This window comes from Tursiops truncatus, chromosome 1 (genome assembly GCF_011762595.2).
Source record: "Tursiops truncatus isolate mTurTru1 chromosome 1, mTurTru1.mat.Y, whole genome shotgun sequence".
Classification (NCBI taxonomy): Eukaryota; Metazoa; Chordata; class Mammalia; order Artiodactyla; family Delphinidae; genus Tursiops; species Tursiops truncatus.
The window spans coordinates 76,302,330-76,438,205 of NC_047034.1; the positions used below are offsets into that span (position 1 = coordinate 76,302,330).

The 135,876-nt window shown below is 42.8% G+C and overlaps 10 protein-coding genes and 2 non-coding genes across 13 annotated transcripts; 7 read left to right on the forward strand and 5 right to left on the reverse strand.

Annotated features, from left to right (window-relative positions):
• Nucleotides 1-9,010: 9,010 nt before the first annotated feature.
• On the reverse strand, nucleotides 9,011-9,951 carry H3C15 (H3 clustered histone 15). The gene has a single exon (XM_033860342.2). The coding sequence runs from the start codon at nucleotides 9,829-9,831 to the stop codon at nucleotides 9,421-9,423; it is 411 nt and encodes a 136-aa protein (XP_033716233.1). The 5' UTR covers nucleotides 9,832-9,951; the 3' UTR covers nucleotides 9,011-9,420.
• Nucleotides 9,952-10,050: 99 nt separating this feature from the next.
• On the reverse strand, nucleotides 10,051-11,649 carry LOC101321204 (histone H2A type 2-A). Its single transcript, XM_004315513.4, has one exon. The coding sequence runs from the start codon at nucleotides 11,409-11,411 to the stop codon at nucleotides 11,019-11,021; it is 393 nt and encodes a 130-aa protein (XP_004315561.3). The 5' UTR covers nucleotides 11,412-11,649; the 3' UTR covers nucleotides 10,051-11,018.
• A 16-nt stretch (nucleotides 11,650-11,665) lies between these two features.
• On the forward strand, nucleotides 11,666-12,603 carry LOC101320905 (histone H2B type 2-E-like). The gene is made up of 2 exons (XM_019919109.3): nucleotides 11,666-12,138; nucleotides 12,469-12,603. The coding sequence occupies exons 1-2, from the start codon at nucleotides 11,762-11,764 to the stop codon at nucleotides 12,479-12,481; spliced, it is 390 nt and encodes a 129-aa protein (XP_019774668.2). The 5' UTR covers nucleotides 11,666-11,761; the 3' UTR covers nucleotides 12,482-12,603.
• A 4,539-nt stretch (nucleotides 12,604-17,142) lies between these two features.
• On the reverse strand, nucleotides 17,143-19,789 carry LOC117312992 (histone H2B type 2-E-like). Its single transcript, XM_073808356.1, has one exon. It carries the CDS (start codon nucleotides 19,713-19,715, stop codon nucleotides 19,335-19,337), a length of 381 nt encoding a protein of 126 aa, XP_073664457.1. The 5' UTR covers nucleotides 19,716-19,789; the 3' UTR covers nucleotides 17,143-19,334.
• Nucleotides 19,790-19,828: 39 nt separating this feature from the next.
• Nucleotides 19,829-20,563, forward strand: LOC117312990 (histone H2A type 2-A). The gene has a single exon (XM_033860314.2). It carries the CDS (start codon nucleotides 20,066-20,068, stop codon nucleotides 20,456-20,458), a length of 393 nt encoding a protein of 130 aa, XP_033716205.1. The 5' UTR covers nucleotides 19,829-20,065; the 3' UTR covers nucleotides 20,459-20,563.
• A 960-nt stretch (nucleotides 20,564-21,523) lies between these two features.
• On the forward strand, nucleotides 21,524-22,464 carry LOC101322931 (histone H3). Its single transcript, XM_019920060.3, has one exon. The coding sequence runs from the start codon at nucleotides 21,644-21,646 to the stop codon at nucleotides 22,052-22,054; it is 411 nt and encodes a 136-aa protein (XP_019775619.3). The 5' UTR covers nucleotides 21,524-21,643; the 3' UTR covers nucleotides 22,055-22,464.
• A 1,515-nt stretch (nucleotides 22,465-23,979) lies between these two features.
• Nucleotides 23,980-36,196, reverse strand: LOC101321773 (histone H4). The gene is made up of 2 exons (XM_004315515.4): nucleotides 35,768-36,196; nucleotides 23,980-29,087 (listed from the first exon to the last, which is right to left on the reverse strand). The coding sequence occupies exon 1, from the start codon at nucleotides 36,171-36,173 to the stop codon at nucleotides 35,862-35,864; it is 312 nt and encodes a 103-aa protein (XP_004315563.1). The 5' UTR covers nucleotides 36,174-36,196; the 3' UTR covers nucleotides 23,980-29,087; nucleotides 35,768-35,861.
• Nucleotides 36,197-40,950: 4,754 nt separating this feature from the next.
• LOC141279340 (histone H3) lies at nucleotides 40,951-41,623 on the forward strand. Its single transcript, XM_073808397.1, has one exon. It carries the CDS (start codon nucleotides 41,044-41,046, stop codon nucleotides 41,452-41,454), a length of 411 nt encoding a protein of 136 aa, XP_073664498.1. The 5' UTR covers nucleotides 40,951-41,043; the 3' UTR covers nucleotides 41,455-41,623.
• A 909-nt stretch (nucleotides 41,624-42,532) lies between these two features.
• Nucleotides 42,533-61,926, forward strand: LOC101321495 (histone H2B type 2-F). The gene has a single exon (XM_073808400.1). It carries the CDS (start codon nucleotides 42,557-42,559, stop codon nucleotides 42,935-42,937), a length of 381 nt encoding a protein of 126 aa, XP_073664501.1. The 5' UTR covers nucleotides 42,533-42,556; the 3' UTR covers nucleotides 42,938-61,926.
• Nucleotides 61,927-79,516: 17,590 nt separating this feature from the next.
• On the forward strand, nucleotides 79,517-109,336 carry LOC101322056 (myomegalin). 2 transcript variants are annotated; one of them, XM_019920136.3, is made up of 8 exons: nucleotides 79,517-80,437; nucleotides 88,853-89,003; nucleotides 100,170-100,402; nucleotides 101,740-101,791; nucleotides 102,635-102,822; nucleotides 106,467-106,700; nucleotides 107,719-107,850; nucleotides 109,106-109,336. In XM_019920136.3, exons 1-8 carry the CDS (start codon nucleotides 80,392-80,394, stop codon nucleotides 109,195-109,197), a joined length of 1,128 nt encoding a protein of 375 aa, XP_019775695.2. In that variant the 5' UTR covers nucleotides 79,517-80,391; the 3' UTR covers nucleotides 109,198-109,336. The 2 variants fall into 2 exon arrangements, with proteins under 2 accessions (XP_019775695.2, XP_073664490.1); XM_073808389.1 differs by lacking the exon at nucleotides 79,517-80,437 and adding an exon at nucleotides 88,510-88,666.
• Nucleotides 109,337-117,486: 8,150 nt separating this feature from the next.
• TRNAV-AAC (transfer RNA valine (anticodon AAC)) lies at nucleotides 117,487-117,559 on the forward strand. Its single transcript has one exon. It is a non-coding gene; the product is annotated as a tRNA-Val (tRNA).
• Nucleotides 117,560-124,312: 6,753 nt separating this feature from the next.
• Nucleotides 124,313-124,386, reverse strand: TRNAN-GUU (transfer RNA asparagine (anticodon GUU)). The gene has a single exon. It is a non-coding gene; the product is annotated as a tRNA-Asn (tRNA).
• Between the last annotated feature and the right edge of the window lie 11,490 nt (nucleotides 124,387-135,876).

The following is a 135,876-nucleotide window of genomic DNA, read 5'->3' on the forward strand; positions in this document are numbered from 1 at the left end:
TTGAAGTTTTGTACCTGGGTTGAAAACCAAGGTTGCTTCTCAGAGTGATTTAGGTCCTCTGGGCAGGAGGGGGATATTTCATTCTTACTGATACGATTTCACACAGCCAAAGTTCTGATAATCTACGATTTTTAAGAGAACAAAGTTTCTCAGTGAATAAGAAAGCAGTGCTCCCTCAAAGAAGGGGATTCTGACTCTTTATAGCTACAGCATGTCCTTGGGACTTGTGTTTCCTGCTAATTTTTGACTAATTCTTTGACGTTCATCTCAGCCTGATGAATGGCAGAACAGATTTTTTACTTTCTCGGTCCTAGCAAATGTCTACTTTCTCAGAATGCATGTAAGTGGTATTGTGTTTTATATTTTATTCTATTTTTTACTTTCCCCCTTTCTAACGTATATGTTAAAAATTGGCCTTTCCCTCTCAACTCCCACAAAAACCTGCATCTCTCTTTTGCTCTCCATGTTGTGATGTGAACATGCACTCTGTTGACTGAAAGTGCTGCATTGAACTCCAGGATGTGCAAACACCACATTTTACCCCCCACTCTCCTGCTGACAGACATCCACATTTGCTCCAATTCCCCATCATCACAAACACGCTGTTATAAATAAACATCATTGTGCATTTCCCTCATGGACCTATGTAAGAATATCTTTTGGATAAGAACCCTCAATACTAGGGTCCATTTATTCTTTATTGAATGAAGTAGTACCAGGCTCCCCTCCAGAATGGTAGGCTCAGACTTCCAACACCAAGGCATCAGGACTCCCATGAGACCACTTCCAGGTTAATGCTTGGGTCATCCAACTTTCTAAGTTTGGCCAGATTATCTGGTGTAGAGTGATATCTCATCTTTGCTTTCATTTTCATTTCTTTGATTATTAATGAGCTCAAGCATCTGTACATGAGTTTGATAGCTTCTGTGTTTGCTTTTCTGTATATTGCTTACTTATAGACTTTTCCCAACATTGTTCAGGGAGTAAAACCTAGCCACTCCATAGTTTGGCATTTGAGGCCCCTAAAACTGGTCCCTGATGTCCCCAGTATGAAAAGCTCATTTCTCATTACTGCCCTTTGTCCAGGCTACCTGTGGTCCAACAACAATTCTTCTTTGTTTTCACTCTCCTTTCTGCCTGGGTTACACCACCTTCCTTAGCTCCCAATCTAAATGTATCTCAGATTCTAGATATTCCTGAGAACTCACCTCAAATATCACCTCCTACAGGAAGGGTTCCCTTGTTTGTTCAGCTGGAATTGACCTTTCCCTCTCAGCTCCCACAGAGCTCAACCTGCACTCTCTTTATCATCCACTACAATAGGCCTTCCACTTTTGCTATTCATGTGGGTATCACCTCCCCATAAAGACAGGCATCAGGTTATGTGTGCAAGAACAGAAAGATTCAGAAGGCATGTTCTGAGAAATATTGACTTTAAAGAATAAGTACGATGATTTTTACTTTATTCTTTGTAGTTTCCTCTAGCCAGTGTTTTTCTAACTATAGGTTGTAACTCATTAGTGGGTTATGAAATCGGTTTACTTGATAGAGAGCACGTTTTTCTCCCTTTTTTTAAGAAGAAGAGAAGAGAAAATATCAGAGTATATCACAAATAGTAAGTATCATTTTGTGAAACTTGTTGCAATTTATATTCTTTTGTGAATGTGACTAGGAGGCCATGTAAAATGTGTTTCTTACTGGGGGTTGAGGTCAGGAGAGGTCTGTTCTACTGTACTGAAAGGGTCATAGAACATGCCATCCCAGAATATGCCACTTTGGCATATTGGTCATTTTGAGCTGTAGGCACTCGAAAAACAGGAAATGCAGGGACAGACTTTCTTTGAACTCCCCTTATCTGCTTAAGGACAGATTCTCCAAAGGAACTCAATTGTCATAAATGCCCTCCCCGGAGAGTTTCACTGACCAGGGAACATTGACACTTCACAGGATGGGAGACCAGAAGTCGGGACCACACTCAGACAAACTTTGTCACAAACTATCATACCTCCCATCTATTCTTCTAGGGCCTATTCATTTCTCCTCAAAGTCATTTATTCTCCCCTAAGAGGCTTGGATCCCCTGTCCCCTTTCCCTATTAAGAAAGATATTTAAGTCTGAATTCTAAGCCACCTCAGTGTGTTACTCATTTTTATCTTGAGTATCTACCATGTATACATGAGGTATACATTGTTAGTAATCTTGTTTGCTTTTTTCTTGTTAATTTCTCTTTTTATTATGGGGGCCTCACCTAAAAATTCAAAAGGTCAGAGGGAAAATTAGTTTTCCTCCCCTACAGTACATGTATTGATGTTATTTGTATCTATTGTGTATATCACTTTTCCTTGAAACACTGACTCTAATACAAAAAAAAAAAAAAAAAGTAAAACACAAAACTTTTTTTCCCCCCTGGCTTTAATGGAAGCAAACTCATGAATAATATTTTCAAAACCTACTTATTTGCTTAGTTCTTTTTTTTTTTTTTTTGAATTCTCCCAATTCATCACACCACCACTTCCTCCCCTTTGGTGTCCATAAGTTTGTTCTCTACATCTGTGTCTCTATTTCTGCCCTGCAAACCGGTTCATCTGTACCATTTTTGTAGGTTCCACATATATGTGTTAATATACGATATTTGTTTTTCTCTTTCTGACTTACTTCACTCTGTATGACAGTCTCCAGGTCCATCCACCTCACTACAAATAACTCAATTTCGTTCCTTTTTATGGCTAATATTCCATTGTATATATGTGCCACATCTTCTTTATCCATTCATCTGTTGATGGACACTTAGGTTGCTTCCATGTCCTGGCTATTGTAAATAGAGCTGCAATGAACATTGGGTGCATGTGTCTTTTTTTTTTTTTTTTTGCGGTACGCGGGCCTCTCGCTGTTGTGGCCTCTCCTGTTGCGGAGCACAGGCTCCAGACGCGCAGGCTCAGCGGCCATGGCTCACGGGCCCAGCCGCTCCACGGCATGTGGGATCTTTCCCGGACCGGAGCACGAACCCGTGTCCCCTGCATCGGCAGGCGGACTCTCAACCACTGCGCCACCAGGGAAGCCCCATGTGTCTTTTTGAATTATGGTTTTCTCAGGGTATATGCCCAGTAGTGGGATTGCTGGGTCATATGGTAATTCTATTTTTAGTTTTTTAAGGAACCTCCATACTGTTCTCCATAGTGGCTGTATCAATTTACATCTCCACCAACAGTGCAAGAGGGTTCCCTTTTCTCCACACCCTCTCCAGCATTTGTTGTTTGTAGATTTTCTGATGATACCCATTCTAACTGGTGTGAGGTGATACCACATTGTGGTTTTGATTTGCATTTCTCTAATAATTAGCAGTGTTGAGCAGCTTTTCATGTGCTTCTTGGCCATCTGTATGTCTTCTTTGGAGAAATGTCTATTTAGGTCTTCTGCCCATTTTTGGATTGGGTTGTTTGTTCTTTTAATATTGAGCTGCATGAGCTGTTTATATATTTTGGAGATTAATCCTTTGTCCGTTGATTCATTTGCAAATATTTTCTCCCATTCTGAGGGTTGTCTTTTCGACTTGTTTGTAGTTTCCTTTGCTTTGCAAAAGCTCTTAAGTTTCATTAGGTCCCATTTGTTTATTTTTGTTTTTATTTTCATTACTCTAGGAGGTGGATCAAAAAAGATCTTGCTGTGATTTATGTCATAGAGTGTTCTTCCTATGTTTTCCTCTAAGAGTTTTATAGTGTCCAGTCTTACATTTAGGTCTCTAATCCATTTTGAGTTTATTTTTGTGCATGGTGTTAGAGAGTGTTCTAATTTCATTCTTTTACATGTAGCTGTCCAGTTTTCCCAGTACCACTTATTGAAGAGACTATCTTTTCTCCATTGTATATCCTTGCCTCCTTTGTCATAGATAAGTTGACCATAGGTGCGTGGGTTTATCTCTGGGCTTTCTATCCTGTTCCATTGATCTATATTTCTTTTTTTGTCTCAGTACTCTATTGTCTTGATTACTGTAGCTTTGTAGTATAATATGAAGTCAGGGAGTCTGATTCCTCCAGCTCTGTTTTTTTCCCTCAAGACTGCTTTGGCTATTCGGGGTCTATTGTGTCTCCATACAAATTTTAAGATTTTAAAACACAAAACTTAGGCTCAAATTCCATCCTGGCCACCTTTTAGCTGGGTGACCCACATACCCGGGTGTCTCATCTTCACCAGAAATTTTCTTAACTGTAAGACAGGGAAACAAACCTCTTCTTCCTTTCCTGAGTTCTTGTGGAATCAAATGAGAGGACATAAGTGAATAGCTTTTGTGATTCATAAGGCACTCAGGAACCCAAGTATTCTTAATGTCTGGGCCACAGTCTAGCAGAATCTCAAGATGCTAATCATCTAGAGATTAAATAATGTACCCATTGTTTCCTATGTATTAGTCCTTCTTTCCACAACATGATTGTAATGTTCCCAAAGGAAAGATTTAGGACTAATATCAATTAGTGTTTATCATAATGTTAATTAAATTGACTAATAATTATTAATTTATTGCCATGTTGAAACTCTGCTCTAAGTCTTTTGCATTACTTGTATTTATCTCATTTTATCCCTATGGTAATCCTATGAGGTGTCTACATTTATTGTCACTATTTTACAGATATTGAAACTGAGACATTGAACTCCTATTCTAGCTCCATATCTTTTCTCTTCCAGCTTTTCCCAGACAAATGAATCCGGGAACATTCTACTATTGCCCAGACAGTTCAGGCTGTCTCATGATTACCAGAGGCATCTAACCAAGGGCCAAAGACATTTCCCTGCACTGCCCCTGAAGCCTGGACTTCCCCACGTGGAGATACAGCCTCTCCTCTAGGCTCCACACTCATGGGCACAGACAGCATTAGTAAAAATGCAAAGCTATTGCTCTTAGTTTTAATACTCAGGTGCAAGTGACTGACAGATGGCCTTTTGGAGGTGGAGAGTTCATGGGCACCTAGGCAGAGGGAAACCAGGGGAAGTCTGGGCCTGCTTCCAGAGGGCCCTAGGGGCTCAGGGCTCAGCATCCGTAGTGGTTTGAATAGTGTCCTCCCCCCAGATTCATGTCTACCCGGAAGCTCAGAATGTGATTTTGTTTGGAAATATGGTCTTTGCAGATGTAACTAAGGGTCTTGAGATGAAATCATCCTGGATTGAGGGTGGGATAAGTGAAAGGAGAGGGAGAGTTGGACACAGAGATTCAGGGAAGAAGGTCCTGTGAAGACAAAGGCAGAAATTGGAGTGATGCTGCCAGAAGCCAAGGAACGCCAGGAGACAGTGGAAGCTGAAAGAGGCAAGGAAGAATTTTCCCCTAGAAGCTCTGGAGAGAGCATGGCCCTGCTGATACTTTGATTTCAGACTACTGATCTCCAGAACTGTGAGAGAATAAATTTCTGTTGTTTTAAGCTAGCAAGTTTGTGGTAATTTGCTATAGCAGCCCTAAGGAAAAGAACACAGCATGCTTGCAGCAGTTTGGGTGTGAGATGTCCTGAAGAGTAAGAAGAGTTTGCCACTGCTGCAGACCAGGATGCCTGCCTCAGTCCTCTTCTCTTCTCCTTGACCCCTGGGTAGATCTCATCCCATTCCTTGCCTTCTGTTACCCGTATCTATCTGCTAAGGGCTTCCCCCAAAGTAGCTCCAGCTGAGCGCCTTTGCTGTTTAAATTAATATTCCTAACTCTTAGTGAATGTATCCTAGATGGATAACAGGAATCTCAACTTCAATGTTGGAAGGGACTTTATGCAGCTTCTTGGTTCCAAAAGCAATTTCTTCTCCCTAAATTCTCCACCTTAGTGAAAACTACCATTATCTCCTAGCTTCTCAAGCCAAGGAGAGGTTCCTTCCTCTCTTGCATTCTCCAAATACCTAAATCTTATCAAATTTACTTTCTACAATTCCCTCAAGTCCATCACTGTATCTCTGTCCACTCCTAGCCACTGCCTTAACTGATGCCACCAACAGCTCTGATTAAAGGACACAAAGTCCAATAAACAATCCAGTTCCATGACCAACTTTTTCTGGAAACAGGCTGGACATGATGAAACTTTTAAAAAGAACATGAATTTCTTTTTGCTTGATTTTGTTTTTTGTAATCTGAAAGAGGAAAATTACTTAAGTACCTAAAATAATTAAATTTTGATATTGACATTAAAAAAATTGGGTACTACTTCACCCTAGGTTTTCAAACCAATGAAGACATTCCAGAAGTTTCCTATTAGGCCTAGGAAGTTTGACCTTCACAGAACAGCGGCAGGAATATCATCTTTGTCCTATTACCCAAAAGGTATCAAAGCTAAAATGCCTGTGGCAGTTTGGGAAGCCTTGAAGGCACTGGAGAACTCTTCACACCTCCCAGAACAGGCTTACAGTGAGAACCAGATTCTGTTGTCTTGGCCTTGTGGGGCAAATCCCCCAAACAGCTGCTGATTGGTGAGGCAGCAGTGTTTTGCCAAGGCCTGACTCTCCACTGGGTGACAGGGATTGGGTCAGACAGGCCCACTTCCTCAGAAAGTGAGTGTGTATACACCTGTTTCCACTGCCTGTTGTTTCTTGGCCCCATGTGAGGGCAGGGGGCTGTCAGCTGAGTAGAGAACACTTCCATCGTTGAGGCCCAGAGCCCGGCTGCGTAGCAGCCCTGGAAGAGGGATCAATGATGCAGACAAGGCCCTGCCCTTAAGGGGCTCACCTTTGACAGGAAACCAGGAAAGACCAACCAAGGAGGGCCTCCCCTGTTCCAGCAGCAAGAGACCAGTGCTCCTCCCTCTCTGCTTTCTTTCGTCATTATCCTTCCACACCCTGCAAGCGTTGAGTTTGGTGAGTGAGCAATCTACTGCTGTGGTAGGAGGACAGACGTGGGTAGAAAAATGAGGGGGTGAAGGCAGGATATAGACATTCCTGCTAAGCTAGGAACCCCTGACCTGCCTTAGCCATGACAGATGCCCAGGCTGACCCCAAATTTCAGAGCCACAGGGAGATCTTAGATATCTGCTTTTAAATCTGATGCAGTATCCCTTCAGGGAGTATGAACCTGGGGAGGAAGAGCCCTAACATGGAAATCTATGTGCTCAGGGGTCTGCTGAGCCACTAATGGCTCAGACATGCTGGAAAGTCAATCACCGTCTGAGAACTTCAGGCTGCCTCTTTGAAAACAAACTTCAGTGGATGAGATGCTGGGTGTAAATGTGCCATCCCTGCACAGCCCTGAGTCACTGCTGCTTCTGCTTATATCTCACAGAGTACAGATCCTGAGGATCCCATCTTGCAGTGTTGGTCTGAGCAGGGAATGAAACCCTGGGTCTGTATTAGTTTTCTAGGGCAGCCATAACAAAACACCACAGACTGGGAGGCTTAAACAACTAATTTTATTTTCTCACAGTTCAAGAGGTTAGAAGTCCAAGATCAAGATGTCGGCAGGTTGGATTTCTTCTGAGACCTGTCTCTTTGGCTTGCAGATGGCTGCCTTCTCATTGTGTCCTCACATGGATATCCTTCTGTGTTGTCTGTGTCCTGATTGCTTCTTCTTATAAGGACACGATTCATTTAGGGTCCATCTTAATGACCCCATTTTAAACTTAATTGCCTATTTAGAGGTCCTATGCCCAAATACAGTTACATTCTGAGGTACAAGGAATTAGGGCTTCAACATATGAATTGTTGGGGGGCACAATTCAGCCCATAACAGGGCCTATTCTGAAAATCTCTGTGAGCCTGGGGCTGCAAACTGGGGACCCACTGTCAGGAGAAGCTGCAGTCCACATTGCTCTTTTTTTCCCCACACTCCTTGCAAGGGCAAAAAAGTTTACAAAAGTATGTCTACTTCAGTTTCTATTCCCCTCAGTGAATTCTCTCCCATCTCTGGTAATGCTTTTATCTATCAACTGTGCTGAGACAACAAAAACACAAACTCTGGCCTCTTCCAGATGCAAACAAGCGATGATCAAGGTTAAAAAGAGATAACATCTGAGACCCACATAAGTAGCTCCTATCTGAGTCTTGTGTAGTGTGGGCTCTACAAGATACTGTCCCACTCCCTCAGTTGAACAGGTTCATTCCTAAAAGACAGTAAGAGACCTTGGACTTCTGCTCTCATCTGGTGCAGGAATTGCCCCTCTGAGACCACGTAAAATCTCTGCCCTTACAGATCCTGGGACCAGCAAATGGGTGCAAGGGAGAGGAGCAGGGTCTGTTCTGCCTTCTATTGGTTCACTGCCTCCCACAGCTTGAACTCTGAGCGCCTTGACCTGGATAACTTCTCATATAACTACACAGAACTCACGCCTATGCCTCTCGGGATGTCTTCCAGGAAGAATCAGTCTCCTGCTGTGGAGTCGAGAACAATACCGACAAGACCGAGTCCCCGGGGAGTGGCCTAGGTTATGGCGGCCCTTGAGCTCCCGGCCGTCTGTCCCTTTCCCCACAGCTACTCCTTTGGGCTCAGGCCGGTCAAACCCACCCGACTGCCTGAACTGAATGCCAAGCCGCAGACACCAGATCCTATTTCGTCCTCTGGTCTATTCCTGCACACAGCTACCGGTACTTGTCTGAGTGGGGTTGGCATTTGAAAGAAAAGGAGCAAGGCTGAGGAAAGTGAGAATGTCAAGGGCTTAAAATAACAGGAGAAATCTTTGAGGCCCGCGCAGGAGTTTTGAGAGAGGGTGGAGTAAGGGGATGAATGGCCTCCGCTAAATTCTTCGCTGAGGAGTGATGCCCGGGCATTACCGACAACCAACACCCAGGCAGGTTGCAACAATCCCTCACTTTCCCCGGCAGAAACGGGGCGGGACCGACCGAGATGGCGATTTCCCGCCGGAGGCGGAGAGCCACGCGGGGCGGGGCCCTTTCCGGCGGGGGTGAGGAGGTCAGACCTGCGCGCGGCTCTCAGCTGCCTGAAGGCCAGCCCCCGCGCGCTCAAGCCCGCGAATCCTGAGCGTCCCCTAGTGACTCCGCCTGGCCTAACAGCCCGCACCTCCCACCCCCCCACTCCCCCACCCCCCCACTCCCCCACCCGGGACAGATTACAGTTCTGGGCCAAGGTCGAGTACGAAGACGCCCTAGAAGAGCCCGACCCTACGGGAGGACCCGTGGCTGCCTCCAAGAAGCGAAACTGGGCGCCCTGGCCGCGCCCAAGAACGCAGCGGCAAGCTCGCCAGGCCAGAGAATCCGACTGACCAAACTCAAAGATCTTGACACCCCGGAAGGCGGCCAGCAAGCAGGGGACTAGGCCAGATACCTGGCCTTTCTTTAGCCTATCTGTTGGAGCCCAACGCTCTGCCCGCTCTAACAGCCTCTCCTCCCGGGGTATGCGAGGGTCCGCCGGGAGAGCACGGCCAAGTGGCACAGCTTCTTCCAAGTGCAGTTGTGGGTGGCTCTGAAAAGAGCCTTTGGATATGATGGAACCTCGAGCCGAGCGCACACTTCTTAAGCCCGCTCCCCACGGATGCGGCGGGCCAGCTGGATGTCTTTGGGCATGATAGTCACGCGCTTGGCGTGGATAGCGCACAGGTTCGTGTCTTCAAACAGTCCCACCAAGTAGGCCTCGCTCGCCTCCTGCAGCGCCATCACGGCCGAGCTCTGGAAGCGCAGGTCGGTCTTGAAGTCCTGCGCGATCTCGCGCACCAGCCGCTGGAAGGGCAGCTTGCGGATCAGCAGCTCGGTCGACTTCTGGTAGCGCCGGATCTCCCGCAGGGCCACGGTGCCCGGCCGGTAGCGGTGCGGCTTCTTGACGCCGCCGGTGGCCGGCGCGCTCTTGCGGGCCGCCTTGGTGGCCAGCTGCTTCCGCGGGGCCTTGCCACCGGTCGACTTGCGGGCAGTCTGCTTTGTACGGGCCATAGCGAACCGAGACACGAGCTCACCGGCGCAGCGACGCGCAAGGAGAGGAACCGGGATCCAGCCCGCCGCAGCGGTCTTTATAGGCACAGTCTTTTCCCGATTGGGCGGATCAGTAATTGAAAGTCCCGCGCTGGCTGTCCATTGGCTGTGACGTCATCGGCCCTAGCGCCACTGATTGGCTTGGGCAGAATCCCCCCTACCCCCGCCCACCCGCCTCCCTTTCTACTTTCCAGTTTGCCAACAGTTTTCCCTGGCTTGTTTTTCCTTTCTTTCAGGGTGAGAGTTAGTTTTGAGCGCAACTGTGTCAGAATGTTCCTCCTCAGCCCTTCGCTCCCTTGGAACGCGCTACCCGCGAAACCCTCTTTCTACGCTTTCTAGCTCCCGAATTGAACCTCAACCTTCTGTTTGGCCCCGCCGCCCCCGGAACGCCTTGTTGCCTTCTCAGAGCCCCCTAGCTTAGTTGGCATGACGGATCGTTGGGGGGGTTTTTTGTTTTGTTTTGTTTCCGCCTTTCGGTGCTTTTCGGATCGGAAAGTTATGTGCGGCCCCCTCCGGGCGCAAGATTCCGCCTCCGAAACCCTAAGTAGGGACCTGTATCTCCGCCGCGAAGGCGCCTTTTTTTCCCCCCTTTGACACAGTCGACTCACTTAAGCCAAACCCCAGGTCCGCCACACTCCCGAAAACTGTCCGCTCCCCTAACCGACTGGGGTGAACGGGGCGTGTACGTGTGTGTGAGAGAGGTAACGTCCCCTTGGTACTAGACCTCAAGTGTTCAGCAGAGGCCTGGGGAACAACTATACTATAGAGTTGCTCGCTAGGCATCCGACTCCGAGTTAAGGCACCGCGGGTCGCCTGACGGAGCACTTAGAACTGAGTCGACCCTGGCGCCCAAGAGGCTTGCTACCTTCACCCGAGTTAACTAACCTCCCGGATTTACAACCCGTCGCCACCCACCGACCGAAGCATAACACCGGTAGGGTACTCAAAGATTCCAGAGGATGGGCGAATGGCACTCCCTCCCCCTCTGTACCCCGGGGCCGCACGTCTACTACTGAGAAAGCTGAAATTGAGCAAACTAGGTGTTGGAACAACTCTTATTTGAAAACGTGGGTGGCTCTGAAAAGAGCCTTTGATTTCACAGGTGCCCCTGCAGGTAAGGGGCTTGGGAGGGCTTCCGGAGACCGGCCTCACTTGCCCTTCGCCTTGTGGTGGCTCTCCGTCTTCTTGGGGAGCAACACGGCCTGAATGTTCGGCAAAACGCCGCCCTGGGCGATGGTGACTTTGCCCAACAGCTTGTTCAGCTCCTCGTCATTACGAATGGCCAACTGCAGGTGACGAGGAATGATGCGCGTCTTCTTGTTGTCTCGGGCCGCGTTGCCCGCCAGCTCCAGGATTTCAGCGGTCAGGTACTCGAGGACTGCCGCCATGTACACCGGCGCGCCGGCTCCCACCCGCTCGGCGTAGTTGCCTTTGCGCAGCAGGCGGTGCACTCGCCCCACCGGGAACTGCAGACCTGCGCGGGACGAGCGCGACTTGGCCTTGGCGCGAGTCTTGCCTCCTTGTTTGCCACGACCAGACATGACAGCTACTGGCACTGCAAAATACCCCCGCTTGACGGCTAACAAATTCACTCTCACCAGCGCCGCTTCACCCTTTTATAGGCAGAACGGCGCTTGTCTACGGAGCAATTTGATTGGCTAAAACACATCTTTGTCCTGCTGACCAATAGGATAGCTCAACCAGAATCCGCTCATTTACATAACCTCGTCCCCCTCGCAAGAGAGCCGCTGAAAACTCGCGAATCGCAACGCGGCGTAATCCGAACCTTAATTTGCGTACAGCCTCTATAAGTACCGAGTCGCTTCCGGTAACCTCGGTGCCGCTGCTGTGTTTGCGTTCGTGGTGGTCTCTGCAGCTCGTGCTTGCCGTTATGCCTGAGCCGGCAAAATCCGCCCCGGCGTCCAAGAAGGGCTCGAAGAAAGCTGTCACCAAAGCCCAGAAGAAGGACGGCAGGAAGCGCAAGCGCAGCCGCAAGGAGAGCTATTCCATCTATGTGTACAAGGTACTGAAGCAAGTGCACCCGGACACCGGTATCTCGTCCAAGGCCATGGGCATCATGAACTCGTTCGTCAACGACATCTTCGAGCGCATCGCGGGCGAAGCGTCGCGCCTGGCGCATTACAACAAGCGCTCGACCATCACCTCCCGGGAGATCCAGACGGCCGTGCGCCTGCTGCTGCCCGGCGAGCTGGCCAAACACGCCGTGTCCGAGGGCACCAAGGCGGTCACCAAGTACACCAGCTCCAAGTGAGTTCCTGCTGGGATGCGGCGCGCGCACGAGTCGCCGGGCCGCTTGACTTTCCAAAGGCTCTTTTCAGAGCCACCCACCTTCTCAGTGGAAGAAGCTGTCATGTTGTTTTACACGGGTTTTTTGTAGTCCTACTTTGCTTTTTGGTTTCCTCACCTAGTGAACGTTAATAGCATTCACAGTCGTTAAGTATGAACACAGCCATTTCTTCCAGATAAGTAACGGAGTATTCTTACCTAGTTTGGGAGAAGCTGATGGGGTATAGATGTGCTGCGTTTTGTCAGAACTTTTGAAACTGGCTGTTTCAATGATGTTTTTTATGAACTTAGGTATGCAAGGTGAAGTTGGAATATCAAACGTGCGACCATCTGGTGTTCCCATCCCAAGTGGTAAAACAGTGGTTGTAATTAATTTTTTGTACTGTGTGCTCGGTGTTTATAAAAAAGGAATAACTCAACTTTCAATTGGTAGTAACAACTTCCTTGCATTTGTGTATCTTGCATTCACAAGCACCTGAGTACCCAGTTTATGTGTAGATTCCCCAATAGGGAAATTGGAGCTTGGTCTTGATACCTAGGAATTAACCATTCTTCTGGTAGGTTCTGTCTGCCTCATCTTAGATCAAATCACATAAAACTTGCCTAATACTCGGTGATAGTGTTCTCCCCAGAGAATTACCTCTTAGAAAAGCTTGCTCAATTTAAAAGACATGTCCATACAATGGAAATAAGATATGCATAATTTCCAAAGCAGGAAAATATTTGAAATGTTCGAGGAGCAAAAAGCCCCAATATAGCTGGGAATGCAGAGGAGACTGGCTTCAGAGGTTAGTGTCAGTGCTTTGGGAACCCTTGGATTGCTTTCTGTAGGGACATGAATAACAGGACCTCATTAACCTTAAAGTAGATCCCTCTGGTTGCTACGGTGAATCAAAGATCCTAGACTGTCCATAGTAGAAGCAAGGGAACCAATTAGGAGGGCTATTACAGTGTTGCAGGCTAGAGCAGTGACTCAATTAAAGTCTCTTTTCCAGACCAGCAGTATTAGAATTACCTGAGAATTTATTAAAGGTGGAATCTTCAGACCCTAATAATTTGTGTTAACGAGCCCTCTGGGTGATTCTGATGCATGCTAAAGTGTGAGAACCACTGGGTAGTCTAGACATGCCGGATTGGAGAACGGTAATAATAATAGAGATGGTGAGAAATGTTGCGATTAGGATTATATTTTGGAGGTAGTACTGTGGATCGGAGCAAAACCCCTAGGTTTTTAGCCTGAGCAACTGCGTAAACAGTGGTGCTGTTGATTAGGATTGAATACTGGGAGGAGGGATAGGTTGGGGCATTGAAGGGAGATCCAGAATTCTGATTTAAGATTGAGAACCTTCAATATATGGAGTTGACATTCAACATTCAACTCGATAAATGGAGTTGGCAGTGTGAGAGATGCATCTAGAGCTCAGCGAAGATAACATGAACCTGCTTTTTAAAAAAGTGCACAACCTAAAAATTGAGAAGTATGTTTTATTCGGTGGACTTAGCTGAGGACTTAAGCCTGGGATACAGCCTCTCAGATCCAAGGGACTGTTCCAAAGAGGTAAGGGAGGAGCCAGGATATATAGGAGTTTTTGATTAAAAAAATAACCAAACATGTAGTCGAACATCAAAAGATTACTGGTAATCACAAAAACAGACATCTCAAGTTAATGATTTTAGTGCTTTCCTAGGTATGGGAAGATACAAGAGTTTGGGCTTATTGAAACCATTTCTTTGATATGCACCTTAACTATGTAGGGCCATTATCTTGTTTTTCTCCATCCTGAATCTCCTCAGGGTGCACCGTCAGGGGCGGCTGCAGTGGCTGAGGGCTTTTTGGCCACAACATCTTTTGCTTACTGAAATGGCAGGAGACATTCTTTGTCCACACTGTAAACACAGCACTGGGGATGAAGGCTATCACCTTATTCTTCTAGACTTTATTTCACCTTATATGTTTCCTTAACGTATTCTTTGAGATTTGATTTCGTATGTGTTTATGTAGTGTAACTTAGTAGTTGATAGCCCTATAATGTATGTTATTGACTATGTAACATTTTTCTTATTCTGTTTTTCTAATTTTATGCTGATTTTCATTAAGGAGCTCACCTAATCCCTTATGTAGGTGGAGCTCAAACTTGACTGCCCATAGGTACCTGGAGAACTTTTAGAAATACTGATGTCTGGGTGCCATCCCCAGAAATTCTGATTTAAGTGATTTGGGACACAGTCATCACTTGGAATTTTAAAAAAAGTTCCCCAGGTGACTCTAATGAGCAGTCAAGTTTGAGAACCATTGCCACATGTGTTTCCCAGAAAACAGATCTTATCTACAGTTCTTAGCGTTGGCATGATTGGTTTAAATGTAGTCCTAACCACTTCCCACACTGATTAGCTCAGGAATCTAGACCAATCTAATCAGCACAAACATTTCAGAAATTGAACTACTGGGAATGTAGATTGCTCTTATCTTTTGGTAAAGAATCTTCTTTGCTTTCAAGAGGCTGCAGCAGAATGTAGTGTTATGTGGGTGTGAAGGCAAGAATGATTGTAGGCCACAGGAGGGCAACTGCTGAGAGGAAGAATTGGAAAGCTGAGCCACTCATGGAGTTCAGCCAGCCTCAGAGCCCTACTTGGATCTTGAAATATTTGAGAAATAATAATTTCCCAGAATAAAAGGAAAGACGATAGACCTTTTATCTTGGAAGATCTCAAAGAGGCCAAATAGGGCAGATAAGGAAAAATAGAGGTGCTCCAACTACACATTTGGACTAAATGTCCACATTTTAAAATCAATATTTGACCAGGGCCAAAGATTAATATTGCCATTAAAATGAAGGACAGTCTAGGATTTTTAAAAATCTGAAATTTTATTTAAAAATTAAATAATTCTATTATTAAAAATTTTAGTTTGCATTAGTTTCTTAGGGCTGCCATAACAAATTCCCACAAACTGAGTGGCTTAAAACAACGGAAATTTATTCTGTCATCATTTCTGGAGGCTAGAAGTCTAAAGTCAATGTGTTGGCAGGCCCCTGTCCCTCTGAAGGCTCTTGGCCAGGATCCTTCCTTGTCTTTCAGCTTCTGGTAGCCCCAGGTATTATTTGGTTTACGACAAACCCTGACATTTGTCTCAGTTTTCTTCCTGTGCATTTCTACATTTTATTATAAGGACACCTGTCATACTGGATTAGAGCCCACCCTAATGACCTTATTTTAACTTGATTACATCTACAAAGACCCTATTTTCAAATAAGGCCACATTCTAAGGCACTGGGGAGTTAGACTTCAACATATCTTTTGAGGGGACACAATTCAACTTATAACAGTAGTCAACAGCTGGGGTAGGCTGAATAGGGCTCCTAAATATGTCCACATCTAAACCCTAGAATCTGTGAACATTACCTTAAAGGTCAAAGGGGACTTTCCTGGTGTGATTTTCAGATAGGGAGATTATGCTGGATTATTTGGGTGGACCCAAATGTAATCACCAGTGTCCTCATGAGAGGCAAAAAAAAGCCAAGGGAGGAAAAAGGTGATGGAAGCAGAGAATTTGAAGATGGTAGGATGCTGGCTTTGAGAATGGAGGCAGGAACCATGAGCCAAGAAATGCTCCTCTAGAACCTGGAAAATGCATGGAAAAGGATTCTCCCCTAGAACCTTTGGAGAGAGCAGTTTTGAGACCTGCCTGGTGAAACTGATTTTTGTGCTTCTGATCTCCAGAACTTTAAGAGAATAAATTTGTTTTAAGCCACCAGTTTATAGTTATTTGTTACAACAGCCGTAGGAAATTAATGCCACACCTTTATAGCAGGGGTCCCCAACTCCCGGGCAGCGGACCAGTGGGGGTCCATGGCTTGTTGGGAACCGGGCCGCACAGCACGAGGTGAGCGGCGGGCGAGCGAGGGAAGCTTCAACTGCTGCTCCCCATTGCTCGCGTTACTGCCTGAAACCGCCCCCCACGCACGTCTGTGTAAAATTGTCTTCCACAAAACCGGTCCCTGGTGCCAAAAAGGTTGGGGACCGCTGCTTTAAAGGATATTTTTTTGACAATTGGAGAAATTTGAATATAGATTGCATATTGGTTAATATTACTGAATCAATATTAAATTTTTGGCGTGTAATAATGGTACTGTAGTTATATAGGAGAATGTCCTTATTTTTAAGAGAGACATGTAAATAAAGTATTTAGGGAAAAGAATGAAATTTTGCCATTTGCAGGAACATGGATGGACTTGGAGGGCATTATGCTAAGTGAAATAGATCAGAGAAAGATACTGTATAATATTTATATGTGGAATCTAAAAATAACAACAAACTAGTAAATATAACATAAAAGAAGCAGACTCACAGATACAGAGAACAAACTAGTGGTTACCAGTGGAGAGGAGCAATTTAGGGGTGGGGGAGTGGGAAGTACAAACTACTGGGTGTAAGATAGGCTCAAGGATGTATTGTACAACACGGCGAATATAGCCAACATTTTGTAATAACTGTAAATGGAAAGTAACCTTCAAAAATTATATAGGGCTTCCCTGGTGGCATAGTGGTTGAGAGTCCGCCTGCCGATGCAGGGGACACGGGTTCGTGCCCCGGTCCGGGAAGATCCCACATGCCGCGGAGCGGCTAGGCCTGTGAGCCATGGCCGCTGAGCCTGCGCGGCCGGAGCCTGTGCTCCGCAACGGGAGAGGCCACAACAGTGAGAGGCCCGCGTACCTCAAAAAAAAAAAAAAAAAAAAAAAAAAAAAATATATATATATATAAAAGTTAAAAAAAAGTTAAGTAAGGAAAAATGTCACTATGTTTACAACTGATTTTCAAATGGTTCAGAAAATGCAAATGCAGCAAATAGTAACAATTGGTAAAACTAGATGAAGATAATGCTGGTCATTGCAGTTTCTTTCAACTTTTCTAAAAGTTTAAATTTTACAAAACAAAAAATTGAGAAAATTTTAAAAACTTGTAATCAGATTTAAAAAACTAGTACAGAAAACTTTCATAGACGTTAATTATTCCATTTTATTTTTACAGTATAATGTTAACTGATAGAATTTCAACATATGAACATATAAGATTTTTTTACTACATTATATTTAAAAGTCTTATGTATGTTTGAGAGTGATCATCTATATATTAACTAGAACTCTTAATGATATCCTTTGTTCATATTTTGCTACACTTATTAGAGATAACAGTGATTTATGTGGTTGCAATAGCCAAGGGATGCCCAATTAACATTGATTTAGACATTTCATTATTCTGCCTTCTAAGGTTGGAGGTTGAAACTGAAGTTGGATAGGGGATTTTAGTGAAACACTGAGACCAAAGCTAGATATGGAAAAAACCATATCTAGACATGTTATAGCGATTCTAAAAGCGTCCAGAGAAAAAACGATAGATCACCTATAAACGAGTAAGAATCGGGGTTTTAGAATCTACCCCTTTGTCCTTTCTCTTCCTTGAACTCCAGTTCTCATATTTCATATTCCCAACTTGGGAATTTGGTATTTCCTATTTGATATTTCCACCTGGATAGCTACCAGTAGTCTCAAAATTTTGTCCAAGACATTACTCTAGGCTTTCCTCCTCCAAACCTACTTGCCTCTTGTATCAGTAAATTGCAGCTCTTTCCAAGTGCTCAGTCCAAGAACCTGCAGTTAATCCTTGATTCCTCTCTTTCTGTCATAACCTATTTACAATTCATCAGTTTCATTTAAAATATATCTTGACTACTTTTCATCATCTCCACGGCTACCACCCATCTCTCTCCTGAGCTATTACTGTAGCCCTTTTGATATTCTCCCTGCCTCTACTCTTGCTCATCTATAGTCTATTTTTCAACATAGCATCCTGGGTGAGCTTTAGCGTAAGTCGAATAATGTCAGTACTCTTATCAAACTCTCCAAAGGCACTCTAACCTACTTAGAATTAAAGACAAAATCTTTGCAATGGCCTAGAGGCCCTTCAATGGCATACATAATGACTCTCAACTACCTTTCTGATCACATCTCCCTGCAGATCTTTCCTTTGCTCACTGTGCTTTAACCACAGTGGTCTTGCTTATTCCTTGAACTCCTTAAACTTGTGCCTGCCTCAGGGCCTTTGCACTTGCTGTTTTTGTTCTTAGAATACTCTTCTCCAAGATATCCTATGGCTCACTTTCTTCTTCAGGCCTCTGTTCAAATATTAACCGAAAGGAATAGCAAAGTGAGACACGACGTGTGTCTAGACTAAAAATTGTCTAGATGAAATGTGGATGAAAAATGTCACCTGCCATATCAGTAATCAAAGGATGTTGTGGCCATCAAGCCATCAGCCGCTGCAGCTACCCCAACTGTGCACCCTGAGGGGATTCGGGATGGAGAAAAACAGGATACTGCACCTAGACAGTTAAGGTGCATATCGAATGAATGATTTCAATCAGCCCACTCTTTCACCTTCCCATAGAGAAGTGATAAATTCATTAACTTGAGATCGTTTTTTTAAATTTTCATTAATTAGAATTCTTTTGACGTTCAACTACCTGGTTTATTTTTGCAAAACTGGTATATATTCTGGTTCCTCCCATACCGCCTTGGAATAGTCCCTCAGAGCTATCTGAAAGGCTGTCTCGGGCTTAGTCCTCAGCAAGTCACCGAATAAAATTTGATTCTTAACGCAGATTGTTTTTTTTTAGTCGACGTATAGATTTTCTATACGTGCTGGGGCGTGGTCTCAAAGTATTGCGTTTTTTTTTTTAAACGGTGTTACATTTGGTTTTCAGAGCTCAAGAAAAATGAATTTACAATCTAATTGCTGCAGAGCAACCACTGTTTAACTTTTTACCCCATCCTCCTGAGTAGATTTACACTGATCATCACCCATCGCTAACCGTTTTACTGGAAAAGGCAAGTTACTTGCATGAGAATGAACAATTACTCTATTTAGTTCTTGATCGATAGACAAAATCTGGTCCTATCTTGGGTTTTTCCCTTCATCCTAAGGAAAATGGCAAATTTACACTACGAAAAGAGTAAGTGGCACAGAAAAGAACCATAACAGAAAATGAAAATAAATTGGATAACAGCTTCTTCCACTGAGAAGGTGGGTGGCTCTGAAAAGAGCCTTTGGAAAGTCAAGCGGCCCGGCGACTCGTGCGCGCGCCGCATCCCAGCAGGAACTCACTTGGAGCTGGTGTACTTGGTGACCGCCTTGGTGCCCTCGGACACGGCGTGCTTGGCCAGCTCGCCGGGCAGCAGCAGGCGCACGGCCGTCTGGATCTCCCGGGAGGTGATGGTCGAGCGCTTGTTGTAATGCGCCAGGCGCGACGCTTCGCCCGCGATGCGCTCGAAGATGTCGTTGACGAACGAGTTCATGATGCCCATGGCCTTGGACGAGATACCGGTGTCCGGGTGCACTTGCTTCAGTACCTTGTACACATAGATGGAATAGCTCTCCTTGCGGCTGCGCTTGCGCTTCCTGCCGTCCTTCTTCTGGGCTTTGGTGACAGCTTTCTTCGAGCCCTTCTTGGACGCCGGGGCGGATTTTGCCGGCTCAGGCATAACGGCAAGCACGAGCTGCAGAGACCACCACGAACGCAAACACAGCAGCGGCACCGAGGTTACCGGAAGCGACTCGGTACTTATAGAGGCTGTACGCAAATTAAGGTTCGGATTACGCCGCGTTGCGATTCGCGAGTTTTCAGCGGCTCTCTTGCGAGGGGGACGAGGTTATGTAAATGAGCGGATTCTGGTTGAGCTATCCTATTGGTCAGCAGGACAAAGATGTGTTTTAGCCAATCAAATTGCTCCGTAGACAAGCGCCGTTCTGCCTATAAAAGGGTGAAGCGGCGCTGGTGAGAGTGAATTTGTTAGCCGTCAAGCGGGGGTATTTTGCAGTGCCAGTAGCTGTCATGTCTGGTCGTGGCAAACAAGGAGGCAAGACTCGCGCCAAGGCCAAGTCGCGCTCGTCCCGCGCAGGTCTGCAGTTCCCGGTGGGGCGAGTGCACCGCCTGCTGCGCAAAGGCAACTACGCCGAGCGGGTGGGAGCCGGCGCGCCGGTGTACATGGCGGCAGTCCTCGAGTACCTGACCGCTGAAATCCTGGAGCTGGCGGGCAACGCGGCCCGAGACAACAAGAAGACGCGCATCATTCCTCGTCACCTGCAGTTGGCCATTCGTAATGACGAGGAGCTGAACAAGCTGTTGGGCAAAGTCACCATCGCCCAGGGCGGCGTTTTGCCGAACATTCAGGCCGTGTTGCTCCCCAAGAAGACGGAGAGCCACCACAAGGCGAAGGGCAAGTGAGGCCGGTCTCCGGAAGCCCTCCCAAGCCCCTTGCCTGCAGGGGCACCTGTGAAATCAAAGGCTCTTTTCAGAGCCACCCACGTTTTCAAATAAGAGTTGTTCCAACACCTAGTTTGCTCAATTTCAGCTTTCTCAGTAGTAGACGTGCGGCCCCGGGGTACAGAGGGGGAGGGAGTGCCATTCGCCCATCCTCTGGAATCTTTGAGTACCCTACCGGTGTTATGCTTCGGTCGGTGGGTGGCGACGGGTTGTAAATCCGGGAGGTTAGTTAACTCGGGTGAAGGTAGCAAGCCTCTTGGGCGCCAGGGTCGACTCAGTTCTAAGTGCTCCGTCAGGCGACCCGCGGTGCCTTAACTCGGAGTCGGATGCCTAGCGAGCAACTCTATAGTATAGTTGTTCCCCAGGCCTCTGCTGAACACTTGAGGTCTAGTACCAAGGGGACGTTACCTCTCTCACACACACGTACACGCCCCGTTCACCCCAGTCGGTTAGGGGAGCGGACAGTTTTCGGGAGTGTGGCGGACCTGGGGTTTGGCTTAAGTGAGTCGACTGTGTCAAAGGGGGGAAAAAAAGGCGCCTTCGCGGCGGAGATACAGGTCCCTACTTAGGGTTTCGGAGGCGGAATCTTGCGCCCGGAGGGGGCCGCACATAACTTTCCGATCCGAAAAGCACCGAAAGGCGGAAACAAAACAAAACAAAAAACCCCCCCAACGATCCGTCATGCCAACTAAGCTAGGGGGCTCTGAGAAGGCAACAAGGCGTTCCGGGGGCGGCGGGGCCAAACAGAAGGTTGAGGTTCAATTCGGGAGCTAGAAAGCGTAGAAAGAGGGTTTCGCGGGTAGCGCGTTCCAAGGGAGCGAAGGGCTGAGGAGGAACATTCTGACACAGTTGCGCTCAAAACTAACTCTCACCCTGAAAGAAAGGAAAAACAAGCCAGGGAAAACTTGGCAAACTGGAAAGTAGAAAGGGAGGCGGGTGGGCGGGGGTAGGGGGGATTCTGCCCAAGCCAATCAGTGGCGCTAGGGCCGATGACGTCACAGCCAATGGACAGCCAGCGCGGGACTTTCAATTACTGATCCGCCCAATCGGGAAAAGACTGTGCCTATAAAGACCGCTGCGGCGGGCTGGATCCCGGTTCCTCTCCTTGCGCGTCGCTGCGCCGGTGAGCTCGTGTCTCGGTTCGCTATGGCCCGTACAAAGCAGACTGCCCGCAAGTCGACCGGTGGCAAGGCCCCGCGGAAGCAGCTGGCCACCAAGGCGGCCCGCAAGAGCGCGCCGGCCACCGGCGGCGTCAAGAAGCCGCACCGCTACCGGCCGGGCACCGTGGCCCTGCGGGAGATCCGGCGCTACCAGAAGTCGACCGAGCTGCTGATCCGCAAGCTGCCCTTCCAGCGGCTGGTGCGCGAGATCGCGCAGGACTTCAAGACCGACCTGCGCTTCCAGAGCTCGGCCGTGATGGCGCTGCAGGAGGCGAGCGAGGCCTACTTGGTGGGACTGTTTGAAGACACGAACCTGTGCGCTATCCACGCCAAGCGCGTGACTATCATGCCCAAAGACATCCAGCTGGCCCGCCGCATCCGTGGGGAGCGGGCTTAAGAAGTGTGCGCTCGGCTCGAGGTTCCATCATATCCAAAGGCTCTTTTCAGAGCCACCCACAACTGCACTTGGAAGAAGCTGTGCCACTTGGCCGTGCTCTCCCGGCGGACCCTCGCATACCCCGGGAGGAGAGGCTGTTAGAGCGGGCAGAGCGTTGGGCTCCAACAGATAGGCTAAAGAAAGGCCAGGTATCTGGCCTAGTCCCCTGCTTGCTGGCCGCCTTCCGGGGTGTCAAGATCTTTGAGTTTGGTCAGTCGGATTCTCTGGCCTGGCGAGCTTGCCGCTGCGTTCTTGGGCGCGGCCAGGGCGCCCAGTTTCGCTTCTTGGAGGCAGCCACGGGTCCTCCCGTAGGGTCGGGCTCTTCTAGGGCGTCTTCGTACTCGACCTTGGCCCAGAACTGTAATCTGTCCCGGGTGGGGGAGTGGGGGAGTGGGGGGGTGGGAGGTGCGGGCTGTTAGGCCAGGCGGAGTCACTAGGGGACGCTCAGGATTCGCGGGCTTGAGCGCGCGGGGGCTGGCCTTCAGGCAGCTGAGAGCCGCGCGCAGGTCTGACCTCCTCACCCCCGCCGGAAAGGGCCCCGCCCCGCGTGGCTCTCCGCCTCCGGCGGGAAATCGCCATCTCGGTCGGTCCCGCCCCGTTTCTGCCGGGGAAAGTGTGGTATTTCTGGGGTTCAAGTGTCGGTAATTTGGGGCCTCACTCCCACCCTCTGCTTCTAATCAAAACCCGGGGGTTGGGTGGAAGGGTGTTTGTACAGGTCCTAAGCCCACTTTCGTGAGCTGGGCGTTAAACATATTGCTCCTTTTCTGCCGAGTTCACAGTGAGACTGACTCTACTTCTCGAAGTAATCTCTAAAAGCTTCACGCTGTGTTTGGATTCTCTTCCCAGACTTGGTAGTGTCTCTACATGTTTTATTCAGACATGTGGGAAGTCGGTCCCCAGGTTTTGGATTACTCAGCGAAAGAACAGAAGTGGGGCTCTGAGTTCAAGTTTGGGGAAGAGATCAAACAGGCAGAACATGGTCCTCCTTTGGGGAGAGGAAGTTACTCTCATTAGGAAATAGTGAGAATGGAGGCCTTAGAGATGATTCTTGTACCATTTGGGAGGTGGAAGTGCAAGGCCTCTAGTGGGCAGTGGCGTGGGGCAAGGTCTTGTAGAGCCCATCTCCACAGAGCTCAGATACAAAGGCTGTACAGGTCTTAGGTGACACCTCTTAACCTTCTCAGTCACTTATCTGAACTTGGAAAAGGCCAAGACTTATGTTTTCTGCTTTGTCTCAGCACAGTGCCAGGTTAAAAGCATTCATTATAGAGATCAGTGAGAATTCACAGAAGGGAGAGGGAAAAGGAAGGATATTTACTTTTTGTTTGTTTGTTTTTTAAACTTTAGTTATGTCTTTTGAGATGTGTCAGAAAAGGGGGGAGCAGTGTAGGGACTGCGGCCCCTCCTGCTACAGGTTGCAGTGTGTTTCTGCTCCAGGGTCACAGCAATTTCCAGAGCATGCCTCTGGGTCTCTGCCTAGACCCTTATTACCTGCTTAGGCCCCCAATGCAGGGTGGATCCAGGGCCTGGGTCTGTACTCTGAGTTAAGAAGTAGTGAATTCAAGGGGTGTGTGGGGCACCAACTTTGCACCCGTCATCTCATGCATCCTCATGGTAAGACTTTCAGGGACATACAGACATAGGGCTCTCTGAGGTACAGCTTGAGGTTCTCTGGTGAGTGAATTGTCTAGCATCTCAGGTTCAGGAGCAGCTGAGCAGACCCCGGAAAACTGCAATTTCGTGTCAAGTGTCAGTGCTCCACATCCTCTGCCTGCCTCTGAGATCACATTGCTTTATTTTACCAGTCTGGGCACCCTTAACATCCAGGAAGTCTTTCTGTATGAATCTCAAGGGAAGTTTAGTGGCATTTCTTTTTTTTTGCGGTACGCGGGCCTCTCACTGTTGCGGCCTCTCCCGTTGCAGAGCACAGGCTCCGGACGCGCAGGCTCAGTGGCCATGGCTCACGGGTCCAGCTGCTCCGTGGCATGTGGGATCTTCCCAGACCGGGGCACGAAGCCGTGTCCCCTGCATCGGCAGGCGGACTCTCAACCACTGCGCCATCAGCCCTGGCATTTTTTATATCCAGTCAGGAATAGCATAAAATTTTGTGTTCCTGTCACTGTAGAGGCCTACCCTCACAGCAATCTTTCAAATCTATTTGTTTGGGAGACCAGCATAAAAGAAGTTCATCAATGCAAGAGAACAATTTAAAATGTAAGTTTTATCATTTAATCATTTCTGTACTTAAATCATTCTCTACTCTCAGATTGAGAGTTAAAGGAAAATTAAGGGCAAGGTAAATAAATGCTTTTCCTTTAGTGATTAGGTTCTATGTGGTTAGATTTGTTTCAAGGAAAGTCTGCCCCAAACCTGGGATTTTTAGGAATAGAAAAACAGTATTTGTTCAGGTTTAATTCTGCCTTAGTGAGGGTAGTGGGGGACAGGTGCATGGGTGTGTGCAGAGAGAAACTACATGCCCTGTTGATTCTACCTTTGCTTCCTTGGAAGAGGACTTGGCCTTCGGGTTCACACCCTCTCCTGATCATCCTTCTCCTTCTCCAGGTCCTCATCTCAGCCTTCTCATGTTCTCTTTCTCTTTCAGGCCGCATCAGTATTTCTGGTTGTTTCACCCATGCTGACCTTGGCTGTTTTTTTTTTTTCTTCTCTCCTTGAAACTAAAGTGAGATCACGGCTTCCCTACTTTCCATATCTCTGCTCTCTGTCAAGTGCTCCCAAATTGGTATCTTCTGAGACCCCTGTCCTGAGCTCTACACCAATATTTCTAACTGCCTGATGGCCAGGTCCTTCTGGATGGATAATAGGCACTTCAAACTCAGCTTCTTTCCAAAACTGCATCATCTTGCTTCCCAAAGCTATTTTTTCCCTCCTATATTCCCCATCTTAACTGAAAGGCACCTTCACTCCCTCTCCCCCATCTGTTCAGGTCAGCAGTTCTTTTTTTTCTCATTCGTCCAAATTTCATGGGTCAGCAAGTATTATCAAATCCTCTACCTGACTTTCAAGTCTATTACCCTCTCTCCATCCATCTATGGTCCCTGTCTTAACTGACACCCTCACCAGCTCTGTTCTAGAGGATTAAATATTCAGACTTGACTCTGCTTTGCTACGAAGCATCCACTCTGTGTGAGAGCTGTCTTTTTTAAAATGCATTTTTTTTGAGGCTGTCACTTTCATTCTTAAAAATTTTCTGCCTCCCTCTCTATTCCCTTCAGAATAAAGTTCACCTTCCTTTGCATGGCAGTCAGAGCAGTACAGGTTAATAACTGGTAGGGACTCTGGAGTTAGACAAACCTGAGTTTGAATCCTGGTCTCGCCCATATAACAGGTATCTGACTTCAGCAAGTAAATCTCTGTAGGCCTCATTTTCCCATTTGTAAAATGGGGACAACAGTATCTTGCTAATAATGTTGTTGGAAATATTAAAAGTGACAGTTCCTATAAAGTAGCTAGCACAGTGTCTGGTCCAGAATAAGTATTCAATTACTTTTAGTTACTCTATTAATAGTTATTAAATTTAAAAATCCCAATAAAAATTATTTTAATACACATCTAGTTCCTGGTATTTCCCAGAGCCTCCCCAGGTTTCAGGTGCACTGCCAACTGAACAGAAGGTTCTAGCCCCTCAGAACAACTGCAATCCCCAAGTATACAATGTCTTCACACACTCCATTTCTTCTCTCCAGAATGTCCTCCCCTTTTTAGGTAACCCTGAGAATCCCTGCTCATCCTTTCTTCCCTTTCTCCTCTTTGCTTTTATCTCTTTAGGCCCTCCTCCTTGCTTCTCCCTCATCCTATCCTAACACCCCTTCCTATTCCCTACTCTTGGCATTAGGCTGGCATCATTCCTCAGGGTGAGGACTGGTCCTTGTTCATCTCTGTGGCACCAGCACCCAAGCAGTGCCTGGAACACCATAGGTGGTCAAGAAATGCTTGATGAGGGACCAATTCTCCTGGTCTTCAACTCTTCGTCTTATATGAGGGAGCTGAGCAGAAGATGCTCCCAGTTCTTGGAGTACTTGAAGTTACAGATCAAGAGCTGGCCTGGACTGGATATCTGGGAAGAACTTCCAAAGTCCTTGGGGGGGTCCCAGAACATGGGAGCAGGAAACTGTCTGTGGGCAGGGTGCCTGGAAAGCCCAGGTATCCCTTGCCCATGAATGGCCACAGTCCCAGACAGCCTGCTCCTGGTGACAGGAACTGAGAGAAGAGTTCACTGAGCTACATTCCCGCCAGTGCCCCCAGTCTGTTCCTGAATGCAGAGCATCTGGGGAGGAGTGTCTGTTTCTATACCCACAAAGACATCAGATTCAGCCCTACTGACAGGATTTTTGGGGATATGGTATGGGATTGGGATGTGGTCAGGAGCAGAGAGTGAAGTATGTATAAAGAGCAGAAAGAAGGGGAGGAAGGATAGTAGAGGAAAGAAAGGGGTTGGGAAACAGAAGTCTAGGGTCCTTACTGCAATGAACTGGGGCTGATACCTGAGACCCCTTACAGCGTAGGGCCAGGGCTCCTGACCCTTAACCAGGAAAAGGCTGCAAAGAGAAAAGACTGTGATCTCCATTTCCTCATATGTAAAGCAGGATCCAATTGCACCCACTTCAGGATTGCTGTGAGGATGAAAAGAGATAATACAGCCCATACAAAGTGCTTGGAACAGAACCTTACATATGGTCATAAATCAATATTAGTAGCATCATTAATATCAGTGATGTAAATATTAGTGACATTAATGTGAATTGATGCAAGTCACAGTTATAATCATGTCATAGAAAAAAGAATGACAGGCACACACACATACAAATTGGTGAATAATTTTCAACACACAGCCAGCTTCTAGACTGTGCGCCCCAGGAAGTAAGAATACCCAGATCCCTAGATGGCTTATGGCTCATCTTTCACTCTCATTCAATTTCACAGTATCCCAGGGTGGGAAGAAGGGCGTTTAAAATTTCTGTTGAATAGCTGAAGAAACTAAAGCTGCTGAGGGAGAGACACCTGGGAACGTGGGTCATACAGCTGGAAGACAGCAGATGTGGAACTTGAGCCTGAGTCTTGTGTTTTCTTTTTGTATTCGATTCATTGTGTCAGAAGAAAAACACACAATAATTACATGTAGAGATACACTATCACTATATATGTATAGTAGCTCTGATTTCTGCTGACTCCAAACTATAGAAAGATATAATTTTATATTACTACCTGCTGCACATTCACACATATCTAAAAAATTGAAACAAGTTATACAAAAGGATATTTTTTTGGTGTGGGATGCACCTTGATATTTTCAACCCTATTCTGTTTCATTAATAAAAGGTACTGGTTCCCATTCTCTAAATTGATTTTATCACCTGCTCATGGGTTACAACCTGCAACTGAAAACCACTGCAATAGAAAAAATTACAAAGAATAAAGTAAAATCATCACTCAAATTAAAAAATTCTTACTGTTTTGTTCAACAAGAAACCTGGCTGGGACTTCCCTGGTGGCCCAGTGGGTAAAACTCCACGCTCCCAATGCAAGGGGTCTGGGTTAGATTCCTGGTTGGGGAAATAGATCCCACATGCATGCTGCAACTAAGAGTCCCCATGCTGCAACTAAAAAGGTCCTGAATGCCACAACTAAGACTCGGTGCAGCCTAAATAAATAAATAAATAAATAAATAAATAAACAAGAAGCCTGGCAACTGTTCATAGCTGGAGGCATGTATATGAGTTTGCAGAAATGGGAACCAGGTCCTTAGGCTCTGTGAGAAGACATGCACTATAATGAAGGCGAGCCGTGGTAGGCAGTGGAGAAAGGTGCAGATGAATTATCTGGAAGGTCAGAGGGAAAGGTCAGTTTTAACCGAGGGATCCACGGAGCTCTTCTTGTAGGACAACTTGAGGTGGGGTTCAAGAGAAAGACAAGGAGAATTGTGAGTGGTGGCTGGTCCACAGGGTCCAAGGCCAGAAAGGGGAAATGACTTTTCAGGGGTGGGATTTTGAGGCCGGCTTATTGGGGGTCTTGAATGCCAAACTGGGGAGGGGGTAAATTTTACTCTGTAAACAGTGTAGGGGGAGGGATGATAGAAGAGGAAACAACAAAATTAACATACATATGTAGAGATGCTCGTAAATACTAGTAATCAGAGAAAGGCAAATTAAAGCAATAATGAGATAATCACTTTATACTGGATACTCTGGCCAGTCATGGAAAGTTGAATAATGCTAAGGGTTGGCCAGGATGGAGGGCTTAGGTGGTTGGTGCTCAGCTGGTGGGGTGTGACCTGGGGCAGCCATTCTGGAGAGCAGCCTGGTACTTCTTAGGCCAATTAAGGTTACACATCATGGGAACCAGCAGCTCTGTTTGTACGTATTCATCCAAAAGAAATTCTCACACAGGTCTATCAGAGACCATGACAAGAATGATGGAACATCAGAAACAATGTGGGCATTCATCACTGGAAGAGTTGATAGAGAAAATGTGGTAGACACACTCCATGGAGCGCTCTGCAGCAGTAAGAGACAGTGGATTATATGGGCACAACAATAAGGACAGATCTTAAAAACATAGTTCTGAGAGAAATAAGGAAATGAGATCTAATAGAATATTATTTATGAAAAATTTAAAAATTAACAGATTTTGCAATCACACATAGAAATTAAAAGATACTTTAAACATAGTAGAATGGTTTTCTGTGGGGGGTGATGGGGAAAAGATAGGGAAATGGGGACAAGAGAGTAAGAAAAGTGGGGAACGCCCAAACGGGGCAATGCCTTAAGCAGGTGGGTAACATAATCAGGGCTGTGTACACAGAGGGTTAATCCGTAGTGGGGGTGCAAAAGGAGTCAGAAGTGAGCAGTGGCCAAATCCCAGGCCTCAGGGGTGTAGCAGATGAGAGGTGCTGAGTGTGAGGAGAACAAGGCAAGCAGCCACAGCAATGGACTGGAGGGAAGTTTTGATGTTGTTGCAGGTAGAAGATCGTCTGAACCTGGATGGGGATAGAAGGAGGTGGTTACGGCAAAAAGTAATCAAAGGTGTCTTGAGACCTTCCTGCCTGAGCGACTGGGAGGATGAGGCCACCATCACAGGAATAGGCAGGCTGGGATGGGTAGCTGCTGAAGCGTTCAGGCCACACTGGGTCAGAGCTGGCACCAGGCAGAGGCAAGTGGCCATGTCCTTCCGGCAGCTGGGATTGTGGATCGGGAGGCGGAGCTAGAGACCGGCTGGATTTTCCTATCTGCCCAGAGGAGCTAGAGGAACCAGTGCGAGTGCCTGGGAAGAGCTTATAGGGAGATCAAAGAAGGGGCCTCTCAGGAATCTACACCACTTAGGGGTCTGGTGGGGAAGGGAAGATAGAGTAGAGTTTTGTCCTAAAAGCAGAGGAAAAATATCATGAGGACATTGGATCAGATGATTTCTTGGGTCTTTTCCAGAATCAACATTATATGGTTCTATTAAGTAAATGTAGCAAATGTATTAAAGATCCTCAGATTATTTGGGGTTTTCAAATTTTAGGCAAATATTTTAGTAAGATTCAGGAGCATCGTAATGTATCAGAGAATGCCAAGTTATTTAAACTACATGAACGTCAGTTTCTTGCTTTGAAAATGGGGATAACTACCTCTTGGGGTTGTTCTGAAGATTTGTAAACTATGCAAACAATATAAATGGTACATAGTAGGTATTCAATAAATGGGAACTATTACTCATTATTCTCTTGTTTAAAAGTTAATTCAGGGACTTCCCTGGTGACACAGTGGTTTAAGAATCCACCTGCCAATGCAGGGGACATGGGTTCGAGCCCTGGTCCGGGAAGATCCCACATGCAGCAGAACAACTAAGCCCGTGCACCACAGCTACTGAGCCTGCGCTCTAGAGCCCGTGAGCCACATCCACTGAACCCTCGCGCCACAACTACTGAAGACCATGCCCAGAGCCCATGCTCCACAAAGAGAGAAGCCACCGCACTGAGAAGCATGCCCACTGCAACGAAGAGTAGCCCCCGCTTGCCGCAACCAGAGGAAGCCCGCACGCAGCAAGGAAGACCCAACGCAGACATAAATTAATTAATTAAAAGTAACTAAATTTAAAAAAATAAAAATTAATTCAAATCAAAGAGTGGTACCTAAATTCAACGCCAATGGCCACTTCATGGTTAAAGAAACCAGAGGTTACTATGCCTCCTTCCATCTCCCTCTATTTTTCTCCTTCAACCTTGCTGCCACTATTCTTGTCCAGGGCCCTATAAGGTTTGCAACAGCCTCCTAACTCATTTCAATTTCTAATTCTCTGTCCCCTTCAGTCCACCTTGCACACCTCAGCCAGACGAACCTTCCCAAAATATCACTCTCAACTTGCTCAAGAATCAACAGAGATCTCCAGGCTCTATTCTACTGTGTCTAATCTCCTCTGCCTGATTTCAAGGTTCTCCAAGATTCATCTCTTTAGGGTGTGGTGAGCCCAGCTGAGAAGCAGACCTATCATCAGGCTTCATTAACTAAAACAAAAAAAAGACTGGTATGGAAAATCACCCAGAGGATTGCCTGCTGAAAAATAGACATATGTGTAGTGAATTCTTTTCCTTTTCAATTTATAAAATTGAATTCTTTTTAGCAAATTCTTTTCCTTTTCAATTCATAAAACTCTATTTTTTAAGATTTAACTAATATTTATTGTCTGCCATGTGCCAGGCACTATGCTAGCCATTTTGAGATGGTTTATCCCCCTTCCTATATTTTGAAAACATTGAGTATTTTTTATAATAAAGACTTACAAAGGAAAAACAAAGTGGCTCATAATCCTACTCTCTAGATTACTTCTGTTGATACACACACACACACACACACACACACACACACACACCCTAAAAGTGATACTTTACTTGAGAGAGAATCCAACAGTATAGAAAGGAATAACATGAAAAGTAAAATCCTCCTCTTCCCAGTCTCCTACTTTATTTCCTCTTCATAATGGTAATAACTGTTACAGATTTCTAATATGTACTTCCAGAAAAATGTTCTATTTATTTACCAATATAGTTCTATTTATTTACCAATATTCTTTTAAGACAATTTACACAGAAGACACACTATCCTGCCCTTTGTTTTCTTTTTCCTTAAAAATATATTTTATCTATAAGTGAAATATATCAGTGAAAAAAGTATATATATATATTTTTAATATAAAAGTGAAAAAAGCAAGGGGCATGACCTTGAGATATATATATATGAAGTCCTTCTATCTCAACCCTTACAGATATAAAAGTGCCTCTGAATCAATCTGCTTTATTCTTTTTAAAGGATGCACAGCTTTCACATAATGGATATTTCTTAATTTATTTACTCAGACTCATATTAATTAATATTTAAGTATTTTCCAGATTTTTACCACTAAAAACACTGTTACAACTTATTATCCTTGTGCATATAATTGGGGTACATTTTCAGTATATCTGAAGGGGTTTTTTTGATAGGTATTGCTAAACTGTAAGCTTCCAATCTAAAAGTTTTGGTACAACTGACTCTGGACATTAGCAATTAAATTTGGTCAGTTTGTTATTTAGTTCTGAATCTCACGGTCCCTCTTAGACAGGATGAGCAAAATGTTAAGTGTTTCCTGATCTTGCAAAGTTTCTTTCTTAAGGCCGTGGGCCCTCTCCGACCAATCAGAATCCCTGCTCAGGGCTAAACTTTGTGAACTCACGATTGAATTTTCCTCAGTCAGGTTTTGATTTTGGATTTGTGTTTCTTTGATTGATTTTTCCCCCCTCTTCTCTTCCTTTGCTACTTGGATTTTGTGTTTAATGGTTGGGAAGTTATTGCATTCAGTCTTATTGCATTGTGAGGTGGTAGAAAGGAAATAAAGGGCTGGTGGCCACTCGTATGAGAAAATTGAACTTTGGCAAAATTAAGATTTGCCATGGTTCATATAGCCCAGACTATCTTCCTATCTATCTATGTATCATCTATCTATCTATCTATCTATCTATCTATCTATCTATATCTTCTGATTGTCTGGGGTGGGGGGAATTGTATATTCTTATTTTAAGACAACCAAACAATTCAAAATGTTCAACGAATATAACAAAAACCAACATCCATAAATCACTCAAATTTTTGTGAACATTCTTCCTGATAATTCTCTATACATCCATACATATTTATATATACTAGTAATATTCTGCATTAAGGATAATTCTATCCTTTTGGCTCAAGTAGAGAAATAACATGTTCATCAATAGATAGAATATAAAGCTCAGAGTAAAAGGTTTCAAAGGAAGCAAATAAGAATGTTGTGAAAGATGACAGGAGCATCCAGTCTTCTAGAGCATAATGCTGCTATTCAGAGAAACAGGGAGCCTGGAAAGGAAAGGTAAGACTTCACACTGGTCCATTGTGAAGTCTGATTAGCCAGTGGGACACTTAAGTGCCTCTATGACCATGGTAATGGAAGTAGACATGCAGACAGGGCAAGAATCATTTGTATACATATATCCTAGTGGAAGTCTTGAATTCACCCAGGAAAGGAAAGACTTGGCAGCCAGGGCTGGCTTACAGAGAGTATTTGAGACACTCAGGAGTAGAAATGGGAAGGAAATTATTTTATTAGCAAATCAGAGCATTGGGACTTCCCTGGCGGTCCAGTGGTTAAGACTCTGTGTTCCCAATGCAGGGGACACGGGTTCAATCCCTGGTAGGGGAATTGAGATCCCACATGCCCCGCAGCACGGCCAAATAAGATAAAATTAAAAAAAAAAACAAGCAAAACAAAAAAGCAAATCAGAGCATTAATTCCTCACTGTTACAGATAGTTAAGAACAACAACAAAAAAGCCATTTATTAACACAAAAATATGCATAATGCATATACTGTAATTTGGCAATATTCACAGGCTGGATATGGCTAACAGAGGATTCGGTCATGTCCTATTATAATAGTATTTAGTGGAGTAGACGAGGTGGGAACAGGGATCACTATTAAAATCACTGTAAAGAAGATGTATAATTAATGGTTAAAGGACAAGATCTTGGAGAAATTTAGGAATAAATAAAAGAAACATATCCACTGATTACAAAATTCAATACTGTCAAAAACACAAACCAGTAGAGAGCAAACCTATGGACAGCAAGGGGGGAAAGCAGCGGGGGTGGGGTGGTGGTGTGATGAACTGGGAGATTGGGATTGACATGCATACACTAATATGTATAAAATGGATAACTAATAAGAACCTGCTGTATAAAAGAATAAATAAAATAATATTCAAAAAAAACCCCACAAACCAATAATATTTAGTAAAACAAGCTAACTACATATTTTATTCATACTTCTTTTTTGCCCCAAATGCTTTTAGGAAATAAGCTATTTTAACTTTTTCCTCCTGTAATATTTTGTCCTACAAAATTTTACTAGGATCATTCACCTAATGTTTTTCTTTTCCATCAAAGAAAGCAAAATTTAACATTATGGTAAAAAATTAGGGTAATATATACTCAGATTCTAAATATTTTTGTTTGATTTAAAGAAAAACTGTTACCTAGATCAGTCATTCTCAAAGTTTAATGTGTTTCAGAATCAACTGAAAGGTTTCTTAAAATACAAATTGCTAGGTCTCACCTCCCAGAGTTTCTCATGCAATAGGTCTGGAGTGAGTCCAAGATTTTGCATTTCTAACAAGTCCCAGGTGATCTGATGTTCCTAGACTAGAGAACACACTTTGAGAACCACTAGTTTAGATAATGGACCTGTTCCCCCACCCCCTTCCTTTATTCTTTGGTTTCTTTTCAAACTTTTGATATCTCCTTCTCCAGAGTATCTCAGTGAGGATCAGATATATTCAATCTGCATTGCCTTTAAAGTTAAAAAAAAAAAAAATCACAGTGATATTTGAAATACAAATGCCATCAGTTGCAGTTGAGATTTTAATCTAAAGGGACGACGAAACATCTTGACCATTGAATCCTCTTATTTATTTCTCACTTGGACATCTTCACAAATGTTATTCTTGCCTCTCACCCCCTGATCCTCCCCCTCCCCTTTACTGTATCTCTTAATAGGATACCAGGTATTTAGTTCCTTCTTTTTTTTTTTTTTAATATCTATTTATTTATTTGGCTGTGCCGGGTCTTAGTTGCAGCATGTGGGATCTAGTTCCCTGACCAGGGATTGAACCCAGACCCCCTGCACTGGAGAGTCGAGTCTTAACCATTGGACCACCAGGGAAGTCTGTCAGTTCCTTCTTAACAGTCTGACACAAGCCCCACCTCCACAGCCAAGCTTGCTCATTTCCCATCAGCCAGTGACTTCTGTAGTGTTAAGACTCCTAGAGTAATCATCGGCTACATTTCTCATCATACCGAATATGTGCCACCATGTACTTTTGGGCTGTGTATGTTAGTATGTATGCATGTATATGTATGTATTTATGTATTATTTTTATCCCCTATTCTGATAATAAGCTATTACAGGCAAGTCTCACATGCTTTGACTTTCTGGCATCTCCATTGCTAAGCACCATGTTTTAAACCTAGCTCACCAAGTGTTTGATGCTAATGAGAGCTGCCGAGTGTGGAGACCAATAATGCAATAGCTGGCTTATCTTTTGGGAGCTGACAGAATTTCTTCTGTAGAATTTTTTCTTGGCTACATACAAGACAAATTTAGCTGTAAAATCATAAGCCTAGATAGAACACTAAAAAAAATCTTTTACTTGCAAATGTAATAGCTGCAAAACTATAATTAGGTTTAAGGACCAGAGGCGTGGACCTACATTTCAATTCAAATCAAGGCAATTTAGAAGTGATAGTATAGAGAATGGCTTCACATATATATATAAAGGAGAATTTACTTTTGCCTTGTCAAAAATTAAATTGTGCTTTCTGTATTGATGGTGGGTATGTTTCTGCCGGCCTCTTACTCTAGGCTACAACAGGCCCTAATGGAAAAGTCACATACCCGAACTGTTTCTTGAAGACTTGCTTTCACATTAAGGTTATATAGTTTGCTCAGATTTTATATAAGGTTCATACTTAGTTGCTTCTGCATTTGTCTCTTTGTAATGTTATCACTGAAAGACAAACCTCATAAACTAAATTCTCCCTTAAATGTAGCGTATGCGTGCACGCACAGGCACTACTCTCGGCAGATAATTGTGAGGGGCCTTTAACACCAAAAACACAGGAAACCAAAAATACTTTACATACACTAGCCAGATAATTTCCAGATGTACTTAAGTATTGTATTAATGAGCTCCTCTCTGGTCTAACAACCTATATTTGCTTCAGTTTTGAATGGTTGGTGGCTGGATTTGGTTTTGCTAGTGCTTTTGCACCTTTCCAATTGAGCAGACTGTAATGACACAATAACCCAATGTGCACACAGCATTAAGCCAACCCAGCCCACCTCCTCACTGTAGACCTGGTAAGTGAAACCCACACACACCACTTTCCAGTCTGGTCCAACGATTACAAATGATACACGCCCAAAAGCAAACTGAAAAATCCTTTAAATCTGGAGCACGTATAGCCTCTCAGGCTAGGAAAAATTGACGCAGGCAAGTGAAAGGCAGCTTTTGGTAAGTGACTCGGGTTTTCAGGGCTGTTAGCACTTTTGGGCATCGGTACCTCCTAGACTCCTGATCCCACTACTAACCAGCCCCCAAATTCAAAGTTACCTATACTTCAGGCAGGTGTCTAGCTCTTCTGATGACTGGGTGGTTGGCCCTAAAAAGGGCCTTTGAGATTGTCACGTAGCACAGAAGCTGCAGCTTAGCCTCCGAAGCCATACAGGGTGCGTCCCTGCCGTTTGAGCGCGTACACCACGTCCATGGCAGTGACCGTCTTGCGCTTAGCGTGCTCGGTGTAGGTGACGGCGTCCCGAATGACATTCTCCAGGAACACCTTCAACACACCTCGGGTCTCTTCGTAAATGAGGCCGGAGATGCGCTTGACTCCCCCGCGCCGAGCAAGACGCCGGATGGCGGGCTTGGTGATGCCTTGGATGTTATCTCTCAAAACCTTGCGGTGGCGCTTAGCACCACCCTTGCCCAGGCCTTTGCCGCCCTTCCCTCTTCCAGACATAGCAAACGAGATCTGAAAACACCTCTGAGACAAGCAAGGTCGGCTTTTTCCCCTGATATACAAGAGTAGCGGACCAGATTGAAAACCGAAAGCGCGCGGGCGGGAAGCTGTCTAAATGGGCCCAACCCCCCTCGACATTTCGTCATTTCTTTTCTGCTGTTTCCCTATCCCTCCTTCACCTTCCACAGTTCCCTTCAACGGACTCTCACCGTTTATTTTTATTTATTTATTTAACTTATTTATTTTTGAAGTATAGTTGATTTACAATTTTATATCAGTTTCAAGTGTATCGACAGCGATTCAATATTTTTATAAATTAGACTCCGTTTAGGTATTATAAAATACCAGTTACATTCTCTGTGCGGTACGATATATTCTTCTAGCTTATTTATTTTATATATAGTAGTTTGTATCTCTTAATCCCCTAACTCTTATATTGCCCCTCCCCTCTCGGACTCCAATCTTTTAAAAGATCTATTTGCCAGAGTCCCCGGGAGAATTCGGATCCCAGCTTCCGGATCCCGTCGCTGTTTTCGCCTCTCTCTCCCTGTGTGCCCCCAGAAGACATTAAATTTAGGCTAGGAAGAAAGGAATAGTGGAGATGACCAGAGGAAGAGCAAATGGAATCCAGAAACGGAAAGGAGAACAGAGCACCAGCGCCGTGTACAACACCGACAGAAGGATCCCAGGCTTCGGAACCACGGTTACATAAAACTGCAGCAAAGGCGGTTGCCACAATTAGACTGACAGACCCAGTAGGCGATCTCAAGAGCAGCGGCACCTTGGATGTGCGTGGAGGCGGAAGCAGGGAGAGCGCCGTAATTCCCGAGTCTCGTCTCTGTTTTGTTGATGTGAGGCATGGAATTTCACCTCATCTAGGAGAAATTAGATCCTAGGAAAATTGGTCTGTATACTGCAAGACTTCTAACATGGAGGTCAGTGAATCCAACTCACTGTCATGCAAAGCTCTGCTGAAAGAAGCAATATATATAGAAAGAAGACTGAAGAGCCTCTGTACCTCCGTTTCTACAGATCCTCTAAATCCGACCCTTGTTTTCAGCCAGAATTCAGTGCCCAAATCGAGGCCCTACATGGAGCTAGCAAAGTTTGCTGGATTGGGTTTCACAAGAGGACATCTGCTCCATATTGAGAGTCATTACCAGAAACTTCCTTATGAAATCGGGATTCTACTGATAACACGTTCATTATCAGGGCCTTCTGTAGAATACAGGAGGAGATATGGTTTCTGCGTCAGAAATAATTATGTTTTTTTCTGAGACATTATTTTTTTGATATTTAAAAAAATAATAACGACAACAAAAAACAACTTATGTTCCTTCTTTCAGCTCTCCTTTAGCTCAACCTGCTATATGCTAATGAATCTTAAATCTATATCTTTATCCAAACTTCTAGGCTCCAGACATGTAGATTCTCCTGGGGGTTCTTTGGTCATTTTAAACTGAAAATCTCCCAAAATCAAAATATTTAAACTTAAAATCTCCAAGGTATGACTCTCGTGGGGGCTGAGGGAATATATTCTCCTCCCCCCACCCCATAAGAATGGGGTTCTCTCTCCGCTCTTTGGATGGTGCCACCTTGCATCACATGCCTAAATCAACACCCTGGAATTCACAATAGATGTTGAAGGGTAGTAGCATATGCCACCCCAAAACATGACTGTAGGAATCCAGGACATGCTACCTCAAAACATGCTGCTTTGATGTATTGATTATTTTGAGCCGTAATACTTTGAAAAACAGCAAATGCAAGGACAGACTTTCTTTGAACTCCCCTTATCTGCCTAAAGACAGATCCTTGGAAAGGAACCCAATTGACAGAAATCCCGGCCCCAGGTAGTTTCATCAACCAGGGAAGATTAACTCTTGTCACAGGAGAGGAGACTAGAAGTCAACACCAAACTCAAACTTTGTCACAAACTATCATACCTCCCATCTATTCTACGGGTCCGTTCATCTTTCCTAAAAATCATTTACTCTCCCTAAGAGGCCTACCTGACCCCTCTTTCCTGTTAATCTTTGTTAATTTTCAGACCCAGCCAGGGACCCTAAGGGGGTCAAGGAAAAATTTTCCTCCCCTACACAACCCCTCACTGTACAGTACAGACAGTAGTGTTAAGGACTGGTAGAAAAGAGGACGTGTTTATCAATGAGTAGGATGTTGGGGGAATGAGTTTAGTTCAGAATGGGGTAAGAAAAAAATCTCAAAATCATGGCTTCTCAATTTGGTCTGGGGCTGCAAGCTACTCAAAATGAAAGGGAAGCAGGCACATGGCCTGACTAACCCACAAACCAAAGATTCAGTCTCAAAATGGGATAATTGAAGCCCTGGCAGTGCTTGAAGTCAAAAACTAAACACAAACTGCCTTCCTGAAACATATATTTTAATTTAGTTCATTACTTTTGTATTAAAAAGAAACACATGCGCACACAAAACATTATATGCCTAATAATTCACTTACTAACATTTTCTCTTGCCTGTTTATTCCCTATGGTAAAATTTAAGCTTCTCATCACTGTTTTCTTCCCCTCGTCAGTACTAAATAGTGAAATTTCAGTGCTGTCTCAAAACTGCAGATTCTTATTATTTCTGATGAAAGAAACTTCAGAAGTATTAAAGGAGAAAAATAGTCCCTCTTCTTCACAGCTGCAGCAAAGCAGAGGTTCTTCTTTATTATAAACTTGCTTCTGATAAAGTGGTGTATTGAGAATGCTCACAGGAATATCACTCTATTGTCCAATGTGGAGAATAGGTGAAGTTGAACTAATATGAATCAGAATTCTGTTATTAAAGATGACTTCTGAGGCAACCATATATCAGATTGTTATATTCAGAGAAATGTTACCTATGACCCATAATTATATACTATTCTGATTATCTTATTTGATTTGTTGCCCCGGAGTTAATATTTAAATTGGCATCACTGTTCTTGAGTAGAAATTCTTATTCAATTTCTTTATTAAGCCAGAGGAAGACTCTTGGAATTTTCTTATTCTCTACATTATAAAGGTAATATATGTCCCATTACTGTTAGATTCTATATAAATAGCTTGAGAATCTTTTTCTTGTTTAAATGAACACATCCATACAGCTTGGCCAAGGGCGCATACATTAAAGGAAAAAAAAAAGAACATTTCAAAGAAATGTGTCATTTGGTTGGGCAGCTTTGGGCCGTCATCGACACCTGCCCTGGGGTAGTTTCCTCTTCTGATGGGAATAGTTCAGTTGAGTAATTCGATCGTATGTTGTGAAGATTCTTCAGTTCTTTAAAATATACCCCAAGCCTGATGAAACTGGAAATCCATTATAATTTCATTCTTTTGCTTTAGAATATTACGCAGGCCTTGTTGCTTATCCAGGATGAGCCATAACTTCTCTGAGACTCAGTTTATTTATCTGTAACATGAGGAAAAAACCATCTATTTCACAGAGTTGGGATTAAATGAGATAGTGTATGTAGAGAGTTTTACAATACTGAGTAGTGCTCTGTATATGTAAGACATTATTACAAAACCACCACAGGAGGGGGTAACAGTTGTTCACATCAGCTACACTTTTGCGCTGACAGTTTAGCTCTTCTCCCTAGAGCAGGAGATTGCTGCTGCCTAAGGAGACTTCTAATATGAATCAGAATTCTCTTATTAAAGGTGACTTCTAAGGCAGCCATACATCACAGATTGTTATAAAGATAAGTTTCTACCTTGTGTTTAACGTTCAGGAAATCCTTTCAAAATCACTTTTATTTTATTTTGACTTCAGGAAGATGGTCATTCATACTGACACCATAGAGGTAAGTTTTGAGCCTCTTGGGGCTGCTTTTGTTCTCAGGCTTGAGTTTTTATAAGATTTGGATGCAATAATTTTTTTTTAATCAAATAAGCATACGAGTAAAAGTTTTTATGTCAGTTATTACAATTTAAAGCATTGGTAACCTTACATAACTGCTGTTTTATTACATGTAATTTTCCGAGAAATTCTTCAAAGCATATGAAATAAAAGGCAAAGGATCTTCTATTTCCTTACCGAGAATAGAAAAGATATGAAACTTTAAGCGTTAGAAAACACTTTATTGAAGAAAATATGCTAGCAACTCAGTAATCAAAGAAAAATTTATTTGCTTTGACACTTTAAATTTAAATCTGACTGATAAGCAACTTTATTTAAAACTCTTCACCATTGTAAAGGAGAAATTAATATTTCTGGTCTTATCGTCCGTTACTTAAAGCGTTCCATCTATAGGACCAAATTAGCCATTGATGGATTGAGGAGGAGGAAACCGCATTCCAAGGGGAAAAGGCTGAAGGCTCTACTCTGTAAATTGGTACCAGTCAGCACACAGCTTTGGCGGAGATCCGAATCAGGTAAACGTTAAGTTTAGTTTTTGGTTCCTTCAACCACATATTTTGTTGAACCTCAGTCATAATGTAACTCTGACTTGCTTAGCTCGGTGTCAGAAGCTAAATAAATGTTAGCTATGGGAGAGGAGTTACAGTAACTAGTAAGTGGAAATGCAGGCTGAAACCTAGGGCATGCTTGCATTTCGAAAGAACCTGCTAATATATAAATCCCAAGCGTGTAAAAACACTTTATAAATTGCTCTTACAAGCGTTACAGCAGTTTAAAGAAAAGGTCTGAAAAGAAAAATCTGTGATCGATAAGATTATAGAAAAGTACTGGAAGGGGGAGGTTATAAAAGATTAGCATAACAAGCTTCTGCGCAATAAATAGGATTGATTTCTAGCCAATGAGATTACATTTTCGGAAATTCCTAGTTTTTCTGGCCCAATCAAGACGAGGCTATGTCTATAAATAAGACTGCCTACGGGCTGGTGAGTAAAACCAGTGCGCTATCATGGCGCGTACAAAGCAGACTGCCCGGAAGTCGACTGGTGGCAAGGCCCCGCGGAAGCAGCTGGCCACCAAGGCGGCCCGCAAGAGCGCGCCGGCCACTGGCGGCGTCAAGAAGCCGCACCGCTACCGGCCGGGCACCGTGGCCCTGCGGGAGATCCGGCGCTACCAGAAGTCGACCGAGCTGCTGATCCGCAAGCTGCCTTTCCAGCGGCTTGTGCGCGAGATCGCGCAGGACTTCAAGACTGATCTGCGCTTCCAGAGCTCGGCCGTGATGGCGCTGCAGGAGGCGAGCGAGGCCTACTTGGTGGGGCTGTTTGAAGACACGAACTTGTGCGCTATCCACGCCAAGCGCGTGACCATCATGCCCAAAGACATCCAGCTGGCCCGCCGCATCCGCGGGGAGCGGGCTTAAGGCACACGTTTTAAACTAGACGATTTAAAGGCTCTTTTCAGAGCCACCCACGTTTTCATAAAGAGCAGCTGTTTTCATAAAGAGCGCCCACGTTTTTATGAAGAGCAACAGGAACTCACCAGCTTTAAGCTTGGTGAGTTCCTAATGCACAAGTGTTAAGGGTAAAGTGGATCGGGGCGTCTCGCACGTGTTGGGTGGTGAGGTTATGGAATTAAGGCAGACAGACGCTAGAGGGACCACCAGAGGCAAGGTCTGGGTCGTGTCGGTCAAGTACTGCTTTTATCTGCTGGCTTGATTTCTTAGTCCAGAGCGCCAACCTTGCTAAACTTCGCAAGAGGATAGAATATGTTCTACCAGTCGTTTGTAACGCGTTCCAAAGTGCTAGTACAAAATGTTAGCACAAATCTGAATACTGAAATTAAGTGACACTCTAGAAGGCCGTCATTATGTGATAACTGTTGGGATGGCAATCTGGGTTTTCAGCCCGATTGTACAGTTACCAGAACTAGGCCGGATGTTAGATAAAATCCTCGGTCCCCAAGTAGTTACTCGGGATTTCAACTAAGAATGGGGGCAAGAGTCCCGAGATGTGTAAGAACCCATCTTCCTCGTTGCATAAGACAGGAGGCGCAAACCGCGAAAAAAAAAAAAAGAAAATGTGGGCTGAGGTATTGTTGCAAAAACCGTAATCAAACAAACTTCCACAAAGTAGTACAGAGGAGTAAAATGATGCAAAAATGAGAAAGTTAACTTGTCTTTAGCTGGCACTTCAGATCTCCAAGTAAAAGTGAAAACCAATTAACATCAAAAGACCACAAACAGGTGAAACTACTTTTTACATAATTTAGTGGTTAGTGTGAAATGGAACATTTTGATTGGTTAACAAGACATTTGTTCTAAGGGCCACTGAGGGAGCGCAAGCAGAACCTTATTTACATGGACTCCGCCCCTCTATGACGACACTGTTGGATATTAACCAATAAAAACGTAATACTGTGCTAGTCTTCATTTGCATACAGGCTCTATAAGTAGCGCGTAACCAGCCTGCTTCGGTGTAGTCGGGATCACTTCTACTGGCGTGTGGGGATTCTCCTGTGTGAAGATGCCGGATCCAGCAAAATCTGCTCCTGCTCCTAAGAAAGGTTCCAAAAAGGCTGTCACGAAAGTGCAGAAGAAAGACGGTAAGAAGCGCAAGCGTAGCCGGAAAGAGAGCTATTCTGTTTATGTATATAAAGTGCTGAAGCAGGTTCATCCAGACACCGGCATTTCTTCGAAGGCCATGGGCATTATGAACTCCTTCGTGAACGACATCTTCGAGCGCATCGCGGGCGAAGCGTCGCGCCTGGCGCATTACAACAAGCGCTCGACTATCACGTCCCGGGAGATCCAGACGGCTGTGCGCCTGCTGCTGCCCGGCGAGTTAGCCAAGCACGCCGTGTCGGAAGGCACCAAGGCGGTCACCAAGTACACCAGTTCGAAGTAAGCGTGCAAGAGACGAACTAGAACATCTATTTTACCCCAAAGGCTCTTTTCAGAGCCACTTAAATTATCGGGGAAAGTGGCTGTAAACACTTGATAAAAGGTGGGTTTAGTTGTTGGTTGGGTAGGGTGGGCCCATGATCACGAGTGCTTTTGGACTTGGGGCTAGATTGGGACAGTGATTGAATGGTTGCCCTGTTAAAATCTAGGACCTCCCATGGTTCAGTGGCGCCACCTAGTGGTATGTGTCATGTCGCTGGTAACAAGTGATTGGTCCTTAAGGTGGTTCCTACCTAGTCTGAGTCTTCAATGGGCGCTTAGGTACGGAGGAGCGGGGAAGGGCTGTCTCTTATTAAACTATTAAACTAGTAAGTGAGTTGGGTTTTATTTTATTCTAGCGTACGGATAGCCCTATAGTTTCCCCAGTTGCCGCTGTTTCTTAATGTTTTAATCTGTTTTTAACATAAATCTCTAGGTGTCTGTCACAAACTTTCAACATCACCAGGTGCTTTAGTACGTTGGCCTACTTAGCCCCGTGACCCTCAACCAGATAGATTTCCCACCCCCTCCATCACACTCCCCATGGGATATTGGCAGTATCTGGAGACATTTTTGATTGTCATCACTTGGGGAGAGGGGCGCTACTGGCATCTAGTGGGTAGATGCCAGGGATGCTGCTAAACATCCTATAATGCCTAGGAGAGCCCCCACTACCAAGAATTATTTGGTGAATGATGTTGACCCTTGCGCCAAGGTTGAGAGACCCAGTGCCCAAAGACTTCCCTTCCTTCAGGATATTTTCCCTTCTGGGTTTAATCCTCATTTAGGTCAAACCTTTCCCCACTCCTACCCTGCTTTTGGTGAAAACTGAGCAGCACTTAACTTACACTGCTTGTTTACACTCCTCCACAGGAAAATTATCTTCTCCAGGGCAAGGACCTTGTCTTGGTTCTGTAACTCCTGGTTATAAGGCCCATCTCCAAGCTTGCTAAACATACTTCCAGGTGCCTCTCCTGAAGTTCCCTGATAAGGTCGCGTTGGAGGTGGGGGACTGGTGAGGTGGTTTTTAGTGTTCTCAGGTGTATATTTTTAGAATAGATTTTGGGGGCATGGTGTACAAAAGGGCAGTTAACATGTGGGATGAATTTCTAAGGCCCTCTCAGTTCAAAACTTGCATAACTCAAGACCAATCCCGAAAAAGGCTGGATATTCTACCAAATAAAATATACCCTTGAGGCAAAAGGAAAAGTCTTAGCTTCCAATTCACTTGACAGTCGAGTTTTGAAATTAAGCCATTCCTGGTTAAACTTGGGGGAATTTAAAATGAATTTTTTAAATGCTTAAAATGAATTTTATTCATTTGTAATGTAGGAGTTCGAATTTACATCTAATTAAAAGTTGCATAAAGTGGGCTGTATGTGATTTCTTTCACTGGGAAATTAAGATTCTCAGTGAGTCATCTTTCCCTAGAGACTATCAGACAAGCGACCAGGGAAAGATGACTCAACTGGGAATCTAAAATTTCTAGTTGAAAGAAAAGAAATCATTATACAACACATTCTATGGTAGGAAAAATCACTCTATAAGTGAGAATTTACATGTGCCAGACCCTGTGCTAGGTGATGGGGATATACAGGTGCTCTCCTTCCCAAGTCCATGAAGTGCACCTGGAATTTTATTTGCGACCAATGTATCAAGTATCCTCTGGGAAGTTTTTTTTAAGGTTTAGTTTTACCCAATTTTCACTGTAACATCTTTCAACTTTTTAATCATCTGATTTTTGTAAAATGGAATTCTTCATCATTCCCTTTAAATTCTGTGACTAGGTGTCATTATTTCTGTACTCCTCATCCAGGTTGTAACATTTTCTTTTCACTTTAATATGTCTCTTTAAACTTAAAATTTTCACATAGACTATTTTTTAGGGTTTTTCATTATATTGGAAAGCTCTGGCTGTCCCACCCTCTTGCCCGCAAAGCAATTTAAGTCACATTGTACTTGGCTCCCAGCATCTCAAACCTGCTGAAGCTTTCTTTGTTCACCATGATCCTAGCTTGAGAGAAATTTTATTTTCTTGTTCCCTGTGAGATTCATTTTCTTTTGCAGGGGGTATGACTATAGTAAAGCATGGGAATAAGCCTTTCCTCAGTCATCCCAAGTAAAATTTATCAGAAAATATTGTTGGCTTAACATGTCCCATATCCAACCATACTTGACACTTCACTGCTGTCTTCCCACTCCAAGCCACCATCACACCTCCCAGGTATTTGCAATGACTTTCTGACTGGTCTCTTTGCTTCCGCCTCTACCCTCACTCTATCTTCCACAAACCAGCTAGAGTAAACTTTCTGAAACCTCTAAGTCAGATCATGTCACTCCCACACCATCCTGCCCAACTGAAAATCCCCATATGGCTTCAGAGAGAAGGTCCACACTGATACAATGGCCCACATCCACCTCCTCTCTTACCACTCTCCCTTTTGTTTGTTCTGTTTCATCACACTTGTCTCCCTGCTCTACCTCGAATACACCAAGGCCCTCCTATCTCAGGGTCTTTGTGCTTGCCATTTCTTCTGGAAAAGCTTTTCCCCCAGATATTTATACGACTGGCTTCCTCATTTCTTAGGCTTCTGCTCAAAACTTCCATTACTCTTCAGTTCTTCCTTGACTTATGTAAGATAGCAAGCCCACCTCCCTCTCTCCCCCCATTTCTTGGTACTCCTTGTCCCCATACCTTGCTAAATTTTCTTCCGTGTATCATCCGAATACTAATGTATTTATTTACTTATTTGTTTATTACTGAATCAGAGACTGCTACTCATAAAAGCTGTTCTTCTTTCCTTACTTTAACCCTCTGCTTTATGGGTGCATGCCTTCTCAGTTAAAGGCTAATTTACCAGCTTTTCTTGCATCTGGGTTTGTTCATAAGACAAAGTTCTGAGCCAATGAGATATGAATGGAAGTGATACATATTATTTCTAGTTTGTGTCCTAAAAAGGAATAGATATGTACTGCCCTTGCCTTTTTACCCTCTCTCTGGCTGGGTTACAGATACAATGGCAGGAACTATGGCAGCCACTCTGGGCCCAGAAACAGAAGCCATGTGATGAGAATAGCAGAACTGTTCTACTAACCCTGGACATGAGAGATGAATAAACTTGTATTTTGTTTAAGCCACTTCTTTTTTTTAATATTTGGCACAATAATTTAGACTGTTCTCCAACCAATACATTGTCTGACTCTCCTCCTACCTTCTTAGAGTAAGTCCTATGAAGGTAGGTACTTTGTTTTGTTCACTGCACTTTGCCCATCATCTCGAGCTGTATCTGGAATAGAGTGGGCACTCAGTAAATACTGATGGGATGAATAGATTGATGAGGGAAGGAGTGGTTGAGAGGGAGGGCAGTGGGATTCGATTTATGAGATGCAGAACTCTAAGAGTTGGGTTTAACAAAAAATGATTTTAAAAATCTTTTGCCCTCTGAATGGGGAACAGCACAATATGGAGTGAAGGTCTAGGTGAAGTTGCAGACACCATGGTCCACAAATCAGTTTAGAAGCTTCATAGTGTAAGTTGTTGGGTATTTAAGGATACTTACCTACACTAACTCAGAAGCAGTAAGAGAGTAAAGGAAAACTTTTGTTTCCTCTACTATTCTCAGTACTTCTGGCCACCAAGTATGTGGGTTTTCCACACCAAGCAATCCTGACATTAACTACGTGAAGTTAGTGCAGACCCCACAGGTTAAGGGCTCAGTCCAAAAAGATTGCCCCTCCACCCCCTATACCAACTTCAGATGCCAATCACAAGTAGTGGGTCCCTAGGTTACACACACCTCTGTCAGTCTTGGCTACAAATCAGGAGTTCCCACAACCCCCTCCTCAGACTCAATAATTTGCTATAACAGCTTACAGAACTCAGGGAAACACTTACATTTACCAGTCTATTATAAAGGATATAGTAAAGGATACAGATGACCAGCCAGATGAAGATGTACATAGGGCAAGTGTCCTGAGTGCAGGAGCTTCTGTCCCCGTGTAATTGGGGTGTCCATGTGGCTTCCTGGCATGTGGATATGTTCACTGACCCAGAAGCTTTCTGAATCTCATAGTTTAGGGGTTTTTATGGAGGCTTCATCAAGTAGGCATGATGGATTATTAACTCAACTTCCAGTCCCTGTCTCTTCCCTGGAGGATGGGGGGTGTGGGTTAACAGCTTCAATCTTCTAATCATAGCCTGGCCTTTCTGGTGACCAGCCCCTGTCCTGAACTCCCCAGGAGTCCACCAAGAGTCGTCTCATTAGAACAAAATATGCTCCTATTACCCTGGAAATTCCAAGGGATTTAGGAGCTCTATGTCAGGAATTGGGGTCAAAGACCAAATATTAGAACAAATGATGTCCTTAGCACCCCTATCACTCAGGGAATTACAAGAGTTTTAGGAGCTCTGTGTTAGAAACTGGGGGAAGAGATCAAACATACATTTATCATGTCACAGTCCAGCCCCTGGTCTCTAGCCATGGACCCCTTATAGCAAACCAATTATAAAAGTCAAAAGATACTGGCTGAAAGGCAGTGTACTGTAGTGGTGATGGGCATTAGCTTTGAGTCCCAGCTAACCCACCTAAGAGCTATATGACCTTGGGAAAGTTTCTTTACTCTTCTGAACCTCAATTTCCTCATCTGTTAAATGAGAAAAATAATGAAACCTACCCTCAAGACTTGTGAAGATTAAATGAGATAATGTACTTAATGCACTTAGTACAGCAGCTGGAACATGGCAAATATTCGATCAGTGTTTCTCCCATTATTGTGGCTGGGAAGGCACTTGCATGAGCACCCTTGTACCTCCAGAGCACATTTCCTTCCCAACAAGTTGTGCTTTAAGAGATCTCTAGTGATTTGAGAGTCAACTCCCTAAGCATCTTGCAGTAGAGCAGTAAGACCTTCTTTATCTTAAAAACATCCAAGAAGGCAATGCCACAATTTACTTGTTGGGCCTCTGACACTGTAGAATCTTTAAGTATCTGCTATGTGTCCCAAAAGGGGAAAAAAGTGAATTAAATAATAAAAGACCTTATTTCTAGTGTCTGTTACTAGTGCTCTGTAAAGACGAATATAATCTTTGGCAAATACCTTTAAAAATATATATCAGATGATGTTTGCAATACCTCCCATCAATGCTTTCAGAAAAAATTGAAATACTTTCATCTCAATACTTCTTTCTGATTTCTGAGTTGAAAGCTCTGAATTTTGAGGATTTAACACAAGAGCAAGCCAAATGAATAGAAATGATGTAGGCATACTATCAGGTAGCACAGAGAAGGACACACCTTATAACCAAAAGGAGAATGTGGAGATATTTGGGAAATGTTTAATTAGAAATTCAAAAATGGGCTTGTGGAGTCAGGTTGATGACTTCTGAGTTCTTCATTACTGCTTGTTAATGTACTTCATGTTTTTCCTCTCAGTATTTTCAAGATGAAGCTCCTGTTCCTGTCACTATTCAGGGATGAAAGTTTCCCCAAGAATATAAGACTTTCTTATTCAAACTACAGTCCAAGGAGTGGTAAACAAGTAGGATGGCAGTCCCAAGACCTCAATATTTCTTTTCTTTGACCAAGAACTCATTACACAATAGATGAGATATTTCAGATGGTTCTGCTAAAAAGAAGCATAAGAATCTAGAGAGTATCACTCTCAACCAATCCAAGGAACTTTGCTTTAGATGGCCAAAACCAGAAACAGAGAGCAAAGTAAGAGAACTCATAGAGCTTGAGCAGTTCTTTAGCATTTTGCCTTGAAGGATCCGAACCTGGATGCTGACGTATTGTCCCAAGGATGGTAAAGAGGTAATGGCTTGGGACTGGCTGAGTATTTTGAGAGAGAGAGAGATTGACAGATCAAGATCTCAGTTGATCTTGGGACTGAGGCAGCACAAGGCACCCAGAAGAAGGAATCCTTGTGGCAAAAATGGAGGATGCAGATTTGTGAAATGAAATAAGGAACAATTTATCTCTGTTGTTTTACATGATCAAAGGCAATAATTTTAAATTATCAGAAGGTAGGGGAAAATCCATATCACTCTTTTGATATCAGTGTTTTTAACATTCAGGGGAACAGAAAATACCTAAAGATATCAGCTTTATTTTTTGTTGTTGTTGGCAATGATGTTTGAGCTTTGTGTAGGTCTTAGTTTCCAGTTAGTGGGATTATCATTTTGAAATGCATTGAAGGAAAACTCCTTAGGCCAAGAGGGAATGTGAAACAGAGTTCAGACACACCACAGATATAACCCTGGACAAAGGCTGTTCAGTATTCTTAATAGAATTCCCAATCCTAGGGATGGGCCTTAAACTACTTGAATTTCTCTCTGGAGTTGTATATTTCCTACAGTTTGGCATGTCTACTTACTCAAGACCCCTATTATAACATGTAGAATAAGCAGGAGAAAGGCATACTGATTAACTTGTATATGCATCAACCATAAGATTACTTCTAGCGAGGGAGCATATCCTTGTTTTCGTAGGCTTCTTCCTTCTCCTCCCTGCTGCAATATGAAAATCGAATAAGAATGATTTTGCTTATATGAGCTTCTTTGTAGGGAGCTTTTCCTGTGATGTCTTTTTAAGTATTTGAATTTTGATTTTCACAATTTTTTCACATTAATATCAAGGAACTGGGCAACAGAATTTATTATTATTTTTAAATTTTATTTATTTATTTTGGCTGTGCCAGGTCTTAGTTGCGGCATAGAGGATCTTGTTTTTTTTTCAGTTGCCACATGCAGGCTTCTTAGTTGCAGTATGCGGACTTCTTAGTTGTGGCATGCATGCGGGATCTAGTTCCCCAGCCAGGGATCCAACCCGGGCCGCCTGCATTGGGAGCGTGGAGTTTTACCCACTGGACCACCAGGGAAGTCCCCAGAAATTATTCTTAAGTGAATTTTTTTTCAGAAACAGCAAGTATGCATAGAGAACACAATTTTAGGATTAGCAGGAAAGTTAACCAAGGTAGAATTGGAATTTCAATTCTTAGCCTAGGGGTAAAAAAAGGAAGGAATCTTTTCATTTGTCTAAGGGAATTTCATTGTATTTATGATTGTGGGATGTGTTTAGGCAGGAAGGGGCATATAGATAAATCTTTCTGGATTAGCATATGCAAATCATTTATAATGGGAAATAGCGAAGTCCCAACGATTATAAGAGTAAAACAAAACAACTCTGACTATTCTTCCTGACAGGAGAAAACAGTAATATATATGTACATGAATTACAAGCATGACTGAGTCTTCTAGATTGAGTTGGTGGATAACCATGTAGCAGGGCCCCACAACAGCACAGAGGTGTCAAAGTAAATACATAATTTGGCAGTGTAGAAGGATGGTGTGTTCTTAAAATCTTCTGAGTATGCCACTGTATTAGTAAAGAGCACAAGCTCATAAAACAGATCACCTGGTTTGTAACCCAGCCCTGCTCTTTATCAGTAGTGTGACTAGGGCAAGTTTTTGGACCTTCTATGCTTTCTCCTCATCTTTTTTTTTTTTTGGTGGGGGGATGCTGTGCAGCATGGCTTGTGGGATCTTAGTTCCCCTGCCAGGGATTGAACCTGTGCCCTGGCAGTGAAAGCACTGAGTCCTAACCACTGGACCGCCAGGGAATTCCCTAGTTTCCTCATCTTTAAATTGAGAATAATATAATGCTTACTTTATAATGTTTTTTTGAAAGGTGAATGAGTAAATACATATAAAAATTCTTAGACTGATGTTCGACACAACATTTCAATAACTGTTAGTTGCCATTGATAGTAGGGAACTCCTGTTGAGTGCTATGTAAGTTTTTCATCTCTAATGTACAGTGAAATATCTACTAATTCAAGATAGTGTCCCAAACATATGTTGCATTCTTCCCATTTTGCACCCCAAATTCCTTAAATGATAGAAAACTGACAAAAAAGATGGCAAATGGGTTAAGAGTGAAGAGTGCAAAAACAGTAAACATCTTGGAAATTTAAAATTTGATTATTGACACAAAAATTCAACAGTAGGACTGAGTCCAGAATAGAATCAATACAACTGGGAGAAAATAGGGGAGCTGAAAGATGAAGCCTAGAAATCCCCCCAAAATGCTGTATAAAAAGATATAAAGGTAGAAAATACGAAAAAAAGTTAAATGACATGGATGATAGATTCAGATGTTCCAAAATTCACCCAGTAGGAGTTTAGAAGGAGAGAATAGAAATAATGTAAAAAATAAAATACAGGTCTACCAAATAAGGTTTGCTGATTGTACACTGCACAGCTTCAGGAGCACCATTTAAATTATAATCTTTGTGAATGGTATCCCCTGCAGTTGTGCAGTGCACAACCCAAGTGTCATACATGGTGGTCCTGAGGAAGTAAAGAAAAGGAGACTTTCACAGAATATATATCTTCAGACTGCAAGGTCCCATTAAATGCAGAGCATATAGATATGAACTAAAAGTATCTTTACCTAGAGACATGGCAATAAAATTTCAAAACACAAGAGTTAAGGAGACGATTCTAGAAACACCCAGAGAAAATTCTTACAAAGAAATAGAAATCAAATTATGTCAGACTTTTCATTTGGACAACACTGGATATAAGAAGACAATCGGGATTTTTTTAAATCTAGGGAAAATAATTTTGAAACTAAATTTTTATATCCAGCCAAACTATCATCTAAGTGTGGGTGACTTTTCAGACCCTCCCTGAAAGAATTTCTGGAGTTGTATTCCTGCAAGAATCAGAAAAGATTCTAAGGGGAAGATGTGCGATACCAGAAGGGGGCCATGTGCCCAGTAAAATATACTGCTAAGTCTAAATAAGTTTAGATTCTAGAAAAATTTCTTTAAGGCTTAGAATACTTGGTATTTATTCATCTACCTAATTTCATAATTAAATAAATTTATTGAGAAATTAGAAATCAGGTGATGGGAGAGAGATGAAATAAATGAAGCAGAAAAGGTTCAAATAACAAAGAAATATAATACATATACCAAGTTACCTGTAATACAAATTTAAAAAGGAATGTGCTATAAATGATAGATACAAAGTACTGTGAGGTTAGAGATACAGGTGACATTGTTCGTGATATCCTGGGTCATACAAGAAGCATTAATTTATTGTATCCATCATGTATTGAAATCTCCCTCTGTTTTGATTACTGATTCAAGTTTGGATTTTAAGATTTTTGTTTACGTAACTGTGATTACAGAGGTTTTTACATGTATGGTTTCTGTTCCTCATTTTGTCTACTATTTTGAAGAAACAAGAGCTCAAAACTGTTAGTGACTTCAAATATATGTCCTTTGGTGTAGATCCTAAAAAATTGAAAAGAAAATCTGAACTTCAAATTCCAGATAATATTGACATGGCGAGAAATAAAATAAGCTAACTAATATTTATGTTATATTTAGGAGGAGGATATAGATATTATTCTAGAAGTTGTTAGAAAAGTGTAAGTTTAAATATATATGTATATACAAAATGTATATGTATAAAAGCTGACTATAAAGCACTAGAAGAGGGATATTTCATATTTAGAAAAGCAGAAATCCATTAAGCAGTGATCAAGAATTGTTTGCACTTGAAAGGCGATTGTAGGAAGAAAAATTCCACTTGAACTAATATGAAACCCATTTGCTAATTGTGGGAGGGGAAATAAAGCTTTTAAATTATACAATGTAAAAAAAATTGTTTGCACCTAACACAGGTACACACACATGCATAATCATACGCGTGTGCATACAACAAAGATTTCTAATAAGTCAACAATCATAGTGGTGATTATGTTAACACAGACACATCTTGCTCAAGGATTAAAAGACCAAGTCGACTAAAACTTGTTTGAAGATATAGAGGATTTGAAGAACATAGTTAACAAAAGTAATCATAAGTATAAGATTATACCTATACCATCTTGTATCCAAAATGGAAAAAGTACATTATACTGAAATTCACATGCAATACTGATTCAAAACTGACCATGTGTGAGATGACAAATGAAAACTCAACAAGTGTTGAATAAGCTGAAACCATACAAGATATATTTACTAATTATAATGCAATGAAATAACTAAAAATACTCTCCTTGATCTATACTGTTAGGGAAAAGCACATGGTTAAAGAAGATATCGAAATAAAAATTATGTAGTATTTAGAAATAAACAAAGTGAGCACTATATATTAAAACCTATATGAAGAAGTCAGAGGACCTCTTCATAGCTTTAAATGCATTTATGAGAAAATAAGAACTTTTAAAAATAATGAATTAAGCTTTATATTTAAAAGCTAATAAAGGAACAATAAAACCTGAGGAAAGTAGAAGGAATAAATTAGGATAGAAATCATTGGAATAGATCATACTTCCCCACTCTCCCCAAAACAGAATTAATCAATAAAACCAAAATCTGGTTCTTTGAAAGAAAATTTAAAAGTTAATCCTTTGGTAAATTTAATATTGAAAGAAAAATTACACAAATAACATCAGCAAAATTAGATATTAAAGTATTAAAATGGTATGTATATTTTGATACAGATATTTACAAATGTAGACAACTCATTTTTCAATACAAATGATCAAAGTTGCCTTAAGAAGAGGAGAATACCTGAATAAAAAATTAGCTATAGGAGGAACTGAAAAGATAGGCAAAGATCTACCCTTAAAAACAGCACCAGGCCCAGACAGTTTTACCAGACACTGGGGGAAGAGACAATACTTATTATATAAATTGATCATGATAATGGAAAAATATTAAAAGCCACCTACTAATATTATGGGGCAATGACAGCAACAAATATTATTAAGATTAAGTGAAATAACCCCTGCAAGGCAAATGAAAGAGTATTTGGTACATAAAAATAATCCGTAAAAGTTGGATATTATGAGCCAGAATATAGATTTCAAAGTAGAAAGAGAGGTAATTGGGATAAGAAACTGCAACACAAGGAGTTATTAAGTGTAAGGTTAAGATTTGAATTCTAGTTTATTGTGCCCAAAGCCTGTGAAATTTCAAGAAATTATTTCTTTAAAGTTAGAAAATATTATTTTCTAAAATAAATATGATACTTACAATCCCATTGTACATACCTATTTCTTTTCTTCAAGGCTTTTTTCCTGCCCGTGCAGAAGTTGTCCTCAAAGTTACAGCCAGACTCCAGATGATTGCTGTTTCACTGGAGATCATGCCATTGCTTCCTCAAAATTAAATTATCTTTTCAGAATACACCATATTGGGGGAATTTATTTCTCCAGGATGTGTAAACCAATTATTTCTAGCCTTTCTTAGAGATTTTCTATCTCCATTTAACTCACATACCGTGTTTTGGCATCTTTCCCTTCCACACATGCTCCTTCTCCACAATTTATTCTTTCATATCCTAAGCCAAAGGGTTAAGGAATAATACGTGCTTAGTGTGACAAGAAGCTGAAAGGGGAAGGCAGGAAGATGAACTTCTTACCCTTTTGGGGTTTTGACCCCATATTTAGAAACAAACAAAGATATGAGGAATAAAGGGCAGCAAACAATTTTATTGGCTCCAATTTTACTGCCAGTGTGCATTAACAAAGAAGTCTATACCTAAAAGACCTTATGGGGCTCCAGATTTTCAACTTACTAGCATTTTCTTTTTGACATCCTGCTTTCCATTGCTAACCTTAATATACAGCTCTCTTAGGTAGGGTCTTTCATTTTTTATACTATTATCGCTGTGAGACCTTTTTCTGTTTTTTTATTTGTACTTTCCACTTAGATTGTCTCTCTAGTCCCATGGCTCTGAATACCACATATATATGATGATTCTCAAAAGTTTATCTCTAGTTCAGGATCCTTCCTTGAGCTCCACACATGTATCCATTGCTTTCCCAACAGTTACACTTAAATGTCAAATAGGAATCTTAAGATGTTCAATACAAAACTTTTGCTTCTTGCTACTCCTGTCTCCCCTGCTCCACCAATTTGCTCCTGCTGTTTCCCAGCTCAATCTATGGAGTCAGTTTATTGCTCAGGCCCCAAATCTAGGATTTGTACCTGATTCCTCTCTTCCCCATATGCCCTACATGTAATCAATCAGCAAGCTTTTTTTTTTTTTACACTTCCTACAAAGTACATTCCAAATACCACCACTTAACACCTCTACTGCTACCACGTTAGTCCAAGCTACGGTTATCTCTCCCCTGAATTCCTAACTTTTTCTTGCTTCCACTGTTGTCCCCTTACTACCCCTGAGGGTCTGTCTCCAACTAACTCTGGTGGCAGTGAGGACTGCCAGACACCTTCCAGCCAGCTATGCCTCCAGTGTCTAATTCTTAGACTTGGAATTACAGGATAGGTCTGGCTATCTTTGGCTTCTTGGGGGAAAATTTCTAAATCCAGTAGGCATTGGTTTTGCTCCCGGCTGAGTTTGGGAGCCAGGAAAGACCCAGAATGGAACCAACTCTTCCTGTTTTCCCAAAACCAGTCGATCCACTTTGGTGATTCCTTCTCAGGCTAGGAAACTTCTGAGTGTTCTGAAATGGGCCTGGACTCTTGTAGAAGCTCCTGTGGTCCCCAAATGAGTTTAGGGCTCATCCTACAGAGCCTGGAAGGTGAGAAACGACCACTCTCCTCACACCCAGTTGCCTGTTCAGCTCCGTAACTGTCTACTCTGGAGAGTTGTGCTTAGGTCTGGAACAGACCTGGGGATTACAGGATGGGCCCAGGAGCTTCTCAGATGAAGCTCTAAACTTCTAAGATGAAGTCTCGATAGGTCCAACAGGCCCTGGGTGTTGTCCCTGCTGAGTCTGAGGGCGAAGGAAGGAAAACCCCACCTTCCTCCTCTCTCCCAGCCAGCTGCATCAATCCCCTCTGGGCCCTTGTTCTCAGTCCTGGAAACTTGTCTTCCGGGATAGGACAGGGCTTGGACCCTTGAGGGAGAAGCTCCATGGTTCCCAAATGCATTTCAGAGCAGCCCGTGAAGAGCCTGGGGGCTCCCTGCCCACAGGCCTGCAGGTTCTGCCGGCCCGGGGTCCCTTCCTGGCTCTTGATGGTGGTGGAACCAGCAAGGAATTCATCAGGGCTTGACTGGACAGCCGTCTCGTACTCTCCACCTGCTCCCTCCCTGCTGCTACCACCGCCTCCAGCCGCCTTTATTCTTGAGGTCTCGCCCAGACAGCCAGCGACCCTCCCCTTCCGGTGGCCCCCTTAACCAGGCCTCCGCGGAGGCCACCGCCAGCCGCAAACTCCCGCGCGCCCCGCGCCTCCCGGCAGCACCTGCGCTAGGCGGCAGCCGAGGCTGCAACCGCAACAGGCGTCCGTGGGGTGGCGCCGCCGCCAGGTCCGTGAGCTGGATCGAGCCCTCCCTCCATCCCCCCTGACCTACGAATGGGTTTTTCAGCTGCGCGGTTCCGCTGCAGGTGCCCACCCAGCTCATTCGGGAGTCGGGTTCTCACACCTGCCGGCCCAAGCAAACAGTTACGTCGGATATGAAGGAGCAGCCCCCGAGTTGGGTGCTTTTTTGGGTACCGGGGCAAATCTGACACTCACAACCCCTTTCTCTCCTCTACCCGCCCGCCGCCTCTGCCGCCGACCTGACCAGAGCTAATTTCTTGCCCCTGCCGGCTCTGAGGAAGCGAGTATTTCTCACGGGGCTTTGGGGGGAGGTTGCAAAAAGCGTGCACCCGGCCAGTCTCCGCGCCCCTGAGCCCGCGCGCACTGGCGGTTGCAGATTCTGTGGAGAGCTAAGGTCGCAATGTGCACAGGAGACCACAGGGTGGCGCCAGTGGCCTTCCGTGGGATACGCACAACGCCGCCGCCGCGACGGATCCGAGAGCTACCGCCGTGTCTGTCCATCCGGGAGCCCGGTTCCAGCCAGTAAGTGTGGAGCTAAAAAAGTGTATTAATGACCGTTGGTAAGTAGCTGATTTACAATAGAATCTACTAACACGTCCCAGTTAGGAAGAGAAATGACTGATGAGTGATAACAAGCAGATTTGCAACCAAGTAAAAATATAAATATGGATTTACGCTATCTAGTACCCCCTTTTTTTGGGCAAAAGTTAATGAAACAATCCCTTCTAAATTGTTACAGAAAATGGAAAACACCAACTTACCTTCAATACATTCCTTTTACTTGAAGATATAGTGTTGATCTGTTAGAAGTAAAAGGGCTTTTCAGGTTTTTTTGAAATCATGCAGACTGCAGCTGAGAAACAGACTGAGTCATGGATGAATGAGATCAACCTCTTTACTGAGGATGGTGATAATGCAGGAAGACTGCTCTTTGAAGTTAGTTGATATTTCCCAGCATGCTTTTTGCATATCACTCTTTGTGATGGCATTTATGCTGTTCTCACAATATTTCCAGCTTCTTGCCTTAGCTTACTTTAGGATTTTACATCCTCTTTGTGTTTGGGTGGAGCTATGTAACCACTTCTGACCAGTGAGTTGGAAGTGGGAGTGTTGCGTGTCTCTTCTGGGCTGGAGCATTTAATTTCTGGTTTGAGATGCTCCAGAACTCTTTTCACTCTGGCACAACAACTGGCCTTCTTCCTCCCTCTCAGTTGACCCTAGTGTAATATAAACAACAAAACTTTGTTGGTGTAAGGTGCTGAGATTTTGGAGTTGTTTGAGCCTTAACATACCCTAGCCTATTCTTATACAGCCTAATTCATAGATGAATAGACCAGGTATAGAGCTGTGCATGTTTGTTATCCTAGATAAGGTGCAGTTGTTATCAGTATTTCTTACTTACAATTTCTTTGCCTTGCTCTCAGAAGACTTTCACCTCAGAGCCAAGCATCTTTTTTTTTTTTTTTTTAAATAACAGAGCAAGAGGCAAGGTCTTTAAATAAAAATTGTCATGAAATTTTCCCTACCTCTCTACAGTATGCTAGGACTCAGAACATCTCAACATGGGCTAACATATCCATTTCTAATACCTGACTTTGCCCCTAACACCCATAAGTATAAAATAGAGAAAGACACAAAAACTTACCTCTGGTTTATAGTTCCTTTGTCTCTTTGGTACACTCAGAGATTTTTTTTTTATCCCCAGGGTAGTGTATCATGATTTGGGATGGGTGAGAGATATGCCTTTCTTTTGTAAACTGGGAGAAGGGTGAGTGGGAAAGAGGAGGTGGAAAAGGTGAACCAGCTTCAAGCATTTACAACAGGCATGTTCTTAGGCTGCACAATGTAATGAAAGAGTGCTTATGGAAGTTGATGTTTGGGGGTTGATTCCCTTAAACTATCATTGCCAATGTACCTGTTAGAACATCTTTATATATCCCTGTGGGTTCATACACTCTTGGGGGACACCTATGCTGGTGAGTAAAGCAATCCATATGTGTGACAATAGGGAGTGGTGGTGACTGTAGAATAAAATGCTGTATGGTGCTTGTTTCACCAGTGTTGAATAAAATCTTGACCCATTTCTTGATTCTACAAATAAAATTAGCAGGCTTGCATTTTGCTTCTAGTGTTAACTAGTGAAATTGCAAACCCTGACCTTAAAATGCAAGCCTTCATAATTCATAAAAGTACAATTAGAAACAAATGAAGATGTTCCCTCTCCCTTACAGACAGAGGGAGAGAGAACATTTTGCATCATAAACCAGCTCAAAAAAATCTGATTTGATAAGGTTTTAAACCAAAAACATTCACAGGAATATCAAGCTTATTCTCCTGTGCACAGTGGAGCCATGGTGCATATTTTCTAATGTTAACAACTTATTTTGTTCTCTGTTAAAATAAATGTGTCCCTAGAAGTGTTATTTGAACAGTCTTATAAGACTCCAAAGACTTTATAAATTGTTGCAGTGGCATACAAAATGCTCAGGATGGACTTTCTGGAAGCAGAGGCTGAGATAGAGTTTAGGGTACAAGGTGATTATTAGGGATGAACCCTTGTGAAAGGAAGAATGAGGACATAGGATTGGGCAGAGGAAGAAATCAGACTGCAATGAAGGCCTGACAGCCTTGATCGACCTGCTGAGGAGCTCTGGAGCAAATACTACTCCTGATAAGTTATTTGAAAAAGGCAAGGTGCAATGGTGTGTATATTATGCTAACATTTGTGTACAAAGAGAGAGAGAGGGAAGGATGTCTTCCTTTATTTGCCTATAAAAGCATAAAAGTCTCTGAGATGACAGAAAACAACCAATAGTAATTATCTTTTGGAAAGGACATTAGAAGGTGCTATAGACTGAATATTTGTGTTTCCTCCCAAATTCATATGTTGGAATCTAGTTCCCAAAGTGATGGTATTAGGAGGTGGGGCCGTTGGTGAGTGTTGAGTCATGAAGGTGGAGCTCTCATGAGTGGTATTAGTGCCCTTATAGAAGAGACCCCAGACAGCACCCTCACCCTCTGCATGTGAGGACACAAAAAGAAGATAGTCATCTATAGATCAGGAATTGAGCTCTTACCAGACACCAAATCTGTAGGCACCTTGATCTTAGACTTTCCAGCCTCCAGATCTGTGAGAAATAAAATTTCTGTTGTGTCCAAGTGACCCAGCCTATGGTATTATTTTATAGCAGCCCAAACAGACTAAGACAGAGGGCTAGGAGTCCAAGATGCAAGGAGATTTTTAACTGTATATGTTTTTTTTACATTTTGGATTTGACCATAGATTCAAAAAGAAAAACAAAAACATTCTTAAAAATACATAATGGGATGTTAAATGTTCAATAACTGTTCTCAGCTATTCTGAAAAGAGCATTGTGTTAAAAACATGTAAGACCTTCAGGATGGCTGCACATAAATCACTTCATATAATCCCCATAATAACTTACCCCCCAGGATAGGAATACGAAGTCCATTTTATGGATGAGGAGACAGAAGGCATGGAGGCTTACTTTCTATGGTACAAAGCAATCATGCAGCAGAGCCAGTTTTCAACACAAGTCTGTCTGGCTCCAACCCACCCTCCACTTATTAATAATAATTATAGTTAACAGGAGTGGGGCACTTACTATGTGCCAGGCACTCTGCTAAGTATTTACTCATTTATAATATGAGTAAATATAATATCCACAATATTCCTAGGAGGCAGGTATTCCTTTTGAGTCCATTTTCCAGATGAGAGAACTGAGGTTTGGAAAGGTTGGTGACATGTCCAAGATCACATAGCTAATGAGCGGCAGAGAAAATATGACTCACTCCCCAAGCCTGCGTTCTTAACCCCTGTGATATGTAGCCAAACTGTCTCTCCGAATGTCCAGTCCCCCTCCACCCTGCTCCCCTTGACACAGGCACACTGGTGGTTTTCAATTCCCATCCCAGACCAAGCCCCTCCCCACCTCCCAGCCTCTGCATGTGCTTTTCCCTCCACCCAGAAAGCTTCCTCCTGGTCCCTCCCTTATTTGCAACCCTAGTTCCTCTTCTTCCTCTAGGTCTGAGTTCCAATGTCCCCTCTTCAGTGTAGTCTTCCCTGACTTTCTTTGATTCTTCTCTCACTCAGATCCTTGTTTTTCCCATCAAGGCACTCATTACAACTTACCGAAAATTTTATGTTAGTTTCATTTTACTTGTATTTTATTTGCCTTTCCCGCTAGAATGAAAGGCCTATGAGGGCAGAAATTTGTCTGTCTTGGTCCCTGACATATCTCCAGTAGCCAGAAGATTCCAGGTATTAATAGATGCTCTGTAAATATTTGATAGATTATAATCATTAGAATTTGCAGCTCACCGATAGAAGAAAGCAGATGGTTTCCAACCCCAAGCTGAGTTCTCTTGTGTTTAAAAAAAAAAAAAGGTTTCAGCTTCTGCTGCTCCAAGAGGTAAGTTAGCACAGCAAGCACAGCCTCGATGGAGTCCTCCCAGTGCCCTAGCAGGAAGTCTGCTCAAAGGTGTTCACCCACAAATCCCACACCAGGGACCTTGGGCCACAGAACAGCCCTGCTTGGCCTCCTTAAAGCTGCTTCTCCACAGGGAGGGATCACACAGAATCTAATCTGCTGCCCAGAAGCTGCTGCATACCAGGGCTGAGCTGGATGCCTCATGGTCATGAGCCAGTTCATTCTTTGCCATCACCCCAGACGATAGGCATCTATCCCTATTTTACCCATTAGGAGACTCAGGTTCACAGTGGTGAGATGGCTTTCCCAGAGCCACGCAGCTGGTAAGTGGGAGAGTCACTCACTCCCCCTTTAACATTCTTGGTGACTCCTTGTCACCTTCAGGAATGAACTCCAGATTCTTTAGCATGTAACAGAGCAGGACCCTACAGAACTTTCCTGGGACACACCCCTCACCACCTTGTCTTCTGCCTGCCTCCTTTTTGTAGAAAAGCTGTAGTCTCCCAGGCCGCCCCTGAGTCACAAAAGCCTGGCTCAAGAGTTAATGATTGAGAGGATGTGAACATGTAGTGGCAAAAATAGCAGTTGGGCCAGGAGAACTGATAAGAATTTAAACAGTAAATTGGCCATATGGCAGTCACAGAATCTTTAGTTTTTCTCTGAACTACATAGATAACAGTATCTGACGCACATTTCCTGAGTTGTTTTACAGATGCTAAAACCCCCACCAAATGGAAGAAGTTAACTACTTGATGACCATGAGTACTGTAGCCCCCAGAGCTACCGGAGCCTGAGGATTGATAATGTTAACCCCTGGGACACCACCCTGTTACCTCACCATCAACCAATCAGAGAATTGTGCAAGAGCTGATCACATACCCTGAAACTCCCCTCCCTCCCGTTGCCTTTAAAAATGTCTCCCTGAAACCCATAGGGGAGTTAAGGATTTTTGAGCATTAGCTGTCCCAGACTCTTTGTCTGGTGCCTTACAATAAATGGTGCACCTTCCTTCACCACAACCCAGTGTCAGTAGATTGGCTTTACTGCGTGCGGGTGAGCGGACTTATTTGGTTTGATAAGAGTAAATGTTGTATTAATCTTCTTCTGACTTTTCAGAGGGTAAGCACAGCCTTATTGTAGTCAAAAGGGACATAGGGAGACTTTTCCTTTTACAACTATAATTTAAGATATTACATTAGAACTCAATAAAGACCCTGTTTAAGTCACAGCATTTCAGATTGGATCCTCTGGCCTTCTCACCTGACTCCACGAAGATGGCATAATATAGATACAATGCATGGTTTATGTCAAGGTTTTCTGTTGAACACTATTCTGGAAGGAGAAGAGCTATGTTTGTGCCCACTGCTGAGCCACAAAGGCTTGAATGGAATCTCTTAGGAGCAGCATAAGTAAGAGGATGACAACTACTAACTCAGGGAGGATTGAGATGGTTCTTAAGTTACAACCATATACTTTCCCTTTCCACTACTCACTTCTAGATCCAAGTCTTGGTTCTTTTGATCTTAGAGACATCACTGCCCCAAACATGGCCCAGTCTTCAGTTCTGTCTCTACAGTTTCAAGAACTATGAACTATAAGACCAAATGAAATAGATAAGATTAGACGTCTAGGAGTACAAGGACTTCCTGGGATCATATCACTATTCTCCCTGTTTTGGTTAGGAATATTGTTATCCTAGCTCAGATAGATGGCAGTTGGTTCAGTTCAGAAGACTCACATGGGGAAAGGCCATTTCCAGTGTCAGATTTGTGGCACCCCCCCTCTTCCCCAAGATAAGTGAGTTTAAGGGTGGTTTTTCCTTCACACATATTAAAAGAAAAAAATTATTTCCTCCGCTCACAACACTCCTGACACCAAATGTATGAGTTTTCCCCCCACATTAAGCAATTCTGATACTAATTACTCAAAGCACAGACCCCACCTGGTAAGGGCTCAGTCCCACAAGACTGCCCCCCGAGTTCCCACAACCTCCTCTTCAGGTTTGTAAAAACTATTGATAATATCAGGTTGGAAAGAATGAAAGAAAATGGATACTTTTACACACTGTCAATGTAAGTAAATTGGCAAAGTCTTTTTTTAAAAAAAATATTATTAAGCTGTGTATAAGCAAACCTGAATTTTGCCCATTAGGTTAATCTATTATATTGAGCCATATGAAATTGCCAATATTTGAAAGATTTTGACTTAAAAATGAACTTAAAGGGCTTCCCTGGTGTTGCAGTGGTTGAGAATCTGCCTGCTAATGCAGGGGACATGGGTTCGAGCCCTGGTCTGGGAGGATCCCACATGCCGCAGAGCAACTAGGCCCGTGAGCCACAACTACTGAGCTTGCGCGTCTGGAGCCTGTGCTCCGCAAAAAGAGAGGCTGCGATAGTGAGAGGCCCACGCACCGCGATGAAGAGTGGCCCCCGCTTACCGCAACTAGAGAAAGCCCTTGCACAGAAACGAAGACCCAACACAGCAAAAATAAATAAATTAATTAATAAACTCCTACCCCAACATCTTCTAAAAAAAAAAATGAACTTAAAGATAAATCAAAAGAAACTACGTTGAAACACAAAAAGAAGAAAGAGTGAAATGTTTTCAAATTTTCAAGAGCATATGGGTCAGAAAAGAACTAAACCAGATCAAAATTTATTTTTCATCTTGGTAGCTCCATCTACTGGTTAGGTAAGGCAAGAATTTCCCTCCTACATAGCACATAAGGGGTGGATGGCATAATTTCAATTGCTCTATCAATTTCTCTATCTCCTAAGAGAACACTCTTGCTTTCCTGATTCCCAGTCCATATACTTCACTGTCATTTACGGGAGTATTTTATTGTGTCTGATGTCTCCAGAGACTACTTTTCACCTAAAAATTGAGAATGTGGTCCTAAGCCATTATTTCTAGATATCATTTTGAAGCAGGAAATGAGATGACCATTCAAATAGGAAACACTAGTAATAACAATTTCCAGATACAACATTAGATAATGACTTATTGAATAGGCTTTATGATAGTCAGAATTGCCAGAAATTAGGTTTCTTGGGTCCTAAGATATCCTTAGGGTTGGAAACGATCCTAGGATTATCCCACTGTAGGGTCACAACCACCAAAAGGATCTCAAGGATAAAAACTGGTGAAGATTTCTCTATCGTTTCCTTGAAATCCTAAGTAAACCCTCTACTTTTGTACTCTAGAGTCCTTTGACAGCAGAGCTACTTTCCTTGGCCGACTCAGCTTCTGTTTATTTAAATCTTTATTTCTGTCACTTGAAGGCACTTGGAACCTGGCACCATTTGTTATTTCTACACGACCTGTCCTCTGGTAGGTAGCTAAAAACTTCAAGGACACTGGAAAATGCCAAATAGTGTGCTCTCAGTTGTGGTGAAACTAGGCTATGCCATCTTATTCAGACAAGTGAAGTTGAGGCCGATGGTTCTATGGTGGCATTCTTGATTCTCACTTGTGAAAACTTATCTCAATTTCTAGCCAACATATACATGTGCATCTGTCTACTATACTCTTTTAATTACATAATAAAAATAAACAGTTTAATTTTAAATGATGTGACTTGATTTTCTTATCCAAAGTAAAGGCTGAACATGTATAGATTGCCATCTGGGGGATCCAAAGGGAAAAAAAGTTAGATTTTGAGACTGAAGCCTTCGATTGCATGGCCCAGAATAGACTGGTAGCTGGAATGAGTTAAGAAAAAGAGGGGAAAGAAAATTCTGTAGTAATTTTCTGTAATAAAATCTGTATTTGTAGTGGTCTGACAGTTTTTACAATGGTTGAACTGTGATTTGTACTCCGTCTTGTGGTGTTAGCAACTTAGATTTAAGTCAGAGCCATAGCAGTAAAGCATGACCTTATTTTTTGAGGCATTTAGTATATTTTAAAAGTTGATGATACATTTCTGGTAATAGTGGCTAGAATATTTAAATTAACCTTCCTTCTGAAAACAAGTAAGTGTTGGATAAAATACAGAAAACGTATTCTTAAACGCATTAAGGTGATGATTAGATGATAAAGAATCACCAGGTCTAAAGTAAGGAAAAACTGGAAGCCAGAGACATACAAGAATAGAAGCCACACTTTTTGCTAAGGGCACTTCCTGATCCTGCAAATTTGGTGTGACAGCCTCCTGTGGCTAATAGAGCAGAAATAAAAGATCAGGCTCTGCATAAGTTGGGGTGTCTACCAGAAATGCATTCCTATCAAAAGCTAGGACCCCAAATGGCTATAATCTTAGGATGAAGGTGAACTAGAAATGAAACATCCCCGCTGTAATACAATTAGCTTAGAGCATCTTTCACACATTTTACTTGGTTTAAGCTTGTTCTAGGCTGGGAGTGTTCCCAGGTGCCTGGCAGGAAGGCCTTCATTGTAAGTCTCAAATTATTACAAAACTGTTTTTTCAGATACAACATGTAGCACATATTCAAAGATAATGAAAACAAAGAAACTAGATCTATGCATGAGAACCAGCAGACACATCAGGCAACAGAAACTGACCCTTGAAATAATAGAGATATTGGAGTTATCATAAAGACTGTAAACAATGATGTCTACATTGTTCATGAAACAAGTGAAAAATCTGAAAATACTATAACTCAGAAAGATACCTGCACCCCCATGTTCACTGCAGCATTATTTACAATAGCCAAGATATGGAAACAACATAAGTGCCCATCAACAAATTAATGGATAAAGAAAATTCAGTGCACGCACACACACACACACACACACACACACACACACACACACACACACACACAGAGGAATATTACTCAGCCATAAAAAAGAATGAAATCTTGCCATTTGCAACAACATGGATAGACCTTGAGGACATTATGCTAAGTGAAATAAGTCAGACAGAGGAAGACACATACCATGTGATCTCACTTCTATGTAGAATCTTAATAGAAAAAAACCCGGAGCTTATAGTTACAGAGAACAGATTGGTGGTTGCCAGAGGTGGAGAGTGGAGGGTGGGCAAAATGGGTGAAAGGAGTCAAAAGGCACAGACTTCCAATTATAAAATAAGTCATGGGGATGTAACATGTAGCATGGCAACTATAGTTAATTGTACTGTATTGCATATTTGAAAGTTGCTGAGAGAGTAAATCTTAAAACTTCTCATCATAAGAAAAAAGATTCTGTGATCAATGTTAATTAGACATGGTGGTGATCATTTTGCAACATATAAAAATATTGAGTCATTATGTTGTACACCTGAAACTAATATAATGTTGTATATCTCTTATACCTCAATAGAAAATTTTGTTTTAATTGAAAGTTTGGAAGAATTTTGCCTATTGGGGAGTTTTCTTAGCTTCAACTAAACATTCAGAATCACAAGACTTTCATAGGCCACACATGGCACCAGTCTACTCAGAAAGATAAAAGATAAGAACTACAGCTTCCTGGCAGGACAATCTCAGGCATTATTCTTCTGTGGAAGTAGTCCTTGCAGCAGTCTGCACTGCCACCCAGGAGATACTATCTTGGTTCTCTGCCCCTCACGTTCCATTCCAGGACAGATGAAGAGTGAGGTGTAAGGGAAAAAGATATAGTGGAGCCACCCTGGCTTTGAAACTCCAGGTCCCAGGAACCAATATCTCTTGCAAAAACTTCACAGTGTAAGCAGATAGGGTGGGGGTGGGGGGGTCCCTGGAGAAAGAAAACCAGGCATGGCTTTCTTGACATAATAGAAGCCATTTTTGGCCTAAGCCATTTTGTGATCTAAGCCTGGCCACACTGCTTGCCCTTGAACAGGTCTCAGTAATAATGATCTTAAGGGAACAAAAGAACAAACTGTTATCAAGCAAGAGAAGTAACAATAGCAAAGATAATAAATCATTTGTAAAGACTCCCAGTTCTGTTTCTATGGTAAAGACTAGCCTGAAGCATCTTCTTGAGCAGATTTGCAGAATTTAACACCCCCTACCACCCCCCCACCCCCCAAGCTCAACCACCAGTTCAACAGGAACCTAAGGGATGATGAGGTTGGCCTTTTCTGACCCTCCTGACTTCAATAAACTAAAGCTTGGATCCTGTTGGATTCCCGGCCCCCTTTATGAATATGCATGTACCCTTAGCTTAAAACTTCCCCAATTTTGCTGTCTTGGGAGGGGAGACACTGCTTTGGGAAGGATCCCTGGTATTCTCCTTACTTGCTGCAAGCAACAAACCATTCCTTCTCTCAGTCTTTAGCTCGGTTGTCTTTTGACTCAGCACTCACCAAGAGGTGAACCCAGTTTTCAGGTAACAATAATGTAGTTTCCAGTGTCCATGCAAGGTTTATGCAAGTTACAAGAGTCACTGCATTCAAGGAAGCTCAAAGTATACCTTCTCGCCAGATGCTTATTTTTCCAAGTCCAGGTGTCAATCAGGAGTCTTTTTTTTATCATGCAATGCAGTTTAGTAATATAGTTGATATTTCACCCCAAGATTCCAGGAAAACAGACCTAGAAGGTTAATTAAAGGTCAAATTGTCATGCAGAAGGGGAAACATTTTGTTTTTTTATTAGTTTAACATTTTAACCACAAAATGGAAATTATAAAAAGTGACAAAACGGACTTAGAGAAGAGTCAAACAGAAATTCTAAAATGATAAACCCATCCAAATGAGAATAAGCTAAAGCTATTTATTCAGAACTTGCTATAGCAAAGGTGTCAGCCACCATCCTTTAGGTTTAGTAGAAACTCAAAGGCAAGCAGAAGACTGGGAAAGCTTTATGGAAAAAAGGGAAGGCTTCAGGTATGCTGTGATTGGAGGCTGCTGGCATGGGGAAGCTGTAGGCAGGCTAACAGCTTCCAGCATCCAGCTGTAGAAGCAGGATGTCCTATATGACTGGTTAAAGGTGCATTTTTGGCCTTCTCTGGTTGGTCCTAAGTTAGAAGCAGGGACAAAAATTAAAGTTATTAATCAAGTCCTGGCCATTTGGGACTGATTATTACAAGGGTTTTTGTTTGGCTTCCTGGATTGTTTGCTGAGAAAATGGTTGACTTTCTACAACTCTGACTTATAGATAGTAGGTTGACTTCCTGGGCTGGTTAGTGTAGATAATGGGTCAGTTTTCTAGGCTGGTTACTACAAATTGTGGGTCAGAGTTCTACTTTTATTTGTTATCTGGCTATTGTCCATTTGCATATTCAGTCTCTGATCTAGAACTTACTAAAATCATGCTTTTATCCCCATCACTCCCCTGCAACTGCTCTTGTCAAGGTCACCAATGACTAATTTTGCTAAATCCAGTGGTCAATTCTTACCTTCATTTATGTATCTATCAACATTTATCTAATCTATCAACAACAGTTGATCCTTCCCTCTTCCTGGAAACGTTTTCTTCACTTGGTAGAAAAAAAAGAAATTCTGAAACAAAATAACTAAAATTTAAAACTTAGTGGAAGAATTTAACAGGAGAGCAATCATAGCTGAAAAGAGAATTAGTAAAGTGGTAGATCGGGAAGAAGAAAACATTAAAAATGTAGAACAAGAAGGAAAAAAGTAATATTAAACATAAGTGAAAAAATAGCAAATAGAGTGAGAAGGTCTAGCTTATTTTTTAGTTAGTCTCAGAAGTAGAAGAGAGAGAAAACAGGGTAAATATTAGAAGAAGTAATGTTTGAGACAACATGAAACACACAAACCAACAGATTCTAGAAGGCCAACCAATTCCATACAAGGTAAATAAAGGGACATCAATACTAGAGCGATCACACTAAAATTGCAGAAAATCAAAAACAAAGACAAAAATTATACAAACACTCAGAGAAAAAAGAGAGGTTACATTAAAATCAGCAGCAATTAGACTACTGACTGACTTTTGAAAAGCAAAAATCAAATGCAAATATCTTCAATGTTCTGATAGTAACTGCTTCTAGACTCCTATACTTAATAAAAATAGTCTTCAGTAATTAAAGAAAAATAAAGACTGTTTCAGAGAAAAAAAGCTGAAACAGTTCTTCACCAGGGACCCATACAGAAGAAATCTCTAAACGATGCTTCTCAAGCAGAAGGAAAATGATTCCACATGGAAAGACAGACACAAAAAAAGAGAAAGATAACAGTAAATACATAGATAAATCTAAATTAACATTGGCCATATAAAAATACATAAAAAGTCTTATGGGGTTTAAAAATGCTTAGAACTATAACAAATGATAACAGCATATACGTAGAGTGAGACTAAATAGAATAAAAGTATCCCAAGGTCTTTATACTGTTCAGTATGACAGTAAGGGTCATAATTATTACTATGCTTGATAAACTAAGGATTAAGATTGTAATTTTTAAACTAATCACAAAAAGGATAGAAACGCAGTGAAATACAATGAAAAATTTAGAAGGAAAAAATTGAAGCAAAGTATATATAAAACAATAAAAAACATAATATTGTAATAGTTTAAAAGATAACCAATTAAAAAAAACCCAAGAGAGAAACAGAAACACAGAACAAAGAGGACAAATAGAAAAAGATAAAGCTGATAGATTTTAAATTAATTATATTAACAATTACATAAATATAAGGAGATCAAGTTATACAGTAAAAAATAAATATTGCTAGGCTGGATTTAAAAATTAACTATATGCTGTATTCGAGAGATACACCGAAACTATAAAGTGACAGAAAGGTTGAAAACAAAAGGAGAAAAAACAAGCTTTATTGAAAGTATTAACCAAAAAGTAGCTATATTAATAGACTTTAAGGCAAAAAACATGACTTCAGAATATGTCTCTTGTGGAATACAACCATCCATTTCTAATTGCCTTTTATGCTAACTGGTTATTATGGGTAATGATGTATAAATTAATCTCCATGAGTCATTTTGTTAGACAAAGAACTTTGATATTTTCTTCTTCACCCTCCAACTATAAAGGCATAACAAACTAATAAATCTTTAAAGATACCTTATCTTTAAAATTTGTGTACGTAATTACAGTCATCTTATAATTTAGGATGATTCCCATGCCACAGCAGGCCCTCAGAATTTCTTCCCTAGGCAAATCTTAGGTTATTAACTGTCCAGGGTCAGGGGAGACTGTAGGGAAAAACCCAGGATGACACTGTCTCTGGCATGCAGATGGATGGATGGCAGTGCCAGTGCCAAACTCCTTGCCTGCTCTTGTCCAGCTTCCTGCTGCTCTTTCGTCTCTGCCTCCCATAGTAAATCAAATGCTCATTTATGTGGCTTCTCTGAGGCCAACTGCTTCACTTATCACTGGGCCAATAGCAGGAGGTATTTGGACCAGAATAGTCTTCCACCACCCCACTGAACTTCAAACATTAACCCTTCCTCCCTCTTAATTTTGTCTCTTCAGAACACCAAAACTGGTGAGGACAATTTCCCCATCCTTATTGTTTGGCTAACCCCTAAATTCCTGTGTTTCCTATGCATGTACCAAAGAAGCAGAGGTCTTACACTCTCTTGCACTCTCAGCCTTCTGGAGCTGGCAGAGTAGAGATAAGGTGGACGTGTTCTTGGTTTCAGCAGGTGAACTGTCCACATTACCACTTGATGTAGTCTCATCTGTGAGGAGTGGCCATGTGGTCAGTCAGTTAGGGAGTTACGCTGTTAACTGAATGGTTGGCAGTTAAAGCTGATTGGCTTTTGACTGCCTTTAGCACTTTCTAGAGCTACCCTTCAGTTTCTCTCTCATTCTAAACAGCTTTTGTTCTGTATCTGCCATGCCCACCTAAGTCAGAAGTTCTGAATATTCCTCTGTTGACTGTAATTGTCTGATAGGCTGTTAGAAGAGGTAAATAATTAGAATTCAAAATGAACAATTGACTTCTCAGATACTAGGTTCCAAAAGTTAACTTAATGTATGATTTTGACCATTTGTGATATTGTGGTGACCTGTACAGTAACCTGTTGAGAGAAGTGTCTTTATTGGCCAAATTCCTCATCTTTCTGGTCCAGTGTAACATACAGAAGGTTCAAGAAAAGTTTATGGAATGGCAACCTAAAGGAGAGGGTGAGATTTCCTCTATGTTCCTCAAATCTCTTGGGGTACATTTACATGCATCATGACAAGAGAAAATCAGAATAATATAGGCATGACAAGGGAGGGAAATCTTCTGATCGTTTTCCAAAGCTAACTTCCAAAGACAGAAACACAGTAAAGTTATTCCTCATATTCTAGGACACTCATTTGTTAGTAGGTGATGTCATGGTGTCAGAGGTTATACACATGAGTGTAGCAAGGATTTTAGCTCCAAATGTTACATGTCCCAGCAACACACTGAAACTTACTTCCTGCCTTGGAAGATGCACCCCAGAGGAACAGTTGTGTAACTCATGCCAGGCACTAATCTTTCCATGATCATAGCCCTATCCCAGTTCCAAGGCTGTCATGTTACTGTTTAGAAACGGTCTTTAATAATTTTTGTTCCCAAAACACTGTCCATTTCCCTCCCTTACCTCAGCTGACTGTGTTGCCCCTGCCTGTTGGATGTTTGATGAGACTTGCCTTTGCAATAAAGACTTAATAGAGGTAGTAATGAAGCCACTATGGTGCAGAAAGAAGAAAAACAGTTGTACGTTTTGGCCTGCACTCAAACTTGGGTCACTCAGGTGGGAGATAAAATGCTTGCTATTGAAGCACCAGTATTCTTAGTTTAAGGTGTTCTTCACAGATCATAACACATCCAGTAATTCATGAGATTGATTCTCCCACAACCACCAGCAGGTCATACGACTTCATCTACCAGGATTCTTCAAAGAAATGGAGCCACCTGTCCACACCCTGGACTCAATGACTGCACAGATTCCAGCACATTAAGCAGCCCACTGTTTCTGGAGCTTGGTCTGGGATGGAAGAGAACTGCAGGTAGGACCCAGCTCCCTCTAAAGGATGAAAATTCTCCCCTGAGGAACCCAAAATTGTCCCTGTGTGAAGACCTCTGTGCTTCTAGGAAACCTCTGATCATTACTACTAAGAATTCCCATAAGACCAAGTTTCAGAATGTTTCTTCCAGAGAACTTCCTACAGGGGCCTTTTGGTGGCCTTTACCCCAGCTGCTAGGAAACTGACTTGGTGAAACTGAAAAGTCAAAAGGACAGGTGTACCAGCACAGTGACTCATTTTTATCCTTGCTTCCTAATTTCCAAGCCCTGTCAGAGACTTGTGCTTCTCCAATATGTAAATGTTTTAAAGCCAACATAAGTCCAGAAACCACTAACTCCAGACGTTGATCTATTGCAATTATTTTCCCAGCACCTCCCACAGTCTCCAGGGCTCTAATGACCAAGGGAGGGAGGACTACTGTTGCTTGGCTACTGTCTTGGTTGACGTGGATTTAGGTACAGGTATGTCCAGATTTATACCACGGAATAGTCAATCAGAATGCAGTGTGGCAAAGGGCCTGGAGTAGACTAGACTCGCTGTAGGGAGGCCAGTTTTTGATCTGCTTAGATTAATGGAGGTAAGAGGTGATAGAGGAAGGGTATAGTAATGAAGTGGAGGTGAATCTGTAGAGAATCCTATAAACTTAAGCACTATTTATTAATTATACTGGAAATAAACTTCTGTGCTGGGAGGATGAGAGAGTCTATCCAAAAAGGATAGTAAGATCTGGTATGGGCAACAGGCTTGATGGTGGTGAGGATAAATGTACTAGGTAGGGATGGGAAGAGGTCTGGGTATGGTTTTACTGACGGATTGAAACACGGGACAGTATACTACTCCTCTGGGGATGCAGTACCTGGGTCTGATCACAGAGTGTTGAGGCAGAGGGTGATGTGTGATGCTGACAGGGAACTCACTGGTATGTTGAGTTTTAGCATTTGTGACTCTAAGATGCATATGAGGCATTGACCTGTGAATTAGGAGTTGTGAGTTGGAAGTATAGGTTTGTAGTTTAGAAAGGGATGTGGGAATACATGTAGATCTGGTTGACGTAGGTGGTAACTGAAAGCATGCTGGCCAGAGCTTGTGTGTGTCTGGTGTGCTGAGCAGAGGGCAGACAGAGTCAAAGCGCTTCAAGGTCAAGGTGATGGTTGTTTTCCTTGTTGAAAACAAGTTTATGACTCAGCCTGGAACTAGCCTGGCTTCTCAGCAGGAGAAGCATGATTGCAGGTTATAGCTCCTGTCTTTCAAAAAGTCCTAAGTTCCAAAATGTGGGGGAGCTCCCCAGGCTCCTTTCATCAGTTTAATTTCCCCAGGGAAGACTGAGGAAAGAGACCTCTATACTATTTGAACTTCACCAAAAGATCACCATGCTAATATTTTAACAATCAATATTTCTTTAAAATAGTCTATGCCTCATACAGCTAATAAATCAAAGCCTATTAATTTAGGAAATTGAATCCTCCCAAAAAATTAAATACTGATTGCAAACAATATTAATCTTTTCATACTATATACCCGTTCAAATGTTTTACGCACCTTAAAAAGCAGACACATAGTATTATTATAATTACCATAAGACTGATCATTACTCTTTCACGAAAAAAAAAGCCTCAAAGGACCAACTCCAAGAACCAAAATTGATCTCTTCACTATCTCTATCTTGATTCTGTCCCCTTTCCCCCTCTTTCTTCTAATTGTAATTCTGATTCTGATTCCTGTTTCTTTCCTGGATTAGAATTGTGCCTTACCTAACCTACAAGTTAGCTTACCTTCTCAGGCAACAGTTAGAGGTTGACAAGTGAAGATTTAGGAACAGAAACAAAGAACCTGGATGAATTTCTGATGTTCTTCTATCAGAATCTGTTGTGCAGTTACACAGAATCTTTTTCAGAGTTAAGAGTCTGATCAGATAAATCAGATATTTTGTTATTTATAGTTTTGTCTACGATAAGTCTCCTATTAAAAACCTTTTGTTCTGGTGTCCTTGTTAGCTATTAGCACCATAAAAAGCTTCTTTTGGAACTACTGCTGGGTCTTTCTGGACACTAATTACTCTGCCTGTGGTGTAACAAAGGGAAGCATTGGCGGTTCAGTGGTAGAATTTTTGTCCCCAACACAGGGAAGGATCCTGTGTACCTGATTATGTGTGTCAACAGGTGTTAGCCTGAAAATTATATTTTTTTAAAGGGAAAATGAACTGAGAATCTGGCAACTGTTTATAGGGTTTTGTTTTATAGCTCTTGACACATTAGGAAGCTCCTGCGAAAGACTGCCATTTAAAAGTAATGGGTGTTGTGGGAAGCAGCCGCTTAGAACAGGGAGATCAGCTCGGTGCTTTGTGGCCGCCTGGAGGGGTGGGATAGGGAGGGTGGGAGGGAGGGAGACAGAAAAGGGAAGAGATATGGGAACATATGTATATATATAACTGATTCATTTTGTTGTAAAGCAGAAACTAACACACCATTGTAAAGCAATTATACTCCAATAAAGATGTTAAAAAAATAAAATAAATAAAAGTAATGGGTGTTAATGTGTTAGAAAGACAACTTGGTCATTAATCTTGTTCCAAAATTTTTTCACCTAAGAATAGCTTAGAATTTAAGTTTTTTTAACCTATTTTCAAGCCAGCTACATTTCTCTTTTTAATAATAAATTTATTCATATTCAAAGGTTTCCTTATTCTGACATTATGTCTTTCTACATTTTGTTTATAAACTGATGGTGATTTTTTTTTTTTAAGCCTTAAACTGGCATACTGTGTTGAAATCATCAGGGTTATTTTACTATTTGTTTGGGAACTTGTTTGAGAATCTCTGTATTTGTTGAATAAAAATTGTAATGTGTTACATACAAGAATTAGGCTTTAGAGAGAACAAACTAGGGGACTTGATTTATAAAAAAGAAATGATTAGATTACTTATATGTTGAGGCAAAATGAAAGGATTCATCAGGTATCGGGGAAAATTGAACCAGGATGATCAACTCCAAGACAATATCATAGTAAAACTCTTAGACTTTAAAGATAAAGAAAACAAACAAACAAAAATAAAGAAAACATCCTTAGGCTTGCCAGGCAAAACTGTGAAATAAGTTACAAAAGCAACAGAATTAGATGAGCACCAACATACAAAGCAAGGCAAGAGTGGAGCAGCATTTTCAAGGAACTTATGTAAAGAAAGTGCAAATCAAAGATATCATGTCCAGTCAACCTCGTTTTCAAGGTTCATGGTACAGGGGAATAGCTCTGGTGTGGTACTCCGGTGACCTTATACTTCTCCACATAGGCCACATAGGCAAGGCTCAATTGTTGTCTGACCCAAGTCTTGGCTGAATGCCTCGGAACATGGAAAGATAGGCAGTCTTGTGAGGAGCTATCATAAGGCTCTTTCTCACTGATCTCTTATAGGAGCTTCCCTACCTTGGGACAGGCTACCAGCAGATAGTTTCTCACCTGCCTCCTTGCTTTTGTGAGACATAGAAATTTCCAACCTTGCCCCCACCCTCCTAGGGCTCAACTATAAGCTATAAAACTGCTCAGCTGTAACATGGAAACTGGCTCCTTCGTAACAGAGCAAGCCATCACTTGTGTCTTCTTGTCATCTGATCCCTCTAGTGTGGTGTGATTTTGTGGAATTATGGATGTGGGGAGCTGACAACATGCTACATTTACTTATGCTGTGTGTGTAAATAATGAACTACTTCAGTTCATTTGAGCTTGTTGTCTCCTTACTGACCAATTCTACAGAAGTGTGACTAGCAGCTGCCAGTATACCATTGTCTAGGGACTGCTAGACTGCCTGACTAATTTGGTGCCCAGTGTAGGGCCAGTGAGGTCACAGTACCTTCTTGAAGAAAAGACAGAAGGGTCTGTGTAAGCCAAGTTAGGAGATATGAGAAGGCTCCCTGGGAAGTTCTCCCCCAAGTGGTGGTTATGAGCAGGAGCGGGGAGGGAATAAGGATCCTCCAACTATCCCACGAGTTAGTGAACATTTAGAGGCTGGGCAATGACAAGGAAGGATCGAAAACAGTCACCTAAACAATATTTTAGTTGTTCTAAAAATTTGTTGAGACTGAGTAGACAGCCTCTTAAAACCGAAATGCAGAGCTGTGCTTACTGCTGTGGGGCTGCCACCCTCATGCTCTCCAAACCCTCTCTTCTCCTCCTCCTGACCTCAGATAATAAGAAGCCACCCACTGTTCCAACTGACCTCACAGACTGGTCACACCTCCTTGCATTTCCTGAACTTTCTGTCAAGGGGGTAAAATGGTCTCTTGGCTGCTGCTGTAACCCATCAAGTGCAAGTGTTAAACTCCTTGGTCTGTGTTCCAGCAAAAGAGAGCGTGAATTCAACTGACAGAGTTTGGGTACAACTTGCATCAAAGACAAAAACCAAGTTAAAGTTATGAGTGAGGCCTCTGAGTCAATTCAACACATAGCTGTGAAAATTTGTAATTGAAATTAATGAGTTACATGCTTATACTTTGAATGCTCTTAAAGTGTTAGAGGAGATTCTTCTGTTCAGGGTACTGTCATGTGTAAAAAAAAAGTGCTAATGGGATAAACTCCCCTGGGGTTTGCCACTAGTCAATGGGTCAAAGTTTAGCATGAGTGCCTGTACCCTCTAATGTCCAAAGTTTCACCGTGTAAATAATATCCTCTTGGTTGACAAGTCAAAAATTTTAATATCAACAGCTCTGACTGCAGTGTTATCAGACTGCTACTAGCAGGAGTGACGGATAAACCCCAATAACAAGCAAGTAGCTTGCTTGTCAAGTAAAGTTACTTGGAACTAGGTGGATCAATTCTCCTGGCCATTCTCAATCCCTCTGGCAGCCAAAAGAGAAAAACAAAACAAAACAAAAAAAACCAAAACTGCTTTCTCTCACAAAGTAAAGAACTCTGTATTTCTGATATGGAAGCCACCACTGCATGCTAGACTTATAACTCCTGCCAAAGTTTGACCTGTTTGTTTTATAGTAAAAACTGTTGTTCCACGGTCTTCTGGCCTCCATACTTTTTGATGAGAAATCTCCATTACAATTAAAATTTTAAAAATACAGAAATAACATTAAAGTAATAATCTCCATTGCCTACAAACTGGACTTTCTAAAATAAAGTGTTTAAAATATGGTGGGTGTAATTTTAACAAATGGTGGAATTAGAGCACTTAATTGGTGGTGTTTGGCCAGAGGACCAAAGAATTCCCAAATCTCAACCTGCCAATAACTTAGATTTGCTGGTTGGTGTGGGGGTCCCTGAGGGAGATATGTACACAAAGAAAAGTAGCAAAGTTGTTATTGGTTATTACCAATAACAAACTTCCATTGGTAGGGCTTGTGCCATAGTAGAAGGAACTCCAGTAAACTAGACCAGAACATAAGGCTCAGTTCGAGGTCTGAGAGGTTTTTCCTTCTGTCTAAGCACAAAACAACCTTTACCAAACTTCCCCAAATTAATCTGACGGTGCAAGTCCTATGAGAGGAGAGGGCCAGAAAGAAGGCAGATGGAATGGGGATGCATGGTTGGAACCTCCCCCTGACACCAGTTGGGTTAGAATTTTTGCTGCTCAGGTAGAAAGCGGCAGTAATAACCACACCCTTTGGTATGATGTTTTAATATACTCTTGACCTCAACAATTAGAAAGGGAAGCTCAATATCTGTCCTGGATTGTGAAGAATGAGAAGTGTTTACTCCCCCATTGGGTATTAAGGGTTGGGGAAGAGGAAGAGCAGAGAATGTCCCTTTTCTACATAAATGTTTCTCTTGACTTTCTGATGTTATTCTAAGTAATAACAGGAGAGAGATATTAGGTAAGTCCATCAAAAGGCCACTTTCTTCCCATTGTCACTCTTCCTGTGTTTAATGCTGGGTCAGGAAATGGGCAACAAAACTGGCTAAGGAATGTCATTTTAATATTATAGCATAGCCTTCTAAAGTATGTGAGAACATGGCATAAAATCAGTTAATTTCAGGGCTTCACTACCTAAGAGGTTACCAACACCTTCCCATTATATTTCCCTTCTTGAATTATAAATAATTGCATTATCTGTCTATCTATCTATCCATATGTAAAATATATACAAAATAGTACGTATTACTACATATTTGAATATACTCATCAGGTAATGTTATACAGTGGGCAATACATGACAGCATAAGCCAGCTACATCAATGTGAATAATGTAAGATGTGAAATCTTATTATTAAATTTTATTGTTATTATCACCATTATAGTACAATTTTTTATTAAGTTTCCTTTAGATAAATAATAATATAGAAAAATGAATGATCCAATAAAGAAATTTCCCTCCACTAATGTCATCAAAATAGATAAAGTGGCCATCAAAATGAAAATTAAATTATGAAAGCAACTCCTCTCTGGTTTTAAAAAGTCTCCTGTGGATATAAACTACTATATATAAAACAGATAAACAATAAGGTCCTACTGTATAGCACAGGGAACTATATTCAATATCCTATACTAAACCATAATGGAAAAGAACATGAAAAAGAATATGTATATATATGTATAACTGAATCACTTTGCTGTACAGAAACTAACACCACATTGTAAATCAACTACACTTCAACAACAACAACAAAAGTCTGCTGTGGTTCCAACCAGTCTTTGGTCTTCAGGAGCTGTTACTTTTATTTCTGGTGTTTATTTCTGCCAACACTTCCAAAAATGGATCTAGGGATCCTCCGATGTACCACGTTTGTGAAGTTCCTAAAGGTAAAGTATACCCGTGAACCTATCCAAGCTACAACTCCATATCCACAAAATTTAGAACCAGTGAGACCGCTGCAAGCAAAAAATCCAGGCTTACATTTTTTTTTTTTGCGGTACGCGAGCCTCTCACTGTTGTGGCTTCTCCCGTTGCAGAGCACAGGCTCCGGCCGCGCAGGCTCAGCGGCCATGGCTCACAAGCCCAGCCGCTCTGCGGCGTGTGGGATCTTCCCTTCCCGGGCCGGGGCACGAACCCGTGTCCCCTGCACCGGCAGGCGGACTCGCAACCACTGCGCCACCAGGGACGCCCAGACTTACATTTTTTATTGCGACTTATCTTACCTGGAAGGGTGAACACCAAAATAGAAGAGAACAGAGAAAGAGTCTTAAATTCAAGTTTGCAGAAATACTAGGCAGTTCTTTTAGTTTGTCTCCTGCGGACTTAAAAGACTATGGGGAAATTGTGAAGAGATTGATGGTAAATAAAGTTCAAAATCATATCTAAAAGATTGATAATTTCTAGTGTTGGTTTTAAATGTGGGGAGAAAATTGCCTCGTACAATTTGGGGCATGTAATTGGATTTATAATTTGGTGGTGGCCGCATATGAGAGTTTTAAATTCATACTACATTTCACCTACCTGTTCCACTTTCTGGAATGTATTCTCGGTAAACAGTCAACCCCATGTCTCCTCCAGTCGTGGAAAAAACGAATGATAGCGGTTAGAAAATGTCAAACCTAGTAAGAAGCAAAGCCTCCTTCCCTCACCGGGAATCGAACCCAGGCCGCAGCGGTAAAAGCCCTGCATCCTCACCACTAGACCACCGGAGAACCGCAAATCCACACCTCTTCTCCTTGCTTCTGACTACAGTGACCTTTTCCCTTTGCTCTGGAAGGCCTTGAGCCTTCCGGAAGGGTCACCCGTCGTTCCAGAAATCCTTTCCTAAGGTCGTTCCCTCCCTGCTTCGTCCAAAAAAGGAGCCCGCAGGTGACGCTCCGAGCGCGCGCGAGGCCAGCCGTGTCTGCAAGTCCCGAGCGAGTTGCCTCATCCTGGCAGCACCTCAGAACTGGCCTGGTGACGCGTCTTTGTGAGGTGGCAGCGTGTGGAGAGAAGGTCACCGGTGACCGGGGAGCGTGCTAGGGGCCCACTGGAGGCGGGAGGGAATGTGCGCGGGGAGAGAAGGGGCCGCGCACCGTGACCCGGCATCTCCATCGTCCAAATGTACTCAGGCGGATGTAGCAACGGAGACGGCTAGGATGGAAAACGCTTTCAAATCAGGCTCCAAGGCCCTGAACTGGATTCTGAATCCTTCCCATACAACCTGCTGCACCTGCAGTTTTCTTACCTTACTTGAGGGCAACTCCATCCTTCGTGTGCTCACGCCAAAAAACTTGATGCCGGTCTTTCACAATCCACAACCTAATCAGTTAAGAAATAGTTTTTCCTTTCTGATTAATTGCGCACTTTGATCCACACAGTCTTCTTCTTGGTCTGATTTTGGCCCTCGACTCTCCTGATAAAGGCGTGGAAATCGATTCAACTCGCGACGCTCGGTCCGCTAAGACTTCAGGGTTTGAGACCTTAAACCTCGGGGGCGTGGGGCCGGGTCGCGGTTGAGACTTTTCTTGGCTCCGCCGGTCCAAATCGGCCTCTTCCGGGCCTGTCCTCGGGGGCCGTGGGCAGGGCGGGGCCGCCTCAGCTGGGCCCCTCTCGCCGGGTCGGGAGCCCCACACCTCGCGTGGCGCCGGCGGAGAAGCTTCCGGCGGTGTTGATTCAATTTGCCAGCGGCCCGCGAGACGCAGGGGCGCGGTGCGCGCGGGCGCACACGGCGACTTTGTGGTTCTCGGGCACCCGCTGCCCTCCCAGCTCCTCTCGTTCTCCCTCGCGGGCAGTAACGTCCGGGCAGGAAGAGACCTGTAGGAGACGGGAAGCCTCTCCTTTAAGTCCTGTCCAGTCAGGATCCAAAAACGGTCTTGAAGAGACAGAGGGCGAGGTGAAAACAGATTAAGGGAAAAGAAGAAATCCCATGCGAATTCCTCATCTGAACGCACCCTGAAGATGAAGTCGGCGTCCGCAGCGACCCGGTCCTCCCGGCGTGGTGAAGGTGAGTCGAGTTCCCGTGAGCAGTTGGAGCCAAAGCAGACAACCGTGGCCAGGCGGCCAGCGAGTAAGCAGCCCCTTTGCCTCCCCAGATGGGCAGCACTGGAACTTGTAGCACTTGAACGTCTCTCCCTTGGCTTTTGATGGATTCCAAGGATGCAACAGATAGGTCAATTTTTTAAATGCACTTACTTGGGGTAAGAGTACTTTAAAATCTTTTAGCAAAGGAAACGGTTTATGGCTGGTATGAACTACAACTTTCAGGTGTGGAGGAAATACGAAAGCTAATACACTAGGGAAAGCAACTACTGTTAATGACACAGACCCAGGAACGGCACTTCAGCCAGGTAGGTTTGTCCCTTAGGTTGGGACCAGTAATCTAGGACGTTCACAATGAATATTTTAATTTTAATAGTTTTCAATGGAAATCCACATTCCAGAAGTCATATAACAAACACATGAGGCCAGCTTTATGCCAATTTTACAAAAACGAAAAGGAAAGATGATATATAAATGACAAGGCCTAATAAAATGCCTTTAAATATTGTTTTTTTCCACCAACATTTTTTCCGCCTTTGGATAGGTAGCATCTAACTCCTTTTTCTACGAAATCTGACAATCACTGCAAGATCCTAATATCAACTTTCTAGTTCCAACTTACTCTTCCCTAAGCCTTTCCTCAGCATCTCCCCATCATCTTTTCTATACAATAAAAGTAAATTCTACTTCAGCCTTTAATTTGCAACCCCACACTCAACCATCAGCCTAGTAAATTAGGGTAGGCCTTCCAGGGGACTGTCCCTACGAAGAATAGAAAATTGCAAATCAAACAATTGTATTCATGGGTGTAAGGAAAATGAAGTTTTTTTTTTCAAAAAAATCTAGATTCATTGTTGAATGTTGCAGATATTTTGTCTCTCAATCAGCTCTGAAGGTAACTGGAGATTTTTCTCTGGAGGCTGCAATAGAGGATCTTTGGCTAACAGGTCAGCCATAATATGTGAAGGCACGTATCCTGCAATTAAATGAGAGGGATTAAGTGACAGCATATCTTGCTGTGCATGGTGGCTACTTTAGTATATACACATTTCAAAATTTATTGAGCTGTGTGAAAAAGTCAACCCTGGAAGACTTTAAGATTTACTATCAAGCTGTTTATTACTACAAACAAGATAGTATGGGAGTGGCAAAAGGATACATGTATAGATAAATGGAACTGAATTGAGACACCTGAAACAGACCCACCTTATATAGTCAAATTATTTTTTTAAAAAGACACTAGAGCTATTCAATGGGGAAAGGAATATCATTGCAATAAATAGTGCTGGAACAACTGGATATCTATGTAGTGAAAAAACCTACAATCCCTACCTCACAATATACACGAAAGCTAATCTGAGTTGGATCATAGATCAAACCATACAAACTAAAGCTATAGCATTTTATAAGAAAATACATGAGAATATCCTTGTGACCTGGTAGTAAGCAAAGATTTTCTAAATATGACACAAAAAGAAGTAAAAAATACAATGATACATTAGACTTTAACAACATTAAAAAGTCTTCTCATGAAAATATACCATTAGGTAAGTGAAAAGTCAAGTCACAGATTGGAAGAAAATAGTTACAAAAGATATCTGACAAAGACTATGTCTCCAGAATATATAATGAACTACTACAGTTCAGATTAAAAATGGAAATACCCATTTTTTAAAACAGGCAAAAGCTTAAACACACTTCAAAGAGGAAGATATATTAATGGCCAGTAAGCACATAAAAAGTGTTCAATATCATTAGCTGTCAGGGAAATAGATATTAAAACTACCTTGAGATACCACTCCACTCAGCAGCATGGCTAAAATTATAATGTCTGAAAACATCAAATCTTGGTGAAGATGTGGAAAAACCGGAATTCTCATACATTTTTAGTGGGACTGTAAAATGTTATAACCACTTTGATTTGACAATTTCTTATACATTTAAACATAAATTTACATAAATATCCTTTTGTTCCCAGAAACACTTCACCTAGATATTCTTCTAAGAGAAATAAAAACACATGTCCATACAAAAAAAATTGTAGTGAGAATGTTCATAGCATTTTTATTCACAATAGCCAAAACTTGAAGCAACCCAAATGTCCATTATCAGGACACTGGTAAACAAATTGTGGTATATCCATGCAATGGAATACTACTCCGCAATAAAAAGTAATAAACTTTTGATATACTCAACAATATGAATAAAACTCAGAACCATTATGCAGAACACAACAGGTTCATATTCCATTTACAATAACTTCTCGAAGACGTAAAACTAAGGTGCAAAATATCAGCATAGTGTTTTTCAAAAATAATGCAGAGAGGGCTTCCCTGGTGGCGCAGTGGTTGAGAGTCCGCCTGCCGATGCTAGGGGACACAGGTTCATGCCCCGGTCCGGGGAGATCCCACATGCCGTGGAGCGGCTGGGCCCGTGAGCCATGGCCGCTGAGCCTGCGCATCCGGAACCTGTGCTCCGCAACGGGAGAGGCCACAACAGTGAGAGGCCCGCATACCACAAAATAATAATAATAATAAATAAATAAAAATAATGCAGAGGATAATGACAATGAAAACGATGATTCTACTAAGTATAACATTATTGATCGAGTAGCTACTAAATTTACGCACAGCTAACAATGGCAGAATGAAGTAGACTACTCCTATTAGGCCCATTTTACAGAAGAAAGAATTGAAGCACATAAAGTTTAAGTTACTTGTCCAAGGCCACACAAGGGCTGAATCAGTTTTACAAACCAGAACCTGTGCTCCTGAGCACAGATTGACCAGGTCTTTCTTGTCAGTTTTAGGTTTTTCTGGTTTTCTCAGCTGTAGGGATAAGAAGGGGAGAGAGAAGGAAAGAGAGGGCCAAAGAAAGAGTGAGAGATGGAAGTACAAGGATCTGTAGTTATCAAAGAGCAGAGCAGGAAACTATTGTGAATGTGTTTACATCAAAGGTTGTAAAAATTTGGGGGAGTCTGGGTTGGTGGTCTGCAAGCAAGCTATGGATTCTATAGTGATTAAGTATTCTGCTGAGGTCGGGAGATGAATCATATATGTAAAAGCTGAAAGTTAAAACATTAACGCTTCTAGAAGAAAATGTAGGAAAATATATTCACAATCTGGGGATAGGAGAGATGTCTTAGAGTAAGATGCCTTAGCAATAAAAGAAAAAATAAAGAAACTAGATTTCATCAAAATTAAAAACTTTTGCTCATCCAAAATCACCATAAAGTAAAAACGCAAGCCACAGACTAGGAGAAGATATTTGCAATATTCTTAACTGAAAATGACTCTAGTATTGAATGTATAGAGAACTCATAGAAATAATAACAAAAGCTAAGCCATATAAAAATGAGCAAAATACTGGAATAGACTTTCTTCACAAAAGAGAATTTCTAAATGGGCAAAAGACCTAAGAGATGTGCAATATCATTACTTATTAGGGAAACACAAATTAAAACTACAATGAGATACCTTTATGCATCCATAAGAATAAGTAAAACTTCAAAGACAGAGAATGGCAAATGCTGACAAGAATGTGGAATAACTTATATCTTGCTGCTGTTGAGAAGGTATCGCACAGTCATTCTGGAAAACTGTTTTGGCAGTTTCTAATAACGTACACCTACCCTGTGACTGAGCAATTCTACTACAAAGTATATATTGAAGAAAAATGAATGCACATGTCTACAGAAAGGAATTATACAAGCATGTTCATAGCAGCTTTGTTCACAATAGCCGAAACTAGAAATAGCTCTATTATCCATCAACAGTGATATGGACACACACAGGAATAACCTTCATCAATAACACCAAAATAATACACTCAAAAACACAGATGCATCAAAAACATTATGTTGCATGAAAAAAAAAAGCCAGACACACACAAAAAGTATATTTATTTATGTGAATTTCCAAACAGTCAACACTAATCTATGAAGATAGAAATCAGATAGTTTACATCTACTTAATTATATGTTCTTGTTGAAACATTTGAGGAATTTACAGACATCATGATCATTGAACCTAAGTACTTCAACATGCAAATGACTTCATCTCTTTGATTATCATTTATGGACTCCAATATTCTGTTTTTTAATCCACTAGACTGCGGTCAGCAAACTCTTTTCTGAAAAGTACCAGATAGTAAATATTTTAGGCTTTGCAGGCCATATGGTCTCTGTTACAACTGCTCAACTCTGCCATTGTAACACAAAAGCAGCCATACATAATACATATGTGAATAGGCCTGGCTCTGTTCCAAAAAAAAATTTACAAAAACAGGCTGTGAGCCAGATTTGGCCAGTAGGCCATAGTTTACTGACCCCTGCACAAAAATCACAATTCCTTTTCATGCTCAAATTATCACAACTTATGCCACTGGGAATTCCTTAAAGCTGGCTATGTGTTTTTGAAAAGATCCTAATAGTTTGTTAATGAACATTGCTTTCTGGTCCAAGCTTTCCCATGCTCACCTTGTAATTCCCCTGCACCATTCCTGGAAGTAGTCATTTCTTTAAGAAGTCTGCTTCATTTTGTGGGTAATGGTATTAAAGACCAAAACCTGGACACTGTGGATACTCATTGAGCTTTCGGTGATGTTGCTTTTAAACCAATTCAGTTTACAGTGCTAAAATAGATTCTAACTGAATTTATTTCTTTTACATGTATCAAATACCCATTTAAAAATAACAGTGTGGGGCTTCCCTGGTGGTGCAGTGGTCGAGGCAGGGGACGCGGGTTCGTACTCTGATCCAGGAAGATCCCACGTGCCACGGCGCGGCTGGGCCCGTGAGCCATGGCCGCTGAGCCTGCGCGTCCGGAGCCTGTGCTCCGCAACGGGAGAGGCCACAACAGTGAGAGGCCCGTGTACCACAAAAAATAATAATAATAATAATAACTGTGTGTGTGTATCTATTATAGATTTTTGGTTTGTGATTACCAGAGGTTTATATATAGTAATCTTTATATCTGTATCTATGTATGATTATTTTAAGTTGCTGATCTCTTAAGTTCAGACGCATTTTAACAACCCTGCATTTTTACTCCCCTCCTCCTATGAGTACTGTTTCTGACATCATATTTTACATCTTTCTGTGTTTCCATTAACTACTTATTGTGGCTATAGATGATTTTACTACATTTGTCTTTTAACCTTCCTACTAGGCTTTATAAGTAGTTGATCTACTACCTTTATTGTATATTTGCCTTTACCAATGAGATTTTTCCTTTCATAATTTTTATATTTCTTGTTGTGGCCTTTTCTTTTCTGCTTAAAGAAGTTCCGTTAACATTTCTGGTAAAACTGGTTTCATAGTGCTGAACTCTTTTAACTTTTGCTTGTCTGTAAAACTTTTGCTCTCTCCTTCAAATCTGAATGAGAGCCTTGTGGGGTAGGGTATTTACGTTTTTCCCATTCATCACTTTAAATATATCATGCCACTCCCTTCTGGCATGCAGAGTTTCTGCTGAAAAGTCAGCCGATAGCCTTATGGGAGTTCCCTTATATGTAACTTGTTGTTTTTCCCTTGCTGTTTTTAATATTCTCTCTTTATCTTTAATTTTTGCCATTTTAATAACGTGTCTTAGTGTGATCCTCTTTGGGTTGATCCTGTTTGGGACTCTGTTCTTCCTGGACCTGAATGTCTGTTTCCTCTCCCAGGTTAGGGAAGTCTTCAGCTATTATGTCTTCAAGTATGTTCTCTGTCCCTTTCTCTCTGTCTTCTCCTTCTGGGACCCGTATAATGCGAATGTTAGTATGCTTGATATTGTCTCAGAAGTCTCTCAAACTGTCCTCATTTTTTAAAATTTGTTTTTCCTTTTTCTCTTCAGCTTGAGTGTTTTCCACTGCTCTGTCTTTCAGTTTGCTATTCTATTCCCCTGTATCATCTAATCTGCTGTTGATTCCTTCTAGTGTATTTTTATTTCAGTTATCCTTCAGCTCTATTTGGTTCTTCTTTATATTTTCTAACTCTTTGTTAAACTTCTCACTGTGTTCATCAGTTCTTCTCCCGAGTTCCTTGAGCATCTTGACCACTCCCTGTCCTTTAATATTTTTGTTGTGAAAACATCCACAATGTTTTCCAACTTTGTTCTTAAACAACTACAGGTTCTCGCACATTTCTCTCTTTCAGGTCCTCTCTCTCCATTTCTCCCTCCCCATTCTGATACAGAATAAAAACAGTTCTCTTCTCTCAGAATCTGGCCTGGGTCTCTGCACAAGCCTCCTGGGAGGTCTTGTTGTCCTTGACCATGCCTCCCCTTCTTCTTTTCCTCCTCCTGAAGTTTCCCTTTTGGCCCTGACCCTTTCCCCATGCCCACTCACTGACCCACCACCCACTGAGACTGAATGCAATTGAGTTGAGTGCGTGGAGCACTCAACTCAATTGCATTAATAAACAAGGTAATCCCTCTCACTCCTGTTGTGCCTGTGACTCTCTTTATAGTCTCAGCTGCTGTCACTAAAAACTATTGCTTGCATTTGCCATCCATTCCCTCCATTCCATGGCCTAGGTCTTACTGGGCTCTGTCAAGGGCCATTTCCAATGGCTTTTTGGCAGCCCAGGCAACTCTATCAAGACCCAAGTGAAAGAATAAATAAATCTGTTAGATTTTTTAAATCGGCACCAACATTAAGTATCCATTAATCATATTAAAGGAGATAAAATATTTTAAGGGCTTTGACAAAGTGGAAAGTAAATTGTAGATGCAAAAACAATCATCTGTTAAGTAGCAAAGTTGGGTGAGGGTGGGAGTTCAGAAAGTTAAAATTGACTTCTTATTAAATGAAACCCCTACATGTTTCCCTACTTCAAGGGAAAGAAATCCAACATTGCATTGGGATATATTAATTATTATGGAATGAAAAGATTATGATTAATGAAAAATCATTATGCTAAATTTATTAGTCATACTTCGAACATATACTCCAGTTTTTGATCACTCTGCTCTTAAAAGAATATAAGGGGCTTCCCTGGTGGAGCAGTGGTTGGGAGTCCGCCTGCCAATGCAGGGGACACGGGTTCGTGCCCCGGTCCGGGAAGATCCCACATGCCGCGGAGCGGCTGGGCCAGTGGGCAATGGTCGCTGAGCCTGTGCGTCTGGAGCCTGTGCTCCGCAACGGGGGAGGCCACAACAGTGAGAGGCCCGCGTACCGCAAAAAAAAAAAAAGAATATAAGGATATAAGGAGCAAAATCTGGAGAGTTCCCAAAGAGAAATGGTGAGAATCACTAGAAGCCTTAAAAAATTCATTTAGGGGGCTTCCCTGGTGGCGCAGTGGTTGAGAGTCTCCCTGCCGATGCAGGGGTCACGGGTTCGTGCCGCCGTCTGGGACGATGCCACATTCCGCGGAGCGCCTGGGCCCGTGAGCCATGGCCGCTGAGCCTGCGCGTCTGGAGCCTGTGCTCCGCAATGGGAGAAGCCACGATAGTGAGAGGCCCGCATACCAAAAAAAAAAAAAAAAAATTCATTTAGGAAAAGCCACAACTGTTTTTATTGAAACTATCTTCAAGAAAATAAAAGGTGTTGAGAAAATATTATTTGTTTGATGTTTTCTATGCAACAGCAAGATTGAACAAGGAAAATATGCTTAGATTTTTCTTTAGAATTGATTGGTTGGTAGTATGAGCAAAAGAATACACAGATACTAAAACTGGCTGGTAAGAGAGGTGGTCTTTATTGATAGGGACATCCAGGGAGAAACAGGTAGCCTTGTGTTGAGTATGGCGGGCCATCAGAAAGCAGGGCTTCCTCAGGTTCTGTAGCTACCTCCACATTCCAATTCTAGGATTACAACTTGAGACCAGACACTCTGAGTCCTTCCCATGGTGCTATTGTTGAGTCCCAGTTACTGAGATTTGAATTCTGACATCTCAAATTTTGTTTCTGCCTACATGACTGTCAAAACTTAGGGATGATAAAAAGGCTTTCTGATTTCTGAAGGGACACTCCCAGGGAACTTTATCTCAACTGTAAGAATCAAAAATACTCATCCTTTAGCCCAGTTTAAAGCCCATTTATTTTCATTTGTTTACTTCATTGTTTGCTTGTTTTTAGTTCTAAAACTTCTCTGGACCGTCGTCTTCCTCTTCATAGCAAGCAGCGTCTCCCCCTACTTGCTGCATCTTTCCTTCAACCCAGTGGATCACCAGGGTCTTCATGGCTGATAAAGAACTGTTCAAGGGGGCACATTGTAAGCTTCATTGTTTACTTTCTTGTAGGTTCTGCTCTTGTGATTTTTATGCTCCTAGGGGACCCTTCCTAGTAATCCAGCCTCTTTAAACCATTATTTTGTTTTGATTCCTCTAGGTAGCTTTGGAGGAATGTCTAGCCATTGTGGAGACCCAGATGCATTTCTTTTCTATCTTTCCTTTTAAAGGAGGCAGTAAGAGTGTTCTTTGTGAGAAAATGCTCCAACTGAAGCCTGTGATGCATCAACCCTTAGAGAAGAAGGGACCTGCTGAGAGGGGAGTGAATGAGCAGAAGACTCAGCCTGAGAAAGCAGGATTCTCCTCTGTGTCCCACAGTGGGTAAGAGACTCTTTGTTCAGAGACTTCTTCTGTCAGAATTAAGTCATTGCTATCGTAGCACCTTTCAGGGTCTGTATTCAGGCTTTGTACCTTAACTGTAGTGCTTTCTCTTAAGACCTTCCTGGAAATTCTTTAAAGAAAAGTCTATAGTATTTTTATTTTATTTTATTTTTTAAAAAAGGTCCACAACGTGGAACCAAGTTGTGTTTGATTTTTTTTAAGATTTTTTGATGTGGACCATCTTTTTAAAAAGTCTTTATTGAATTTGTTACAATATTGCTTCTGTTTTTTGTTTTGATTTTTTGGCCATGAGGCATGTGGGATCTTAGCTCCCTGACCAGGGATCAGACCTGTACCCCCTGCATTACAAAGCAAAGTCTTAACCACTGGACCACCAGGGAAGTCCCTGTGTTCTTATTATTAATTATTTTATATTATTCAGAGTAATTTGGTTTTATTCTAACTAACAATGCATGTATTCACCAAATATATGATATCATGGGTACTTGAGATTTCATGGAACTCTTCCAGTCACTTGAGTAGTGTCTCTTTTCTTCATTGATGGGAGCACATACGAATCTCCTGTTACCTGAGATGTTTTGATGGTGAAAGCTGACCCACATCAGTGCCTGAGGAGGTAGACTTATACAGAGGCTCCTCCAACTCCACCCCGTTCTCTTGGAAGCTCATGACCCTGGTTTCTAGAATGGCAATTTGGATAAACTCAACATTTTAAATTTATTTTTTATTGAGGTAACATCGGTTTATAACATTATATAAATTTCATGTGTACAATCTTATATTTCTACTTCTGTATACACTACAGTGTGATCAGCTCAATTTTACAAATAAACTTACAAAATTGCCAAATAATGGCCTGTTGGCTAGATTTGTCAGTCTGTCTTTAATGGCTGTTTGCCTAAAACTTTTGGAAAGCATTCAATTAATATGGGGATAATCTATTATACAATTACCTGTGAGCACCAGTTACTGAAATACTAAATCATCACTAACTTGCTTAGTGGTTGAAGTGCAGCTTTGGAGGTGGTTAGATTTTGCTTCATACTCCATTGGGTCACTGTCAATATGTACCACTTAAATTTCACTGACCCAGAGAATAATGTTAGAGCTAAAATAACCTGAGGGTTATTTTAGAACTGAGAACACTCAGGCCCAAATATAGGGTTGCTTGATCACAGTTGCACAGTAGCCTTCAGCAGAAATAATATCAGAATCCTGGGCCCTCAATTCACAAAGCCTACACTCAGTTTGTCAAACGCATTGAAAAAATTTATATTCTTGTGATCATTCTTTTTAAAAAATAGACTTTATTTTTAGAGCAGTTTTAAGTTCAGAGCAAAATTCATGGAAAGTACAAAGAGTTCCCATATACCTATCCCTTGCCCCGCACATGCATAGCCTCTTCCCCCAATGTCAACATCCTGCACCAGTGTCGTATATTTGTTGATATTTGTTGCAATTGATGAACATCATTATCACCCAAAGTCAGTAGTTTACATTAGGGTTCATTCTTGGTATTGTACATTCTATAGGTTTTGACAAAAGTATGATGACATGCATCTACCATTACAGTATCACATAGAATGACTATTCACTTACCTAAAAATACTCTGTTCCACCTATTCATCCTTCCCTCCCTTTTAATCCCTGGCAACCACTGACCTTTTTACTGTCACCATAGTTTTGCCTTTTCTAGAATGTCATATAATTGCAGTCATACACTATCTAGCTTTCTCAAACTGTCTTCTTTTACTTAGTAATATACATTTAAGATTCCTCCATATCTTTTAATAACTTGATTGTTCATTTCTTTTAAGAACTGAAAAATATTTCATTTTCTGGATGTACCACAGTTTATCTGTTCGTCTACTGAAGAACATCTTGGTTGCTTCCAAGTTTTGGCAATTATGAATAAAGCTGCTATAAACACTGTGTGCAGATTTTTATGTGGACATAAGTTTTCAACTCATTTGGGTAAATAGTGAGGAGTGTGGTTGCTGGATCATATGGTAGGAATATGTTTAATTTTGTAAGAAACTGTCTTCAAAAGTAGCTATAGCATTTTGCATTCCCACCAGCAATGAATGAGAGTATCTATTGCTCCACATCCTCACCAGCATTTAGTGTTGTGAGTGTTCTAGATGGCCGCCATTCTAACGATGTATAGTAGTATCTTATTGTTGTTTTAATTGGCAGTTCCATGGTGACATTGATATTGAGCATTTTTATATGCTTATGTGACCTCTGTATATCTTCTTTGGTGTCTGTTCAGGTCTTCTGCCCATTATTTAATTGAATTGTATGTTTTCTTATTGTTGAGTTTTGAGAGTTCTTTGTGTATTTTGGGTAACAGTCCTTTATCATATATGTCTTTTTCAAATATTTTCTCCATGTCTGTGATTTGTCTTCTTACTCTCTTGACCATGTCTTTTGCAAAGCAGAAATTTTAAATGTTAAAACTTGGTATTATATCTAAAGAGTCAATACCAGCAACAGAAACCAACACACCATTGTAAAGCCATTATACCCCAATAAAGATGTTAAAATAAATAAATCAAAAGTAAAAAAAAAAAAAAAGCAGTCATTACCAAACTCAAGATCATCTAGATTTTCTGTTGCATTATCTTCTAGGAGTTTCATAGTTTTGTGTTTTACATTTAGGTCTATGATCTATTTTGAGTTAATTTTTGTGAAGGGTATAAGGTCTGTATCTAGGTTCATTTTCTTTCCATGTGGATGTCCGATTGTTCGGCACCATTTGTTGAAAAGACTACCTTTTCTCAATTATATTGCCTTTACTCCTTTGTCATAGATCAGTCAACTATATTTTTGTGGGTCTGTTTCTGGGCTCTCCATTTTGTTCTGTTGATTTGTCTATTCTTTCACCACTACCACACTTTCTTGATTACTATAGGTATATAGTAAGTCTTAACATTGGTAGTGTCTGTCCTCTGACTTTGTTCTTCTCCTTCAATATTATGTTGACTCTTCCGGTTCTTTCGCCTCTCCATGTAAACCTTAGAATCAGTTTGCCAATATCTACAAAATAACTTGCTTGAGATTTTGACTGTGATTGCCTTGGGTCTTTAAATGAAGTTGGGAAGAACTGACATCTTGACAATATTGCATTTTCCTATCCATGAATATGAAATATCTCTTCAGTTATTTAGTTCTTCTTTGATTTCCTTCCTCAGAGTTTTGTAGTTTTCCTCACATGGGTCTTGTACACATTTTGTTAGACTTATACCTAAATATGTCATTTTGGGGGGTGCTAATGCAAATGGTATTGTTTCAATTTCAAATTCCACTTGTACGTTGCTGGTATATAGGAAAGAAGCTGACTTTTGTATATTAACCTTGTATTCTGCAACCTTACTGTAATCACTTATTAGTTCCAAGAGTTTTTTGGTTGATCCTTTCAGATTTTCTACATAGACAATAATGTCATTGCAAACAAAGACAGTTGTATTTCTTCATTTCCATTCTGTAAACCTTTTATTTCTTTTCCCTATCTTATTGCATTAGCTAGGAATTCCAATATGATGTTGCAAAGGAGTGGTGAGAGGGGATAACCTTACCTTGTTTCTGATCTGAGTGGAAAAGCTTCTGGTTTCTTACTACTAAGTGTAATGTTAGTTATATGTTTTTTGTAGATAGTCTTTATCAAGTTGAGAAAGTTTCTTTTTATTCCTATTTTGCTGGGAGTTTTTTTTTTTTTTAATGATGAATAGGTGTTGGATTTTGTCAGATGCTTTTTTTTTGCATCTATTGATAAGATCATGTGATTTTTCTTCATTAACCTATTGATGTGATGAATTACATCAGGTGATTTTCAAATGTTGGAGCCAGCTTTGCATGCCTGGAATAAATCTCACTTGGTGTGTTGTATAATTCTTTTCATACATTGTTGACTTCAATTTGCTAATATTTTGCTGAGAATTTTTGCACATATGTTCATGAAAGATATTGGTTTGTAGTTTTTTTCTTATAATGCCTTTGTCTGGTTTTGATATTAGGGTAATGTTAGCTTCATAGAATGAGTTAGAAAGTATCTCCTCTGCTTCTATCTTCTGGAAGAGACTATGGAGAATTGGTATAATTTTTTCCCTAAATATTTGGTAGAGTTCACTAGTGAACCCATCTGGGCCTGGTGCTTTCTGTTTTGGAAGGTTATTAATTATTGAATCAATGTCTTCAATAGATATAGTTCTATTCAGATTGTCTATTTCTTCTCGTATGAGTTTTGGCAGATTGTGTTTTTCAAGAAATTGGCCCATTTCATCTAGGTTATCAAATTTGTGGGATTAGAGTTATTCATAGTATTCCTTTATTATCCTTTTAATGTCCATGGGATCTATAATGGTGTCCTCTCTTTCATTTCTGTTACTAGTAATTTGTGTCTTCTCTTTTAGTTAGCCTGGCCAGACGCTTATTGATTTTATTGATGTTTTCAAAAAAACAGCTTTTATGCAAAAAAATTACCTAGATACATTTTAATTGTTATTGTGATAAGTGCTGTTTATTATTTGGAAACTGGCTGAGAGTAAATAATAGACCTATAGAATCCAGCATAATAAATGTGTTTCAGAAAAGAGCCTTGTTTTAAAAGTAGAATTAGCTTTATTTATATCTCAGTGATCCCTGAAAGTCAGAAGAGTATGCATGGTACTGATAAAGACACTAGGTTGGGAGTTTGAAGCCAAAATTTTTAATGATGGCTCTTCCACCAACCAATTATGGGGGTTCAGATATATCCCCCCTCAGCTTTATTGAGATATTTTTGACATATGTCAAATATCTCTCTTATTCTTTGTGAGCCTCAATGTCTTCATCTGTAAAATAAGATGAAGTCCCTTCCTGAACTAGTATTTTATACCTCTTGATGTTAAAGGGTCTGTTATCTTAGTAAATGCAGCCAAGACTGGGCCTTGGCCCCTGATGTATATCTGTGTGTTGTGTGTGCGTTTCTTACAAGGAACACTATGCTAATATTATATCCTGAGATAGAGCTGAAAGAGCAGATAGGAGAAGAAGCATCTTCTTAGTTGGAAAAAGAGAATAACAAGAAGGATGGAGATGATGGCTCTGGGATGGGAACGGGTAGCCAAAGTTGGTGTGAATGAGAAAGTTAGAGGGAACTGAGTGTAAAAAATCCAGAAATGACAACATTGAAACTATTGGATCACTTAAAATAGTAATTAGTAAGAGTTTATGGGCTTCCCTGGTGGCGTAGTGGTTGAGAGTCTGCCTGCCGATGCAGGGGACACGGGTTTGTGCCCCAGTCCGGGAAGATCCCACATGCCGCGGAGCGGCTGGGCCTGTGAGCCATGGCCGCTGAGCCTGCGCGTCCGGAGCCTGTGCTCTGCAACGGGAGAGGCCACAACAGTGAGAGGCCCGCGTACAGAAAAAAAAAAAAAAAAAAAAGAGTTTATTGTGCACATAAAAACAGTTCATGAACTGGGAACTCTTAAACGGACAGTTAGAATGAGGCTCAGAAGTATATTGTTATAAGATAGCTTATATAGTAAGAATGCAGAGGCTGTTTATTATTTACAATGATTTGTGATAGCATTAGAGTTTTCCTAATGATAGAGGTTTGGTTAAAACTGGCCACCTCATGCCCGTTTGGGGGAACAGCTTAAGTTTTGTCTATGATTTTCAAAGGCACTTACGAGATGCAGCCCAATGTAATTTTTTCTTGTTTTGCAGATTAGGTTGAGTTTAGCTTCAGTAATTTTCTTAATACTATAATCAAAGATTTCATTGTCATTATCTATTTTAAAATCTGTGTCATTATATATAGGAGTTCAGTCTCCATCATCTGAGTCAAACCAAAGGGTGTGATTAAAGAGTGAGTCCAGAGCATGTCCTAAATCAAGTCCAGTACCATTAAGGTTTCCTATGCATAGGGACAGATTGCCAGCAATGAAGTTTACAGTGATTACAGGCCATCCTTTGGCTTCTGAAGCTTCCTCTCAATGGCAGATTAATTGGCCATCAGTATTAGCTGAATGGCCAAAGGATGGATACTAAATCTTTCTGTAAGGCCATTTTTCCTGTCATCCAAGTATGTGTAAAACCTGGTTCTAATATTAACTGAGAGTCTCCCTGAGCATTTTAGTGGCTACACTTAAATAATAATAACATAACAATCATTCTGATTAGTAAAGGAGGGTATGCATTGAATGGCGGACCTTAGTGGGTAGAGAAAATCCCTAACAGAAAAAGGAAAATGAGTTTGAATGTTTTGTGTTTGTAAAATAGCAATATCACAATAATTGTTATAAAAATAAGTCCTGGAAGAGAATGGGGAATCCAGCAGAATCATGTTCTGTGACCTTGGGGGTAAGCTGTCTACCTGATGTTGTCATCTGCTTTGAGGGAAGATTTTTTTTTTCCTGGAAATCTTTCATTTTAAGTCAGCTGAAGGTTGACAAGTTCAAGAGTCTGGTGGTGGTGCGGGGAGGCGTCTCTTCAGTTGAGAGACATGGATCCAAGTTTCAATATCCTGTAATTTAACTGCTGTGTGAGAAATTTAAAAAAACCTGGTAGGCCCCTTTCCATCAAGGTTCAAGTGGAGTTTTTCATTGATATCTCTTCCGGAATATCTAGTCTCCAGGTTCCAGTGTAAGGGATACAAAGTCCTCATGAGACCAAGGATCTCTGAAAGTCTCCTTGACCTGTTGACTGTAAGCTTTTGAATATTGTATTAGTGCCCTACAGTATTGGGTCATATTGGAATTTACAAGGGTAGGATGTGCATGGGGTTCTCTTATCAAAGGCATGGGTTGTCCAGTGGTGATTTCACAAGGGTGTTAATTTATGTTTCCCAAAAGGTGTTGACCTCATTGTCATGAGGGCTGAGGGTAGCACTTTAGGCCAAGTATTCCTGTGTTTTCAGTCAGTGTTGCCAATTTAAATTTTAGAATGCCATTGGTACATTCAACTTCCATAAAGACTGAGGCTGATAAGGACAATGATAATGCCATAATGTTTGAATAACCTTGGTTAGTTGTTTTAAAACCTGTCTAGTGAAGTGAGTCCCTCTAATATTTGAAATTTCATTTGGGATTCCCCACAATGGAAAATCATTTTCTAATAATTTCTTGACTACAATGTTGGCATCAGCTTTCCAACATGGGAAAGCTTCTATTCCTCTAGACACACCATTACAAGTACATATTGATAGCCCCTAAAGGAGACAATTGAAAAAGTTTAATTGTAAATATTCAAATAGTCCAGACAGTGGGGGAGCAGCCCTTGGAGTTACATTAATGGTTTTACCCATGTTATATGATTGACAGTTTAAACATTGATTATAAACGTGTCTTGCTAATTTAGAACAACCATATCACTAATATTTTTTCATAATTTGAGTCATTTTGTCAATTCCATTGTGGGTAGTCTCGTAAAGTGCTTGCAAGAGTGGTAGTTTGAGAGATTCAGGAAGCACCAGACAGCCATTTGGGCCCTCTGCAAATCCTCTCTTTTATGTTAAATATTCGTCCTTCTTCATGACACTTTTGTATCTTTCAGCATCAGATACAATTTTTTGCCTATTACCCAAATTGTCTTAAGTAATCTGATTTGGCTCTACCGTGGACGGTAGGTTGTGGAAATTCAGGAAAAATGGCTATGTGCCATTTTATGGAGTTCATTTAAATTACAATGTTTTGGTAGCTTAGTAATTTCTTGAGCAGTAGCCTTAGCATGAAAGTCAGCCATCACATTTCCCTGGTATTCAGGGTCTGATCAGTGGGTATGAGCCTCAGTTTTTATGACAGCAACTTGTGAGGGCAATAACAGTGCAGAGAGGAGGTCAGCAACCTGAGGTCCATTTTTATAGGTGTATCACTGGACTTAAAAATCTTCTCTGTTCCCAGAGCATACCAAAGCCATGGACCACTCTGAAGACATACCTGCTATCAGTGTAGATATTTGCAGTTTTTTCTTTTGCCAATTCACAGGCTCAAGTGAGGGTAGACAGTTCTGTAGGTTGAGCTGAATTAAACTGAGGAAGGGACTCCTCTTTCTAACAGCTCGTGTTGAGTAGTTACAGTATATGCAGCTTGACGTTCCCCTTCAGAATTTGTGGCATAGGAGCCACCAACACAGAGTACTAAATCTGGGTTGGCTAATAGGGTTTTCTGTAAAACTCATCTAGGAGTTAGATTTGGGGAGCCAAATTCAGCACCGTTGAGTCTCTCTCTGTCAGATAAGCGTAGGAAGGTAACAGGGTTTAAAGAGCGGCAGCAAAGAATGCTCAGATTAGGAGGCAGAAGTAGAGTCTCATGTTAATCTACTAGCTAAGAAATGGTGTGCACGCTCAATGTTTAGCAAACTGCCTACAACATGAGGAACCTGTAAATTTAATTCACTTCCCTGAACAAGTTTCCAGGAGGATCCCACAAAGGAATTTAAAGGCTGCAGCTACTTCCTTTAAACAATTTGGGTATGCCCGGGCCACTGGACCTAATTGTAGGCTATGGGTCTATTTTTTTCCTCCAGATTTTTGCATAAGAACTTCCAAAGCCTGATTATGACATTCCTAAACAAATAGCATGAAAGGTTTAGGGTAGTTGGCAGGTTGGGGGCCGGGGGGCGGGTCCCAATGCAGGAGGATTTTGTAAAGCCCGTTAGTTTCAGTAAAGCCTTTCTCATATTTTGTTTCCCAAGGAAGAGGTTCTTGAGTGTTATTTGTAGTCAATTCCTACATAGAGTGGAGTAGCTAACAAGGAAAAGTTAGGGACCCTGGCTTGTCAGTATCCTGCAGGTCTGAGGAAACCTCTAAGTTCTTAGTCATAGGTTGGGTTACTTGGGGTGGTACTTATCTTTCTGGAGACAGAAAGTGTCCTTTTAGAGATAAATCATGACCTAGGTAATGTACCTTTCCTTGTGAAAACTGAAGTGTATCTCACGAGGCCTTATGGCCTTTATAAGCCAGTCGTAACAAATATTTTGAATTAACTCCTGAGTTCTCTCTAGATGAGGAGCACAGAAGTAAGTCATCTGCATATTGAAGTAGAATTTCTGAGATTTTGCAGTGTGCTTAAATCCTTAATGCATCTGAAGCAGCAGCAATAATAGTATTTTTCTGTACTTATATTACATTTGAGAAAGGCTTTTATACGTAATAGCTCATAAATGTTTACTGAATGTATAATTTGCTAGATACCATGTTAGGCACCTGGAATCAATAAGATCTGGTCTCGGGCTTCCCTGGTGGCGCAGTGGTTGAGAGTCTCCTGCCGATGCAGGGGACGAGGGTTCGTGCCCTGGTCCGGGAGGATCCCACATGCTGCGGAGAGGCTGGGCCCATGAGCCGTGGCCGGTGAGCCTGTGCATCTAGAGCCTGCGCGTCCAGAGCCTGTGCTCCGGAACGGAAGAGACCACAGCAGCGAGAGGCCCGCGTACCGCCCAAAAATAAATAAATAAATAAGATCTGGTCTCTTCCATGGAGAAACTCAAACCGGTGGGGAAGGAAAGTATACGAATAGATAGCTTCAACAGAACACTCTAACTGTTCTAACCTCTGGGTGATTTGGAAGCCCAGATGAAAAGAGTGTAGGACAAGGCCATCTCTTCCTAAGAAGCTGTCACCCATTGAGATGAATTTCTGAAGACAATCCCATTTCACAGACCTCTGCACAAGTGAGTGCAGGGTCCTTCTTAAGGAAAGGGTTTTCTGCGTCAATGGAGAATCCATAGGCTCCCTGAGAGGACACTTAGAACAGGAACACAGGGAGAGATGAGTGGAGGTTTGCAAGCACTTCTCTTTTCCATTATTGAAGAACTGTTTACTGAGAGCCCCCTCTGTGTTTGCCTGTGTGCGTAAGATGAATAAAAAACTCCCAGCACTGAAAGAATTCTTAGCCTAGTAACCAGTATAGCTGCTTAATGACATGAGAATTGTTGGACAGAAATGTGAATAAGGTGTAGGGTGGGTTAAAAGGTTCAAAGGGGGTTTTATGCTACTTGACCTGCCCTGATCCCCATTCAGGCTCCTTCCAACACCTGGATTGCCTGTTCCAGACCAGCGACCCTGGGCCTCAGGCAGATTTTTGCTTCTCAGAAAACAAACACACCTGTGCTTCCTGCTGGCACAATACAGACAACACTGCCTAGGTCTCCAAGAGAAAATGGTGAAATCAGAAGCTGTTGGTTCTGCTCTGGCACATCTGTAGAAACACAGAGGATGTCAAGTTGGTCTTATAAGTTCGCCATTACCAAAGTAATGAATGATAATCTGTCTTCATTTTGATAAATTAAATGCTTTATAGGCTTTGCTCTACTCATCCCAACATTTAAAATAAATTTCAATCCTGACCGTATTTCTAAAAAGGCAAAGAAGCTAAATGACTCTCACTTTGCAGATAAAGAAACTGAGGCACAAAGTAGTAAAGTGACTTCTCAAGTTTGCGGTGGGAGGACAGGGTGCATTGGGCTTGCTGATTCCTGCTCATACATCTAACCTCTTTGCCTCCCTCAGGAACAAGATAAACTAAAACCTTCTCTTCTACTCTTCTATATAACAAATAGTAGTTATATTGGCCAAGATATCATAGGATTCTAAATTAATTCAGAACATTTTTTGGAGATCATATTTTTCAGATCATTCTTTTGAACCCTATGGGCAGAACTGTAGCCGTTACACTGGAGAATACAGAAGCAATAGTATATAGTGATTAAATTAAGGGCTTGAGGATGTCTTGCCAATCAAGCCTTGGCTGTCTATGGAAAAGGCACAGATAGGTCCATTCTGGTGAAAGAAGAATCCCGCTGCCTAGACAAGCGGTCTCTTCTCTCACATAATGATTTTCCTTTCAACTTTTCAATTAACACCTAGCTTTGTTTACTGTATTGAAATGGATTATAAGCTGAAGAGAGGGACTGGGGGCAGATTTTACAGTAGAATTAGAGAAGAAAGCCATTTTCAGAAGTATAGGGCAAGGGGAAAGATGATCTTAGCAGGGGTCTTTCACACAGAGAAACACATCATTCTCTTTACCACATTCCGGTCACTAAACACGTGCTAGAGTTCAGCGTGGAGGCTCTTTCGGTGAAATCCTCAAAGCACCTTCTGCTGAAGCGCCATAATCTATCAGTCACCCCCTTCCACCCTTAACTGTTTCTTTCCCGCCTTAGGAAATATTCCTTGATCCAGGATCAGGCTCGAGAGTTGACCCACCTGCGGGAAAAGATGAGGATTGGGAGGGCTGTCTCTTCCCTTCTCATCCAGCATGTCAAGAACACAGTGAAGACCTTTGAAGAGCTCCTCAGCAGTAATAAGATTGACTGCTACATGGAGCAGCATTTCCGTGAGCAGCTGGCCAAGGGCAGCCAGCTGGCAGAGAGCCTTGCCAGCAAGTTCAACACAGGTAATCTGGCCCCAGGCCTCAGGAGGGCCTTTAGTCCCTCCCAAGGACCTACGCTCACACAGGCCCACACTCATCCACGAGTGACTTTTCAATCTGGGGTCCTGCTTTGTAATCACCATCTTGGGGCCAGAGTCAGGACTGGCTGGTTAGGAGCAACAGAGCGGCACATGGGGTTGAGGATGCCATGATGATTACTTGCTCCTCCATCTCTCATGGAATGTGGCTGCTATGGCAGGAGGGATCAGTGGGGGGACAGCATTTATCTGAAACTAATTGAAAGAGAGGTGTAGTAGGGACAGCTGGTTGTCATGAAAAGAGCCCTAAACTAGGAATCTAAAGACTCTTGCTCTAGCCTGTATGTGATCATTACTAGTTCTGGACATACTCATATTCCTTTTGATATCTGTTTCCTCACCTAAAAAATTAGGTCAAATAATACCAGCCCCTAAAGTTTGCATGATTGTTCTTAGGACAAATAAACAATATTAATCAAGAGTACTTCAAAAGAATGATAAAAGGGCTTCCCTGGTGGCGCAGTGGTTGAGAGTCCGCCTGCCGATGCAGGGGACACGGGTTCGTGCCCCGGTCCGGGAGGATCCCACACGCTGCGGAGCGGCTGGGCCCGTGAGCCATGGCCGCTGAGCCTGCGCATCCGGAGCCTGTGCTCCGCAACGGGAGAGGCCACCACAGTGAGAGGCCCGCGTACTGCAAAAAAAAAAAAAAAAAAAGAATGATAAAAGAATCATGCTGATTTGGGAATGATTTAGGCGCTCTGTGTATTCGTACCTTTAGTGGAATATTTATTTCAGGAGCCTTTTACATAGAATATTGCCTGGAGACCTGAGGGCACATAGTAAGAGCAGGCTTGAGGCCACTGTGCAGGCTCCTGGTGGCAGATGCAGAGGTGGGACAGGGATTTCTGTCACCTCTACAGAGGCAGGAGTAGGTTCTGCATGAAAGCTGTGATGGGACACACAGACACGGGACTGGGAACCAGCCTTGTGGCAGGGCTTGGAGACTCTGGCCGGAGTGGTCCAGAGGCCAGCTGGACAAGTATCCCATGACCTGTGGGAAAAGAGACATTTTCAGCTTTTTACTCTGATTCAGGGCAGAGCGAGTAGAGATGATGATCTTCACGGTGGGTTCAGGAAAGTCTGCCAGACAAGTTCTCTAAAGACTCCACCCAGTGTCTCCTGAGAAAATTCAGAGTATCCTGGACTTGAGAGTCAAGCAGCTATGTGTCTCTGATCCCAGAGAGAGAACCCAGTGTGTGTTTGTATTTGGTAAATGAGAGCTGTTTAAATTATGACTGATCCTTTTTTAAATTTGCTTTTCAGATGACTGTATAAGTAAGAAGAATCAAAGAGAACAGGTGCTGTGGGACCTCAGGTAAGTCCAAATTTTCAGGGGCTATGAAAGATATAATCTGGTAGAGGATCCAGAGCGAAGGCCAGAAGATCAAAGGAGCAAGGGGTGCTCACCCTCCGTAAAAACCAAACAGCTGATTATACCATTACACCATTATGTATCCTGAGCGACAACGTGGTCTCATTTCCTATTTTTTTAATTTATTTTTCTTTTGGTTCCCAGTCTCGTATTAATTCACTAATTTAGTAATATAGAGCTGCTCTAGCCTAACTCTCCAGTCTTAGGAGTCTCCTGTACTCCCAGGGATCACCTCTGATTTCCCCTAGATCTTTAAAAACTGGAGTGAGATTATACCTGATATCTTCAAGTGTGACCCAGCAAGTGCTGGCAGGTGTTAAATGGCTACAAATTTTCTTTGAAAGAAAAAAGATTTATACTATAAATATGACATAGATAGATTTATACTGCGTATAACTATACTTAGGGAAGGAGGTCTAGAAACTACAAGACACCCAGAAGGCAACATTGCCTCAGGAAGCAGTTTTAAATACTATTCAGTGGATTATGTCACAGAGTATGTTGAAATCTTACGGGCCTGTGGGTGTCTTGTGAAGGAACCGTTAAGTGTTGAAGAGCCTGACGGGTCTTCTCCCTTTCTCAGGATGTTTGTGGCCAAGGCACTGGACACTGTTGTTCTCTCCTGCCTCCCAACTCTCTACCCCTAAATGGAAATGGATTGTTTGGCTTCTTCCCTAAAGGAACAGTCTCCTTGACTCCTGGGGCCTCCCCTGTGAGCCCCCAGGTCAATACAGCTGTGGTGTTTGGGTGACTTTCACTTTTCCTTCTGTCTTTCTTACCCCCTAGTATCTTAAGGGAGTTGCAGAAGAAGGGTAAAATGACAGAAGTCCTAGAGACCAAGCAGGATGCCCGGCCCCAGACTAGGCCCCAGACCCACTCCAACAGCCATGCCCAGTCCGCTGCCCATCGCTCCCCTAGCAGCACCTCTCCGCTGTTTGATGAACAGGAAGTGCGCCCTGCAGTGGATGTGGCCAGTAAGTATGCAGAGAGCCTCCAGTTTCTGGGTGCTCGCTTATTTGTCTAGGCCAGGGGGAGGCATCTTGGCAGCCAGACCCTGCAGATCCACTGTGATGCACCTGGTTGAGCACAGGCCTGGGACTCAGTGCCGAGCACAGGCCCCAAGGGTGTCAGATAGCTTTTCTCCATTCCCAGTCCCCGACGTCGTCAGCCACCAGACCCCATCAGGCACATACATGGTATTGGACTTGAAGGGAGGGGTCGTGAATTGGGAACGGGAGGGGACAGATGCTCCTCATCACTGCAACACAGTCACGTCATGTTTCACACTATGGATGCAAACATCATTAACATTGGGCCTCTGATCTTGGACTCTTTTGGGTAAACAGCCACAGTTCCTATTTTCTATTCACCACTAAATATTCTTTATCATTTGTGGATTTACAGATCCCACTCATCATTCTAATAATTCAGCTGTAATGTCCTCTAAACCATCAGTAACTGGGACTGGCTGAATCCATCACCAGCCTGCCCCTCTCCAGAATTCCCCAAGGAGGGCTCTTAGGCAGCCTTGCTAGGGATAGGAGGAGGAGAGTAAGTTTAAAATCAAACCTTCGTTTTCTCCTGCTAAGCCTTCTCTTTATTTTCCCTGCTGAGAAAAGCATTTGAATATTTAGGCAACTGTATGAGTCAGAGTTTGGTGTGAACAACCAGGGACCAGGAAACCATCCTTAGTCCCTGGCTATATCTGGGGTTTTTTTTGCTTTTTTTGTTGTTTTCTTGTTTTTACCTGAACTGACTGTTTTAGGCATGAATAAGCCATAATGGGTTTTGACCTGGTACGATTCCTGTTTCTCATTTTACCCTGAGAAGCAAAGCAGCGTAATGTTTCCTCACGAGTGTAGCAGCCAAGGGAAGACAGGAAGTACACCTTTATTGAGCACCTGTTATGCTTGTATTATTGACCACTGCACATATGTTGCTTCATTTAATCAGGACAGCAGTCCTCTTCAGTTGGTGCTGGTGTTCTGATTTTACAGCACAGCTAAGGACACTGAGGCTTGGTGAAGTAAGGGAACCTACTGAAGACAGCCCAGCTTGGGGTAACGTTCACTGTGAGCCTGCCTGACCCTAAAGCTTAGACTGTCTACTGAACGGCAGCCTCAGCATTCAGGGACCAAGCAGGGAGGGAGTCACTCCGTTGCACACCTCTTTCTCTAGGCTTCTGGGGCGAGGGTTTTCCGCATTCCACTCTTTCTGCCCCTATGCCCCACACAAAGGCCTAGCCTCTGCAAAGGAGACAAGACCCTAGACACATTGCACTTGCACCCATGAATTTATAAATGAATGGGGTGCCCTTGATATGTGTGTGACATCATCCAAGGGCCTATGGGAGTTTTGAGTGCATCCTTGGACTCAGTTGCCCATAGGCACTTGGTTCCACCTCAGCGCTGCCCTGAGGGACAGCAGGAGAAAGGCAAATACACCTTCTCCTTACCTGAAATTCCTGCCACTACTTGTAAGAATGGCCACATTTAAAATGTGGCTGCTGGAGTGGCACTCTCAAAGTATTGGCCTTATTTTCTGTTATTCCTATCTTTTCAGAGGGAGACTGAAGCCCTTCTTTTTCCCATCTGAAGTCATTATTTTCTCAGAGGGGCAATGGCTTATCACTGCTCCTTCTTTGCTTTTGGGGTCAAAATGTCTAGGGTAGTTAACAAATGGTGTGTGGCAGCTTCACCGTGAGGCTGAATTCCTCTCACAGGAGGCTCTTCTCTGCTGCTTTCCACATGCCGTGTAGGGCACACTCCCTGTGTTGTGTGGCCAGGGGAGAATGGGACAAGAAACGCTGATCACTGTTAACTAACAGACTTGAACCCTCCTACGCTCTTAGCTGAGAGTAAGTTGATTTTCTGGGGAGGGGATAAAGGGGCTTTGAAAGGGGTTGGGAATCACATTTTGATTGAGTTCCTACTTTAAGTGAGGCTCTGAACTGAAGGCTTTCCTCTTTATTTCACTGTGATGTTAATTACATCTGGTATTATGTAAACTGGGGAAGGATACTGACTTAAGTAGGCAGTTCCCTAGAGGAACTTGGCTTGGTTGAGGGAAATAGAACTTCACTCCTCCCTGCTTAGAGGAGAAACCCGACTACTCTGTGGACCTTGATAATAATCCTTGAAAGGGGCGACTCTTGAACTTTTCTCTGAATTATGGCCCTGCCACCTAGCCAGGTTTTTTTCTAAAGGGAGCCAGCAAAGGACATGATGATGTTCTCGTAGGATCATTGAGCTGTAAGATACCGTATATTGTTTGGTTCTACAATCCCCCATGCAGAAATACCCAGGTCATTCTTTGGACGGGAGCCAGACAATCAGCTATATTTAAGAATTATTTTTACAGTCTCATGAGCCATTCTGGGTGGGATGCAACTCACCACTTGCTTTCCTCAGACACTCCTTCAGCCTCAGAAGGCGTCCAGAGTAAGCTGAGGCAGGCGGAGTGGAAGCCACCCGTCTAGGTTTTCTGCGCATCCGCCGGAAGTAGAGACAATTTTCCCTTCCTCATCCTCTTCCAACAGCCCCAGTACAGAACAACCCCAGGAAGGACTAGCTGCTCTGTTGCTGGCAAGAGCATAGACTGTTGGGTGAGTGGATCACCTGTTCACAGACCAGCAAATTGCTTCATCTCCTTAGTCTCATGACTTACACGATTGGCAATGAGTCCTGCTGTTGGAGGACACATTTCTGAAGTACCTCCCTGGGAACAGTCCAGCATTTTGGGGATCATAGAGGGAGCTAGGAGAGGGGCCCCTGTACTTTTCCTGCATGTGCACTGTGACCCTCAGACACTACATCTAACAACTACTTCTTGATATCATAGGCCAGGAATGCCAGTAACCTTGGGGTGAAATTTATGGTCCTTGAGAAATGAGTTTTCAGCTGATACTCAGTACTAGGCTGGGGGTCACTGATATCCACCTTAGTCTTCATTCCACGAATTACTGCATTCGTTTTCTAAGGCTGCTGTAACAAAATATCACAAACTGGATGTTAAAAACAACAGCAGGGGCTTCCCTGGTGGCGCAGTGGTTGAGAGTCCGCCTGCGGATGCAGGGGACACGGGTTCGTGCCCTGGTCCGGGAGGATCCCACGTGCCACGGAGCGGCTGGGCCCGTGAGCCGTGGCTGCTGAGCCTGCGCGTCCGGAGCCTGTGCTCCACAACGGGAGAGGCCCGCGTACCGCAAAAACAAACAAACAAAACAAAACAAAAATAAAAACAACAGCAATTTGTTCTCTCACAGTTCTGGAAGCTAGGAGTCTGAAATCAAGGCATCAACAGGCCATGCTCCCTTTTCCTTGCCTCTCCCTGACTTCTGGTGGTTGCGGGAAGCATCCTTTGCCTTGAAGATGCGTCAGTCCCATTTCTGCCTCCACTGTCATGTGGTCTTCTCCCCTGTGTATCAGTCATGTTGGATTCAGGGTCCACCCTAATCCAGTATCATCTCATCTTAAGTAATTATATCCATAAAGGTCACAGTCTGAGGTTCCAGGTAGACATGAATTTTTGGAGGATACTATTCAACCCAGTATAATTATTTTTAAAACACTTCATTTCTGACTTCTCTGTTTGTTTCTCACTCATATTCCTTTCTGGACAGATGAGAGCCCAGCCACTCCTGCTGATTCAGGTTCATTGCCCAGCAACCATTCAGAAGCCATGTCTGCTCAGCCCTTCTATCCTTTGAGTGGCACCACACAACTGAGTGGGACACCAGACCCTGGGCTTCACGGCAGCAGTGGCCCATGGGATGAGATGAGGCCTCAGAAGATGAATGCATCTGGGAACCTATCCTCCTTCTCCTCTTTATACCAGCCCAACTCCAAGCCCTCTGGTAAAATACAAAGGAGCAGTTGGTGAAATAGAGCCCATTGACAGGAATGATACATTCCTTTCCTGGCCAGATGGTTTTTTGTTCCTCTGTTAGACCCTGGCTCACAGAAAATGGGTGAGAAGATGAAAGGCAACATCCCGTGGGTCAGCCAGAGAATGAAGTCCCAGCTCAGTGTTGGTCCTTTCTATGTGCCTCTCCCATTTCCCCTACCTAGGGACTTACTCTGGGCAGGACAATAAAGGAAGGCACTCTGAGGCACTCTGTAGGGAGGTTGAGTTGCCTCACATTTGTGTGTTCCCTTCCATGGGGAAGGTAGGTCTTCCTTAGGTCAAGAGCTATTGCAGGATGGGAGACTATTTCTACACACACACACACACACACACACACACACACACACACACACTTTGTATACAACTATAAGCCAGTCCTGCCTCTCAAACTTTGCCATTGGGTTTGGAGCCAGGCATCTGGCACCCAGTGGCTAGGGGTTCAGCTGTGTAGAGGAATGCCTTAAAGCAGCTCAGTTTCTGGGATGCAGACAGTGTAACAATACAACATTTGAAATTCTCAGAGAAAAAGCTGGCCCTAAGCAAGATGTCCTGGTGGATGAAGCTAATTTTGGTCTTTCTACCCTTTCCTTTGTGCATCTTTTTCTCTCCTTGAAGGTGTTCCTTTCTCTCACTCCTCCTTCAGGTCCTGATACCTCCCCAGGCTCTTCCTTGTCACTTCTCACCAAAGGAAAACACTCAGTGTCACTCATTATTCACAGCCTGATCTAATTTCATCTCCACTTACCTTAGTCTTTCTGTCAGTGAGTGGATGTGATTGAGAGCCCAGGAGCTCTTTAAACGAAGTTGCCTGGTGTTTCCTGGGTGCCCAGGTGTGAGGAGGAAGTTGACGGAAGTATAGATATGGGCAGGGATCTTGCAGGGGGACCATGGGCAGAACCCCCCACCTGCCCATGAGTGACAGCCTTCCCCATTTCCTACCTCTCCCATGTCTTGGTGGTACGCAACAGGGGCCGACCTGCTGGAAAAGAATCTTGTTGAGATCCAGAACCTGCGCCAGCGCCTGGAGGAATCCATATTCATCAATGACCGCCTGCGGGAGAGGCTGGAATATGTGCTCAGCAAAGCTCACCAAGGAAAAAGTAAGAAAAGTCACCAAAACCTCCTGGTTCTGTCCACATCTAAGAGTCTCAAGAGGGCATATAGGTTTGCAGTTATAAAACACATTGGTGTGCAGTACTCCACTCTTCCTCACAGTCAGCCCAGAGAGGGAAGCAGGACAGGCACTATTGTCCCTACTTTACAAATACTGACCCCAAGTGGCCTGCCCCAGGCAGGGCTAGTTTTCATCCTCAGGGCTGTCTGATGTGATGCCCATTCTTGTGACTCCCTATACTACCTGGTGCTGCCCCTGGGCTTGTGGCCTGACTGTCAAATGATAGAGCCAAGGCTTCCATGGTGCCCACTTCAGCAGAGGGAGGACCACATCCCACCTTCATGTTACTACCACATGCCTTGGATAGCACCTGCCACTCCCCCGCCCCATGCAAGTGGCCCGTATTTCCACACTTTCCACCCAGATGTTCTCGCTGGAAGACCAGTACTTCCACATTCCTTCTCCCTTGTCAGGATCAGAAAAAAGGTGACCAGAGCCCCTACAACATCACAGCAGCAGCCAATTAGGGGGAAAGACCCTGTTCTACAACTGCAGCCATTGACATGAGGGTTTGGCCCGTCATGGACTCAGCCACATCATACTATTGTCCCAGTGCATGAGGCTCCCAGGTTTTCTGTTTGACTAGGGCTGAAACTTTGGTGAATGCAAGGAACTATATCTTTGAAAGAATCTGTTACCCAAATGTGTGACTTGACTGGGTTTTTGTTATTCCCTGAGAAAGCATCCACCTTTGGCTTCCATGGTTAGAACCCAGAGTCCATGCTTCAGCTCTACAACAAGAAAAGGGCCTTCAGGGAAGCCAGCTGGAGTTTTCAGGTCACTTCCATATTCCTCCTTTCCACAGAAATACTCTGCTGCAGAATCAAAGAGAAGAGGGTAGAGAGTACAAAAATTGCCCAGACCCACACAGCCCAATCTAGATAAGGCTGCTTCTTATGAGATCCCACCTACAAGTCCCTAGACTCACAAGCTCTAATTGTGAATAGCACTGAGAAATTCACATTTCATATATAAATCCCTTCTCCCATCTTTGCAGATAACCAGAGGGTCACTGGCTGTGAACTGAATACCAGCTTGGTGTCTCTTTCTCTCCCTTTCCCATTTCCAGCTGAGTGTAAATGAGGAGGGGAAAGAATGTCAGTTTCTGTCTGGAGCAGTCAGTGAAGAGAGTACCCTAAGTCCCTCCAGACTTCATTGCAGCTCTGTCTCTCCCTCCCTAGGAACTGCACAGCCAGCTCCAGATATCTCCCTTGCAACCCCTCATTCATACACTGAGAGTCACTATTCTGCCTCTGGTAAGGACATCTTGTGACATGACAGCAGGAGGGTCTAAAGATATGTTCTCCAGATTTTCCAGCCCTATCCAACAGCATTCGTGGATGTAAACTTGGAGGCATCAGATGTTACCTTTAAATGAATGGATCAATTTAATAAATTATTATTTAAAACTTGTTTACACGTATTTATTGAGTGTCTATAAAAAGTAAAATTTGGGCAGGAAAGAAGAAAACCCAGAATGGCCTGAAATTCATAGCAAAGGTTAAAGGAAAAAATACATTTTCTCTATTAGCTATCTCTATTTCAGAGAACTAGACCAGAAAGGCCGATGCTGGGAAAATGTTGGAGCTATTAAGAGTGGGGCCGTGGGACTCCTTGACCCCCATTACATGCTTGGAAAGAACAGAAAAACTATCACGTGAAAATATAGTAGCATAAAATCTGAACGTTTATAATGAAGACCATTTACCAGACCCGGGTGCACTCCCTTCAACAGAATGACAGAAGCTGCTTCTCAAAGTCATGAAGATCAGAGTTGCCTCAAGCCTGGAAAATAGCAGTTGTCCAATTTTCAGAAAGGTAGAAATAATATATTTCAATATATATAGAAGAGTAAATTTTATTTTGATCTTTTTCAAACTAAGAATGGATTGGTATTAATTAGATGACATGTAAGCACATAGAAAAGATGGGCACTGATAAGCAGAATGGGTTCACCAAGAGCAAGTTAAGCCATATTGATAACTTAGCAGGTCAGAAGAATGCCCAGAGAGCTGAGTCAAGGATAAAAGTTAGGCCCATGTGCTCTATATTGGTCATGGCATAACTCGGTTTTAAGAGAACTTCTAGTTGCCAAGTAAGAGACATAGTTTTGCTAGTTTTCAGAGGATGACAGAGTATTTCATGAAAAAAGGTACATGAGAAGAAAAGATTCTGAATACAGGCTCATCAAATATTGGAACAGCTGCCATGTGGAAATGCAATTAGACTATGGAGTTAGAGGGCAGAGTGAACACCAGTGGGTGAAAGTGACGTGAAGGCCAAGGTGGACTTGATGATGAGAGCCATTTCTACCAACTAGAACTGTCCAATGACAGAAGTAGCGTGCCTCATAGTGGAGAGAGCTCTCTGTCCTTGGAAGTATTCAAGACCAGAGTACATGTTTCCTCATGGAGAATGTCTGAGAGTGAATCCTTGAAAGGAGAACTTGCTGAGATAGATGCCTAAGGCACAATCCAACTGTAAGGTTCTATGATTCTTTAATCGATATTCACGGCTTGGTCTTTTAAATAGTTCTATTGCATAGTTTTTATGTGCTTGTCTTTACTGGATGCTACCTTTCTCAGTAGGTTATCGCAAAGGCACTCACACCATCTCAATAGCTCTCTTCAACCCCCGTCAACCTCCCACAAATAAACCCAGCACATCTCCTGATGCCTCGGTACTAAGCTCAGTTTCCCTGAATTTAGGTACCACTCTTATTTCTCTGAACCCAGATAAGTGCAGGTCACCCCAGGGGCCATTATATGGCCCTAGCTCACCTCAGATACCAATAGTGATGCTTCCTTCCACCTTTGCTTTAGATCTCAATATCAGTGTGGGTGTGACTGGGCTCACCTTCCAGCTGACTGCTTTGCAGTGATGAGAACCCAAATTCCTCCTCCTTTACCCCTTTCCAACCTGGGCTCACCAGAACACTCCAAGGAGATGGAATTCCTGAGGAGGCTCTGCTATCCTCTCAGTCCCAGCTTCAAGGGCTCAAATGGAAGGTAGAGCAAAAGAAGGTGGAGTGATAGTAGCTTTCATAGAACTGGAAGGAGAAGCAACAGGAGAACTTGTTTTTCCAGGATGAATGTCCTTCCAGATAAAGACACCAAATGAAGTGGCCCTCATTTCATGAGCTGGAAGTGACTAGGGCAAGACAAGTGATGCCTGTATTTTTAGAATCCAGTATATGTATTTGATTGTGGGATACAATCCCAGTACTCACTGGAGGTGTTGTGTAATATAAAGGCTGTGCTTTATATTATTTTCCTAAAAGAATAACAAATTCCGACATCTTAGAAACATCTGGCCCAAAAGATTCAAATAAAGTGTCATGAGCCTTTACTGTATTAATTACAGCTGCTTGTCCCCACTATTTGCAGGAGGTTCTGGTTTGCCACTACTTTTTTGGTTTTTGCTTTAGACAAACAATGTAGGCTCTCAGGTATTTAAGCCAGTCCCAAATTCCTCATTTCTAACACCATAATAAAAAATCTACCTCATGTGGTTGCTGGAAGCATTAAGTGAGTGAGATAGTGAGATAATGCCAAGCAACATAAGAATCACTGAATTAATGGCAATGCATATTCATTATATTTAAGATCTATCTCTTCTGTTTTGGGGTACATTGAAATGTACAAAGTGCTTTCACGTGCATGATTATTCCATGTGGTGTGCGTCCATTGTTTTGCATTATCACATCCCTCTGGGCTCAATCTTCTTTGCTTTCTCAGGAGGGCACTCTTAGTCCTTCTCTTATTCTTTCAGTATTCTTTCTCAATCTAATCTCCCCTGTCTTCAAAAGAAATGTGGATACTGCCCTTAGCAACCCAATCTCCTTACGTATTTAGTTTTGGGGGGAGGTAGGGGTGGGGATGGGGGGGGACCTGCGCCACGCAGCTTGTGGGATCTTTGTTCCCCAACCAGGGGTTGAACCCAGGCCTTCAGCAGTGAAAACACAGAGTCCTAACCACTGGACCACCAGGGAATTCCCAAGTTTCTTTTTTAAAAAAATATAGTGGGCTTCCCTGGTGGCGCAGTGGCCCTGGCCAGGGAAGATCCCACTTGTTGCGGAGCAACTAAGCCCGTGCGCCACAACTACTGAGCCTGAACTCTAGAGCCCGCGAGCCACAACTACTGAGCCCGCGTGCCACAGCTACTGAAGCCTGCACACCTAGAGCCCGTGCTCCGCAGCAAGAGAAGCCACAATGAGAAGCCTGCACACCGCAACGAAGAGTAGCCCCTGCTCACCTCAACTAGAGAAAGCCCGCGCACAGCAACGAAGACCTAACACAGCCAAAAAAAAATATATATATCTATATATAGATATATATATAGTAGTGTTTAGTTATGTCTTCTCTGTATCCATTCTTCCTGCTCTCCTTGCCTTCCACAATGTGAGCCAGCCCGCTGTCTCAGTCACTGTTGTACATGCTTACATTCCATGCAGGCTTGAGCAAGAAACAATGCCGTACTTACTAGAAAAAGAATAGTTTTAATCAAGATGCTGTCAACAAGATGACTTGTCTCATGAGATCAGCCCAGGGCACAGAAGTAATCACATCTGTGGCTCTTGGGTCCACTTATTCCTTATTGCCACTTATAGCTCAAGCTGAAGGTAGAACAAAAGGTGAGTGACAGTAGCTTTCACAGAACTGGAAGGAGAGGTGACCACTGTACTTATTTCTGTTCCCCATACTTGCCAATCACTAGTACTTTTGTGTAGTCTTACATCTATTCTGGGTTTGGCTGCTATGATGGCCATGATAATTTGCCTTATAGACCTTCGTAATACATAGATCTTAATTGCCTGAAGGACCCAGCTATGCTTTAAAATCTCTCTCTGAGGCCACATCTCCCATGGGCTGCTCCCTGCCAGTAGCTGAGTGCAGTGAGGATGCAAAGGCAGACTCATTCCTGGGAGACATTGGCTGACTTTGGCTCAGTGACTCCACAATAACTTTGATGAATTTAGACTTCATGGCAGGCAGTCTTGGACACTTTCTCTCCCTGTCTTCCTTATTCAGAGTCAGATTTGCTTCATGTTCTAAGGTGTCTCCCATCCTTCCTAAGTACCTTCCTATTTCCTTTCACATAGGTATTTTCCCTAATATAGTCCTTGTATATTTAATCCTGCTCAGCATTTGCTTTTTGGAGAATCTGGAATAACATAGTTGTCATGCTGCCAGCCCCTTCTATGGCTATGTGCTGTGGGCACTTTGAACTCTGTTCCAGACATGACTGTCTTGATATTGCTCCCCTTTCCTCACCCTGCCTCACAGCCACAGGGGAGTCTGTGCACTGTTATAATTAGTAGTTTATTTAAGCCCATAAACATAGAAGGTGCTGTGTTGATCACCTTTATTAGCTTATAGTCACCTGGCACATACCCATGAGCACAGGACATTCAAAGAGCAGAATAAACCATTAAATCAGAAAGAAATGAAGGTACTTCATACTGACAAATCATGGGAATGCTTAGAGGTTTGGCAGCCATGCAATTTCTCAGCCTTAAAAAAAAAAAGATGAAATCTTGCCATTTGCTACAACATGTATAGACTTGAGGGTATTATGCTAAGTGAAATAAGTCATTCGAAGAAAGACAAATACCATATGATTTCACCACATGTGGAATTTTATTTTAAAATAAATGAACAAGCGGAACCATACCAAATCAAACACATAGGTACAAAAACAGGGCAATGCTTACCAGAGGGGAAGAGTGGAGGGGGGAGGGAGAAGTGAGTAAAGGGAGTCAACTGTATGGCAAGAGATGGAAAGTCAATCTTTGATGGTGAGCACACTGTAGTGTATACAGAAGTTGAAATATAATACTGTATGCATAAAAAATATTATAAACAAAAAGATGAGTAAAATGATACCCTGGCAGGGCACAGAGAGCCAGGCAACAGCCAAGGGGCAGCTGCACTTCCCTGAAGGGTCCCTCCCAAGGTAGGCAGTTCTAGCCCTCAGGCTGACCCAAGACCCCACTGCCCGCCAAGGCAACCAAGCAGAGCCTGCAGGGCAGCGGGTTCTGGGGGCGGATTACAGCCTAGTTGTGTTCCTAAAAGCTCAACGCCATTCTGGCCTGCACTGTCAGGGAGAGCCAAATAAATTTCCACCTGAAGCTTCTTATGGCCTGCAGAGAACAGGTCAAGAGGGGCCTCCTTGCCAGGACAAAATCTCCCCTTGGCCTTGGAGGACAGGTACCACAGAAGCTGGTTTTGAGGGAGACGAAGGAAGGGAGCGACAGCAGCTCCAACAGTGATCTTGAGTTGAGATGTCTGCAAGTTACTCTCAAATGGTGTAGCAAGTCATGTACATGGAGAGAGAGTCAGAAAGCAAATGTGAGGAAATGTTAAATGGTGCATTTAGGTGAAGAACATATGCTGTTACTATTCTTGCAAATTTTCGGAGGTTTCAAAGTAGGTTTTTTGTTTGTTTTTTTAAGGAGTAATTGGTACTCAGGTCCCAAGTTCTCTTTAGATGGACACTGAAAGTGAGGCTGTAGGTATCTGAGATGATGGGAGGAGTGGAGGCGAGGGAGTGCCCAGGCTGCTCATCACATCACCCCTCTCCCTGCGTGGGAGCTGCCTTGGACCCTGGGGACCGACCTCAATGACCTCAGAATTCTGTGCAGAGACTTTAATGCATCTGGACGTTGGGGCACAGCACACTTCTGCAGAAGTAAAGGCGGCTGCGTGTGACACTTCAAAAAACGAGCTTCTCCGACCGGGAATCAAACCCGGGCCGCGGCGATGAAAGCGCTGAATCCTAGACACTAGACCACCAGGGAGCTGTGCACTCTGCGTTTGTAAGCGATGATAGGAATCCTGCGAGGGACTGCCAAGGCTGTTCATCACATCTCCCTTCTCCCAGCCTGGGAGATACCTTGGACCCTGGGTCCAGACCTCACTGACTTAAGGATTCAATGCAGAGATCTACTGCATCTGCACCTTGGGGCACATAACACTTGTGAGGAGGAAGTGAAGATTACTGAGTGCTGAGATGCCACACACACACAAAAAAAACTTCTCTCACTGGGATCGAACCAGGATAGCAGCAGTGAAAGCGCCGAATTCTAGCAAAGAGACCACCAAGCAGTTATACGCAAGCCCTTTGTTAAGTGATGGTAGGAAGCCTATAATGAGTGTCTGCTGTCTCCCGCCCTCCTGTTCTGAGTGCCGCACCTCCCTCCAAGGAGCTGTACCCGAAGAACGTTCCCTCCCTGCTTTCTCCAAAAGAGGAGCCCCACGCGAAAGGCCGAGCGCTCTGCGGGACAGTGGACGCGCCCGCGAGGCCCGCCGGGGCCGCAAGTCCCCAGTGAGTCTGGGCCGCACCTCAGAACTGCCCTGGAGCCGCGCCTTTGCCAGGCGACCGCGTGTTGAGAGCAGGACGCCGGGGCAGGGGCTGTAGGGGAGGCGCGCGGGATGAGACCCCGGGATCCCCAACACAATAAAAGACTCCCGGCGGATGCAGGATCGGGGACGGCTGGACGGAAAACGCTTTCAAACAAGGCTGCGCGCCCAGACCTGGATTCCGGGTCTTCCCCTCACTACCTGCGGCGCCTGCCGTTCTCCCGACTTAGATGACGCCAACTCCAGGTCCTAAGGCTCCGACCAAGAGTTGTCTCTGACGCAGCGTTTTCCTCAGACCCCACATGCAGTTAGTTAGGTTTGCTTCTCGGTCCAGGTGGAGTTTGGCTCACACAGTCCCTCCTTTCCGAGACTCTGGACTTGGGCAAACGACTCTCCTGATAAAGGCGGGGAAATCAGTGTAACGCTCGGCTCCCTCACCCTGAACCTCGGATGGGGGCGTTGGGGGACCCTTGCGCTTTTACCTGGGCTGCGTCCCTCTTCCGGGCCAGTCCTTGAGGCCAGGGCCGGGGCCGGGTGCCCTCAGCGCGCTTCTCTCGCCGGCTCTGGAGCCCCGCGCCTTCCCTTGCGGCTGCAGGGAGGCTCCAGGGGCCGCCTGATCGGGTTTGCGGGCCCCAGCGGCGCGGGTGTGTGTTTGTGGTCCCTCGGGGGCCCGCTGTCCCTCCGCCCCTGTCGGGGAAAGGACGACCGCCCCCTCGTCCTGTCCACGTGGGACGGCAGCGCGCCGGACTCGACCGAAAGACGGCGAATCCGTTCCTCTGGCTGCGCGTGGGAGGTGAAAACTGGAACCTGGAGGGGAGGGAAAAGGGGGAAAACCTCATGAAATGTCCTGATCTAAAGCTATTTTCAAGTCCGCCTCTTTGGGGACTCAGCCCTCCAGCGCTGGCGAGGATGCTGCAGTCTGGTCGCACCCTCGACGGCACTTGGAGTCGACGCGCAACAAGGCAGAGCCCCGCGGCTTGGGGGTCAGTGCGCACGCTGCCCGTGCCTTCCTCGGGGTCGCAGCACTTGAACCTCACGTGTGAAGGAAACGTGGTGACCGCCACAATAAGAAAGAAAAACAACGACTGGAGAAAATGGCACAAGCTTCCCCACACTTGTAAAGCTTTACTTTGAAAGGAAACCAGACAGGGAGACACAGACACACAGACAGACAACGTTGCATTAAAGTCTTTCAGCAAAAAGAAAGTTGTCGGCCTGCTGGCCGTGTGCTGTGAGGTGAACACGAAACACCCTCCAGACACCGGCTTTCTGGGAAAACCGCCTTTACCTCTTCGTCTTCCTAGGTTAAAATTCGCTCTCCATGACCTGTTGAACCGGAAAATTGTAAAAGGCAAATAAAAGACGTTTCAGACATTGTAAAAGGTAAAACAAAACTGTTCCTCAAGAAGAATGTCAAGTACGATGAGGGAGGAATGAACAGCCTTGAGATCGGCGTGGACCCCGCCTGCGTCCTCCGCGGCTGGCCCTGGTCTTCAAACGAAGTCAAAACAAGCCTGCGTTGATGTTCGATGTTTTTCCAACAGCCAAATAACCTGAGACGTCAGCCTTTGCTACGGTTCCTGCTAAACGTGAAAGTGTGATTAAAGTACTGGACTTCGACTACACGACTAGAATAAGCCACAGCGGCAGGAACCTGAGGAAGCCCCTTTGCCGGGAGACGCCGGAGAAGAGCTGCTACGAAAGGGCTTTCGAGGAAGGAGCAGAGGGGAGGGAGGGGAGGGCGGGTCGGGCGGTTCCCGGGTGGATTCGAAGCATCGATCATTTCCGAGAGCCCAGAGCACTGACCGCCTGCGCCGTGAAAAGGGCCACCGAGGCGCGGGTCCGCAGCCTCGGAGGGGTCGTGTCCACGCTGCTGGGATGCGAGGTCGCCTGGGGTTCAGGCTCACCTAACCCCCGGCTCCTGGGGCTTCCGGGAGCTGGAGAGTCCGCGGGGGCGATCCCTGCACTCGGTGCATAGCTGTGTGTTGGATGCGCGATCGGGAAGTGAAGCTGTGGGGGCCCCAGGGACCTCGCTTCAGGGGAGGCGAGGAACCCTAAACTAGGGCCTCTGGGGAGCTGCAGTCTCCTTACCTGAGGGCTCGCCTGTGCTCCCAAGGTCTTTTGCTTTCGAAAATATTTGTGGCCAGTCGTGGCAAGAGATACAGTTCTTGGATGTGTCGTTAGGGGCCTGAGAAAGAGCTGTTTCCGTAGTGTAGTGGTTATCACGTTCGCCTAACACGCGAAAGGTCCCTGGTTCGAAACCAGGCGGAAACACGTCGATTCTTTTCTGAAACTAACATTCACGTTTAAACACCAAAAAACGGGGCAAGTGGGATGGATTGAGGTAGCGCGTGCAGCTGTATTTTTATCCCCCCAAAATACAGGAGGAGTTCCCTTATTGCCTGAAAGCCTGCTCAGCACTGGCAACCATCCCTCCTTTGTCTGCTCTGTGTCACTTTGAAGACAAGGCCACAGACAGACCAAGAAGGGCACAGGACAAAGCCAAGTTAAGGTTATCTTTACATTCGGAAATCCCCTCACCTTCTCATGTGGCACCTAAATCTCCTCTACACACTGACACGTGTTTTGTCTCTGGAAACAAGAAGTTTATCCCTGTGAAGCTCACTTGCTTACCCCACCTCAGCACGCTTGCGGAACACGTTGATTTGCGTGACAGAACAAGAGAGACCGACCCAACTCCGCACCGGGTGCTCGACCCAAAGACACGTAGACGAATTTCAGGCTCCAGAATTGCAGCTGGTAGGGGCACGTAAAGGAGTCCTTACACGTGCCATTATCAGGAGAGCCCCTGTAGTGAGGTCAGAGATGAGGAAGTAGACGGAATCGCTCATCAGCTGCTGAGAGCCAAGTCAGCACCTGACACATAAGGAAACCGAGGTTCAGAAAGAGAGCATGACCTTGGCTCTGCCGCACACAGCGCTAAAGCTAGACCAGGATGGAACCCAGCCAGTTACCTTGCGGCCTGGCCTCAGAGCCCAAAGCGTCACCCAGGAGAGTTGAAAAGTTATGAGCAGCGGCGCAAGGGCTGGGAGCCCTGCACAGCTGCCTTCAGCCGCGGGCCGCTGGGAATCGCCTCCTTTTCTGCTCTGCCATTCTCAAAAATCTAACCTTATTCTTACAGTTTTCAACTGGAGAAGCCAAATTATGGAGGTTTGTTATGTCAGGTTGCCTGGTAGCTACAATTTGGCGTTTTACTGCTGCGGCCCGGATTCGATTCCAGGTCAGCAAAGCTCTAAATTGCGCTAAATCTTCCTCTTCCCGAACAGAGGTAGTTTGCCAGAAGGGCGATGCAAGACCCTCTTCAGGGTTCCTATTGCCAGGCACCCTCCATGTGGGGGAGGGGAAATGTGATGAACCACCAGGACTTCTGCCCTCCACTCCACTCTTTTCTTCCTTTATTTCAGAAACCTAGTGTCTCACATATGGAGTTTTCATCCAAAGAGAACCTGGGACTTAACTTCGAAAAACTCATTAAGAAAACAAAAACATAAAACCTTTTAAATATACAAAAATTTGAAATACTAGCATTGTCTATTCTGTACCTAATCTCACAGTTAACATTTTCCAAGCTTGCTTTCTCACTCTCTCTCCATATACATGATTTGCTACACCATTTGAGAGTAACTTACAGACATCTCAACTCAAGATCACTGGTTAGGCCACTGTTGCTCCTTTCCTTTGACATCTCCTTCAAAACCAGTTTCTGCGGGACCTGTCCTCCAAGGACAGGAGGAAGCTTTGTCTTCATGAGGAGGCCCTTCTTGCCACTTCAGAAACCTGGAATCTGTTCTCTTTAGGCTGTAGAGGAGCTTCAGGTGGTGTTTTATTCGGCTCTCCCCCAAGTGCAGGCCAGGCATGCCCTGTGCTTTTAGGAGTCCCCCCAGACCGTCTGCACTCCAGACTCCTCCTGGTTCCCTTGGTGGCCAGTGAGGTCTTTGGTCAATCTGAGTGCTAGAACCACCTACCTTGGGAGTAACCGTCAGGGAGGTGCAACTGCCCCCTTGGCGCTTACCTGGCTCTCTGTGCCCTGCAGGGAGCATAAAGGGTTCTGACTGGACAGAAAGGTGAAGGATCTTTCCTGTGGTGGGAGGATGAGTGGAGCAGGTGGTAAATACATTAAAGGGAGAGGGAAAGTTCTCAAGAGCTTCCCAGAATTGTCTGCATGGGTGCTGTCAGGGGGGTGGCTGCCTTGTGATAATGGTACTTAGTCTTGTCTTGGCCTTGACCTGGGCCAGGGTCCAGTCTGAGTCCAAGCAGACAGAGGCATCCTGGTTTGCAGAACATATTCCATTGTGCCTCTCTCCAAAGTGGGGTAGTCACTGAGCTTCTAGTTCCAGGATCCCAGGGGATGGCATCCATGGGTTGGGTTTTGTTCTTGAACTTTCTTTCTTGGTGACATGTAACTCGGGGCAGGGGGTTGGGGGAAGTTTAGCTCTGGATAAATTTGTGGTCTTCAGTGCTAGGTAAAAAAACAAAAGCAAAAACAAAAAAGAAAACAAAACACTTTTAAAGACTTTAAAGAATTCTAATAATTGACATATAACGGCATAGACAATGTTTTTGTCATGTCATACTTATAAAGATGACTCCTTTTATGCATCTCACCAATTTAATAATTTCTAAGAGCTATTTTCTTCTAATAATGAAGAAAATATTGGTAGCAAAGAACTCCAGTTCTATTTTTGTAGAAGTCTCAGATTTATTTTCTCTTCAAAATCCTAATGACACTGAACTGCCTAATTTTGCTGTATTATTTTTACTGGTCCAATAAGCAAACTTAAATTCCATAAATATTTACGTTTATAAGATTTAAAAATACGTGTTGCAGTAAATTAAATATACCATATGATATCTTTTAAATGGAGATTAAGTCTTATAATTCTAGAAGTAACTGTGTTAATTATTCCACCTACCATTTTTCAGTCATTTGCCTCATATTTTTATAGATTATAAAGTGGCCATATGGTAACAGGTTAAGAGGAAATGTCAGTACTTTAAGGGATGTTTGTGAGCATGGCCAACACTGTCATTTTTAAGAAGTGTAAAACACATGCAATGTCTGCTCCAGGAATTAAGGAGCTGTCACTGGACACTTGCTGTTTTCCTGAAGTGTTTTTATTTTTTAAAAATTTGTGTAGGGGGTTGATCTTTGTTACCTGCCTTCTAGATCATGAGTCACCCTTTTCCCCTTCTTTGTTAGGCTTTCCTTGTCTTCTTTTTCACTGCTAGTGCCCCGGGAGAGGGGTGGGAGGACACACCTGGAAAGGACACAGTGCCAAGCTGTTGTGCTCCTGCCACAATTTTTTTTTTTTTTTGGATGCCTCCAGATGTGGGCTCAGCAGGGCAGGGACCTTGGGTTTGCTCACTATGCAGTATCTCTCCCAGAGTAGGGCCTGGCATTTAGCAAGCCCCTAACATGTGCTCAGTGATTGAAGGCATTCTAATGAGAGATCCTGGAAAGCAGAAGAGGAGGAGAGAAAAGTGGGTAAGATTGGGGGCAGTCTAGAGTATAAGGGACAGAGAGAGACAGACAGACAAAGACAAACAGAGAGAGAGAGAGAGAGAGAGAGAGAGAGATTGAGAGAGAGAGTGATTGTCCAAGAACCATATTTAGTGTGTAAAAGCCAAAGAGCTCAATTATGCTCATGAGAGTCAACAGAAGAACCAAGGGAAGGTGAGCCAATAACTTTGTGTCCAGGTCTGCACCTGATGCATTATCAGCAGTAGGATTCTGTTGGTTCTAATGATTTGTCTCAAATGGGGTAATTTGTTTTTTCATAAATAGCCAAACACTGTCAAGGAATTACATAGTGACAGTTATCAGTATGCTAGTTCACCCTGGTATAGGATGCACTCAGTCATTAGATTGTGTGCCTTCAACAAAGGCAAAAGTGCAATTCACATAGGAAAGGGAAGAGGAACAAATGTCTGAGACCAATGGTTTCCCCACCTCCAACCAATAAGCTACTTGGCAGGAAGCAATCTCAGGTCATTCTAATCAGTCTTCTCTGGACCCGATTATGTAGGTCACCGCTGAAAACAATTACAATTGTTGGAAGACTTTCTAAACATCTTGGAGGTTTAGTTGCTGAACATATGCAGTAGGTGTCTCTGGGTAATGTCCGCATTGTCTTTCTGTTGTATTTCTTGCTTAGTTGAGCCCAGAGGGCACCACTTCCCTTCTTAGAATATCAGATAGATGTACAAAGCTTGTTGTACTGGCAGGAAAAAGGGTCTTTCATCAAGCTGGAATAATACATTGGAATATAAATAAGCACAACTCCTATTGAAGCCAAACTAGGAACATATAAAAAGATGCCTTCAGCTTCTGGCAAATGTGGAGTGACAGAAATTATTGTATATTTACCCTCTTGCTTGAAATCTCACCCTCCCCTTCTCCCCTGCCCCCAAGAAAAGCAAAAGAGAAAAATACATGAAAGGCTAGTTTTCCAGACACTGGAAATCCGGCAACAAAGGAGACAAACAAACAAGGTGAGCCCTACCATTGGCCCAGCTTACTGCTTCCAGAGAGATTCAAAGCTGGGCATGAAGAGGAGGATCTGAGGCTAGGTCCTCGATAGAGGAGATAAAGCTGAGGGTCTGTGGAGAGCAAGGTAGCTGGAGTCCATAGGACAAAGATCCAGTGATGAGAGAGATGGAAGAGACAATCCAGACATATGAAAAAGATCTTCCTCAGGTAGTCAGCAGAGCTCTGATCAGGGTCTACTTGCAGAGGAACTGCATGAAGCCAAGGAAAGAAAATTCTGAAAAGATCATGGAACTGTGCCTGGTACTCACACAGGGCAGAAAATCTTAGTCCCACCAGCCATACTGGACTATGGTAGTCCATCATTCATTGGCCATTGGCAAGAGCCCTCAGGAAGTTTGCCTCACTAGTGGGAACACTCAGTCCTAGACTGATCTACCTAGAAATCATAAACGTAAGATCTAAAGACATTAAACTGATTACAAGTCACTTAACTGCTCCCCAGAATGAATCTCAAGTTTCACAGGAATGCCAAAATAGCCAGTTTCCCAAAAGGGAAACTCTGACAAGGTCTGGCATCCAATCAAAGAATACCAGCCATGCAAAGAGGCAGGAAAATATGTCCCATAGGGAGGAAATAATCAGTCAATCAAAAATGAACCAGAATTGATATAATTTAAAATTAGTAGAGAGGATATTAAAATAGTTATTATAACTGTGTTACATATGTCCAAACAGTTAAGTAGAGATGTAGAACATATACAAAAGTTGAGAATCAAACTTCAGAGATGAAAAATATAATGTCTGGGATAATATATTCACCAGTTAGAATTAACAGCAGATGAGACATTGCAGAAAAAAAAAAAAGACTGTGGAACACAAAGCCACAATTTTAAAATATCCAAAATGAAATTCACAGTCAAAAAATTTTTTTTTAATGAGCATGCATAAGTGAAGGCTAGGGCAACTTTACTTATTTATTTATTTATTTTTTAGGGCAACTTTAAAAGACCTAATATAATTGGAGTCCCTGAAAACACTGGCGGGGGGGGGGGGGGGGAATTTTATGCAAGAAAAAAAAATTTTTTTTTTCTTTTTTCCGGTACGCGGGCCTCTTACTAATGTGGCCTCTCCCGTTGCGGGGCACAGACTCCAGACGCGCAGGCCCAGTGGCCATGGCTCACAGGCCCAGCCGTTCCGCGGCACGTGGGATTCTCCCGAACCGAGGCACGAACCCGTGTCCCCTGAATCGGCAGGCGGACTCTCAACCTCTGCGCCACCAGGCAAGCCCGGAAGAAAAGATTTTTGAAGAAACAATGACAGAAAACATTCCAATCATAATTAAAATTATAAACCCACTGATCCAAGGAACCTAATGAACCCTAACACAAGGAACGTGAAGAAAACCACACCTAACACGTTATAATTAAACTGCTCAAATCCATTGAAAAAGAAGGAATCTCAAAAGAAGGCAGGAGAATAAGACATGCTGCATACAGAAAAAAATAAAGATTATAGCATATTTCTCATCAGAAGCAGTGGATATAAGAAGATAGTGAAGCAACATCTTTAAAGGACTGAGGGGAAAAAAAAGTTTACGTAGAATTCTATGCTTCTTCCCCCCAAAGAGTCTTTGAAAAATAAGGGTGAAAAATTTACAGACATACAAACGTTGAAAGACTTCATCACCAGCAGACCCACACTACAAGAAATGTTAAAGAAGTCCTCCAGGAAAAAGGAAACTCACACCAGATGGAAATCTGGATGTACACAAATTGATGGACAACCAAAATGGCATCTGCAGGGAAAATATACAACATTTATTTTTATTATTGGTATTATTATTACTATTTAAATCTTATTAAAAACATGGGACAGTTTAACGAAAAGTAACAACGATGGATTGTGGGGTTTATAACATATGCAAAGTAAAATGTATGACAATAGCATAAAGGCCGGCAGGGGAGAAATGTGAAGAGGTGTGGCATCGCTGGCAGGCAGGCTGTGGTAAGTTACCGATGTACGCTGTAAAGCCTAAAGCAGTCGCTAAAACAGCAAAAGAAAGAGTTATAGCTAATAAGCCAACGAAGGTGAGAGAATGGAACCATATACAAAACCATGTAAATACTATGATAGAGCAGTTGCTCTTCCAGAACTCTACCCTATAGACATGTGCACACGAATGATTTTTTATTTGTTAAAAAAAAAAGCATAGGACCAAATTAATTTCAAAGTTATATGGAAAGGGTTCAATAAATACTAGTACAAACAAACAATGGAAGAAACTTCATTGCTAAAAGGAACCCAGAAGATAACGATGAGATGAGGAATCCTGGATTCCAAGTGACCTGTTTTCCTCCAGAGCTCTTCTGTGAGGATCAGTGATGATCTCGGCTTACGTCCTCCTGTTGTGCATAAGACTTGGGGGACAAAAGGGTAATGGAGGGCTTCTGCACTTTTAGAGCAATGTACAGGGTAGAAACAACCGCAAACCCTTTACACTCTAAAACGATAAGGCCCGTCCCTGGGTGGGCTCGAACCACCAACCTTTCGGTTAACAGCCGAACGCGCTTACCGATTGCGCCACAGAGACACCTGCAAGTCGCCCTTCCTCTCCCCTCCCCCACCTCATCTCCATAGAGAGCAAGTCCGCCTTTCGCAGGACTGAGGAGCTGGCTCCAAGCTTCGGACAACCGGAGACGTGGAGTCGACGCAGCGCGTTCGTTCCGTGGGAAAGCCGTGCGTCGGGCGATTCCGAAGGCAGAAGGGAGCAGAGCGTCTCCGCCGCGCCTTGCTCCACACCCGCCGCAGTTGCCAGCGCCCCGAAGACGCCAGGGGTCGCGACCCTACCGGCCTGAGCCGAGTGGGGCCCAAGGGAAGCTGAACGCCCCGTGGGCTTCGTGATGGCTCCCCGTTTGCTCCGTCTTCACCCGACCATCTGGGCTTGGCCGCGGGAGCGGGAAAGAGGGGTTGGGGAGGGTTGCTCAAAAGGGAAATATAAAGAGGCGGGAATGAAGCAGGGGAGGCAAGGGCAAAGCAAAGATAACTTCCTGGAGGGCTGTGCAGAGACAAGGGCTGGACACAGGGGAGATGAGAAATGCGTCAGAATTGGGAGGGGATAACGGAGGGAAGATGTGAAGGAAAATCAGGAGTGCCTGCAGTTATCCAACAACAAAGCAGAGCAGTAACTGGAACGGATTTATGTCAAAATGAGAAGAGCAAGAGTGCAGTTGACTGCCAGCACGGTGGCGCGCTGTGGTCGTATAGTGTTTAGTACTCTGCGTTGCGGCCGCAGCAACCTCGGCTCGAGTCCGAGTAATAGCAGTGTTTTCCCCATCTTTTGCGTTTTATCTACCAAAGCAACTCTTAGCTTGTCGCTGGCTTGTCCAAACGGAGTAAGGTAAGGAGAACAGAGGTCAGCCCATCAGTGCACTACGCTATAGAGCTCTGGATGTGCTCCGGGTCTCACCATTTAAGAGAAAATATCTAAAGATCAGGTTCAAGCTCTAAGTGAGTCTTATGTGTAACTTCCACGAAGGAAATGGTCTAGTCACACGGGGATTTTGTTTGGTTTTGGTTTTTGGTGCAAATGTTTCAAACATCAGTCATGTTTTTTTACACAAAATAAAACAGATTTTAAAGAGTTTACAGTATACTGCAAACCGATCGTGGCCTACACTGGATTTTCTGACGTCCGCCCACCAATCCTAAAAGGAAATTATTAACGTGTTTACAGAACAAAATGCACAAATCATTAATGGGCAGCTATTTAACTATTGAAATGTGTGATCATCACCAGGATCGACAGAAGATTTTTATCATTCAAGCATGGCCCTTTGATACCCTCCAGGTAATGCCTGTACATCTCCTGCTACTTTAAATTACTCTGATGTCTACCCCTTCAGATTAGGCTTGTCCTTTCTTCAAGTTCATGTGAATGAATATATAATTTTTCTATCTAGCTATTAACAAGCAACATTATGTTTTTGATATATACGTATGTTATTGAGTTTCTCACACCTTAATTTTGGTGTTAATGATAAGCATTACACTAATGTAAAACCATGTCACAAATGATGGACATTTGGGTAATTTCAAACTACAGCTTTGGGGAAAGGCTCATATGAATGCCATTCTACTAGTTATTTGTGGATATGAGAATAAATGTCCACTGAAGGAAAGAGAGCAATGGACAGGAAATTGGCAAGGAGAGCAAGACCAATGGCCTTCTATCCTAGAGGTTTTAGTATGGGGGAGTGAAGGGGAGCAGTGAGGTAGGTCATAGAGAAGTGGAATATTTACTGCCACTGAAGAGCACTAAAAAGGTGACTAGACACTAGAATATGGCTGCCAGTCACAGGTGTGTCTAAACACTCATGGTCCCATAACCTTACATGCCACCAGCAAGAGCTGCAGAAAATTGCTTCTTCTCACTTCTACAATTTCTCTTGAGTGCATCTAATGGCATACATAATTTCTATGCAGAAGCCAAGCTGCAAGAGAATCTCAGACAAATCTAGACACAGACTTTACATTTTTCGCAAAATATAACTCAAAATAGTTCATAGACCTAAAAGGAACGTGTTAAACTATAGAACTTCCAGACGATAGCATAGGAGAAAATCTATGTGACCTTGGGCTTGACACTAAGTTTCTTGGGTATGAAACCAAAAGTGCCATTGATGAAAGAAAAGATGGATAAATTGGACTTCATTAAAATGAAAATCTTTGCTCTGCAAAAGACACAGTTAAGGGAACAAAAAGACAAGCCACAGACTGAGAGAAAATATTTGCAAAACAAGTATCTGATAAAGGACTTGTATCTAAAATACACAGAGAGCTCTTAAACCTCAATGATAAGAAAAAAGTTTTAGTCCAGTTTAAAAAGTTGCAAAAGATCTAAACAGACATCCCACCAAAGAAGGTATACAGATGGCAAAGAAGCATATGAAAAAATGCTTAACATCCTATGTCATTAGGGAATTGCAAATGAAAACAACAATGGGATACCACTACACACCCATTAGAATGGTTAAATCCAAAAAACAAACAATACCAAATGCTACAGCAGATTGTGGAACAACAGAAATCATCACTCATTGCTTGTGGGAATGAAAAACGATACAGCCATTTAGGGAGAGAGTTTGGTAGTTTCTTACAAAAGCTACACATAGCCTTACAATATGATCTAATAATCGTGCTCCTCTTAGGTATTTACAGAGATCTGTTGAAAACATATGTCCACACATAAATTTGCACATGAAAGTTTAAAGCAGCTCTATTAATAATTGCCCCAAACTGGAGGCCAGATGCCCTTCAATAGGTGAATGTATTGAACAAAATATGGAATAATACTAAGCAATAAAAAGAAATGGACTATAATCAAAAGAACCTTAAACACATATTACTAAGTGAAAAGCCAGTCTGAAAAGACTGCATACTGTATGATTCTAATTATATGACATTGAAGGCAAAACTATAGAGATAGTAAAAGAGAGTTAACCTTAACGCAAACCATGAACTTTAGTTAATAATAATGTATCAATATTGGTTTATTAATTGTAAGAAGTGTATCACATAAAGGCAAGATGTAAATAATAGAGGAAACTGTGTGCAAAGAAGGAGTGAATATGACAACTCTGCTATGTGCTCAATGTTTTTGTAATCCTCAAACAGTTCTAACGAGTATTCATAATGCAAAAACAAAGATCTACTGACCAGAAGATTGGAGTGCTGAAGTGTAAAACCAAAAGGCAAGATAAAAATGATTTTCTCGTGGGTGCGCCGCTCCACTGCGGGCTCATCCTTGTTCTTAATTTTACCAAGACCAGCAAACTAGGGCCTACCTCCCCAGGAAGGTCAGAAGTCCCGCTCTCCAACTTCCTTCATCTCCACGCGAATTCCTCCCCACAAGCGTCCGCCTCCCTGGGCCCCTGACGACTCTCCCGTCACAGCTACAGTCCTTCGGTGACCTTCATTTCTTGATCCCCACTCCATAGTGCGATGTAGTCCAAGGATAGGATAGGAGAAAGAATAAGTAGTAACAAGGGTTTCAGTTTCAACTGTTCCAAACCGCAGAGATCCAGAAGACAGACACACTTGGGGCTTCAAAGACAGGCTCTCGCCAGGTGGCTTCTGCCCTGTAGCACTAGCGCATGCGCGATCACTTCGTGGCTTCAGAGGGCTGCAAAAGTACTCCTGTTGAGCTCAGCTCCTTATACTGGGAAGAGCCCCGCAGCTAAAGCTATGCTTTGGTTGGGAATCGAGGTCTCCCAAGTGGGAGGCGAGAATTCTACCACTGAATCACCAATGCCTTGGTCTGTACTGCTAGACTAGGCGTCACCAGGCAGGGTCTCGGGAAGGACTTTGAAAAGCCAGTTCTAAAAATAAGTTTATACAGTCGTCTTTATTAGGCAGAACAACCCGCTCCCCCCGCCCCCCCCCCCACAAAAAACATACCCAGAGCAAAGCCTTGTGTAGGAGGCTTAGGTCAGGAAACACCACGAAGTTGCAGCATTCAAATCAAAATACTGGACTTCATTTCTTCACTGAGGATGCATTCTCTTTGCCCTCCCATTGCTTGGTGCCTCCCAAACCCTTTCCCCCCAATCTTGAGACAAGCACAAGTTCTTCCCCTAAACAGGCGTTCAGGACTCAGGGAAGGTCTGGGAGGCTGGAGGTTTGGGGATGTGCCTGAGTTACTCCAGATCTGAGTGACTATTAAACCTCTCTCCTCCTAAGGCTTTTTTTTTTTTTAAAGCAATTTAATTTCCTCCTGCCCTGATTCAACTACAGTAACATAAATTATAACAAAATTTAATAGAGTGGACAGTTAAGTGAATTTAATCTATTCTCTTCAGAATAAATAAAATTAACCAGATAAGATGCTCTTCTGAGTCTCTGAAAGAGGCCAAGGATCAAATGGTCCTGAATTTAAGCTCTTGTGTTTGAGAGAGACCTACAAAAGGGTGAATAAGTGAAAATTTCCCTCCAAGATTTCTTCCCTTTAGCCCCACCCTCTTTGGCCACTTGAAGAGGGCATGCCAGAGAAAAATGATTACATTCGATTCTGGGTAGATGCTAGAACGTTACTCTTCTATCTAATGTAAAGCTCTTTTGCCCTTTGCCTTGTCTGATATCCAAATTATTCCTTTTTTATTCTTTTGTTTACAATTAGCTTGGCACAGGCCAAGCACTAACCCATGCACAATCACTCCAGGGCCCCAGAGCCTCTCTCCTCTCTTGGCATCTCTTTTAAGTCCCTAGAAAAGCCTAAGGATCAAAATGGGCAGCTTTCAAACTCTTATGTCTTACAAGACCTACACAAGAGTATAAGTGAAATTTTCACTCCAAGGTTTATTCCCTTCACCACATCACACCATATCCTCCCCTCTCCTTTCCAGCTCTTGACTTATTTTCAACTCTGAAGATCCACTCAAGGTCTTTTTATTACCTTACATTCAAGCAAAACTTTATTCTTGATCATTGTATTCTCTACTCTTTTCAATTGCTCTCCTGGAGTTTTGCTACTTTGCAGACTAATCATTCTGCCTATCTAGCTAAATTTCTTTTCTCTTTTGTCTATCTGTGAGTGTGTGTGTGTGTGTGTGTGTGTGTGTGTGTGAGAGAGAGAGAGAGAGAGAGAGAGAGAGAGAGAGAGAGAGAAACTTTCCTTATTTGCTCCTCTCTCTCTTTTTCATTATTTAACAACCCTAGACTATAAACTATGCTAGGCACTGTTCTACCTCTTGAGAATATTTTATTTACGTATACAACCTTAGTTTTCTGGGAAATATGAATCTTTTTCATACGAAAATATGTCTTCAGAAGACAGAGTCAAGTAAAATGTGATTTTGTTAGAACAATTAATGCCAAAATAAAAGTTGACACATCACATATTCAATTCTGACAGTCAGGAAAGTCTTTCCAGAGGAAAAAGGCTTCTGAACTGAGACCTGAAGGATGCGAATGAATTTGAAGAACAAAGAGGGAGTTGTGAAAGGCCATCCCCTGTAGAGAGAAGCAAGTCCCTGAGAGTGAGAGGGTTCCTGACAGGTCAAGTACTTCACTGTTGTTGGATTTGAGAATTGGCAAGAGATATTCTGATGAGGAGGAGGGGGAGAAGCAGAGTACATGTCATAGAGGTAATAAGACATTTTAGTGAAGTAATATGGGGATGCTAGGTGGCTTTAGGCAACAGGCATGTCCAGATTTAGGCTGCGGAAGTGTCGCTCAGGATACAGTGTGGCAAATGGATTAGTGTAGACTAGACTGGCTGTAGGGAGGCCGGCTTTTTATCTGGTTGTATTAACGGATGGAATGTATTAATGTATTAATGGGTGGAAGAGTGTAGGCATAGAGTGGCAGTAAGCCAGTGGTGCACCCAATAAAGTTAAGCACGATCTCTTGATTATACTGGACATAAACTTCTGTGCCAGGAGGATAAGAGAGTATATGCAAAGAGGGTAGCAAGGTCTGGTTTGGACAACAGGGTGGTTGGTGGTGAGGATAAACACACTAGGTGAGGGTAGGAACAGATTTGGGTATTGTCTTGGTGATTGATTGAAACACTTGAGAGACAGTGCACACTACTCTTTGGGAGACACTGTGCCTGGGTCTGATCATAGAGTGTTGAGGTAGAGGGTGGTGTGTGATGCTGACAGGGAACTCACTGGTGTGTTGAGTTTTAGCATTTGTGACTCTGAGACGCATAGGGGGCATGGATTTGTGATTTAGGAGTTGTGGGTTTAAAGTGCAGGTTTATAGTTTAGAAAGAGGTGTGGGAATACATGTAGATCTGGTTGATGTAGTTGGTAAATGAAAGCATGATGGCCAGAGCTGGCGTGTGTCTTTGGTGTTGGGCAGAGGGCAGATAGAGCCAAATCTCTTCAAGGTCAAGGGGATGGTCGTTTTCCTTGTTGAGTTCAAGTTTCTGACTCAGCCTCCACCTAGCTTGGCTTCTCAGCAAGAGAAGCATGACTGCACGTCTGCAGCTCCTATCTTTCAGAAAGTCATAATGGTTCCTAAGTCCCATCATGTGGGGGGTCCCCCCCGCCAGGTTCCTTTCTTCAGTGTAATTTCCCCCAGGAAAAACTGGGAAAGAAATCTCTCTGTATTTCAATTTCATCAGAAGGCCAATATATTAATATTTCTTCTGCTTCTTTTTGTTATATTCACTAGTTTGTTGAGTAGTATTATATATATCTACTTTATCATCTGTTTATGAACAATTAGGCTGCTTCCATACCTTGGCAATTGTAAATAATGCTACTATGAACATGGGGTTGCATGTATCTTTTCAGATTAGTGTTTTTGTTTCTTTCAGATATATACCCAGGAGTAGAATTGTTCGGTCTAAAATTCTAATCCAGGGAAGAAATAAGAAACAGAAGCAGAATTAGACTGGAATTAGAAAAAAGCCAGAATTAAAATAGAGATAATGAAGAAACACATTGGTTAACGGAGTTAGTTCTTTGTAACTGTTTTTTTGTACAAGAATAATGAGTCAGTCTTGTAACCACTATAACAATAATATGTGTCTACGTTTTAAGGTGTTCAAAGTATTTGGATGGATATGTGACATACCATAATCATTAAAAGAGTAATTAATATTAGGTTTGCAATCAATGCTTGATTATATGGGAGAATCTAATCTCCTAAATTGGACTCGGTGTTGTGCTTAGTTTTAGCATTTGTGACTCTGAGGTGCGTATGACGCATAGGCTTTGGTGCTTTGCTTACATAAGGAGCGGACTTATTTTTAGAAAAGTATCAATGGGTGAAATTATCAGAGCTGTGATGTGAGCTGACAAAACTGATATTTTGATATTTTCCTTTAACTGTCCCCACTCCATGCTGTTGCCTGATTGCGAGTCTCTTTCGCAAGCCTTTGCTTCGGGTGCCTGTCAGTCTGTGAGCTCTGTCTTCCAAAGACGAAGGGGTAAGCCTATTTTGGAACTTTTTTGTCTCGCCGCCCCCGGTTCTTCGGTCGCTCTGGAGATGCTTCTGGAGAGCTGTCAGAGACGTGGACAGGGAGAAGCATTGGTGGTTCAGTGGTAGAACATTCGCTTCCCACGCGGGAGAGCCAGCCTCGATTCCCAGCCAATGCACAGTGCTTTTCTCTTCCCCCCCCCCCCCCGACTTTTCATGCTTCCTCCTTGTTTGCGTGGTGCACAGTCACGTCCGAAAATCCCGTGGTTCTGGCCACTAGGAGTAGGAAAATGAGAACTAAAATCCTCAAGGCAGTTCTGAGCAGTAGACTCTAAGGAGTCGAGCTAAACTGGGGCTTTGCAGAGCCCTGTGGCCCTCAGGTGTTTGGGCATACAGAGTAGCCTTTGGCTCGCAGCGCAGCAGCCACCTTACTTTCAGTTTTTCTCCTGGAAGATCCTAGGAACCCAAAGAGCCATCAGGTCACTGATTCGCTCTCTGGACCTTGGGCTGACGGCTGGGCCACGTCTCACCGGAGAGCGAGAATCAAGAGAGGAAGGTCCCAAAAGAAGAGCATCTGCGGGGCCCAGCAGACACCTCAGTGTCCAGGGAGGCGCTAGCAGCCCGGAACAGGAAGGCATGTAGGGAGGAATCCGCGTGGACAGGAGGGGGGATTCGAAAAGGAAGCCTTGCACAGAGGTGAGGAGCGGCCTCTCGAGTCTGTGCACCGGACACTGTGCTAAATTTAACGTCGTCAGCCGCCTCGGTCTCTGCGTGTCCCAGGGGCCCGTCGGTGTTGCAGGAAGGATCCCGTGTACCTGGCAATGTGTGTCAACAGATGTTGGCCTGAAAATTTATATATATATATATATATTTTTTTAAGGGAAAATGAGCAGCAGAATCTGGGATATGTTTATCCGGTTTTATTTTATAGCTCTTGGAGGTTCCGTCTAAAGGATTCCAACTTGAGGGTACTAGGGGTGTGGCTGCCTTGAGAGACTAAGAGTGATTAATTTTCCCCCAAATCTGTGGAGGATTCCCCTACCTAACAGTAGGGGAATCAAAGATCAGTGACATTTTGGGAGTTACCCACCCTTTCTGTTTTAAAGAAAAACATGATTTATTCATTTTCAAGAGTTTCCATATTCTGAGATTGTCTTTCCACATTTTTAGTATAAAACGATGGCAATTCCTCAATTCCTCCCACACTTTAACAGGTAATAACCTTCTACCTCATCCCCACTCCTATTTTCTTCTTCTCCTTCTTCTTCTTCACCAATCTGAATGTTATCTCATGTGGGTTTCCCTTTTAATGTCCCTTATTGGTAATGAATTTGAGCACCAATACATGTTTGTTAGCTACTTGGATTTTCTCATATAAGGGGTTCCCCCCGCAAAGATCTTTTTGATTTCCCTATAGGTCTGTCTGTCTGTTTCTTCTTGTTTTGTAAGAATTCATTAAATATCTTCAGTACCAGTTGATTATGCTGACTGCAGGTACATTCGCCCAAGTTGTGACCTGTCTTTTTACTCTTTATTCTGTGTTTTGATGAACAGAGATGCTTGATGTATTCAAATTGATCAGTCTCTTCATTAAGAATTAGTCTTTTTGTCTTATTTTTAAAATCCTTGCTTACCTTTGAGATCGTAGAAGTACCTTGCTACATAATACCAATTAAGATCATTTTAAGTTTCATTTCATTTTAGGTACTTAATCCACACTGAAATGATTTTGGTTACAGTAGAGGTAGGTGTCATATTTCATTCCTCCCCGCCCCCCCCCCGCCCCGTCCCCTCCCCAGTGCATGTGATTGAACTGCATGCTACAATTGTTGAATATTTATAACGTTTTTAATACCTTTTCTTCTTAAACCCTTAATTTAGCTCAGTTCCTCTGATTTTTAAATTTTATATATACCAGATAAACTCAGTTCTCTTAATAATTCTAGTAATTTATCTTTCATACATGTAAATAATTATAGTATTCATTTTTCATCTTTACTTTTTTTTTCAAGTGTATACATGTCGATCCCAAACTCCCAGTCTATCCCTCCCCCACACACACCCTTCCCCCCTGGTAACCGTAATTTCATTCTCTAAGTCTATGAGTCTGTTTCTGTTTTGTAAATAAGTTCATTTGTATCTTTTTTTTAAAGATTCTGCATATAAGCGATATCATATGATATTTGTCTTCCTGTCTGACTTACTTCATTTAGTATGATGATCTCCAGGTCCATCCATGTTGCTGCAAATGGCATTATTTCATTCTTTTTAATAGCTGAGTAATATTCAATTGTACATATGTACCACATCTTTATCCATTCATCTGTTGATGGACACAGGTTGCTTCCATATTTTGGCAATTGTAAATAATGCTGCAATGAACACTGGGGTGCATGTATCCTTTTGAACCATGTTTTTCTCCAGATATATGCCCACTGGGGTGCATGTATCCTTTTGAACCATGTTTTTCTCCAGATATATGCCCAGGATTGCTAGATGATATGGTAGCTCTAATTTTAGTTTTTTAAGGAACCTCCATAGTGTTCTCCATAGTGGCTGTATCAATTTACATTCCCACCAACAGTGCAAGAGGGTTCCCTTTTCTCCACACCCTCTCCAGCATTTATTGTTTGTAGATTTTTTGATAATGGTCATTCTACCTGGTGTGAGGTGATATCTCATTGTAGTTTTGATTTGCATTTCTCTAATAATTAGCGATGTTGAGCATCTTTTCATGTGCCTCTTGGCCATCTGTATGTCTTCTTTGGAGTAATGTCTATTTAGGTCTTCTGCCCATATTTTGATTGGGTTATTTGATTTTTGGTCATCTTCACATCTTACACTGTTTCTTTTTTTTTTCTTGCCTTTCCTCACTGGCTAAGATCTCCATCGCAGTGGTGAAAAGATGTGGTCAGAGTGAGGCCTATTTGTCTGACTCCTGATGGTTCCTGATTGGTAAGCGTTGGGGGAGGGGGGAAAGCCAGTATTTTATCATCAGCTATAATGTTCGCTGAAGGTTTTTTGTGTGTTTCTTTTGTTTTTGTTTTTGAAACTACCCGTTAGCAGATTAGGTCTGTTCTCTTCTATACTATTATGCTTAAGTTTTAAAAAATGGAAAATCGATGGTGAAATTTTTCAAACACCTGTTCTGTATTTTAGTGATTATTATTTTTCTCCCTTACATTTTAATGTGGTAAATTAGATTAATTTATTTTCTAACAAGAATCAACTGTTTTCCAGGATAAGATCAATTTTGTCACAATATATATTTTTAATACATTGCTTGATTATTTTTTTAATTACAGCTATATTCAGCAATAAGACAGACCTATAATTTCTGTTTTTTACATTGCCGTTTTTTGGTTCCAATATAAACTCATAAAATAAGTTGGAGAAAATATGCCATCTTTTAATACTTTTGGAATTTATTTGCTCGGGAATCATTTCTTCTACTGAACTTTTTTGGTTCTGGAGCTCTCTTTGCAGGAAGATTTTTAAATTCAGATTTTAAAAAATTTAATGCTTGTAGGACTAGCTCATTTTCCCCCAGAATCATTATTGGAATATGTTCAGTTCCTCTCAAATTTTTAATTTGTTGGCATATATGTGTTTATGAGATTCATTTATTGTTCCCATATGTCTACAGGTTCAGCAGCAATGACTTCCTTCTTCTCTCTTAACAGTTTTATCAGTTTTAGTAGTCTTTTCAGAGCCAACCATTTATACTTCTTCTTCTGTATATTTATTTCTAATTTGAAAATTCCTGGTTTTATATATAATTTCTGCTCCTATCTGCTTTTGTTGTTGTCATTATTCTTTTTGTAACTTTATGAGTTGGAGATTTAGCTCTTCAGAAATCAGCCTTGAATTTCATAATTTACATTTAAAGCTGTGTATTGTCCTCTAAAGACTGGCTTAGCTGCACCTTCTGCATATACGTAGTATTTTCAGTTTTGTTTGATACAGAATATTTTCTAATTTTCACATCTGCTTTGATACAAGGATTGGTAGAAGTGTTTCTAAAATTCCAAATACATGAGATTTTGTTCTTATATTTTATAACTGAATTCTAGATACTAGTTGATTCTCTTGAAATGTTATTTGTAGACATCTCTACAGCCCTAGAATGAATATATTTTCCTCTGAATATGTT

Excerpts from the sequence above, each read along its gene's own strand:
- H3C15 (XM_033860342.2), bottom strand. The coding sequence starts at position 9,831 with ATGGCCCGTACAAAGCAGACTGCCCGCAAGTCGACCGGTGGCAAGGCC.
- LOC101321204 (XM_004315513.4), bottom strand. The coding sequence starts at position 11,411 with ATGTCTGGTCGTGGCAAACAAGGAGGCAAGACTCGCGCCAAGGCCAAG.
- LOC101320905 (XM_019919109.3), top strand. The coding sequence starts at position 11,762 with ATGCCTGAGCCGGCAAAATCCGCCCCGGCGTCCAAGAAGGGCTCGAAG.
- LOC117312992 (XM_073808356.1), bottom strand. The coding sequence starts at position 19,715 with ATGCCTGAGCCGGCAAAATCCGCCCCGGCGTCCAAGAAGGGCTCGAAG.
- LOC117312990 (XM_033860314.2), top strand. The coding sequence starts at position 20,066 with ATGTCTGGTCGTGGCAAACAAGGAGGCAAGACTCGCGCCAAGGCCAAG.
- LOC101322931 (XM_019920060.3), top strand. The coding sequence starts at position 21,644 with ATGGCCCGTACAAAGCAGACTGCCCGCAAGTCGACCGGTGGCAAGGCC.
- LOC101321773 (XM_004315515.4), bottom strand. The coding sequence starts at position 36,173 with ATGTCTGGAAGAGGGAAGGGCGGCAAAGGCCTGGGCAAGGGTGGTGCT.
- LOC141279340 (XM_073808397.1), top strand. The coding sequence starts at position 41,044 with ATGGCGCGTACAAAGCAGACTGCCCGGAAGTCGACTGGTGGCAAGGCC.
- LOC101321495 (XM_073808400.1), top strand. The coding sequence starts at position 42,557 with ATGCCGGATCCAGCAAAATCTGCTCCTGCTCCTAAGAAAGGTTCCAAA.
- LOC101322056 (XM_019920136.3), top strand. The coding sequence starts at position 80,392 with ATGAAGTCGGCGTCCGCAGCGACCCGGTCCTCCCGGCGTGGTGAAG. Across the intron at positions 89,004-100,169 it reads TCCTCTGTGTCCCACAGTGG|GAAATATTCCTTGATCCAGG; the intron begins GTAAGAGACTCT and ends TTCCCGCCTTAG. Across the intron at positions 101,792-102,634 it reads CAGGTGCTGTGGGACCTCAG|TATCTTAAGGGAGTTGCAGA; the intron begins GTAAGTCCAAAT and ends CTTACCCCCTAG.